We start from the raw sequence: 140,047 nt of genomic DNA, 5'->3' as shown, positions 1-140,047 counted from the left end.
GCTGAAGACGCAGGCTGGGGTTTATGAATCAAAACCTATAGAGTCCCAGAAAGCAAACTGGCTCCAACGGGAACAAGCTGGATTGGATGGGCCTGAGGCCTCCTCCCTCCTACTGTGTTCTAGAGTTTTCTGGAAAAGTGCTCCTCAATTAACAATGTTGGAATCTTGGGGCTTTCTGGGATAATACTGGGCAATTCTTTCTGATTGAACACATACTGGGGACAATTTACATTTATCAAGCTTGTGCCCTGTGCCGGCTACTGTGATGTGTTGGAGGATACACTGACGAATTGAACCAAGTTGTTGCCCTTGAGGAGCTCAGGATGTAGGGAAAGAAGAAAAACTTCAAGAACCCATTGCTCAGAGAAGAAATGTGGAGCAAAAAGGAAAGATTCTCTTGGGCTCCCAAGATTGGGCATCCAGGGCTCAAATCATCGTGTCTGGGTTCCATCTGTCCCCTCCATTCCTTGACTCTGTATGTCTCTGCCACTCCTGGTGCATCAGTTTCACTCTCTCCTGCTTTTGACATGGTCTGAATTTTGGTGAAGGGACAAGACAAAACAAAGAGGAAAACCAGGTTCTCTTCTGGCAGGCATGTGTGAAATCTCAGAAAATAATTATTGTACCAGTTAACTCTTGCTCCTAAACAAACCTCTATGAAATCCAGTGTCTTAAGGATCAGCTGGGCCCAGCTGATGGAGGCTGCTCACCTGGTTCATCTCTCCCACCCTTGCATCTCCCTTGAGGCTCGGGTTCGGGCTGCTCCCTACATGAGCACTTGGGAACTCAGACTGAGAGGAGGTGGCTATCTGGGGGAGGGTGGGCATAGACCAGTTAGGTCTTAGGGATGGTGAGGCCAGAATTAGTAATGGGATACAGAGGGAGTAAATCAAGGGCTTGAAATGGACAAGACTCGGTTTGAGTACGGGGTATGGGGTGGGGGAGAGTTGAAATGATGCCAGCTACACTAGGTAAGGCAATGTCAGCTGCTGCAACAGATGGGCTAAGTCCATCTTGTATCTATAATATCTTGTATATATTGTATCTTGTATAATATCTTGTATATGATATCTTGTATCTTGATAACTTGTTCAAGCAGTAGTCAATTTGGGTGTCCCTGGGGGGACAGTCTCCTAGGTAGCCATCTTCCCAGGCTTCTTGCATCTGGTGGAACTACCTTGTTCAATATATGGCTCCTCAAGGTCATCCTCAAGGTTCTCTCTCTTCCAACCTACCTATCAGAAGAGAAGAATTTCACAAGCTAGATTTAGGAGAACAGTAAATCACTTCTGCCCAAGTTCCTGGGATCCATCTTGGTCACATGGCCATGTCTAATTGCAAGGGGTTCTGGGAAATGTAGTCCACACTGTGCATTCAGAAAGAGGAAATGGACTCTGTGGTCAGTTCACAGCCTGGGTCACACCAGGTTTTTGCCTTTGGAGAACCAAAACGGGGACTGAAGAAAGGTGAAACTTGTGGAGGTGATGTGTTCCATGAATCTGGGGGACCCAGAGATGCCTGAGTGAGTATCTCAATGAATGCACTGGGACACAGCAGACGCAGTGGAGGTGCCAGAACAGAGATCACAGATCTGTGGAAAGAAGACCACTGGAGCCTCGAACAGGGAAGAGCTCACACTGCAGCCTGCGAATTCAGGCCCAGGAAACATGAGCTTATTCCTGGCACAGGTGGGAGTCTCACAGGCTTTTGAGCAGAGAAGTAACCTAAGCAGAAAAGGTCAGGAAGACCTTTGAAAGGAAGACCTCCTTTCTGGGGGTCACTGTGGGGATGGAATGACAGAGACCTGGAGACCTGGGCCGGGTGGAAGGAATGTTCTCTGAGCAGGATGGTGTTCTTCTGGTTTTTCAAATCTTGTGTGGAAGTTTTTTCCTTTTCCTGAAGCTATTTTTTTCTTCTTGATTAAAGCCAAATCCACTAGAAGGTCATTGTTAAGTGAAGTTTCTAGCATTAGACTCGGGGAGAGGAGGGTTGGTCTGGACCCCAGCTAAAGGTTCTGTTTTCTGTGATGCTGGTGACCATTGATGTTGCAGCCCATGGTGAGGCGGCAGGAAACGTCAGGAAATGAGTTTTCTTTCTAATGGAGATCTAACCTGTTTTTCCCTTCACTTTTTCCCATTTTTTATCATATACCTCCTTTCTTCTATTTTTGTATTCTCTTGTTTGTACTTTACAAACCCTCCCCAAAGACAGGTTCCCCGTTCCTAAATTTGGGCTTCACGTTCTCTCTTGTTTGGCCTTGTTTGGACTTCTCCCAGGCCACCAAGGACCTGGGAGACGGGGAAGGGTTGGCGTGGAGGAGGTCTGGCTCCAAGTCAGCTGAGGGCCCACGACGAACAGGTCCAGCAAGGCCCTCCCGGCAACTTCTGAGCTCAGGTGAGCCACGGCCCGGCTATGGTCAGCAGCACTGTGGGATCATGGACCCACGTGGAACCAAGGCTCTGCTGGCCCTACGTGCTGAAGGACTCTTGGGAAAGAAGACCCGGACTCCCAAACGTCATGGACTTTCTGTAGTCAGCTGGGGGAGACTTGCACCCTGCAAATCTGCCTTTTTGGGCCTCTATGATTGGGACATCTCCATTCTCCACTGCAACCTGACTCAGAAGACAGAACAATTCTCAGGTGCCTTGTGAGGGGTTGGGGCGATCCTGCCCTCTGGTTGAACAAGAGCCCTAGCTCCGAGGGCTGGCAGATGGGCATGCTAGCCCTGGTGCAGGACCTCTGGCATCCCCCTCTCCTGGTCTCACCTCCTCCTCACCCACCTGTCACACTGTCGGTACATTCTCAAGCTTGGCAAAGTGACCCAAGTGGGGACTTTGGGATGTGCTTAACCATGGCTTGTTGGGCATGAGGGCCATTTCTTCCATGAATGGTGTATCGTTTTCTGTGGCTACTCTAACCACAGATTTGGTGGCTTAAAATAACACACATTTATTCTCTTACGCTTTGAGGGTCAGAAATCTGAAATCTGTTTGCTGGGCCCAGCGCCAGGGCAGCGCAGGGCTACGGGGAGAACCAGGTTCTGGCCTTCTTCAGCCTCGGGCACTGCCCGCTGTGTGCCTTGGCTTGTGGCCCCGCCCTCTGTGGCTCCAAGGCCAGCGCGGGCTCTTCACCTCTCCCCTCGTGTGTCTTCACGTGGTCTTCACTTGGCCTTCGCCTCTGGGTCAAGGCTCCCTTTGTCTCCATCTTAGGAGGACTCCTGCGGTTGTGAAAGGGGCTCCTTGATAATCCCGGATAGACTCCCATTGCACGATCCTTGATCTGATCCTACCTGCCAGGCCCCTTCTGTGTAACGGACGATGGTCACGGTTTCCAGGGACTAGGACCATGTGTCTCTGGGGGCCATTATTCAGTCTCCACAGGAAGACACACAGGCCTGGGCTGCACAAAGACCTGAGAGCAGTGGGGAGTCCAGAGTCCCTCCTGGTGGCAAGAACATCCCACCCTGTCCCACCCCTGTCCTAACCGGGGGTCAGATCATGGCCAAACTCAGGTCTCTGAGTTCTGGTAGATCAGTCTGGCAGCAGAACTGAAGGCAGGAGGGACCTTAAGGATGTCCTCTGTGACCAGGACACTCATGGGGGCAGGGCTTGCTCAGAAGCTTCAGCCTCTCAGCAACAGGTTGGTCCTGAGCCAGGATCCCTGCACCCAGCCGGAGGCTTGGCTTGGCACGCCACCACAACCTGCCTCTCCAAGTCCAAGTGCGGGGTTTTTCCCCAAAAGACCCAGCCCCATGACCCTCTGCCTCCTACACAGTCTTCCGTGCAGGGTGGGCAGCTTCTGGGACTCCTGCTCTTCTAAGTGAGGACTCCCAGGATGGCCCAGTGCAGCCCTGGCCCTCCTCCCTTTGTCCACTGTCAAGAAAGGGTTCATGGATTCAGCTGACCTAGGGCAAGCTGAGCTTCCTGGGGCAGGTGGCCACTTCTCTTGGGGCTTGTGTTATGGACATTGCTAGGCTGGACTCTAAACCCCTATCAGGGCTGCCAGCGGGGGCCCTGGGACTGGCCAGCTCTGAACTTGACCCAGCACCAGGCACCGTGAGTGCTTCGCCTTGAATGGTTAATGAAGCGCTTTCTCACATTTTACCCAGGGGCCCTGGGAGCAGAGGTTTGTGGATGATGGTGGGTGGGAGCAGCTTAGTGTGTCCCGGGGGTCTGCTTGAGATATACATATTTCCCACAGGGTGCCATGACACGTGCCTGTCATCCCACCTATTCAGGAGGCCAAGGCAGGAGGATCAATTAAGTCCAGGAGTTCAAAGCCAGCCTGGGCAACATAGCGAGACCCTGTCATTTCCATCAACCCTTATCAGGTGCTGAACGTGGCACTGGGTACTGGGCTGGGGATCCCAGAGACAACAGGGACAAGTAACACTCCTCAATAGCTATGAGAAGCACGGGAGCTTGTCCAGGAGAGGCAGAGGTAAGCTTGATGCCCACTAAGGGGCCAAGGACACCTGGTGCTTCCCCGAAGCCACGACTTTCTCCAGTGCGCCCCACTCCCAGGGATTCCAGGCAGCCGCTCTTGCAGAAGCCTCCGGTGCGAGGCTCTACTGCTTATCTTGTGAGGCAGGAGGAGCTGCCAAGCACAGCTTCCTCTGTGTCAAGTTACACCCTTGGCTTTGCCAGCGACAGCTGCCCTGCGTGGCAGGTCCTCCTCCGGGCTCAGCCCTCCATCTGCTGCAGTGAATGGTCTTTGGAAACTCAGGTTTCCTAATGGGGAGAGCCCACCTGCCTCCTCCTGCCTGCATCTCAGGGCCGGCTTGGTGTGAGGCCCTGGGTTATGAGGATGAACCTCACCCTCTCCCTCCCTCAGGTTGCCCACAGCAACAGCTGGTTCCTGAATCCCTCACTGTCCTAGAAGGGTGAGTGGAGACCCCAGGTAGACTGGTGGGGTGGGGCCAGAGCAGATTGCACAGAGGAATGATGCACAACGGATCCTCCTGAACCCCACATGCCGGCCTAGCAGGGCCGGCCCAGCCCAGCATCTGCACCCCATGCCCAGCTGCATTTAGGCACCAGCTCAGTGCTGTGCAGGCCCCTGGAAGATGTGCCAGAGAGCAGCCCAAAGAGTTTCCCATCCAAGAGGGAAGGCCCCGTCCAGATATTCACTCTTGCAATTATTATAATTAAGGTGTCTGATTCTAAGACGCAAAGGACAGAAAGATGGACCACCAAGTGGACGGTGCATGGTGGGATGGGCACTTGCAAGAGACATTATGATTCCACAAATACTATGATGTGGCTCCTTAGAGTCAAGAAGGTGTAGGGATTTGCTTTACAAATGACACAAATCACATCCATAGAGTGTCATGCATTTGTTCTCAGTATTGGCCCTAGGGCACCCCTGGGAGCCCCTGAGAACCTTTCAGGAACTCTGAAAGCTAAAATCATTTCTATAGCCATACTAAGACAGTCCTTGCTTTTTTCTTCTCACCCTCTCACGCGTATACAGTGGAGTTTGCCAGACCTATGCACTGTGGTAATAGCCTAAATGTACAAACAGATACAGGGATCCTCTATCAAGCTGGGCATTAAAGGTATTTGCAAAAACACAAAATCATGCCATCCTTCTCACCAAACATCTTTGTTTTGAAAAAGTATGATTTTTATCAAAAATGTGATAGATTTATTTAAGTAAATTAAAATATTTCTGAAAAATTTGCAGTGTTAGTTTCCAACAGTAAATATGGGTAGGTGTAACCCACATACTCAAAATGCCTCTGGGCTCCTCCATAATTTGGAGGTGAGTGAGAGTCCTGAGACCAAAGGCCTGAGAAAGTGGTCTGACACGTTATGTCTAAGCCAGGGCCACGGAGCATAGGGCTGCTGAGACGCCATGGGCTCTTGGAGCAAGACACAAGTGTGGCAGTGACTTAATCTTTGAGTCTCCATCTCTCACTTCAGGGCCACAGAGAGGACCCGAGACAGGCAGAGTGAGAAGGGGTGGAGTGTCACTTCTGAGTGGCGGCTCTGTGCAGATCATTTCTCCATCACCTTTCCTGTGGCTCCAAGTGATTCGGGGTATCAGGAGTTGTCCCCAAAGGAAGTCAAAATGATGATGGATGCTCCGTGCAAGCAGCAGACAGGAAGTGTCCTCTTCTCCCCGCTGTGACCTGGGCCAGCTCCCCCCACAGGCTTCTCTGGGGTGGCCTGTGTCTGCTCCCAAACGCTGACCTGGGCAGGGGAAAGGCTGGAGGCAGCCCAGAGCATCTCCCCGCACTGCTCCCCAGACCTGCCGTGTTTCCAGCCCGTGGAGCCGGGACACGCCTAGGAGACCGTGGAGAGGAGACTCCTCTCCAGTCAGCTCTGGCTTTGAGTGGTCCCAGCCCATGCTAGCCACCCCTCTGGACCCACAGTGTCTTTGGGGACCTGTCTGGACAAACAGGCACAGAGGGCAGCTTGGAGCCTGATATCTGGCTCTGCAGTTGCCTGGACAGTTGACCTTGAGCATGTCCTTTCTTCCTCCTGAGCCTCCATCTGCCCCAATGGAAAGCAGAGGCTTGGTCTCTGTTCCAGGACCTGGAGCCTCCCTTGGAGGCCTGACCCAGGTTTCTGAGGGCTTCTCAACAGGAAGGTGTCCAGGGACTGGACCCAGGAGGGCCACTGCCTCCCCCTGGCAGATGAGCCACGGGTATTAGGCAGCCCTGCCAGCTGGCTCCTGGTGTTACCAACCCCTTTCCTCAGGCCAGCACAGGGCTTCTTATCAGGTCAGCCCTGCCCAAGACACCCAGTCCGGATCTTGCAAACCTGGCATCTCAGGCAGGATGGGGTGTGTATGTGTGTGCATACGAGTTTACATGTGCAAGAATGTGTGCACAAGCCCTGCCTCTGTTTGTCTTTCTTTGTCAAGAAGAACTCCTCCTTGACCCCAGGACAAGGGCAGAGTCAAAGGCTTCCGACAGCTCGTCAGCCCTGCCTCCCGGGAGAGCTTGTCCAGGAGATCCTGCAAGAGAGGGCGGGAGGGAGGAGCCCTCAGAGTCTGAAAAGTTGTGGGAGAGCCCGAACGCCAGGCCCCACGTCGCAGAGGGTGATGTTCTGAGGCCAGTGGACTTCCAGGGTCTGGTCGCGCTCCCTGTCAGAAAAGAGGTCAGGTGCGCGAGCCTCGACTTGCATATGTCCCCGTGTCCACGCGCCACACAAGAGCTGTGCTAGGGTGCTCGGCAAACCGTGGAACAGCCCCAGCTAAAAGCTTGGAAGATGAGGTCAAGTCATAAGGACCGTGAGATTTTCTCCCATGGGGTTGACCCCTCTCATTACCACCCCCTACGAGGGGGTCCATACCCCCCAGGAGAAGAGAGTCCTTTTGAGGGCCTCATCTGTCTAGGACCCTGAGCCAAGTCTACTGTTGTTAGCGGGGGCCTGGCTCTTCCTTGAGGTCTGCGTCTGCCCAGGGGCTCTGCCACTGGGTTCTCTGTGACGGTTGCACCTCGATCCTACTTCAGAGGAGGGAGGCTGAGGAGACATAAATCTGCAGAAGGGGAGGCCTGGGGCGGGTCGGAGGGCTCTGTCGCCTTCTCTGTGCTGCCGGTTGGGGGCTTCCTGTGCCCCTAAGGTACACAGCTTCCTGTGGGAGCTGGTACCCACAGCATGCTGGCTACCCCCCAGGGCAGGACCACAAGGATCACCCGTCTTTGTCTTCCGGCTCATGGAGTCCTCACTGAAGCAAGGCTGGCCTGAGAAGACAAGTGCCCCGAGCAGAAGGCTCTTTTAGATGGCTCAGGGTCGCTGCCACACAGGGCTGCCGGCTCAGGAGAGAGCCCCAACACGCCCCAGGCCTCCGAGAGCTTTCCTTCAGACTTGCTGTGCCGTTCGTGCCTCACCGTCCCTTTATCACTCCTGAGCTTGTGGTTGGGTTCACTTTTTTTTCCAACTTCCTTTTACTCTTTCCAGCTGATTTCACTTTCCATGCTGGAGGCCAAGTTACACAGAAGTCACTCCCCCAGCTCACGGTGGTGAGCCTCCCGGCCTCAGTGCAGCCCAGCCGGTGGCCCCAGCTCCAGGCCCTGGGCGGGAGGGGCAGGTGCACTGCTTCCAGGACAGGAAGGTGTGTCCTGCCTTAGCCTGCGTCCCCAGTGCTGAAGGACTGCAATCCCTCCCTCCCGCCTACGGGTCACAGAGCTCACCCCCACCCTGCTTTGCCGAGAAAACTCCTGCTGATCCCTCAGCACTCTGGTCAGCAGCGCCTGCACCCGGTTGGAGCAGACACTTTCCCCTCCCTGTTATGGGTTGAATGTCTCTCAAACTCACGTGTTGAAGTCCTAACTCTTGACACATTTTGAGATAGGACTTTTAAGGAGATAATTAGGGTCAAATGAGGTCCTGTGGGTAGGCCCTACCTCAATATCACCAGTGGTGTCCTTATAAGAAGAAATTAGATCAAGACACCCACAGAAGGAAGACCGTGTGAGGACACAGCAAGATGGTGGCCATGTACAGATCAAGAAGAGAGACCTCAGAAGGAACAAACTGACAGACAGCTTGATCACAGACTTCCAGCCTTCAGAACCCTGAGACAGCATTGTCCATTGCTTAAGCCAGTGGCCTTGGGTGCTTTGTCCTGGATGCCCAGCTGACTCATGCTCCTCCATGCCCCATGCCTCCTGGGCTTCCCTCCACCCAGTGAGCACTATGCTGAATGCTTCCTCTACTTCGATGTCTCTTTCACTGGATGTTGACCACCCTGGAGAAGAATTTGTCTCAGCATTTTCAGTGTCTGGTTCTGTGGGTGTTTAGGAAATGCTGATAGGAGCAAACCAAACTTTTCTTGGCCCAAACACACATAATTTAGGCAGCTCCTAGGCTCACCAAAGAAATAAACAGGTGACCTGTTGGTACTGACTCCTCAGAGCCCTAATGGGCTCCAGGTACACTTAATGGTATACTGGGCTCCACTGAGTGAGGCTCCATAGCCCTTGACAAAGCCCAAGTGCTCCCAGCTCCAGGTTGAAGCCTTCTCCCTGGTGTGCCTGTGTCCTTGGGCTGCCACATCCGGTGATTTCTCTTCACTTGTCAGTTGGTTATGTTTCCAAATCCATTTATGTTAGCTGTGCTTGTTATCATAATACATAAAAAGATGTCTATTACACAAAATATGAATGCAAAAATAGTTATTTCTATGAACACTCAATTAAACACTTTGAAAAAGATTCATTAAGGGTGAATCGCTTGCTTTGAGTTAAAACTGGTGTGGTAACCTGTTTCCAAGATGGTGCCCAGTGATCCTCACTTGTTGCTAGTCATGCTACTGTGTAACTTTCTCCCACACTGGACTCACGTTGGTCTGTGAGACTGAAGAATACAAGGTAAAGCCTCATTGTGTGTCTTCCAGGTTTAAGTCATAAAAGCATTGGCAGCTTCTGCCTGATCCTCTTGGGCCACTTGGTCTGGAGGAAGCCATCATACCATGAGGACAGCTCTTCAGAGAAGCCCCCATGGGGAAGAGCTAGGTTTCCCACCAGCAGCTGTCGCCAGCCTTGTGAGTGAGGAGGGCAGCCCTTGCTGATGTCCGATTGCAGGCTCCTGAGAAATTCTAAGCAGATCAGTTGGGTCCAGTTGCTCCCAAATTCCTGACAGACCCAGAGGGAATCAATGGTGACCGCTGCTGGGGGGCTCAGAGTACCCAACTAACTCTAATATCACACACAGCAAAGAGCTGTTAGAGGATCGCACATGATTCTGGCGATGCTGCACCCAAGTTGTTTCACAACCGTTTTTTAAGTTCTTGCTGTTCTTAAAAGAAATGGAAACCAGAAGTTGTGGGTGCTGCTGCTGCTGCCAGCACACGCCCTGAGTTCAGAGAGGGCTTTGTTTCTACATCAAAACTGGACGGATGGTTAGACTTGTGTATGTTTCAGTCTACAAATAAAATGTTAAAGGTATGTTTGAAAATTTTAAAAAAAACTCACTTCAATCAATGTTTTGCTAAAAGAAACTAGCACCAGGCTAAAAGCTGGGGAGGAGTGTGTCTGTGGGGCTCTAAATACCAGTGGCTGTCCCTTTGTGCACTGCCCGGAAGTCATTGTGTCAATCAGACCTAAAAACATGAAGCTGCCCAGGAGGTTGCATCACGCGGTCAGCACACACGAGAGGCCGTGGCAAGTCCTTTTACCTAGTCAGGTTACAAAGAAGAGGATGCTTCCAAGGGTGCCCGTCCAGCTCTAAGGACTAGACCAGAATATGCGAGTCCCTGAAGGAGGTGTTTTCTGCCGTTGAAGCTGTCCCTCTCTGTCCCTGGGGTGCAGCTTTGTGTGTGAAGAGAACTGTGTTTTTATCTTTAAGTTTTCAACTGATGGGGGTTGAGAAAGGACCTGGAAGCTCCACTAGCCCAGGTGCTCCCTGTTACATGCTCTCTCCTCAGTGTTCCTTCCCAGGTACTCCCTAAGTGTTCCCTCCTAGGTGCTCCCTCCTAAGTGGTCCATCCTAGGGGCTCCCTCCTCAGTGCTCCCTCCTAAGTATTCCCTTCCAGGTGCTCTGTCCTAGGTATTCCTTCCTAAGTATTTCCTCCTAGATGCTCCCTTCTTGGTGCTCCCTTCAAAGTGTTCCCTCCTAGGTGCTCCCTCCTAAGTACTCCCTCCCAGTGCTTCCTCCTTGATTCTCCCTCCTAGGCAGTCCCTCCTGAATGTTCCCTCCTAGATGCTCTCTCCTCAGTTCTCCCTCCTAACTACTTCCCCTAGGTGCTCCCTCTCAGGTGCTCCCTCCTACTTCCTCCTATGGCTACACCCCCTGCTCTCTGCTGAAGTGCTCCCCTCCTTGGGCTACGTGGTTCAGACAGAGCCTTCCTCTGCCCCTTTGCCTTCCAGACCCTCTTGCTCACCCCGCTGCCAGCTTCTCCATCCATGCCCACACTGGAGCCGAGGGTGTAGTCCAGCCTCCTCTCATTCAACACCATCTCCTAGGCTGTTGCTTCTCCAGCTGGGCAGGAGTTAGAACTGTTCATGGGGTTGACAGGCCATCTGGTAAAAATAGAGGTCCTGGCTTTCCTTCCAGAGACTGGGCTCTTCCCACCCAGGTCTGCCAACACACTGCCAGTGTGCCCATGACATCTGAGGGCAAGCACTTCCTCACTGTGTCTCTGGTCTTGACCCTGCTTCTCACTGTGGACCTGACACCTCCACCCAAACATGTCAGGGGCCTCGCCTGTAGGAGGGAGCACACGGTGGGAGCACATAGGAGGAAGGCCAGGGAGGGGCCACCGGACTTGGCAACGAGGAGCTAGCGGGTGGTTTGGGGAAAGCGGTTCTGATAACGTGATGGAGGTGAACCCCAACCTGGACCAGGAGCCAGTGGAAGGTGCTGGGAGAGACCATGAGGCCCTTCATGCAATAAGATATTAAGAAAAGAAAAAGGCAGGACCTGCAAAGGGGCCTGGGGTTTGGAGGACCAGTCGTCCTTCCTTCTGGGAGAGCAGTGTGCCTGGGTCTCTTGTGGTTGGGTTTGGTTGTGAGACCAGGCACAGGGGTGTGGTAGCGGCCACAGCAACGGCAGCACCGCTCTCACCAGTGGCCAAGCTTCTCCTTCCCACCTGCCATGCTGGCAACACTGCTTCTCCTCATTGGTCAGTTCTGCATCACCTGGCCTGTCCTGCTGCCCAGGCTCTGTGGCTAACGAGGAAGAGAACAGATGCCTGCCGCCCCTGGCAGCCTCGGCCACATCATGCTGAAATGTTGACGAGAAGTGCCAATGTTTCAGGGAAAGGGAGACAGAATATAGAGAATCTGAGAATCTACAGTGCGGGGTGAGAGGCCTCCCAAAGCACAGGTAGAGGCCCAGCCAAGCAGAAGGACTGGAAGGCCCGTGGGATCCTCCTGGGGCTGGGGAGGGTGGCTCAGGGCAGACACAGGCAGCAGGAAGGCAAGGCGCCTGATGGTTTCTGTGTTGCCAAGAGGGTGAGGAGTTCATCTGCTGTGAAATGAGGTGTGCAAAAGAGGTCAGAGGATTTCACAGAACGGAGAAGACCGTAAGCACTGTGAAAGAAAGTGGAAAAGTGAGTAGAACAGAGAGGGTGTGCGGGTGCCAGGGGCGTTCAAGAGAAAACCCAGGAGAGAGCGGTGGAGGTGCAGAGGTGGACCTGAGCGCTGAGAAGTGGGGACCCAGGGCTGCGCCAGCGGCTGTGGTCATGGCATGCCCTCCTGCACACCAGCCTTCTCCTGACCTTGCATCTCGCTCAGGTGTCCTGCTTTTCTCCTAGTCCCCACCTTGGAAACCACCACACACTTCTGTCTTCTCTCCTCTCAGTACCCAGCACCATTGATTGGCAAGCTGTTAGGCTGGTCTCCCCAGGACTGGCCCCCCTTTCTTGCTCTCACAGTCATGTCTTAATTCAGCCCAGTCTTGTCCCACTCCTGGATTCACATGGGACAGACCCAGCTACTCTGTGTCTCCCAGCCTTGTCCCAATTCATTTCATGCCCCCAGTCCTCCAGAGGCCTCCCAGATCCTTCTGGAGGACAGGTCTGTTCCCCATGAGCATCTAATACCCTCCATGAATGTCCAATATCCTCAGTGAGCATTCCTTTGGGGAGCATTCCTTTGAGAGCATTCCTTGGTGAGCATTCCACTTGGACCTCACTCAGGACTGAGTGGGGTCAACCTCAGAGCAGCTGCAGGTCCTGGGGGACTGAGAAGGACCCAGGTTTCTGCTCTGCGCTGAAGGCAGTAAGCAAACTTCACCTCTGCTTCCTGTACACCTTGACCTGCCAGCTCACAGGTGGGATGTGGGAATGAGGGAGTGTGGGCCTTTGCTGACTCCTGCAGGAGTGGGTGGCAGTGAGGAGGCAGTGGGGCTCTGTGAAGCTCAGCCCTGGCCTCCTCTGTCCTCACCGGTTCTCTGAGATCCTCAGAGGCCTGCAGTGGGTCTGGCAAAGAAGCGGGCACAAGAGCATGGGAGGAGACAGGTGTCTGGGCCACTGTCCTGCAGCTGATAAAGCCCCAGGCTGCCGTCTGAGAGCTGCTCCTGCCTTGACTCACTTTCCGTGGGAAGTCACAGCACTGCCCAGTTCTCAGGCTTCTGGGTGGGCCACACTGCTAGCCCAACAAAGTCTGCTGGTGACCTGGGCATTGTTGGGGAGTTCATTGGCCTGGCCTGTGGGTCAAGCTCTGCTCAGTGAAGGCCAACACCTTGGACCCTCCAGTTTTGTCTTCCTGCAAGTTCCTTCCCAAGGCCCTTTGGACCCCAGAAGCAGCTCATCATTCCCACTTACCCCTCCAGAGAGGAACCCCTTTGCAGGTTCAGCTTCCAGACCTGGGGTCTGGGCGCCCTCCTGCTCTTTTCTTCCACTCTAGAAAGCCTCTTCTCTTCTGTCCCTTTAACAATAGACCTGAGGGTCCAGGTCCCCTAACTGCAAAGACCAGGCAGCTTAACCTGCACAGCAGCCTGGAGAAAAGGGCAAGGGTTTTCATTTTCCCCTGCAGGTATGCTCACCTTCGACTGGCTTGGATACCTCTTACCCTGAAAGGAAGTGAAGAGAGAGAAACAGGAGCGTCTCTATCAAAGCAGACTGTGCACTTATTTCCTGTCTCACATCATTGATCTCTGGGCCTTGACAGTCATCCAGGATGCACAGGTGAAGAAGACCCCAGAATCTGAACAAAGACAGAGATCATGGAGCAGAGGTGAGCACCAGTCGGAAGGCTGCTCAGGGTTTAAGGTGACGCCATTTGGCTCAAGTGAACGGGGTGGCTCCCAGGACCAGCTCGGTGACTTAGGCTGGAGCACAGAAATCAGAGGCAGCTTCAACCTCACCAGGGAGGAGGTCAACAAGGAGAGAGAGAGAGAGGAGGCCACCGAAGCCTCCCTTCAGGACTCCCACACCTCTGGATCAAATCGAGGACCCTCCCCCATGCTCCAGGCCCCTGTGCCATTGGGCTGAGGGCAGCTGAGGCCTGTGACAGGTTTGCTTTGTCAAAGGTTGGCGAGGATGCCAGGCAGAGCACAAAGCCACATTGTGTTCTCCGGCAGGCGATAACGGATCCATGCAGCTGACTGAAAACCAGCTCAGCTCTAAGAGGACCTGCACCCAGGAGATGTCTCGGCTGCACAGCCCTGGAGATCCCCTCCCTGCCTGCATCTCAGGGAGACACACACAGGGCTGCCTTGGGACCCAGCTTCCCCAGGAAAAATCCAAGTTCAAAAACTCCCTCCCAAGGTCAGGTGCAACAGGTTTGGGAAGTAAGGCCACAGACCAAATGCCAGTTTGTACCCCAAGATGTCTGCAGGGAACAGGTTCCTGTCACCTTCAGGACCTCTGCACCCCAACTGCCCTAAGTTTTCATCTTTCCCTTTGAAGCACCACAACATGGGGACTCATTCAGTCCACCTCAGGCTGGCGCCGATGAAGCGCTACAGCAGAGCCTGCGATGGGAAGCCTCACCGGAAGGCTCACCCGCAGACAGGCCTGCTCCAGGGCTGGAGGAGGAGGGCTGCCTGGAAGAGCAACAGGAGGCTCAGCTCTGCAGAGATGTGAGAAAGCCTGGAGCCTGTGGACAAGGACCAGAAGCTCCAGCCCAGGGGGGCACAACTGTGTGAGGAATGCTGAGTTCTGATCCCTGCTTCACAGAGACAGGAAACCCAGACTCAGAGTGCTTGTACTACATGCCTCAGGCTGCACAGCTCACTGGGACTCAAGTCTGAGGATCTTGACCACGGCCCATCTCAGAACCATAGGTCCCAGGCCCAGAGAAGGCCCACAAGCTGGTGGGTGGAGGAGAGCTACTCGGCTCCAGTCGAGTCACCAAGGTGGCTATCCAGGCTTCAGTGACAGCTCAGCCCTTTGCTCCCAGGACCCCCAGTGGCCCATGGGTGCTGTCCGGCTGCATTCAGCACACTGGCCACCACAAGGTCCCACCCTTCCTCCCTACTGCATGCTTCTTGGGCCGGGGTTCCCCGATGGCCCTGACTGAGCCTCTGCCACACATGTGCCTGCAGGATGACGGGGTGTGGGCACATAACCAACCACCTTGAGACCCAGTGACAAGAGCGGGCAGCGGGTATATGAACAGGAAGTGCAGAGCGGCAGGATTTGTGGGTGGAACTGGTACCGGATGAAGAACAGGGCTCAGAGGACAGAAGAAAGGTGTCCGGGTGGGAAGGGTCTTCCCAGCAGGAGGAAGAGCTTGGGTCGGTAGGGGCAGGTGGGTGGATGTCTGGCAGCCGGCCCTGGGGCTGTCGCCCGTGGCTTCGCCTGCTCCTGTTCTCTGTTGATTTTCCAGCTGGTGGAGGCCCACCTCACTGTGCCAGGTCCTGATTGCCCATGGGCCTGCCTCTGACAAGGTCTGGGTGGTCCCTGAGCAGAGGAAGCGGGGGCATGTGTCCTGCCTCGAGCGGCCCACAGCAGAGGAGCCTGGTTGATGGGCTGAGAGGCCCCTGGTGACTTCATCCAGGGATCCTGGATGCAAACCCTGAGGTTTCCGCCTCTGACCTCTCACCATGGTGTGCAGCCCCGAGAGGAGTTCCCTGAGGGAAGGGGAGAGGCTGGGAGCTGAGAGGAGGAGGAGCTAGGCCCTGGGTGGGTGGACTGGGGCGGCTCACCCAGCACCCTGGGCTAGGCCTGGCCTCCACTAGGGCCCTCACCTGCCTCCACCCGCAGCCAGGGCCACTGGGCCCCACTGCCCTCAGGCAGCCTGGCCTCTGTGCACACTCTCTTGCACTATGGCTGGACCAGTGGCCCTGAGGGGACAGAGACAGGGCAGGACGAGGTGAACACTCTGCTATGGGTGGGGACTCTGCGGAACATTCCAGGAGGCCACGGCTCCGATCCAGTTACTCCCAGCGACTCCTGGGCACGGTGCCAGCTCCCTGCGAGCTGATCCTTCTCTGTGGCCTCAGGAATGGCAGTCAGGGCCCCTAGGGAAGGTACAGTGGCAGCAGCCCTACACCCAAACAATCAGGTAGCCGCCCCGAGATAGGGGCCAGCTCCCTGGACATGCTTGTCTGCAGCGATGCAGAGAAAGGGAGGGAGGGAGTTTGCTGCCCACAGAATGCTCCCAGGCTCCTTTTCTTGCTGATGGCCTGATGCCCCCACGTGAAATCCCCAGTGGGGTCAACTCTGCCCAGGAGGCTTCCGGGTTGTGGGAGGGAAGGAGGGAAGGAGACTCGTGTTGGTGCATCGAGCGGCAGATGGATGACTGGGTGGGGCTGGGAGGCTGGATTCTCCATTCTGTTCCAGGGCCACCCCTGGCCTCACAGCACACCCGGGAACCTTCTCTCTTCCCTTTACCTGTACCTGCCTGGGATGGGATATTCAGTTCCCAGTTCCCTGGAGCCTCTTGTGACCCTCTAGACCCGGGCACCTTGCCTGTTGGGGGCAACACCTCAAAACTGTTGACCACTCATCTGAACTCCAAGGGCAGTGTGCATAGAGGGACCATTTATCCCCATGTCAAGTCGGAACACAACGTTGCCCAGAAAACCCAGGCTGGCCCTGAGCCCACCAGTCTGGCCCACTGAGCCTGTCAGGCACCAAACAGCTTTACAGAGAGAAAACAGCTTAGATTATGTCTCCGCTTTATTCTCTAGGAGTTTTGGGGGTGGACAGGCAGGAACCCTGGATTTTTGGGCTCTGTTCTTTAACTGTAGAAGGGAGAAAAACCTAAGAATTCCGGGTGGAACCAGCTCACACATCCAGCAAGTGTTTGTTGAGCGCGCTTTGGGTCACAGCCTGTCCAAGCTTTGTGTACAGAGATAAATAAATACAAGTCAAGTCCCTGGCCCCGGGGAGCTCACATTTGGGTGGTGGAGACAGGTAAATATCGAACTTAGAACTCAACAGTTGGATCAGACTGTTCCGGAGGCACGACTGGCACAGAGCGAGCGGGAGAGGCCAGGCTTCAGCAGGGCCAGGATCAGAGTAAGGTAAGACTCTCACCTCCACACAAAACGCAAAACATGCCAAAACGCAGTCCTTAAGAGAAAGGCCGTCTTAAGGTAATGTTTTAAAACTCAATATTAATGTAAAGATTTGTGATGAGCGAACTCTCAAGATGGCAGAGATCAGGCTTTTTGCTTGTTTTGTGACCCTGTGTTCTGTGTAGTGGGCGCAAGTGTCTCTCGTCAGCTGTGGGAGCAGGCTATGTGGCACTCAGGCCCCCGGACAGGGTCGGTGAGGACATACAGCTTGACCATGGCACATGAGCAGATCGGAAACCCAGGGCTTTCACCCAGTCGTGACTTTAGACTGTGGAGCTTCTACTCACTTTTTTCATTTGATTCAAATACAGGAGGCTTTTTGGTAAGTGCCCCAAGGGCACCCAACTTTCCTGCAGCCTGAGGCTCTGCCCAGCTGCTCAGCATGGCACTGGCTGCCGCAGAGGAGCTAAAGGGATTGCAGGTGAGGCAGGGGAGGGGGCCACCTGCAAAGGACACGTAGGCCAGAGGCCGACGGGCAGGAACACCATTCAATGAGCCTGCCAAGGACACCGGAAGAGGTTGGGACGCAGCCCAGTGGTAGAGAGACAGCTTAGCATGTGTGAGGCCCCGGTGTGATTTTCCTGCACCAAATGACAACAATGACCAGGAAAATGATGTAACCGCTTTCTCGAGGTAATTCACATGCTCCACAATTCACCCCGTAGACGTGTGCATTTCAGTGGCTTTCCTTATGTCCCAGAATTATGCAGCCACCACCTAATAAACTGTAGAACATTCTCATCATCCCGTGTTGTGGTTTGGATGTGAGGTGTCCCCCAAAAGCTCGAATGTGAAACCATGCAGGAAGGTTCAGAGGAGAAGTGACTGGGTGGTAAGAGTCTTAACCCAACCAGTGAACTAATCCCTGATGGGATTAATTGAAGTGGTAGGATTGGCTGGAGGAGGTGGGAATCAGGGCCTAGCTTTGGGGTATATATTTTATATCTGGAGAGTGGAGACTCTCTCTGCTTCCTGATGATGTGAGCTGCTTCCCTCTGCCACACTATCCCGCCATGATGTTCAGCCTCACCTTGAACCCTGAGGAATGGAGCTGGCCTTCTATGGACTAAGACCTCTGAAATCCTGAGCCCTCTAATAAACCTTTCCTCCTCCATAATTGTGCTGGTCGGGTCATTTAGTCATAGCAGCGAAAAAGCTGACTAAAAAATGCCAGAAAGAAACCGTTCATCCCTCCAAATCCAGCCGGTCCCCTCCCCAGCCCCACCCCTAGGAAACCTCATCCACTTAGAAAATGAAACAACTTTTATGTTGGATGTTGGATCTCTGCAGATCCTAGACCTGTCTCAACAGGATGGTGCCCAGGTTTGGACCCCAAGCCCCACTGGAGAAGCCAGAAGGCCTCGGGGTCTCTGCTGGCTTCTTTCCCTGTAAAGTGTACACACTGTCTAGACTGAGTCTCCCTCATCTACATGCTTGAGACCAGAAGTGTCTCAGATTTGGGATTGTGTTTTTCAGATTTTGGAATATTTTCATATACATAATGAGCTATCCGAGGTCGGGACTAGACCTTTAAATGGGAAATTCATTTATAATCAAACATACCTAACACACACAGCCCGGAGGGAATCTTGCACACTATTGTTAGTGACCTGCATTTTGACTGCCATGGGGCACCTGAGCCCAGGCGTGGAAACTTCCACGTGTGTCCTGTCAGTGTTCAGGAAGTTCTGGATTGTGGAGTATTTGGATTTTTTTTTGGTTGGGAATGCTCACCCTCTGTCTTATTCCAACCACTTTTCCATGGAAGTTTTTCTAAGATACTGTCCAAATTGCCCCCACTAGCTTCCTGTTGCTTAATAACAGAATCCTGAATCTGTTCAGAACACGTTTCAGCCTTTATCATAGGAAGATGGAGACAGGTGATTGATTCCTGATGACTGAGATGTGAACAGATGTGCTACGGCACTTACCACCTTTTTGGAAGGGACGAGGATGGTGCCTTCCCTTTCTCTTTCCTCCCACCCGGAATAAAGGTATAAATGCTGGCATCTTTGCATCCATTCTGGGCCATGATGTGACTTTGCAAATAAAGATCATGTCAGCTGGAGAAACAAGAGACAAGAAGAGTGGATCCCTGTCAACTGGAGCTGCCATTTTAACCCCAGACTTCCTGCCCCTGGACTACTTTGTTGTCGTTAACATTTAAATCAACTTTCTTGAGTTAAAATTTACAGAAAATAGAATGCACCCATTTTAATTGTACAGTTTGTCCAAGTTTGACACATGTATACACCCTTGCAACCAGCATATCGATCAAGACACAGAACGTTCTCACCATTCCTTTAAGTTTCTTGTACCCCTTTGCTGTCAATTTCCCTTGCCCTCACCCCAACACATACACCTGCTTAGGTAACTACCCATCTGCTTTCTGGCCTACAGAGTTATTTTGCCCCGAGCTACTTTTATGTGAGAGAGAACCCACTGTCTATCCTGCTGAAGCCAATATTTTTCAGGCCAGTGTGTTGGCAGCCCAAACTCACGTAGAACTGTGTGTAGACGATTACACACAGCTCGGCTCTGAAGCAGAGCGTAAGATTTTCTTGAAAACTCCAGACCATTGTTAGGGATCCCACGCTTTAGATCAGTTTCCTGGGAAACAGATTTGGTCATGAGATTTGCAGTCAGGAGGTTTATTAGGGACACAGCTAAGTGTTAAGTAAGGGGCACAGCATGGGGCAGCTGGGACAGAGCCTCAGTCAGCCCTGCAAGGGCCTCTGAGGCTAGAGTGACCTGCAGAGATGTCCTGGGCAGGGGCCTGGGTCTTTGTACCCCCAGATTGACCAGTTGTCCTATGTGGGCTATTCTTGGGGACAGGGGAAGCAGGCAAGGCAGCTCTTTCCACTCAAGGGCAATTCCAGGGAGGGACTTAGCTGTGGCCATCAGCGGCCACCATGCCAGCATCTGAGGGGTGTCTGGGCTCTGATGGGAACCCAGGAGGTGCATCGTGGCACCATGGCAGCACTTGTGCTGGGGAGTACCCAGGGCCTCTCAAGTGTGTGGGAGCTGCCTACACCCAGCACTCTCGCCCATCCTCCCCCCAACCCAGCCCCTGGCACCAGGCAGCTCTGTAGTCTCCAGGGATCTGCCTCGTCACAGCTCTGCTCTGTGCGCCAAGTATCTGTGTTCTGAAGCTCTAAGAGCAGCAGAGGTCTTTCCTGGGGACAGGGCCACGAGTTATCTAAAGCAGCCGTGCCCCTCTAAGGCTTCCTGAGTCCTCCTCTGAGCCTCTGTTCTCTTCGCCCCCCACCCCTAACAGCACCCCTCCCCTGGGCACCTGCGGTTCAGCAACTTTCTCTGTCATGTCTCCAGTGATTGCTCTGACATCCCCCCATGTGAGTGACTTTGTTGCTCATGCCTCCCCTGTCCTGGTCCTTTCTTATTTTAAGCTTCATGGTGACATCACTGACCCTACTTGAGAGACATGGCATTTCACTTCCAAGTCCCTCCGTGCTTCTGCCCTAGGAACACCCACCCTCCAAGACTCTCCTCACTTTACCCACCCTACCCCAGGATCTGTGGCTCTCAGCACGCTGGCTTTTCAGGAACCATCTCCAAATGAGAGCTCGTCCTTCTTCTTGGTTTGAGGGTTATCTTCCAGGTGGGAACAGTCCCTGGAACTTTGACTTCTATATAAGTTGGCTGTTACCATAAGCCAGAATCCAGACTTGACAGAGAAAAGAAGGCACAAGGAAGATTATTCATGCTACTTTAAAAATGGAAGTACAGAGAATAATGTATCAGAAGTGGATATATCCACAAAAGACTTAATATTTGGACATGTTTGCTTTTCATTTTTAGAAATAATACATGTCAGTTATAAATGGGAAAAAACCCAGAATGCTTCAGTGATTAAAAAATAAATAAATAACAACGCATGTCAGAAGCAGTGGCTGTTCTTCATATCACTCCAGTTGCTTTCCAACCACGCCCTGTCTGGGACCAGTCCCTAACCTGAAAGTGTAGCACTCTGTTTTGAGATGCTTGCTACATTGTATCTATATGAGCATGTGTCCTAATGCCTGTGTGACCATTAAGAGCAATGGACTCTTTGTTTCCATCCTTGCCTTTTGTACACTGTTTTTGAGATCTATCTGTTATGATTCCTGTGTCTAGCCAATTGATTTTTTTTTATTTTTAAAAATTTATTTGTTCTAATTAGTTATACATGACAGTAGGATGCATTTATGCATTTTGCTAGACCATACATAAATAGAATGTAATCTCCCATTTTTCTGATTATACATATTGCAGGATCACATCGGTCATGCAGTCAAACACATACATGAGGTAATAACATCTGTTTCACTCTACTATCACTCCTACCCCATATCCCTTCCCCTCCCTTCACCACCCTCTACCTAATATAAAGTAACTCTATTCTTCCCTCTCCCCACCTCCCATTGTGAATTAGTTTATACATATCGGAAAAAAACATTCAGCCTTTGGTTTTTGGAGCTTGGCTTATTTCACTTAGCATGATATTCTCTAACTTCATCCATTTACCAGCAAATGCCAGAATGCCAGAATTTCATTCTTCTTTAAAGCTGAGTAATATTACATTTATGTGTGTGTGTGTGTGTGTGTGTGTGTGTGTGTATCACATTTTTTTTGCGCTGCTGGGGATTGAACCCAGGGCCTTGTGAATGGAAAGCAAGCACTCTACCAACTGAGCTACATCCCCAGCCCTCACATTTTCTTTATCCATTCATCTGTTGAAGGGTATCGAGGTTGGTTCCATAGTTTAGCTATTGTGAATTGAGCTGATATAAACATTGATGTAACTGCAATACTATAGTATGCTGATTTGGGTATAAACCAAGGAGTGGGATAACTGGGTCAAATGGTGGTTCCATTCCAAGTTTTCTGAGGAATCTCCATACTGCTTTCCAGAGTGGCTGCACCAATTTGTGTTCCCACCAGCAATGTATGAGTGTATCTTTTTCCCTATATCCTTGCCAATATTTATTGTTGCTTATATTCTTGATAATTGCCATTCTGATTGGGGTGAGAAGGAATCTTAGAGTAGTTTTTGTAGAGAGTGGTGACAGAGGATGGGAGCGCAGTGACTGGGATTGGGGGGTCTCTGATGCCCTCACGGCTGTGGCATACCCAGTGCCTGGGAATGTTCCTGTGCAAAGGCACAGGATGCTTAACTGCTGTGGCAATGCCCTGCATGAGGAGGCTCTGCGCAAGAGTCCTATCAGCTCTGACCTTGATCTCAGGCACCCAGCTCCTGGGAAGGAAGGAATTCTTATGCTAGACAACCACAGTGTTTCACCAGCTCTGCTACTCTGGTTCCTGTCCACCCTACAGTCACTTTTAATAATAGACTTTCTTAAAAACTACACAAAGCTCTTAACATTGCACTTTACAACTGTAGAGTACAAAAAAATTTACATAAATGTCCTAATTTCTGTAACTTTCCTAAGTGCAAAAAATAAGTTAGTCTTTAACCTGATAATAAAACATAAGTAAATATAGATTATTGGTGTAACTCTTTAGATCTGCATCTCCATCAGAGAGCAGAGCTCCACCTGATCCCAGCCTAATCTTCCAAATACGTGTTTGTAAATCTTTATTTTCCAAACTCCTTTGGCTCCTTGCGGGACCCAAAAGTTCATTTGCACTGGTTGCAACCAGTTTTGATTTGCATTTCTCTAAGTGCTAGAGATGTTGAACAATTTTTCATATCTTTGCTGATCAATTGTATACCTTCTGTGAAGTGTCTGTACAGTTCGTTACCCCACCTATTGATTGGGCTATTTGCTTTTTTGGTGTTAAATTTTTCGAGTTCTTCATATATCGGAGAGATTGGTGCTCTCTCTGAGGTGCGAGTGGTTTTAACTGCAGTGCATAGCTGTCTGCGGCACCGAAGCCGCTCGCTCCATTCCAGCCTCCAGCTTCCATGTTGCTCAAGACTTCTGGCTTCTGCACCTCTCTCGGAGCACGTAATGAGAAGGGGTCATCGCTGTGCCGAAGCGCTCTTCCACTTGACCAAATGGCCCTCCAAAGTGATTGCCTCAGTCCACACTCCTCCCCGCACATGCGAAGGGTGCCCCTGCACCACGCCTCCCCCACACCTGTACTGAGTGGGCCACGCCTCTCACTGCGGCTGCGCTTGGCCTCTGTTGGCCCCGCAAGGGGTTGAGCAGCTTACATACTTTTATTGGCCATCTGGATTTTTTTTTTTTTTCTCATCTGTAAAATTCCCTTTTCATTTTATAAAAGGATTTTGCCCTTCACTTTTTTTTTTTTTTCCCCATATTCCTGCAGCACTTAAAACAATGATGTAGCTTTACAGACCCAGCGAGGCGTGGGGGAGGGCAGGGAATTTACTTAGGCATCTGTATCCGGGGTCTGGCTCCCACTCGACATTTATTATTTATGATTTCAGGTAAATGTCTTCCCTTCTGATTTTTCCAATTTATTTATTTATTAAGTGCAATCCAGTAGGTTTTAGTATATGTACAAGGCTGTACAACCATCACCTCTAATTCCAAAGGAGGAACCCTGTCCCACCAGCAGTCACTCTCTCCTCTCCTCCTGGCAAACCCTTGTGTTTCCTTGGATTGCGCTACTCGCCATTCCACACAGATGGGGTCATGCCATACACACAGAAGGAGCCTGGTTTTCTGCATCGGGCTTCCTTGACTTGGCATGATGTTTTCAAGGCTCAACATCCGGTGACATATGGAAGTACTTTTTCTCTTTTCCTGGCTGAGCAATGTTCCATTATATGGACGTACTGCATTTTGCTAATCCATGGACTTTGGGGTTGTTTCCTACCTTGTAGGCATTATAAATCCTGTTTCAATATTCCTATTTAAGTTTTTGTGAGGACATAGATTTTCGATTTTCTTGGGTATGTACCTAGGAGCAGAATTGCTGGGTAATATGGTAATACTATATTTTTAATTTTTTGAAGAACTGCCAAACTGTTTTCCACAACCACTATACCATTTTATGTCTCACCAGCGAGGAATGTAGATTCCAGTTCTCTCAGCATTACCAACACCGGTTGTTTCATCCTCCTCCTCTTCTTCCTCCTCCTCTTTCTCCCCTTCTTTCTCCTCCTTCTGGATGCGGGGAGGGAGAGATGGGGTTTTTGCTGGTTCCCTGGGGCTGGCCTTGAAATCACAATCCTGGTGCTTCAACCTCCTGAGTGGCTGGGATTAATGGTGTGTGTCACTGTGCCCAGTTCTTTCTGAGTCCAGTCATCCTAGAGGTATCTTATGAGGTTTGGATTCTTATTTCTCAGATGACTAATGATGTTGAACTTCTTAACATGTACTGGCTGGTTATGTATACATCTTCCTTGGAGAAATGTCTACTTAAGTCCTTTCCTGTTTTTTAATTGGATTGTTTATCTTTTTATTTTGGGGTTGTAATAGTCCTGCATATATTCTACATGCAAGTCCCTTATCAGATCTATGATTTATAAAATTTTCTCCTGTTTCGTATTTTATTCTCACTTTCTTGAAGCCCACAAGTTCTTCATTTTGATGAAGTCCAACTCACCATTTTTTCCCCCTTTGGTTGCATGTAAACTTTGTGTCACATCTAAGAAACTATTGCCTAAAACAAGGTTGTGAAGATTTACTGTCACATTTTCTTTTAGGAGCTTTATAGTTCTAAATCTTATATTTAGGTATTTGATCCATTTTGAGTTACTCTTCGTATGTGGTGTGAGGTAGGGACCCAAATGAATTCTTTTATATCTCTTCATCCAGCTACTTATCCAGCAGCATTTGTTGAAAAGACTATTCTTTATGTCAGTGAATACTTTTTGTATCCTTGTCAAAAATCAATTGATATTGTATGAGGGTTTATTTCTGAATTTTCAATTTTATTCCATCCATTCAGATACCAAACTGTCTTGATTACTGTAGCTTTGTAGTAATAAATAGTTTCCTCAGATATACATTGGAAAGTACATTTCTTATTTGCCTTATATGACTGTCTAGGCCAGAGTGCTGTCCCTGGACCAGCAGCATCAACAACACCTAAAACAGAAATGCAAATTTTCAGGCAATACCCCAGACTTGCTCCACCAGAAACTCTGGCACTGGGGACTAGCCATCAATGTTTAAGTACTAAAACCTTCAGGGTATTATGGTGGGCATGAAAGTTTGGGATTCACTTTACTATATCTGCACTGTTCATTTTGATAGCCAATAGGCTCTGGGACACTGGAATTGCAGTTGGTCCAAATTGAGATGTGCTGTAAGTATAAACTACAAATTTTGAAGAGTTAATATAGAAAAAGAATGCAAAATGTCTCATTCATAATTTTTATATTGATTACATGTTAAAGAATAATCATACATATAGGATTAAATAAAATATATTATTAAAATTAATTTTTTTAACTTTTAAAAAGTGTGCCTCTAAGAAAATTTGGAATCCCATATGTGGGTTGCATTTTCTTTCTGTTGGGATTTGGGCAACACTGAGCTAGAAGTTTCCATGAGACACACAGGCTGCAGCGTGGTCACATCCACCCCACAGTGCTAGTGGACCTGGGTTTTGTGAAGGAATTCCCTGAATCCTCTGCAGGGCATGTGCCGATTTCTCAGGCACTAGGAGCTCTATTTCCCAGAGGAGAAGCCATCTGGAGCAGGGCTGGAAAGGCAAGCAACCTTTTCCAGTTCAAACTGGTTTGAAACAGCGGTCAAAGCTGCTGCTGGTGTTTGGCTTTGGGTTTTATGCTTTAGCATGAGTGATTTGCAGTCAAACAGATCCTGGACTGCACCTCTTATTTTTCACTGATGTGGGAAAGCTGTCAGAGGGTTGGGCAGAGTTCCAGGTGGGGGGCTTCTTTCCCCCTTATGCATGGGGGGCCTGGCAGGCTGCTGACTTGGACTTATACACCTCACCCAACCAACAGCTGTGGACCTATACACCCTCGCCCAACCAGCTGTGTGAACTGGCAAGAGCACAGACATTCATTCCAACTGGGCAGCTCTGTGGAGTGACTGCTTCAAGATCAACATTTGCAGTCACTCAGGTGCACTTCACAGTTTACAAAGCCATTTTCCATTCTTTAGTGGACCCGACCTCCCTCTTTCAGTCATCTGATGGCAGAGCACTCCCGAGGAATGAGCTCAGAGAGGTGTGGTGTCTTGTTTAGGTGACACTGCTAAAACATGGTGGACCTGCAACCAGCACCCAGACCTCCTGACTGACCTGCTGGGATGACTTTCTTCATATGAGCTGAGTGGTCATCCAGCTTCTAATGATGATGGGGAGGAGGAGGAAGAGAAAAGAGCCATTAATATTCACATCTTACACATTAGGAAAGAGGAAATGCTGAATTATGACTCAGGGTTACTGGAGAGAATATTCCAGGCTTTCTAAAGGGGAGGGAGGGAAGAAGGAAAAGTGAAGGAGGGAGGAAGAATTTTTTTTTTAAAGAGTGTCCATGGTCACTTAAGTCTCTCAACCACCCAGGAAGGCTGGTCAGGTCTCCACTTGACAGAAGAGTCTGGGAGCCCAGGTCTGTCCCACTTGGAAACCTGCTCACTTTCTCCAGCACCTCCAGCGTCACTCCTCGAAATGCGTCTCTGCTAATGGCAATGAGAGAAGAGCCCAGCGACAGGGACCGGGACAGTGCGGTGCTGCTTCCTCCCACACCATGACCCAAGGTGGGGTGGAGGGAGCAGGAGTGCAGAGACGAGAGGGCAAAGAGCTGCCCGGGGGCAAAGCCAGCTCTGCAAGCTGGTCCTGAGGGCAGGGTCCTGGGCCCATCCTGTCATGAGGGAGGGGTGGTCGGACAGACAGAGTGGGAAGTAGAAGAAAATGTCTCATGTCATTACCACAGACTGAGAGGTTCAGTAAACAAAATGTTTTCCCCACAGTTATGGAGCTGGACGTCCAAGATCGTGGTGCTGTCTGGTTTGGTCTCTGGTTTGCCACCTTCTTGCTGTGTCCTTACACAACCTGTCCTCGGTACCCAGGATAGACAGGGAGAGATTTCTTTCTTCTCTTCAAAGACCACTAATCCCACTGGGCTAGGACCCTACCCTTGTTACTCATTTAACCTTAATACCTCCTGCGATCATTTGCTTGGATTTTTTTTTTTTTAAACAGGGATTGAACCGAGGGGCACTTAACCACTGAGCCACATCCCCAGTCCTTTTTATTTTTTGAGGCAGGGTCTTAAGGCCTTAGGGCCTTGTTAAACTGCTGAGGCTGGCCTTAAACTTGCTATCCTCCTCCCTCAGGCTCCTGGAATGATAGGCCTGAGCCACTGTGCCCAGCTGCTTGGATCTTGATTGTTCTCCAAAGACCCACGTGTTAAAGGCTTCATCCCAAGTGGTGCCAGTGAAAGTTGGTGGAGCCTTTAAAGATGTGGGGCCTTTTCACAGGTCTTCAGGTAATTGGGAGTGTGCCTTTGAAGGGGACTGCAGAACCCTAGTCCTCTCTCTACTCTTTTCTGCTTTCTGGCCATGAGGTGAGCAGTCTTGCTCTGTCATGGTCTCCTGTGCTGCTTCATCAAAGACCCAAAGCAAACAGCCAACTGATCATAGACTGGAACCTCTAAAACTGTGAGCCAAAGTAAACCTTTTCTCTTTATAAGTTGATTATCTCAGGTCATTTGTTTTAGCAACACAAAGCTGACTAATGAGCCTCCTAAAAGCCCTGTCTCCAGATACAGTTGGGTTAGGGGTTAGTACCTCAGCACATGAAGGTGGGGGCACAATTTAGTTCATAGCTTTGGTTGATATTGACCCTTCAGAGCTTGCAAGTATATAGGGAACCCGAGGTCCAGGTACTTGGGTGGTTGAAGCAGAGTGATTGCATATTTGAGATCAGCCTTATTGAGACCCCGTCTTTAAAAAAAAAAAAAAAGATTAAAAGAGCTTGGGATGTAGCTCAGTGGTAGAGTGACCCTGGGTTCTGTTGCTAGTACTGTGGGGGAAAAAAAAGTGGATCAGAGGGCACATCAGAACCTGCCTCTGAGTCATACTGCCTGGATAAGCCACAGGCCACAGCATCTATACCAGGAGCAGTCACACATGGCGTGCCTCAGGGATAAACAAATTGACCTAATGATCCAATTTCCCTGATGCAGCTAATGATTCGAGGTAGGATCTCGCAATTCTGCTGGCTGGCAGATCACAATAACCCCAACTTCCCCACTTTCAGGCACCTCTTGGTTTTTCACTGCTGGTACTGCTGGGAATTTCTCTGGCTATTTCTTCTACCTGTGAGCTCCTGGGGTCGGGGAAGGTGGGCAGGAGCGAGTGGTGCACGCACGAATCTCAGCAGCCACATTCCTCCACTCTAATTAAACCTCCACTCAAACGAAACCAGGTAGTAGAATCCAAAGAGGACCTGGGAGTAGAAGTTGGGCTTCTACTTCCTCAGACATTCTGGAGCAGGATGTATGAGTGGGAGCCACACTGCTTTGAAAGATTCTCCTTGGTAGGACAAGCATTCAGGTTCATTAAAACTCCACAAGTAATTTTTTTAAAATAGTATTTCTTCTGGTGCCTGCATGGGCCCAGCACAAAGAGTCTGGCTTTAATCACTGCTTCCCTGAGCCTCTGTGGCCCTCCCCCAGGATTCTGATTTTGCTGGTGGTCACAGCACTGAGGACAATTATTAAGGACGATACTTATCATGCACACACAGTCATGTGTTGCCCTGTACTCGGGAGAAGTGTGCTCAGTTTCTCTGGCAGGATATTGCTTCATATTCACCAAACTGTTTATTTCCTCCTGGATACTGAGGGAGATCATAACTCCCAGGGCTCCCTGCTTCTAGGTGGGACCATGAATGGTCAATGAATGCAGGTGCAAATGATGAGCGCTACTTCCAGGCCTGGCTCCTAAACAATCCCTTGGGACACCCCTGGTGCTCTTTCTTCTCTTATTGGAAGTAGAGGAATGAATGGTGGCCTTTGAAGCCCTGAGGGAGGATGCTGGAATCACTAGACAGATGTCTGGTTCCTGAATGCCTGCGTGGAGCCTTCCCCTAATAGGCTGCACTGTACTCTGGGTGAGAACTGGGGATGACAGCCCAACACAACCTAACTGACACAATACCCAAACACCCTTTGCTGCCGACACCTGCTGAGGGGGCAGGGTGTCTGACTGAAGGCCTCTCCCCTGTAACCCTACCTACCCTCTGTATGGACATGCAATAGGAAGCTACAGAATGACCTTGGCTAAGGAAAGCCAAGCACCCCAGGAACTCGGCTGGCTCCATAACACCCCCCAGCTGGCTACTGCTAACCCCACAATCATTATTTCTTTTACTCCTCCCAGGAGGGCTGGCTTGGAGACTAACTGCCACTGGGTTTGGTTTTGCCACTCTGCCCAGAGACAAGGGGGAAAGAGTGGAAGCCCCTGGGGGGCCAACCCCCACCTCAAAACAGCTCTGCCACCCTTTCCATCAGCAGCTTCCCCTGTAGTAGGAGTTCACTCGGGTGTTTTTTGTGGAGGAGGATTTGAAGGAGGGAGTTGAGTTTTTCCCTAGAGACGCCAGAGAGACAGTTTTGTCTCAGCATAACAGGATCGCCCAGCTCCACATTTATGGCTGTTTCTGTGGTTACCTGTCTTCTGGGATGTTTGGGGTGGGTGGTCATGGCAGGTGCAATCGGCAGGGGTACGTAGGAAGTCTGCAGGGAAGAGCAGTCTGCCTCTCTCCGAGATCCAGGGGTCCACTCTTTCCTGACAAAAGATGTCACATGACATCTGAAGACCCATGTAAAGACAGGAAAGGAAGGACCCGAAAACACCCCCTCCCGCTGCCCATCTTACTGGTGGGAAAACCGAGGCCGAGGGGGTCTATGGGACTTGCTAATATGACCAAATGAGTTGGCAGAGGTAACTAGAACTCAAATCCAGGTCTCCATCCTCCTGGCCAGGCTGTCCCGGAACAAGGCCCAGGAAGGTGGGCGGTAGCTGCAAACGGGCCTGGGGGTGGAGGGGAAGAGAAGCCTGGCCGGCGGTCCAATCGAGTGTAGGGTGCCTGGGGCGACTCAGGCCTCTTCCCCTTCTCAGGCACCCAGGCCGCACTTCCTGCTGAGGACTGCAGAGGCGGGGGGCGCGGGCTCCGGGCCGGCTCCTCCCGGGCGCCGCCTCTCGGTTTCTCCCACACCCGCAGGCCAGAGGCCAAGGGTTAGGGAGGCGGGGCTGGTGCTCGGCTGCGTCCCTGCCCCAAATTCCACGCGAGGCTGGGACCTGGCAGCACCTCGGTTGCTTCGAGAGAGTGCTGGTGGTCAGGGCCCAGGCCCGCAGCCCAAGGTACACCAGGGGGCGTGGCCACGGACGGGGCGTGGTCGGGCCGCGGGCAGGTGGGCGGAGCTTACTCGGGGGCGTGGTCGAGGCGGGGGCGGGTTCGCAGGAAACTTGAGTGCCCGCCCCCGGCCGCGCGCCCCGCCCCGGCCCCCGCCTCCGGGTCCCGCCTTCGCGTCCCTTCCTTCCCGGGCTAGCAGGCGGGCCGCGGCGGCAGCAGGCGGATGACCGGCGGACCCGCGGGCGCCAACACCTCGCTCCCTCCCTTGGCCGCCGGCTTCCTTTTGTCTTTCTAGGCGGCGATGAGCGCAGGGCCCGCGCGGCGGCTGCGGGCTCACGGAAGCCCTCGCGCTTAGCTACCCCTCGGGTCTCCGTGCCGGTCCGGCCCGCGCCCGCCGCAGCCGCCACCGGCGCAACTTGGGCTCGGGAAGCCAAAGGACCGCGTCCTGCACCGTAGCCGGTAGGGAAGGGGCGGGCTGCGGGGCTGCGGGACTGCGGGAGGGCAGTCGTGTGCACTGGCGTGCTCAGCAATCGGTCTCTGCGTGCGTGTGTGTGTGTGCGTGTGTGTGCGTGTGTTGGGGTGCCCGTGCTTCTCTGCGGGGTGGAGTTGTGGGTGACCGCGGACCGTGGCGTGTCTCTGGAATGGCGTGTCCTCGTGGGGATCCGGGTGTGTTCTTGGCGATGAACATTTTGAATTGCGTTTGTGGAATTGTGTGTCGGGGCGCAGTTGCTGGTGAGGACCGGTGCCTGGCGGGTGTCGTGTGTGAGCCACTGTGCGCAGAGCGGGGGTGGCGGGGTGGGCGTGGGCGGTCTGACCCGGAGAGCTGAGCCCCAGGTCCCCGCCGGTCGGCGCAGTGCGGAGCTCAGAAGCCTGGGGGGAAGTCTGGGACCCGACGGGGCGAGCTCTGGCCTCGCAAGCAGCGGGGACGAGCCCCGCCCGGAGGCTGGTCCGAGCGGCCCACGTGGGTAGCCTGGGCGCTGCGACCAAGGGTGGGGGCCTTAGCGGCTGCGATCACTTCCCTCCTCCCAGGACCGGGAGCGGGGCGTGGGGGAGAGAGGCGAGGGCTGGCCTTGTCGTGACCCGCACTGCAACCTCATCCAGATACGCCACCTCCCTGGGTCGCCGTTTGCTTCTCTTAAATGGGGACAGCTCCCCCTCAGGGGCTGTCGTGACAGTTAGAATGGGAACGCACTAAAGATAGCTCTCGGCCCAGCGCCTGGCACGTAGTAGGTGCTGTGTTCATTGGATTAGCAGCTTTCGTTTTTTAATTTTTGATTTTGCTTTATTGTGGGCGGGGCGCTTACATTTTTCCTCCTGCCCTGGTTGTGCCTCTCTCCCGGCCCCAACTTAACCACGAAGCATAGAGATTCGAGAAAGTTTGGGCTGCTGGGTGCGCTGCCTTCTCGCGGCACCTCCGGGGCGGTTCGGCACCACCTCGGGGTGTGCGGGAGCGCGCAGCGACAGGCGCGGGCTCTTCTCCAGCCCTGCAGGCTCCCGCGCCAGTGCTGGGGTCCCTTTTCCAGGCCAGAGGCAGCGACTGCGGAGTCGGGAAACGTTTTGTTCAACAAGTGCCTAATTCCTGGGGGATGCAGCTCGTGGAATCTGAGAGTCGTGGTGTGGAAGTGTCGCTCCCCTCGCACGCGGTTCTCGGGCTCCTCAGGGCATTGCGTCTGACCTGGTCACACCGAAGGAGCCCCCCACCCCGCTTTTTGGGGACGGGTACCGGGGATTTAACTCAGGGGCACTCGGCCACAGAACCACATCCCCAGCCCTATTTTGTATTTTATTTAGAGACAGGGTCTCACCGAGTTGCTTAGCGCCTCGCTTTTGCAGAGGCCGGCTTTGAACTCAGCCTCCCGAGCTGCTGGAATATAGGCGTGTGCCAAGGCGCCCGACCGGCCACCCCCAGATTTTAACGGCCAATACCGATTCCACCCTGGGGAAAGTGTTTGCCAGGAGGGTCTTGCTGTGGGCCTCTGCATTGGACACCTTCCAGTCCCACCCCTAACTCCTTCAGCCCTGGCTCCCTAGCCTGAGGCCCAGGTGGGTATGAGATCTTTTCTAGTTTCACATCTTAATTTCAAAAATATTTAGTTTTGAAATCTACTACTTGTGAAATTGAACTGTGCTGCCTGTGTACACTGCTCTTACTGCGTTCAGTCCTGGGCAAATGCCCTGCTAACCTCACCTGAGCACCTGCTCAGAGCCAGGGAGGCATCTGGGGGCTGCAGTGCCTGCCCCCTTCTGCCCAGCCAGTGGTTCTTTCCTTCATAGCCTTGGTTTCTTCCTCTCAGGACTCTTCCCAGTGTGAAAACTGACCTTGTTGGTGCCCCAGCTCTCAAAATGGAACCCTGGAGAGGAGTGGGCTGGGGAAGGGACACTGGGCCTGGCTTTCTTCCGTGTGAGTTGTGTTTCCTGAGTCCCAGGTGTTGCTAGTTAGTGCTCTCCTCGAATCCTTTGCCAGCTTCTATGACACCAGATCAGAAGCCTCTGGTTTGGGTTATTGGATTTGTCTCCAGCCAAGGCTGGATTGTGGAGGTCTTGGGCCTGATGACTGTAAGCTGATTTTTCATCCTGATTTGGTGTCAGGGGTTCACTTCGAATGCTACCCTTTTTCTGTTTCATCAAATGATTTTATAATATCCTAGAAGAGAAAGGGCTTTTGATCTGAATCCTACTCTTTTCCCCATAATCAGATTCAATAATGATTTTTTAAAAAATCAATCTGGCTTTCTCAGCTCAGAAGACAGACCAAAAGGCTGCTCTGTTTTGTTTTGTTTTCCTAGTTAAAGCCAGCCCTTTGTCTCCAGCAATCCGGTGTTTTGGCACTAGATCTATTTCTGTTTCACTTTTGAAAACGCCTGTAATTGCCGAGCTCTTGAGGTTTCATTGGATAATGTGCCAAAGGGAGGCCCAGGGGCCCTGTCTCTCCTTGGTCTTGGGACTTGGCATCACCTTCTAGTCTTCCTGCTCTCTTTGGGTGCCACTTAAATGCTATTTTAAAGATGTAACATAACTGTCAATGTGCCATAGCAGTTTGGGAGTCACGGTTTTTGGAATCCGATTTCTGGAAGGTGTTTGGACCTGAGGAGAAACCAGAACGAGTGAAAAACCCCAGAATAAAAGAGGTTTGCCCTGACTCCAGCCAAAGACCCATTCACTTCCAAAGAGCTCTCTTAGAGAGATATTTGAAGAGAAGTAGAGTAACTGGAGCAAATTGCTTCAGAGTTTATCTCAGTCCTCTTTTCTGGCCACAGGACTGTGCAGAATTAGAAATCTAAGCCATCATAAGAGAAGGAGTGGGCTCACCTAGCTCCATCCCTACCTGGAACTTTAGGAGTTTCATGTGGCCAGGTGGTCCCAACACCTGCCTTCAGAGCCCTGCATGCACATTTCCAAGGGCTGCCATTTCCAGTCAGTAACACACTGACTGCCTCCGGGCAGTTCTGTCTGAGTGCCTGCAAAATGCAGTTCTCTCCCCGTTACTCAGTGTGTCTTCCCCCAGACTTTTTCTAGAACCTCATATTGCTACTCATAAATGATGGCGTACCAGACTCACTCATGAGCCAGTGATAATCCAGGGTGCTAAGAGGCAGCCCTAGGGTTTATTTGGTACCAAAGATTAAGCTACTTGGCAGCTCAACTTTTATCTCCATTGGGATCAGGTTTGTATTAGGATTTGGACCTAAACTGCCTTGTGTGTTGTGGGAGGGTGCATTCAATTGATGAGCGTCCGCCAGACTTGCTGGGGGACTAGGTGTGTTTTGCTAGTTCGTCAGCATCTAATGTCATTGTGCTCTGGGAGGGAAGGGACGTTTGGAGTTAAGCTGAGCAGATGCTATAGTTTGGGGTTCCCCTTCTCTCACTGTCTCGTTTGGTTTCTTTGTTGTTGTCATGCTCCCTAAGACTGCAGCTGAGAATCTCATGTAGCTCTTGTTCTGTTCCCTTTGGGTTGAGTTTCTAATCTGGGGTTGCCAGAGGGTAATTGCTTATGGAGATTTACTGAGAAGGACTTATGGGCTTTCTTAGTACCACTTGTCCTATAGGGGAAATGTTTCTTTCAAATCACTTTCAACCCTCCCCCCAAATTGGTTGGGCTCTGGAGGTGCAGGATGTAATAGAACTCTAGGTAATCAACAGTTTGACAGGTGGGCCACTTCTTCCGTGCTGATGAGCAAGGTATAAGTCTAAAGAATTTTTTTTTTTGAATCATCTGGAAAGCACAGTAAATCCTTTAGAGAGCCCTACCTTGGCCATGTTGTTTCAAGTAAGATTGAATTTCAGAGGCAAAGCTTCACATCTCTGCACTGATGAGGCATGACTAACTCAAGACTCCCTTCGGGAGGCCGGGGGCGCTGCCCTCCCCTCCAGCCTGGGGAGGAGGTCTTCTTGGGGCTGTTTTCCTTTACCTTAATAAGCCTACTACGCCCCCGCGCTTGCTAATCCAGCGACTGTGTTTTCTGGGGACTGTATTTGTTTCTTTGGTGCTTGAAGTACAACCCGACGTGGCAGGAAGCCAGGAGCCCAGGGGCGAGGTGCCCGCACAGCTCTACCTGCCTGGCAAGAGGAGCACTTTCTCCGAGCAGCCAGTGATGGGCCTCCAGCCTTTGACTAAGAAAACTCGAGATTGTTAAATGCTGCGTGGTTGAGGTGGAGGATCCTGAGGAAGGAGGGAGGCTTTTGGAGGTACGTGGTTCCCCTCTGAAGGGCTTCCCTGATTTTGCTCCAGTGCCCTTGCGTCCTCAGTATCTTTCCTTGCTCCCTTTCTCCTTCAGCTGGTGAGGAGTCCCCTGGGGCAGGCACTATACTAAGAGCGTCTCTAGAGCAGTCTCCTTCACGTGCCTGGGTCCCCCAGCTGAGCTACTGTGCTCACGTCGCACTGGCAGGCAACACTGCCTATGCTGTGTGTGAGCTGCAGCCCCAGCCCTGTTCCCCAGGATGGTGCCCATCGCAGCAGAGTGGGACTCATGGGACTCACCTCTCCCGTGGACACTGCGTCTTCGACCTCCTCTCCTTGTCTGTCAGAGCTGGATGTCTCAGGAGAGTTGAGGGGCTCTGTTCCCTCTCTCACTGCACCTGCCTGAACAGGTCCGTGCTCCCTGTGGCCGTGGCCTCTCCTCCCCAGCCCCGAGCTTCCCTTCCCAAGCAGCAAACCCTGGAGTCCAGGAGCTGGTTCCTCCATTGCAACCACGCTGGCCGCAGTTTGCTGCTCGGAACACAGATTTCATCATCCGCTCTCTCCTGCCTCCCTGCTCCGAGTCATTCTCTCACTCGCTCATTCCCACTGCTGCCGGCCTGGGGTTAAGGTTTAGGGTTGGGGTCTGGGGAGATCATCAACAAGCCTTGGCTCTCTGGTGCCAGCAGGGTAGCTCCTGCACCCCTGCTAGGGCCAAAGGGACTTCTGGAGAAGCATCTTGGAGCTGGCACCTGGGAGAGGGGTGGGCAGTGCAGGGTCTGGGAGTGGGGCCGGATGTTCAGTGACTGTTTTCTCTCCCACTCAGATTTCTTTATCTGTAAGACTTCAGCTCATCCTTTTGTTTTTTCAAATTAACAGTAATATTAAGATATATAGTAATTCATATAAAACATAACCCATTTTAAATGTACAATTAAATGATATTTGGTCAATTTATAGAGCTGTATGATTGTCACCAGAATCCCGATTAGGACGTTTTCATCATCCAGAGATGTCTGGTCCCTATTTGCACTTGCTCCCTAACCCCAGGTCCCAGCCCCAGACAGCCACCCGTGGATCAACTTTGGGATTCTCTGCATTTGCCTTTTCTTCATCCTGTCTCATAGGTTTGGCTCCAGGGCCTCTTCTGGGATGCCTTCCTGAAGCCTTCCAGTTAGGAGTGACCTCTGGCCCAGTGCCAGCCAGTGGGGCTGGGTGCTCGCTCATCTCCCTGCATGGTGGCGAGCTCTCTTCCTGGCCTCCCCTGTCTGCAGCTGGCCCAGCGCTGGTGTCTGCAGTTTCCCCCAAGGCACGCTGACGGGGCCAGCTGGAGCTGCTTTTCCCGCATTTCTTTTGTCCAAGTCTTGAGTCTCTTAGAGTGTTGAAGTTTGGGATGGAGGGTTTGCAAGGTGCCAGGTGGTGAGGGGCCCTGCTGTCTTCGTTACTTTGTTTCTCCAAGAATATGTGAGGCAAAGGGCGTAGGACTCATTTTTTAAATGAAAAAAAACTAAGGAGTTCCAGAGAAAAATGAATAGCCCAAGGCTACCCATCAGCAGAAAGTACTAGAACCAAGAAGTAAATCAGGTCACTTTCTCTTCTGCCCTATTTGGGTCATAATTACATATCTTCCTATGGCCTGGCCTGAGCTGGTGCTCACTTTTTCCTGTACAAGTCTTGTCATCCTGTCCCAAGCAGTGGGAATGCCTTTCAGGGCATGAGTGGTACCACAGGCATCTTCGTTTGCCCTTGGATCTGGCCCACAAGGGAACAGTCAGACTGGCTCAATAAATAGGTAAAATTCTAGTAACTATGTGCGGGGCCTTGGAGAGGGACCGGGAGAGCAGTGGACCATGTGGTTAGACACCCTCGTATTTCAGAAGTGGTCCTCGCCTTGCTTATTGGGTTTTGAGGTGACCAGCAGAGGAGACCCAGTTTGACAGATGTATAATCTGAGGCAAAGAAAGGTGACCTCTTGCTCTCACTGAGGTAGCAAGCTCCCACAGTGCAAAGGAAGAACATCTTGCCTCTGTCCCTGTTCAAGTCTTCATGGTTGTAAGTATCTCCTCTGCCACTAAATATTCCTTTTCAAATTCGGGTTTAAGACATTTAATGTTGGAGTCTTCAGTCTTCCTGTGCAGATGTGCATGTGCAGGCTTCCAGAGGGAAGCTGATGATGGTCCATTTGGAGTTTGGGGAGCTCCCATTTTGGATCTTTACAGCTTCACATCTTCTGAGAAGCATCTCTCAGGTCCGCACACTCACACGGTAACTGTACACCTGGGGGCTGCACAGAGATCTGCAGGTTATTCCCCAGACATAATGAAACCTGGACCGCTTGATCCCTCCCCCAGGAGTGCTTCGAAGGCATCTGCTGAGTTTGGGTGCGAGGGAGCTGGCAGACTGAAGGACTGCTGAAAACGCTCCCGGCCGCCATTCTGAGTGGTGTGTGGACGGCAGCACCTTCCCCTCCAGCAGCAAGATGTTCAACTCTGCTTTCTGTCTGTGCATTTAACAGATGTTTCCTGAAAACAGAATTGATGCTAGTCCCCACCTTTCCCTGTCACTCCTGTCCTTTCCATTTGTTGCCCTCTGATCCATTTCTGGAAAGAAGTGAGAACCTCTTTAAATCAATCACCTGTGTGTAAAAAAATATTCCCTACACTGTGCAGTACTCCAGATTCACTGTGTGTGGCCGAGGAGAAAGTTCTGGCTGAGGGACTATGGGATATCCAGGAAGCAGCCCAGACTGCGGCCGAGGCAGGGCCATAGGCAGCAGGATGGGTGGCTCCCCAACCTCCCAGGCTTCACTGGAGGGTGGGGCTGCAGTGGCGGGGATGTGCTTTCTTGAAATCCCATCAGCAAGGCACAATGGCGCACGCCTCTAATCCCAGCAGTTTGGGAGGCTGAGGCAGGAGGATCGCAAATTCAAAGCCAGCCTCAGCAACTTGGTGAGGTCCTAAGCAACTCAGTGAGACCCTGTCTATAAATGAACTACAAAAAAGGGCTGGGGGGGGGCTGGGGAGATAGCTCAGTCAGTAGAGTGCTTGCCTTGTAAGTACAAGGCCCTGGGTTCAAACCCCAGCACCCCCCCCAAAAAAAAAAAAAAAAAAAAAAAAAAGGGCTGGGGAAGTGACTCAGTGGTTAAGCACCCCTGAATTCAATCCCTGGTACCAAAAAAAAAAAAAAAAAAAAAATCCTTTCAGCTGTGCCACATGGGTCCCTGCTTCCTGGCATGACCTAGACAGTGTGGCAGGCTTTGGCTTCTGGCAGTGGAACATAAAACCCAGGTGCCGCTTTGGGGATCTTTTCCCCAGGCAGCCCAGGTAGATTCAGGCCTCTGGTAGATGCCAGGGACAAAGGTCTTGGGCTTCTCTGGGGGCTGCTTTTCTCCTTTTTTCTGAAATGGGAACGAGGAATTGCTACTTTTGTTGATATATGTTCTTGGGCATAAGCTGTTGCTGGATATAAAAACGAAATGGCCTGGCCAGTGGTCCTTAGGGTTTGCTGTCAGGTGGGTGCTTATGCATTTTGGAGTTGCTTCCACTAGCGTTAGTGAGACTGAAGAGAGGGAAATGTAGCACAGGGACGGAACTCTGGGTTTCCTCATGTGGGGTCCTCCAAGTAATGCAGAGGGCTCCTTATGACTCATCATGCCTTCCCCCGTGGCTTGTTGTGGGCCAGTTGCTGGCTCCCCAGGACAACCACGTCATCAGTCACTGTACCACCTTGATCACCATCATCGCCACTGTGATCACTGTCATTACCATCGTCAGCATCACTACTATCACCATCACTATCATGACCACCATCAGGACGGCCATCACCATCACTGACATCACCGTCACCAGTGTAATCACCGTCATCATCACCAGCGTAATCACCACATCACCGTCACCATCACCACCGTGATCACCACATCACCATCACCGTCACCAGCGCAATCACCATCGTTACCATCACCATCACTGACATCACCGTCACCAGCGTAATCACCATCATCATCACCAGCGTAATCACCACATCACCATCACCGTCACCACCGTGATCACCATCACCGTCACCATCGTTACCATCACCATCACTGACATCACCATCACCACCGTGATCACCATTGTCATCACCAGCATGATGAATGCCACCTCCATGAATGCCACCATCGCTGACATCACATGGTCTCAGTCTTGATGCTCAGACTTTGGGCGCTTGTGTCTGGGCCCATCCCAGCTCTTTATAGTTCTCCTGCTGTTCGAGGGGAGTGAGGGGAGTTTGGACAGGATGATGGTAGATACAGAGAACTCAAGGATGAATGGTGGAATGTGATTCTTTTGAAAGTGGCTCCGTGAGAATTACTGATCTGGAAGATTCCGGGCTGGGAAATCTCACCTACTCTTTTAGACCCAGCAGTGAGCCAGGTTACCTGCTCTGTGGTGCTCTCCTTTGCCCCTCTGGACAACAAACTATTCTGGATGGAGCCTGGCCTCGTTCCGTGGGCATCGTATTTGTCCACCTCTCCCAGGGCAGTGGGCCTCTTTAGTGAGGACCCTGTGGATTTCTCCTTGATGACCCTCCATTGCTGGTATACAGCCTGAAACGCAGTTAATGCCCAGATGTCTGGTTGAACCACCCCCACTTTTCACTTGTAGGTTGGTGAGTACATTGAATTATTTAAGATCTTGACAGTTTGCCTGAAGGGCTTGCTTTGCAGGCCTGAGTGGTCAGTGCACTAGTGGTGTTTTCTGTGCACATCGTTGATTGGTGCATGTTTGTTCTATGCATTTGTTAAAACTGCAGCGCAGTGGTCTGGAAGCCATCGAGTCTTATGGTTGGCAGAGTGACCCCCATTCCATTATTAATGTCTGCTTTTGACCTGGCTTAAGGAATGCTTTCTTTCAAGATTTCAGCTTCCTCATTTGTCAAATGGGGCTTAGGGCTAGGTAACCCCTAAATCCGCTGTCAGCTCTGCAATTCAGGAAAGATGTTTAAAAATGTAAACTTGCATGTAGGGTATACCCAAGGTGGAGCATAGAGAGAATCTGCATAGCTAAACTGACTCCAAAAAAATGAACTCTTAGAAAATGCAGACACTTTAGCAACTGCACATGAAGAGGTGGCGTTGCAATTCAGAAGGAACTGGTGCTATTGGGGAACAAATTTGGGGAGCATAGGTAGAAGGGAGACCTGGGGGTGGGAGGGGCTGAAGTTAGGGTCAGGGCTCTGTGTGTTGCCTGTCTCACCGGTCAACCTTTTCTTTTAACCCCTGGAACTAAGGGATCTGAGATTACGACGGTTAAAGGAGAGACCTGGGGGGAGTGATGGCAGTGGGTTAGTCCTGGTGGGAGCAAAGTGGAGGTCGGCAGATGAGCTTGGTCCTTAGGCTCTAGACCCAGTGCCTTATTTAGATGCTGTCTCCTATTCCCTAAGAGGATGCTCCAGCAAGAAAAGCCGCTGCGGAGGAGATTGCCCTCCTTCTTATAGCAGTGCCTTGCGTTCCTCCTGGAAAGTTACCCCACTGATCACCTGAGACACTGGTCAACTGAACTTCTTGTTTTGACTAATTGCAAATTAAAGAAGAGTCCCTATTAGGAAGTATTGTACAGGTCAAGTAATATCGTTTTCAGACAAAAATATTTTTAATAGACTGGACTGCTGATCGGATTTTGCCTCCAATTGAGGTTTCTAGTGAGTTCTTAAGAATCCTTTGATACTAGCATGCTAGTGGAATTAGCTAAAGGGCTTGAAAATCAGCACCAAAGCATTTCTCCTAAGTTGGGTTTGAGAAGCGTGATATAGAATTATACATGCAGCTTTGTTTCACTTATGTTTGCAAGAGAAAAAAATCAGAGAAAACAGATGGGAAGGAAGTATACTAAATGGTCATGGTGGTCGACTGATGGGATCATGGGTGATCTCTCTCTCTCTCCTGCTTTTTCATATTTCCATGCATTCTCAGTTTTCCACTGGGCATGTGTTACTTTTGAAATTAGAAAGAAAAATGGTTTTAAAAGGAACCCAAGTGCCATTCCTTGTTTGCACATGTATCTGACTTATCCTCTTAATTTGCCTAGCAGACTTCCTCTTTGTCCTCAGACTGGCTGGAACCCATAACTCCCATACTTGTGATTATTTGAATTAATGGAAATTTGTCATAATGCACCATTAGAATTTGTTAACTGAATTTAAATTCAATACTGAGCAAGTGCATTAACTGTATGTAAAGAAAGGCGTTCTGAGTCTTCTGAGAAATTCGCCATTGGAGTGTGGCAGGGTGTAGTAGTTCATGACCCAGCGTCTTTCTTGAATTCGGACGTCCATTTGACCTGGAAGGAGGCTTTGCGGCTCCTGCTGTTTTCACCCTGGGTGCTTGTGTCCTGGTACCAGCAGCCCCTGCTTCCCTGGGAAGCATCTCCTTCCTAGCTCTCTAGCTGGCTAATGGGTTCCAGCTCCCTTTTTGGAAATAACCTTTTCTATACCTATCGCTGCCCCTCCTTCATGACCCCTAGGGAACAGACCTGCTGGTCTCCAGCCCTGGGGATTGGAGGGCTCCTGGAGGGGATCCTTCCTCCCCTCCCTGTGACACAGACATCAATTGACGTTGGCTTGACTGCATTTATTTGCTGGCTGGGAAGCAGGGCCATCTCAGCCCTCATTAGGGCCATGCCTGACTTTAGTGGCGTCCCTCCAAAGACTGTTCATTCCCCATCATTTTTTAGAGGTTTAATCTGAGTCCAGGATATTGAGTCAGCAATGGAAAGTTATGAAGAAGAGGCCAGCCATCAGGGAAATTGCCTAATATGAAAGATTAATTTCAGGGTGAGTGAGGGAGAGAGATGTGGCTGACTGGGCCACCTCTAGGCAAATAACAGTGCTATAAAATGTGGGAAACCCGAGGTTGCATTTGCTGTGAGCTCGGTGTCTGTGTATAGTTTCTTGGATTAGAGATTTAATAAATCACCTCTTTATAGTCCACTATCTGTATTTATGAGCTGAAAAAGAAAATTGCAATCATCAGCAAAATTCCATCATATCTGGCGCATAATTTCATGATCTTCACCATAAGGAAGCCAAATTAAAAAAATATGAATGTGGATGCCATGTTCAGAAATTGTTCTTTCAAATGCTGGATCCTCAGGTTTTTCTAGGATCCAACACCGAGGCAGAAAGCATGCTCACCCATCACTGGAGACAGGTAGGTTGCCATGGAGACCAGGTATGTCATTGTGGTTTCCTGGGTATACCAGTTGTCCTGAAAGAGGAATAAGCCTCACGGTAGGTGAGATTTCTGAAAGAATGTGTGTGAATTAAGTTTTTCTAAAACAAAGGTCAGACATTTTAGTTGAAATGTTTGACATTGTTGCCCTCCATCCTGTTTTGCTTAATTGTTTATGCTGTACCCTTCCTTTTCCTGCCAGTAATGCTTAAATGCATCAAGACCATGATCCAAAACAACAACAAAGTCTTTTCATAAAACTAGGGATACTTCTTTAGTGGGAATGATGATTATCCTTTAGAATTCAACAGATTAGTTTGTTTTAGTGCACTTTTTCACTTCTTTGACCAAAAGGCCTGATAAGAACAATTTTGAAGGAGGAGAAGTTTACTTGGCACTCATAGTTTCAGAGGTCTCCGTCCATAGGTGGCCAATGGCATTGCTGTAGGTCAGAGGTGAGGAAGAACATCCTGGTGGAAGGGTGTGGCAGAGGAAAGCAGCCCAGGGCATCCCCAGGAAGCAGAGAGAGTTCCACTCACCCAGGGCAAAATGCGTGCCCCAAAGCCATGCCCCTGTGCCTCCTCCAGCCACACCCTGCCTGCCAAAACACGTTATCAGTCTTCTTGCTGCGCTGTCGTTTAACTAGAGGGATGCATAATTAGCCTTTCTCTGATTAGATTTAGAGTCACAGGTGTCTCAACAATTTGAGCAAAATATTTATATTAAACTGTATAACTCAGATTTCTGTTTTGAGAAAGTTCAAGTCCAAGTTACTTTGTCTGAGCAAATGCCTTTTCTACCTATATGTAAACATATCCATATGTTTATTTATGACCTCTTCTATGAAACCTAAAAACTTGTTTTACTAATGAACCAATATAATCTTCGTATCTTATGTAGATATAGGCCCCCTCTAAATGTATTCTGCTAGAGTTTTAGATTTAAACACTTTGTAAATATATTCATTTATAAAACTGTCATGAATGCCATGTGGAAATGAAGTAGAAATTCAACTGTTGTTTTTTTTTTAAACTTGTTTTACTTATTAAATTGATTTGTTTAATGCTAGTAGTATCATGTGCAACACGACTTTAGATTTTTGTGTAAAAGATTTGCATGTGGTGATTTATTCTGATAATGAATAAGAATAATTAATGGTCAGGCAATCAGGGTAATGGGCCTCAATTAAGTTTCTTTTTCAAGTGTAAAGACCAATCCATGAAGTTAACCTGTAGCAACATTCCCACCATTGCAGCCAACTCCTTTGTCCTGGAGCAGCTGGAAAATGGAAGGTGGGGGCAGGCCCAAATGGAAGTTCAACCTAAGGGCTAATTGATACCACCAGTCAGAAGGTCACAGACCAAGCCCATAGTCTTGGTACTTCTCCAGTACCTGTGGATTTTGATCAATGCTCATACCCACAGACTCCTTGAAGATTATGGTTGAAGCTAAATAGAGACTTGATGCAGAGGAGAATAAGATTTTTCCCTGAGGTATTGTGCACATCACACTATCTATAACATTTCCCAGAGCCCTAGAAAAACTCATACCAGAGAATGGAATTACAAGAATTTTCCATTTGAAGTAGTCTGCCTAATTAGTTACCACCTGGTTAATCCCTCTCAGGGCATTAGGACTCTCATAACCCAATCATTTCATCTCTAAACTTTCTTGCATTGTCTCAACATGAACTTTTGGGGGATATCTCATATCTAAACCATAGCATAGTTCAACAATTATATGTTGTATGCCAACCCAGATCTGGGCACCACCGAAGCTAGACTGCTGGAACCCTGCCCGGTGAGCTTGTTACGGCATGATCCCTGTGTTAGTCAGCTTTCCGTTGCTGTGTCAAAATATCTGAGACGTACAACTTAAAAGGAGGAAAGGTTTTATGGTTTTAGAGTTGTCAGTACACGTTTGCTTGGCCCTGTTGCTTTGGGTCTGAGGTGGTATAGCGCATCATGGCAGGAGCACATGGCACCTCATGATGGCCAGGAAACAGAGAGAATACTGGGGCTAGGGTGCCAGAGTCCCTTCAAGGGCGTACCCCATGACCTAACCTCCTTCCACTCGGGCCTATTTCCTAAACATTCTGCTACCTCCACGTAGTGCCCCAGGCTGATGACCAAGCTTTTAGCATTTGGGAGACATTTACGATCCAAGCCATGACAGTCACAGACTCTGGGAAAACGAGGGGGACCTGAGCTGACCTGCTGTGGACTCGGTGCCAGCCCAGGGGTGAGAACCCTGGGGAGACTCTCGCGCTGACCCGGGTTGAGTGGTACGTGCCGGTTGGGTCGGTGACACGTGCTTGTTCCATCTGTTGTTGTTTGCAGCCATTTTCCAGTCTGCCTCTGGTCATTGGTACCCTGAAACAGCCCTGTCACGCCTCTTCTCGGGAGCCTCCCGTTCCGTGGTTCCCAAGGGGACCCTGGGTGGCTGGCTGTGGAAAACTCGTGGCACTGCTCGGGTCTGCTGAATGCTGCCGGTGCCCTTGCTGCTGTCGTCTGGCTGGCCCCCTCCAGCCCCCTGAACAGCATCCTGCCCCATCAGCAGTCGGAGTCCCAGGCTGGTGTCCTGCCCTCTGCTCCTGCTGTGGGTCCCTTCGTCGTGTGTTTGTGGCAAGCAGGGGACTCCAGAAGCCTCCTGCAGATGGCCTGCTTGGCACATGCTGGGAAACTCGTGGGGCCACGGGGGCCTTGTAGCTGCCTGAGAAGTTTGCTCGTGGTGCAGCAGGAAGTTGGTGGCAGAGCTGGACATGGGTGACGGGAGAGACCCCGCCTTGTGCGTGGCATGACCTAGGCTCCTAGCCTCAGAGGATGAAAACAGGCCTCAGCCTTGAGGCCCCAGCCTTTGGCTTTTGGAATTCAGTTTGGAAGACAGGGTTTCTTTCTTGAGTCTGATTGACTCTTACGGCCTAGTGGGTAGTGACTGGACCCTTCTTTGTCACGGGAAGGCTGCTCCCTGTGGGCTCTGTCCCTGTCCTCCGCCTCCCTGAGCTCACACAGCACCCACCCTCGTGCTGGCTGCATGCAGCCCTGGAGTCTGCAGGACCCACCCTTGTTGTTGTTTTTTCCAGGGCCTCTCGCGAGCTAGGCGGGCACTGTGCCACTGAGCTGCACCCCATCCCCTGGTCTTCCTTTTGACGAGTACTGCCTGGTAGCATCCATTTTCTCATCTGAGAAATGGGAGTGATACCACTTGCCTCCCAGGACGGTTGCGATCATTGTCCTTGAACCTCTTGTGGACCGCAGGGTGCCACGCCGGGCCCGCCATCGCTCTGCCCTCAGGCCTGCGCCCCCACACGTGACTGTCACACATCACTGGTTGCCTTGTAGGGTCTTCGTGGCTCCCTGTGGAAATGCGGGCTCTGAGCCTCAGCCCTCTTCCTTCCCCACTCTGGCCAGCCTGGGCCTTCATTTCCCTCTTGCACCATGGGAGGCCTGAGCCTCGCTCACCCACCTCCAGGACCCACCGCCGTCTGCTGGGCCAGGAGTAACGTGCTGCCGTGTCCTGGGAACCGAGCACGCGGGTTGAAATGTGTTCAACAGCAGCCAGCCAGGCTGACTCGCATCAGAGCAAGGACTTAGCAAGCAGCTCCCCTTAACCCTGTTCCCGGGGGACGGCCACCTCTGGAGTCCCTGGTGTCAGGAACAAGGAGCTGAGGCTGGGGCGTGCGGGCACTTGCACCTTCAAGTTCTCCTGGGTCTTTCCTGAGACCCTGCTGCTCACGCTCCCTTGGCCTGGCCATCCGCAAGACTCTGGGCCTGACCCTTGACTTCCAAACCAGGGCCATCATCTTCCCACCTGGCTGGGGACCTCCTGAGGGCAGGGCCCATGTTCAGTAGTCTCTGGGCAAAAACTGGACCTGGAGAGAGAATCTCCAGGTGAGGAAAGATACCCTTTCGGCAGTGAGCGCCGCTCTGGTCCCTTGACTGAGCTGTCACCCGCTCACTGAGTGACTCACATGCTGCCTGCCAGACCCCGTAACAAGGAAGGTCCAGCAGGAACCCCACCCTTTAGGCTTATGGTTCTAGTTGAGAGCAACAGACAGTAAACTAAGCATGCAGATTATGTAGTACAAGGTAGTAACACTGAAGGGTTGAGACGTGAATGCAGGAGGGATCCTCGGGGGCGGGTGGGTAAGAGGGAGACTCTTTTTTTGTGAAGGGAAAAGTTTAAAATTGAGATAGAGTTCACATATCACAAAAGCCACCATTTAAAAATGAATGCACAATTCACTTGTTTTTAGCATATCACAAAGGTGAGTGTCCATTGCTACTGGCTCAAGAATCTTTTTATCATTCCGGAAAGAAATCCCACAGCCAGCAGCCGTCACTCCTCAGTCTCTCTTGCCCCAGGCCCTTGAAGCCAATAATTTATGTTTTATCTCTATGGATTTGCCCATTGTGGACATTGCAGATAAATGGGTCATAAAATATGTGGCCTTTGTTTCTGGCTCCTTTATTGAGCATAATGTTTTTGTGGTTCTTCTCTGTGGCAGCATTATTCTTACTTCATGCCTTGATAGGAAGAAAAATATCCCACCATAGGGCTCTGCTGCTGTGTCCGGCTCACTTATCTGTTGACAAACATTTGGGTTGTTTTCACTCTGGGTTATTATGAATGATGCTGCTGGAACATTTGTGCACAAGTTTCTGTGTGGACACACGTTTTCATTTCTTTTAGGTATGTAGAGAGACAGTTCTACCTAGTATGGTCAGAGAAGGCCAAGGGAAGGTGACCTGCAGCAAAGTCTTGAAAGACACAAGGATTCTGACTGGGAGGGACTGGCAGGCACAGGAACAGTAAGTGCAAGGGCCTCTCTTCCAAGAGACTGGCAAATGAAAGCCTTGACTTCCCAGCCAGGGGCACCTGGAAAGTTTGGGTGATGAGAAGTTAAGTTCAAGGCCAATTGAAAGGGCTTCATTTCTGAATGTCTTCGGAATATCTATCTTCCTGCCCATGTAATTTCTGGAAGTAGGGCAGCCCTCTTGTGACCATGAGGCAGAAATCCATGTGCTCAGGACAACGAAGCAGAAGAAAACAGCTTGATGGCCTCTTGGACCGTGCCTGAACCCTGAACCCCTGCCCCTGTTGTTTTATTTTGTGACACAAAGAAAACCCTTTCTTGTCTAAACTACTGTCTGTCAGATTTTATATTATTTGCAGCCAAATGCATTCCTCATGGATGCAGCGTTCAACTCAGAATCTGTCATTCCAAGTCCCCAGCTTGATCACTGTCCGCTCAGACGCCTGTCTGCAGGCCTGGGAGACATTCTAGCCCCTTCTCTGCCTTACTCCCCGCATCCCAGCAAGCTGGCCTCTAAGATGGCCACCAGGGTTACCACCTCCCGAGGCTGATAACTTGGACTCTGTTTATTGGCAGCCTCTGTTTCCCTGTCACTCTGGGCTTCTGTACCTGCTGCTTCTGCTGCTGGGGATCCCTGGTTCCCTGTCTCCCACCTGCACCTGGCCAGCACCCACACATCCTTCAGGAAGCGTGCTGGACATCTCCAGTGGCCACAGATCCTGTTCCCAGTGTCCCCTGTGCACTTTATACTTGACAGTAGACAGAGTCTCCTGGAGAGCAGGGACCAAACCTGTCCTGTCTGTCCCTGTTCCTCCCTTCCACTTGGGCTCTTGCCTTGGTTTCTGCCTGACACTTGGGAGCTAAGAGGAACCCAGGTTGGTGTGTGCTGGGAGTTAAGGGGTTGGCACCACATGAGATGCTCCTCCCCCCCTTCCCTGAGCTGGCCCCTCTTCCACAGGCTGTGCCCCACCTTGGCCGCCCCTCCTCCTTCATGACGCAGCCCGCCCTGTCCTGGGGCTTCGTGCACCGTGACTGGAGCAGTGGAGTCATCCCATGTCCATCCATTCCACCAGTGACTTTTGGGGTGCCCGCACATGCCAGGGTTCTTCCAGGCACTGGGTCAGTCAACTTGCATGGCGGCTACTTCACAGAGACCCTGGATGTCCCCGTCTTCCACTTTTAAGTGTGACCCAGGATCATCCTCTCTGGGAAGAGGAGAATTAAGCAAAAGATACTCAGGTGAGGTTCTTGGCACTCGGGGACATTTAGGAACCGGAGCTGCATCCAGCTGTTTTCAGGGTCTTCTGGTTGAGAACTTGTTGGCCCTGTGGTTATTAAGGGTGAGGAATCCAGACGTGCTGTTATGTAAAAGCCAATTAAAATAAATTAAATGCAAATAACTGATTCATTGTAATGTTAATTTTGAGCCCTGGATCAATCAGAGGTTGTGGAAATGCCAAAGTTGTTAGGACTCCGGTTACCATGGCAGCCGCCCTATCCTGTCAGTGGCCTGTTGTGCAGCCCTCCCGGGCCAGCTCTGTCATAATAGCCCTGCAGACAGGTCTGGGGTTCTGGAGACCTGGCGAACTCAAGACCAGATTCACCCCGAACTACTGGGGGTGACCCGGGGAGGGGAGCCATTTCCTTTCTGCCTGGGTTCCTTGCTCTGGGGACAGCGCTCACCGGCTTGAGTGGCACGCGTCTGTTGGGCGCTTACCGCAGCATTAACTCGGCTGTTCTTGCCTGCTGGTTTCCAGCCCTCCTTTTGGAGAAGCGTGAGCCGTAAGGATGAGGGCAGGTGCAGAAACGGCCCGGGGCCTGCCCTGCCTGACCACTGGTGTTTGGTGACAGAGGCAGTCCTTCCATCCTCTTGCCCTGGAGGCAGCTGGTCCTGGCGGGGTGGGAGGTGGTCCTGCTGGGCTTGCTGGGGTTTGAACTCTGGCTGCCTGTGCCCTTTACCTCGCGCTCCCTCTCCACCTCAGGGTTTGCAGTGCAGACAGGCTCTTCCCCATCTTCACTTAAATGTGCCTGTGCTTCAGCTCCAGCTCTGAGGCCCTAAGTCCATGAGGCAGGAATGTCATATATAGGGTGACTTTTCCATGGCCTCTGGGCCAGGGTGGCAGTGCCAGGTGGGTGTAGGGGCCCGCGATTTGGGTGGGACTGTGGCCCTCCTGTGCACTCGGCCTTTCCCAGCTCCTGCTTCTGCAGAGCCTTGCTCAGAGCGGGTCTGGGTGGCTGACCTCCCTTCCCAGCATCCCGCTGACCCAGCCTTGCAGGGAACGCCGCGGGCCAGGGCTGCCTGGTGTTTCTGTAGGGTGTCCCTGCAGAGTGGCCTCCTGACGCAGCCGTGATTTTAAGACGCCACACGTGTGGCTGCAAGTGCATATTACGTCTGCCTCAGGTGCCTCCTGGCTTCCTCCTGTCTACGGGGCCCTGCTTTCCCAGGCTCGCTTGGGGCTAATTGGTGCGGCCGTGAGCGGGAGTCTGACTGGCCTTGCCCGACTCTGGGGAGCAGTTGGGAAATGAAAACGCAGCCGGGACTTTTAAAACTGCTTAGGAAATTCGTTATTTTACTGACATCTAACCTGCTGCAGATCGTCTCCGAGCGCTTGCCTGGAAGTGTGGCCCCGAGGAAGCAGAGGGTCAGGAGACTGAAGGAGGGCGTTCCCCACAGGGCCTGTCCTTTGTCCTCTCCTGAGGTGCCTAGACTCCATCTCAGGCGTCGGTGCCTGCGGGTGCTCAGGTCCCAGATGGAGCACACCCAGGAGGCAGCAGGCTCCTGGGAGGACACACTTCCTTCCAGTCGCACGCGGGGGGTGTAAAAGTTAATTAGCTTGGCCGAGTTTCCGGGGAGTTTCTTCTCCAAGTAAGTGCAGTGCAGGGCGGGGCTCCCCCTCACAGGCCCCTGGCCAAGGGACCGTGGGTGGATACCCCCCCGCCGGCCCCAGGCCTGCCCCAGCGAGGCGATGGGAAGGGGTGGTTTGGAGCCAGTGAAGGAGTTGGCCGCCATCCTCGTTGTTACGGCAGATGGTGGGAGCCCTGTGGTTGGTCCTGTTTTCAAAACCTTGACCAACCCCTCTTTGGAGGTTGGGCGTGTGCTGCTGGCTGGCCTGCCTGCCCACCTCTGTGCGCTGAGCTGTGCCTCCTCACCTGTGAGGTAGGCAGGGCCGCCTCTTGGCCCCGCCCGCGGCCCGTGCCCCCAGTGAGGCTGAGATCAAGGGAGAGGACGCAGCGAAGCTGGCCTGCGGCCTCCTGAGCCCGCGCGGGGAGGGTTTGCCCAGCCTCTCTGCGCTTGCTCTCCTCCTGAGCACATTAGTAAGTGAGGATACATGTGGGTTCTCCCTTTGGGTGGAATTTGGGCAATGTCCCCCTCCCACCTCCCTGTGCATTTAAAATTGGCCAGTGCTCGCTAGCAGATGCTCGAGGCTCCCAGCCCGGGCCGCTGGCCATTGCAGCCTCCCATCCCGTATCCTCCCTGCATCCCAGGGAGCTGGGCCGCTGCCATTACCCAGACGCACTGCCCTTTCCTTCTGTCCCCCAGCTCTTGGTCTTTGCTGGCTGTCCGCTCAGCCCCAGGCCTCCGCTCCCGTGGGCAGCCCTCTTCACCAAGCCCAGCGAGCGATTCTGCTGGGCAGGGGTGCACTGGTGGGATGGCCCTGTCCTCTCACTGTGGGTGCCCAGCCGAGTCTCCTCCCAGTGGCTTCTGCAGACCTTGGAAGGACTCTGTCACCTGGTCCACCTGAAATCCTGCTTTACCTTCTCCACCCTCCTGAACGTGCAGCCATGACTGAGTGGGAGAGTATTTTGCATTCCACATTAAACAAGATTTCTCAGAGAGTTCTGTGACCCCAGAATGTGCTGCACGTAAGTCCTCAGGTCCTCTTAGGGGCTACCTACAGGAAGGACATGCCAGTTACTTCTCTCCCGTCCTACATGGTGGTGGGCCTGGTGGGGTTGAGGTTCTTTGCTCTCTGGCCCTGTGAACGTCAAGCAAGTCACTTAACTTTGTTGAGTCTCAGTTTCTTAACATGTAAACCCACTGGCCTGCAAGGCTGCATGAGGATTATGTGAACTATTACTGTCAAAGTGCTATATTCACGTTAGTTCCTTTATTTCATTAATATTAAGGAACAATTGATTTTTTTTTCTGATTTGATTTTTATTTTAAGACTAGGACAGGAGCCACTTACCATAGTCATCTGTGGGTGTAAGTACTTTTTCCTTCAGCCAGGACTTAATTTTGGCCAAGAGCCTTGGCAAATTCCAGTAGAGAATGGAGTTATTTAGAGCCAAATTGTAGGGGGCTTAATTCTCTGGGAAGCGTTTTCTGCAGATGGTGTTAGTGCTAATGACTTACTATATGTGTATCCATAAGTGGGTGATTTATGGCTCACACCAGACCCATAGCTTTTCATTTCCAGAATCTTCATTTATAATGGCCTATTAGATTTAGTAAGTGTGAAGGACTTAAGTGGAGGTTGTTTCGGTCCTTGAGCTCTTGATAGAGCTCGGGAGCAGGACAGCAGTAGGAAGAGCCTGGCCCTGTGGGATGTGGAGGGGCAGCTCTGGGAACAGCACCCTGTGTGTCTCCCCAGGAACTCTCCAGTAGGCACACGATGGCTAGGATCCCATTTTACAGAGGAGGATACTGAGACCCAGAGAGGTTGTGACTTGTCCAAGGACCGGCAGTTCTCGGTGACAGAATCTGCTTTGGAACTTGGTGTGTCTGCCCCTCAGCCTGGCAGTGCCAGAGCAGAGCAGGTCTGTGCTCCGTGGTGCCAGCTGCGCTGTGCTAAGGGACACCCAGGAAGGTGGTGCAGGATCCTTTCTGGGTGGGTGTTTTGAGAAGAAGTTGGCCTTGGGGTCAGTGGACTAAGCATTTGAATGAACAGGCGCACGGAGCTGGGCAGGCGTCATCCTGTCTTGAGGGCCTGGAAAGGCACAGAGATGGAGGGAGGGTGAACTTGTTCTCTCTTCTCTCCTGCCTTTGGATGCTGAGCTCCTGGCTCCCAGGCCTTTTGGTTTGGACTAGAATCTTCACCACTGGCTGTCCCGCATCTCCAGCTCGCGACATCAGGTGGCGGGATTTCTCCCAGCTGGTATGATTGTGCGAGCCAGTTCCTCATAAGAAGTCTCTGTTTATCTCTGTATGTCCTGCTGGCTCTGTTTCTCTGGAGAACCCTGACTACCACTGACAAGCTCTGAGTTACTCCCCACCGAACAGTCTCTGCTCCAGATGCTTGGCTCTGGGGGGAGTCGTTGGGGAATTTATTTATTATGCAGAGTCCTGTCCTTCCTGTACCTTCTGGCATCAAAGTCCCTAGAGGGAACTCTCAGAATACCCTTAAACCGCCCTGGTGGTCTTATGTACCCAGAAATTAGTGACCCACTGCTCCACTTGGTGACTCTGTCTCCTGTGTTGTCTTGTATCCTGAGCAGGATCCCCCACCTCCATCTGAAGATGTCCTTGTCCTAACCCTGGACCCTGTGGATATGTGGCTTACATGGTAAAGGCTTTGTGATGTGATGCAGATCAAGGATCCTGAAGTGGGGACAGTGTCCTTGATTATATCATTACATTGATTACGACATTTAGAAGTAGAAAACCCAGGTGGGCACATGGTGCAGTCCTGTAAACCCAGTGACTGAGGAGACTGAGGCAGGAGGATCACAAGTTCAAGGCCAGTCTGGGAAACTTAGTGAGACCCTGTCTCAAAATTAAGTTAAAGGACTGGGGAAATAGTTCAGTGGTAGAGTACTTGCCTGGCACATGCAGGTCCTGGGTTTAGTCCCCAGTGCCACACACACACACACACCCCCGCCCCCCCCCCCCCCCCCCCACACAGAACCTGTCCCAGCTGTCAGCGCCCTGAAGGAGATGCAGCTGTGGAAGATGTGCCCAGAGGCACAGTCCTGCTGGCTTTGTGGATGGAGGAAGGGGCCACAAGCCAAGGAAAGCAGGTGGCCTACAGAAGCTGGAGAAGGCCAGGAGACGGATTTTCCCTTAGAGCATCTAGAATGAGCTCACAGCCCTGCTGACACGTCCCCCCCAGTGAGACTGGCAGAAGTCCTGAGGCGCAGAACTGTATTACAATGAAATCGTGGTGTGTGAACACTAAGCAGTGGTGCCTCAATACAGCAGCACTGGCAGATGTAGACCAGTCTCTTCCTCAGAACTGGGGCCTTCCCGGCTTCCCTGCCTCTAGTCTGTGCACCTCACTTCACTGAAGCCCAGATTCTTGGGCTGCAGGTGGGTTCCTGGCTGCAGGAAGACCGTGTTAAAGTCCCCCTGGACGTGTTCTTGGACGATGCTGCTCACAGCGCCCTGGCTTCGGATTTGCCAGTTTCCCCAGATGGAGCGATGGCAGCCAACCTCTGCTAATGAGGGCCTTAGGGCCCAGGCTGCCGCCCCGAAGAGCTGTGTGAGGGTCCTGGAGTCTCTGCTTAGGCCCCAGGAGCTGAGCAGTGAGCCCTGCTGTGAGTGCACCCACACCCGTGGGCTCTGGCCTTCAAAACACTTCCTGTTATTTAAATCCGGTCCCTTTGATCTCCCTGTAGACTGCGATGTTTGTGGCAAGGTAGGGGTTTCTTTCTCAGTGTGGCCACATGATCTCTGCACGTGTCGAGGGCTCATGCGTGGACACCACTCATGGGCTGGGCTGTGAGCTCTGCCTGGGGTGCCAGCTCGGATCCTTCTGGTGACCAGGGAACTGACGGCCGTTTATTGACTGCTTATTCCTGCCGGGTACCTTCAGGGCCTCTGTTAGGAGACCTTGGCGAGGAGCACCAGATGTGGAGGAGGTGTGAGGGATGCTCCTCCTGCCTGGGAGCGTACCTGACCCCAGGCCCGGGCAGTCGTTGCTCAGGCTGCCATGACACAGTGGGGGCCTTCACGACAGAAGCGTGTTCACAGACCTGAAAGTAGAGGTGAGAAACCAGTTGTCCAGATTGGAACCCTAGCTCGACTTCAGATTTACCTAAAGAAGCCATAATCCAAAACAAAGCAAAGCAAAAGACCAACCAACCCAAAACAAAAACCAACGACCAAAATGACCCCACGATCTCAAGGTAAAAGTCAGTGTTCATCTGAAGAACAGCTCTTTAGAAAAAGGAAATAACCTGAAGTAGAGAGTAAAAGCTGAAATTGACATAGTCGACTGAAAAGCCACCATCAGTTGAGAAAGCGTCCAAGCTCAATGTTCGCAGACCTTGCCTCACGGTCACCCTCCTGGACCATGATTTATTAATAGGAGCATACCATTAATATAAGTGACAAGAAATGGTTCTTTCCTTGCGTCAGGTTCTACCAAATCAAATGATCACTGATAGTAGCAATTTAATAAAGTAGTTTTGTTTTTTTCTTCTTTTTTTTTTGCAATGCTGGGGATTGAACTCAGGGCCTTATGCTTGAGAGGCAAGCACGCCACCAACTGAGCCATATCCCCAGCCCGAAAGTAGACTAATTAATGAAATTTTTGTTAATAAAATTGTTAGCTCAATACAGGAATGCACTTAAGGAAAGAGGAACTCAGCAAACAAGAACCCCGCCTGCTTACCCAGAACACCGCATACTAGCCTCTGAGGCATTGTCTGCCTGGTGAGGTGTTCAGCCGTCAGTGTCCTGACTGTGCGAAGTAGCACAGTCGTTTGTTCCTTGGGTAGGGACTTGTTCGTGAATGGCTAAATGAGAGTTTAACTGTCTCACTTGCAGTCGGTGAAACTGACCTTCCCACGGCGAGATAGGAATAAAATAATAAGACGAGAAGATACTATGCATCTTAGATTAATTAGTTCACACAGATAACATATTAAACCTCTACTAGAGATAGCAGCCTATCTATTGAATAGAATTTTCTGTTGGGTGACCTTGGAGTATAAAATAACCTCTGAATGATGTCTACCTAGACGAAGCAAGTCAAAGTCGGCAAATCATTAATTGACTCAAACAATTGACCTTCGGGACACGTTGCCCTGGGAGCACCAATCCTATTCTAGAGTCCATATCAACACTAGGGTTTGCGACCTCAGCATTGGGTCAGGACTTCCTAATGGGGTAACCGCTATTAGTGGCCTGTTTGTTCAACGATTAAGGTCCTGTGTGCTCTGAGTTCAAACAGGAGTGATCCAGGTCGGTTTCTATCTATTTAATACTCCTCCCAGTAGGACAGGACAAGAGAAATAAGGCCAGCTCCCCAAAGCTCCCTCCAGCTAGATAGGAGGCATAATCTTGACCTAGTCTCCCGCTCCCTGCCCCGGAGCAGGGCTTGCTAAGGGGCAGGGCCAGGCAATTGCATAAGACCCAAAGCTTCAGTGCAGGTTCAGCTCTGTTTTGTTTTTTTTTTAATTTTTTTTATTTTTTGTGGACCTGGGGATTTGAACCCAGAGCTTTGAGGCTTATGAGGCAAGCACTCTACCAACTGAGCTATATCCCCAGCCCGCAGGTTTGGCTCTGGTTGCAGTGTCTCTGGTGAGCTCCTCTTCCTGGTTCTCTCAGGCCGTTTTGTCATTGCCTTCTCGTCTCAGTCTGAGATCCAGGGGTCGGTCGCAGGGCTCGTTTTACTTGTGCGTGCTCAGCGGGTCTGGTGGTGCTGTCTTACTCCTGTGTCCTCACGTGGTCACCTCTCTGTTCTAATCTCCTCTTTGCGTAAGGACTCCAGATTAGGACCCAGCTGATGACCCAGTTTTGCCGTAACTACCTCTTTAAGGAAATCATGTCCAAAAACAGTGACACTCGGTGATACTAGGGCTAAGGGCTTCAGCATGTGGATTTTGGGGGCCACAATTCAGCGCATAACACGTGAGAATGACAGCCTTCGCCTAAGCAGGTTGTAAGAGGATCAGTGCCAGCGGTGGTGTGTGGGTGCTTAGCGCATCCAAGAGGCAGCAGCCAGAGCTGCTGGAGGAAAAGTGATGTTCCCTGAGGTTCTTTTCTACACACAGCATGGTGTCTGCCCGTCCCCTCTCAGCCAGTGTTCCTCCCGGTGGGGACCCTGTCCATCTGCGTGAGGATGCGATTCCCAGCCCTGCCCCAGGCCTGCTGAGTGGGCCTCGGTGCCCCGGGAGTTTGCGTTTTGCCCAGTACTCTGAGCACCCTGGGCTGCGCCCCTCCGGAGCCGAGGCCTGCTCCCAGCCCCTCCCCTCCACTGCCCTCTTGCCTGCTTGGCTCATCCGCTTCCCTTCTCCTGGGGATGGCTTGTCCCCGTTCTTGGCTCCAGAGCCACTTCTCTAGTCCCATGGGCGGCAGCACTGTCCTCGCCTCTTCCTGGGACTTGCCCGCAGGCTGCAGAGCACAGTCTGGCTCAGGGACCGCCTGGTGCTCTGCTGGGCTCCTGGGCTCCTGGCCACATGGCTGCCACACTCCCGGGTGCCCTTGGCCACCTGCCATCTGTGCACACACAGCCTCTGCCCCAGAGCCTTGCACGTGCCCTGTGGTCGTCCAGCCTGAGTGCTCTCCCTCCTCGCCTTCCCATGTGTCACCACTGCTCCTGCATTTTCTCCATCTCCCAAGGGAACCTGCATCTTCCAAGCGCAGGGCTGGGTTCCTTCCTTATGGCCTTGTCGCCTTCCTTCTGAACCTGGAGACGCTGGGAAGTCCTTGCTGGTGAGTGAAGTGAGCCGGTTCTCTGGGGTGGGGCAGGCACTCTCAGGAGCTTTCCCTGGTGGCAGCGGTGGCAGGCTGGCCCCTGCACAGCTGAGGTGAAAGTCGGCCTCCCAGTGTGGTCAGGCTGGGTGTACTGGCATGGGGAGCAGGGTGACACTTTGACTTTCTGAGTGTCCCAGACTGGAGTTCGCTCACCACCTCCCTGGCAGGGCTCTTGCTGTGTCTTGAAGCTCTGCCCCCGACTCTGGGGACCGGTTTCTAGTCTTCAGAGGATGCAGACAAGAATAGGCCACCATCGACTGCTCTGTCACACCGTGGCACCTGTGTGGCCCCTGGCTAAGCTTGCCACCCTGCTGGTGGAGTGCCCTGGGTGGGGCTTGGCAAGGGAGCCTGTGTCCCCTGCTGCCTTCATGCTCTTAGACTTCTGGCTGTATGCACATCTGACCTGCAGGGCCCGAGCCTTAGTTTGCACCAGGCTTGTAAGGGACTTGGACTGAGCTGCTGTTTTTAAACTGCTCTGCAGGGGAGCCACCTTAGGGTGCAGGGGACTGGAGTAGTGAAGTGGCCCTGTCCTTCCTGCCATCTCCTGAGCTTGCATTTTATTGCAATTTTAAAATCCTCAGCTCGAATGTCTGAAAGCACCTTCCAGCTCCAACCTTCTCTTGTTCCTGAAACACCTCCTTTCACAGCTATAGGGGGGACAGGTCCTGGGTGTCCTGAAGGGCTGTCATGGAAGCCCAAGAGGCTGTGTGAGCTGATGGAGAGGGAGGGCAGGGGTGGCAGGCTGGCCCCAAGTCTGCGACGGGGAGAAATGATGTTTGTTCCTGGCATTGGCCACCAAGCACCTCCCACAGGTCGTTCCAGGAGGGAGCGGCTCCGCCCCCTGCTCCAGGTCACAGCTGAGCCTTGGGCTGGAACCTCCCCTCCCTGCAGCCTGGTGGGTAAGGCCCCCATAGAGGCATCAGCACAGCCTGGGGTGGAATGACCCACCGGGGTCCACTCCCCAGCGGGTGCCGGAAGCTGAGACAGTGCCACGCACTGTGGTCATCAGCAAGGGAGCTGGTGGGAGATGCCTGATGCCACTGGTCCTGCTGGTGAAACCAGAGAAGTCACAGGCTGCCCTGGAGCCGTCGCAGTGAGAGTCCTGAAAAGGCTGCCTGTAGCTTCGAGGGCGGCATCACCTGTCTGGGAAGACTGGCCCCCATTTTGTGGATCTGTCTTGTCATGCAGTTGGCATCAGGCAGGGATGCTCCGGGTCAGGTGCAGGCGGAATTGTCTGTGGGCCGTCAGGAACCGCAGTCCCGCCACGCTGCTGTGCCCGCCTCTGCTCCCTCCCTCCCTTCCCACTTCTGGGGAAGATGACAAGTGCTTCTGAGGAAAAGTGACTTGGCCAAGGGTGCGGAGGCAGGGGCAGAACAGGCACCGCAACCTCCTCCGCGCTCCCCACCCTCGCCCAGCCTCCCTTCGCTCCCCAGGGCAGGGGCCTTCCCTCCACTGAACTTACCAGGGTGGAATCATGTTCTCTGACTTGTTCCTTAAGGGCCATTTACCCAAAGGTTTCTCTCCTGGGAAACTGTCCTTCCGCTCCAGCCATGACCCAAGCCAGCCCCCAGCGGTTCCCAGCAAGTCCCGGTCCCCACCCTTTCTGCGGGTCTGTTTCTGCCCAGGGTGGGAGAGGTTGGGAGTAGCCAGGCAGTGAAGGGGGCGAAGCCCACCCTTGTGTAAGGTAGCCTGGCAGTAGGGAGGGCGCTGTCAGAACCAAGGGGAGCCAGCTCAGCTCCCAAAACAAGGAGCGGTGAGGACTAAGCCAGGAGCAGAGCCAGTGTGGGGCGGGGCTGGGGAAAGGCCAGGAGGAGGGTCCCGGGTGGGGGTTCTGGCTAAAGGCAGATCAGGTCCTTGACCTCAGAACGTGATGGGATATGCAGAGGAGGGAGGCTTGCTAAAGTGACCGGGATTCTTGCCAGGACCCAGGTAGGCGGGTCCAAGACCAGAAGGCCCGACTGATGCCTGGCCCACAGGAGGGCCCAGAACAGCCTGCCTGAAGTGGGGCGAGGACGTGGCTGTGCTCACTGGCCCTGGGGGCTCAGACCCCACCTGGGCGGGCCTCGCCTAGGCCCCTCGGCCTGTCCTGCCCTTGAGGCCCGTCCTGCTGACCGGCACTAAGCTGGGTCTTCGGTCAGCCCCTTGGCACTGTGCTTTGTACACAAGGAGACTTCTCATTTTGAAATTTATTGATTACCCGGTGACAGAATTGACATGTCTTCACTCTAGAGCCTCAGACCAGAAATCAGGCGGGGTAACTGACGATGGAGGCTGGTGCCCACAGTGGAGGCTGGTGCCCGTGCTGGGGCACGGCTGAGGTCCTCTGACCCTGCTCTGTGCGCCCCCTGGGGGACATCGGGCCGCTGGAGGCTCAGGGAGGCAGCTCCTGGTCCGTGGCCTCCTCCCTCAGCTCAGGCGGCAGGGAGGGGTGCTCTGTGGCCCTGATGGAGGTGCCGTCACCAGGTGGCCAGCAGGACAGGGCTTCTCCCTCTGCCTTCTCCCTTCCAGGCTGGACTCCCTCACGCTGTCGGAGCTGATGTACTCTCATGGTCAGCCAGTGCCGTCTTGGTTTTGAGCTTGACTTGATTTTTGAAGAAATTTGATTTTTTACACAAAAATTCTGTGCTGCCTTGGTAGGACTGAAAATGAGAAAAGCAATAAATAAATAAATTTTAAAAATAGCCTCACCCCCTCGCCCCAAAGAGACCTGGGAACCCCCGCCGGCCAGAGCCACCTGCTCTCCTGGGGCTCGGCTTCCCCCGCGGCCCCTGGCAAGCGCGGGGTCATGTCCCTGCGCAGCCTTGAGTGAGACCTGAGTGCTCGTGTGTTAGAAGGGCCCTGCAGGGTGCGCTGACCGAGCACAGCACCCGTGACCTGGCGCACGTCCTGCTCACGCTCCTGAAGCCTTGCTGGTGGCACTTCAGTCCTTTTCCTCCTTGCGAGCGCCGTCCAGGGCTCTGCCGCCTCAGAGGCACCTTTCCCCATCGCCCTGCTCACCTGCAGTCCGGAGCTGGCCGGAAGCCGCCTCTGCAGCGTGTTCCTGGCGGGTGTGGCTCCCTTCCCGGGCCAGGGTGGGCAGAACTCAGCCAGGGCCGGGCCCACCGCGGACGCAGGGCTGCCAGCGGGCGACTTTCACGCTGGGTGTTCTCTCTTGCATTTTGTGGCCCCTGGTTTTGTTTTTGTGGTGCTGGGATGGAATGCCCGACCGTCGAGTCCCACCCATTCCTCTTGGCCTCTCTTGGATCCCTTGCTCTGGAGGAAGACAGACGCCAGGGACCCAGGCAGCGCCACGGAAAGGGCCAGGTGCAAGGGGCTGGGCCTGCCCGCGGCCTGCGGGTGAGCTTGGACGCGCCTCTCCGCTTCCTGCCCCTGCACCCCGCCACGCCTGCAGAGGAGGTGAGAGCCCGACAGCGGCCCAGCTGGAACCCTGTGGGAGACCCAGCCAGAAACACCCTGCACCTCGGGTCCCAGCCCGCAGGCGCAGTGGGAGGCGGAGGGCGGTTTTGAGCTGCTGCGCCGGGCAGGTGGCGGGCACGGGCACGCTGGGAGCCCTGGACTCCTGGAGCAGCGGTGGCGGGGAGCTGCCCTGGCGCGTACTCACACCAACACCCTTCTCACCAGTGACCTGGAGGCGCCCGTGGCACCTTTCACGCCTCTTCAAGGGCGAACGTGTTCCCTCACGCCCCCGGCACGCACAGGCCCGGACGGCTGAACGCTGATGGAGTCAAGCAGTGTCTCGTGCTGTCCGAACGTGTCCTCTCCTGAGTTCCGGGTGTCGGTCACCGTGACTGTGTGTATTGTCCCTTCAGATCTGTTGTAAATTAATTGCATACTCATGTCCTTTGCCCAGTCTTCTTTGGGCTGGATTATCTTTTTTATTGATTCATAGATTATTTTTTATTCTAGAGACTCATCCTTTGTCACTAAATCCTATTTCATACTCAGCTTTGTTCAATTAACAACATATTGAGAATGTTTTTCTATGCCAGCGCGGACGTCATTTTAATGGCATTTGGGTGGATATGGAGTTTCTTCAGCTGAACGTCTGGCTCGTCTGCAGCACTGTATTAGTGGGAATGTGGCCGTGTGTCCACCAGCTCAGGGATGCTCTGGTGGCCAATGGCCCTGCAGGTCTCAATGGCTTAACAGTGGTTTCTTTCTTGCTCAGGTGACATGGCCTTCACCTGTTGACTGGTGAGCTATCCTGTTGCCCCTCTGGGAGCCCGGCTGACCCAGCAACCCCACCTGAGTCATTGCTGCTCACAGTGGACATGATGTTTCTCAAGGTCAACTCAGAAGGGGAAGTTGACACGTGCCACCTGTCAGGTCCCTCACATCCCACTGACTAGGCAAACTGAGAGGCCCGGCCCAGAGTCCTTGGGGCTGGGAGCATAGTCCTTCCACAGGGAGGGACAGGGAGTGTTTTGAGCAAATACAACTTACCACATGGCGTGAACTGTCCCTTACATCCCCCTTGTTGTGACTGTACCCCATAAATTCTTAGCAGTTGAATTGCCAGGCGAGGGATATGTGCACCTCTGAAGTTCTTGGTATTGATTTCGTCAACTCGGTTTTAACTGTTCCTGCCTGTCTGCTGTGCCTTTAAATGATTATTAGTTCCGATGACCATTTTTAAAGGAAAAAAAATGCTGTTCTCTGGAAATATTGCCTCCCGGCCCTGACTACAATGGTTTATCTAGCTTGTTGGTTTAAAAATTACTCTCACATTTTGTTTACTTCTCCCTGCCACCCTGTGAGGTTTGTAGTTGCTGGCATTTCATTGCTGTCCACAGGCAAGATTCCTGAGGCTCAGACAGGGTGAGCTGTGGGCTCTGGGCCGCACAGCTGGTGGCGAGAAGTCTTGATCCCTGCTCAGCCCTGGGCCCTTTCTCCTCTCCTCCAGTCTTGGGAGGTGGTGAATAGACTCTTCCCAGGCCCCTTCCTTTAAAAGTGTTCAGTGATTTGTTCTGTGGCCCAGGAACCTGAGCACAGGCTGGCCTTCGGAAGACCCTCGTCTGTGTCCCTGCAGCACCCCAGACCTGCCCTTCCAGGATGAGTCGCTCTCGGCTGGCCGGCTTAATCTGTATTAAGGTATCGCTGACCATCATTGGATGGTGGGGATTTACTATTTTTAGCAAAAGTCAGAGGAGCGTCATAAATCCTGTTTGTTGACAGAACCAAAGTGATGGCGTGTTTATTAAGGAGAGTGACTTTTTTAGTCGTGGCGCACTTAGAAGACCCCATATTGGATCACTCCACTTATAAGTGTCCACAGTAGAAAAAAGTCAATGGTTTGAGTGACATTTGTCCCAGTGCAGAAATCTATGTAAAGCTCACATCCAGCTCAAATGAAATGATGTGGTTCCTTCCTCAGGCCCCTGTCGGACTTCGAGAGTCTGATCTGCGCCAGAGGAGACACTGAGGCAGGAATAATGGAACCTCGGGCTTTTTCTTTCCCAAGGAGGTCGTTTGCGCTCTGTCTCATCCCTGAAGCTGTCAGTCTTCCTCCTCTGGTTGCCATGGGAACTTGCAGACTCTGAGACCAGTACAAGCTCACTTCTTAGGTGGAAGTGGACACACCTCAGGACAGCCAGGCCCACAGGACATGTGGCGGTGAGGGTGAAGGAGCAGGCGAGGAGGACCTTTGGGCATTGCTGGTCGCTGTTTTGGGCGCAGGTGGCCGGTCCTCAGATGATTCCAGTGTTGCCAAGCGACCCAGCAGGGCTGCCAGGGATGTGCCCCAAAGAATAGAAACATACTGTGTTAGTCAGCCTTCCGTCTTTGTGACAAAACACCTGAGAAAATCAGCTTAGAGGAGGAAAGGTTTATTTTTGGATCAAGGTTTCGGCGGTTTTAGTCCACAGTTGGCTGGTGCCATTGTTTCTGGGCTGAGGAGGCAGGACATCATGGCAGGATGCTGGAGGGGGCTGCCCACCTCCTGGCAACCAGGGAAGAGAGGGAGGATTGGGGTGGGCAAGGGTCTAGGGACAAAGCTTGGTCTTCAGGGGCACACCCCTGGGGAACCAGTGCTTCCGGCCCGGCCCGCCTCCTGCCTCCTGCCTCCTGCCGTTTCCACCACCTCCCAGTAGCACCACCAGGTGGGGGCCAAGCCTTCAGCACATGAGTCTTTGGGGTCATTCTAGATCTAAACTATGGCACCTCTTTCATGCTGAAACTTGGGCATGAATGTTTATAGCAGGAAAAACCCACGGAGAAGAGGACGAATAAAGTACCGTGCAGCCACGCAGTGATTTCACTCAACTGCAGAGGGGAGCGCGGCCGACCTGTGCTTCCCAGGACGGATCCGTGACATCCACTGAGGGGAAGGAGCCAGACCCAAGAGGCACACGCCGCACCATCTGCATGAACTTTCTAGAACAGGCAAGTCTACAGAGACCGAAAAGGGAGGCTGGGAGCGGCTGCTGGAAGGCGCCTTTGGGGAGTGATGAAATGTTTTGGGATGACACCCTGTGATGACTTGACACCTTGTCAATCAACGAAACCCACAGAATCGTGCACCTTGAAACACACACAGCAAACATGGACGGCACAGTTCTGACAGATCACCGAGAGGCACTGGACCAGGGACCACGTGCGTGTGAAGAGGGCCAGCCTGGTGCTGACCCATGGGGCAGACCCCATTTCCACCACAGTGGTCTTGGCAGGAGCCCTTGCCGCAGTGTGCTGGGGGTCTGGTCGGAGCGCCCACCACGCGTTCCGTGGAGCCTCAAGCTTGCAGCAGCCGAGGTGGGTGGCGAAGTGGCCACTCCATGGAGGAGGAAGCAGTGACGGAGGCCGAGGCTGCCAGAAGCACAGAGACAGCAGGACAGCCATGGTGCTTGCTTGCCTGCTCGATGACCGCAAGGGGCCCCAGCCAGCGCTGTGGCTTGCCCACTGTCACCTGCGCCTGGAGTCTCAGGGCTTTGCTGCTCTCCATCATCCTCGGAGCCCTGAGGCACTGACAGAGCCAGGGTGGGGGTGTGTGATGTCTGGGGCTTGGGCAGGGGCAGAAGCACTGGGGAGGGAGCAGTGAGGGAGGACACAGAGGGGACAAGGAGCATGGGGCCTGAGGCGGGAAGCTGGATGAGAGGACCGGCATTCATTGTATTTGAAATTCATTTACAATAAAAAGCTTACACCCAACAACCTGCTGGGTGCTGTTCTCAGCAGCTTATAAAGGGGAGACTGAGGCCCAGCCAACAAGGTGACCCAGGAGGGTTTGGACACAGCCGCCCTCCTGCACGGTGGGGCTTGGCCACAGGGCTGTGGGAGCAGGTCCTAGGCCTCTTGGGGTTACCCCCCTGCGAGTTCTTTCTACTGCCAGAACTGCGGGGGGCCTGGGGCTCTCCCTGCACCCGGTGCCTGATGCCCCCTCCCTCATGCCAGGGCTGGGCTTCCCAGCTGGGTGCATGTTGGGTGGGGGTTCATGAGGGACATGTTTTCCCCTGTCCCTAGATGAGGGCATTCTTGGTTAGTCTGGGCTTTGTGACACTGGGATTGCGTTCCTTCACTTGATTATGTTGATCTGGTAAAATCATTTCTCATCCTGAGATACTGAGACCCTTCAAAAACTCGAGGGTCAAACGGGAAGGTGGTGCCTGTACCGCCCTCTTCTCCTTCTCCTCCATCTGCTCCCCCAGGAGAACAGAAATAAGACAGAACTGAGGGTGCAGTTGAGTCCCTTATCAGTTGTGTGGCTTGGAGAACTGGCTTCACCCCTCTGAGCCAAGGCCTCTCACTTGAAGAGGAAAGATTAGTGCTTCCTTCACCGATGTCACTCCTTGAGGGGACTCTCTGCCCATGTACGGCGTGGCCATGATATTGTAGATTCTGTTGCTAAAAACTGCACCACAATCTTGATAAGCATGTTTTCCAGGGATTGGCAGAGGAATGTTCTAGTTATTAATGTGCCTTTACTGCTGCGTGACTCAGAATATCCTTACCTTGTGGAAGAGGTGGCTGTGGAGGCCCCTGCAGCAGGGCACAGGCAGGCCCCAGGAGGAGTGCAGCATCCCCGACGGGACCAGGGACATGAGGGGCAGGAGGGACTGAGCTGGCAGGGGCCCTGCAGGCCTCCTAGTGCTCTCCCTTCAGATGCTGGGACAGCGTCTCTCAGGGTCAGTTTCATCTCTGAGCAATGACTCTCCAGGCTGTGGATCCTTTCTCCCCAGCCCCTGTGCCCCCTGCCCTCGGGGACAAGGAGCTCTTCTGAGCCGGCTGATTGCATTGAGTCCCCAGACTTCCCTTTTCTGGGTTAAGTCATCCCACTTTTTTCTCTCACAGAACATCTGCCACACCTGGGCAGTGGGCGTGTACGAGATCTGGACACGGGACGTGAGGTGGCCCACTGAGCCAGGCTCCGTGTCATCAGCAGGGGCTGGTGTCCAGTGGACTCATGCTTTAAATTGGCTGTCCCTGGCAGTGTCCCTGACAGCCGAGGTCAGCTGCCCCAGGCGGCACCGTGGGGACTTCCCTGGGGTCACGCCTGACTGTGTGACACGTGGCAGCAGCCAAAGAAACCCAAGTGAGAGCTGTCTGCTCTTCTGAAACGGAGAAGCGATTCCATCTCTGCTGGGTTGGGTTGCGCCACAGTGGGGAGAGAGCAGGGAGGCCGCCGTGGACTGGCCCAGCGCTTCCTGAAGAAGGTGACCGGCATGGAGGCAGGACCTTCCTGGTTACCTGGGCGAATTCTAGTGTTTGGAGAAGGTCTGCACGTCTGGAAGTGAAGGGGGCCTTCAAGTTCCACTGCCTGCTTCGTGAGGGTGGGGAGTTTGTAAAATAAGACGGATTTTTCAATCCTGAGAATGACTGTTAGGGTGGCGCTGAAGGAGCGCCAGGCAGCATGGGCGCTGCGCCAACACCTCCAGGGACACGAGAGGGGGCCCTGGGAATGCCCGGCTCTGCCTCAGCCCGGACCAGCTGCCCTGGCTCCTGGGACGCAGCCATGACAAGACGCAGCTCTTGGGCTGCAGCACAGCCCGATAGGGGAGGGCGGGCGGGATGCGCAGCTCCAGGACTGAGGGGCGCTGCCCGGAGGCTGGGAGGAGCCTCCCGGGAGGGGAGCTGGCGCTGGGCCTCTGGGATGCCAGGGCTCCGGCCGGGCGGGGTGGGCAAGGGTGCATCCCAGGCGTAAGGAGCAGCGTGTGCGAAGGCGCTGGCGCTGGACGCCTGGGTGTCACGCTGAGCCCCGGGCAGCGCGCCTCCTCTCTGGTCTGGTCCTTTTGCCCTCTGCCTGACTCCGGGGCAGGAAGGACAGTCTGTTCCTGGGCAGGGCCAGCCGCCCTCCAGAAGCTGGCCCAGACGTTCCTCCCGCCTGTGGAGGATTCTCTGTCTGTCTGTCCGGTGGCTGGAATCCAAAGCTGTGGCCTGTGAGTGGCTGTGTGCCTCTCCGGGGTCCCCTGCCCTCTTGTGGATAGGCTGTGCCATGGAAGCACAGGCTTTGGAGATGGACTGTCCTGAGTTTGCAGCCTGGCCTGCGGTCCCCAGGGCGGCTCCTGACTTGTGTGGACCTGTGTTCGCCTCTGCTTCCTCCCTGTGCTCCAGGGCACCGGCCCTCCTCTCCACTGTAGAGGCCTCTGTGGTCACATGTCCAAGGAGGGCTGGCAGCACTGAAGTCCAGCTAGTGTGGCGGGCATGGCTACATTGTCGCAATATCCAAATAACTGCCACGTTGCCGATAAACTGCCGTGCTGCCCGTGCTCCCTCCCTGGGGACCCCAGACCTCTCTGTGCCTGAGGTAATTCAGAAGGAGCCTGTGGGTTGTCGGTCCTGGGTTCATTGTCCCACCCAGCCACATGCGTCTGCACCGCCCCCTGTGCTACTGGGACAGGCACAGAGGGACTCCTGCTTTTCCCCTGCAGTCACAGAGTCTTGCCTATCAGTGAGTGGACAGGCTGCCGCGGGTTCATATGGTCGTGTTGAGAGCCCCCAATTCATAAACGGGTTCCAGAAGGTGAGAACAGGGACTTGGGCTAAAGTCAGTTGAAGCTGGGGAGCTGACCGACTTCCAGGGCCGCTGGACCACAGACAGTCCGCATCACTGCGCTGCTTATGTGAGGCCTGCCTCCCGTCAGAGCAGCCACTATGCTGGACGAGGGAGGAATGGGTAGGGAGGGTTTCCTTCCCCTCAATTAAGGCCTGGCTATGGGTGGCAGAGTTTTAAGAGAAGTAAACACCCGTCCCTTTCCATGTCCACCCATCCCCATGGCCCATCCTGCCATGGACTTTGTTTTCCCCTACGACCCCCCCAGCACCCACAGGGGGCTACCCCATCCCCCCAAAAAACCACATTCAATTTGTCCCCTGACTTCCTGCCCCTCGGCTGAGAAGGTCCCTGCTTGTAGTGGCCCTTGTCCAGGGCAGGGTGAGCACAGCCTGGTGGCAATTCATGCCAGGGTGTGAGGGTCAGTGCTGCAGACTCCTGTGTGGAAGCTGGGTGTTCACGTAGTGGGACAGCAGGTGGCCCAGAGCAAGCCTAGGCATCTGCCGGCCAACTTCCATGCACAACTCTGCTGCTGTTCCCAGGGTCTTTGTTTTCCTGAACTTGAAGGTTTCTCAAATTCCGAAGCATTTTCAGGGTGGACGTGTCTTCGGGTGGGACCTCTGGTGTGTGGCTTTTTGAGCTGCCTTTGACCTGCCGGGTTGCACAGGCCGATTTTTGGTCAGAGTGAGTGCATTGGGACCAGACGGAACTGAGCTTCAGACCAGAGACAAAAATCTGTCTGTGAGCAAAGAGGCTTTTGGATGGGCAGCCAGTGGCCTCTAAAGTCTTTCTGCTGTTCTCTGTGGTGGGGGAGGCCTGGGGGAGGAGAGGAGAGATGGGAGCAGAAGAGAAGAGGGATCAGTCTGCAGGGCTGATCACAGGATGGGCCGTGCTCTTCCCAAGCAAGCGATTCCAGAACAGGGCTGCTTCTGCGGCGGTGACTCTCAGAGACCTCACTGCTCTGGTCGTCAAGAACGCTGAAGGGCCAGTCCTCAGAGGGGCAGTGCCTCAGCAAGCTCCTCAACCCTGCAGCTTTGATCTCCGAGGACGAGGGGACACGGGCTTTGATGTTCACTCTCATTTGGCTGTTGTGGGACCCGTCCAGCCGTCTGTGAGGGTGCGTGCTGGCCCTGAGCCAAGGATTCATTATGTGACTGAGCCAGACCCCAGACCTTGTCGGGTTGGGCCGGGAGCCAGCAAAGGGGAGCCTACAGTGCACCAGGTGCCTTGGGATTAGCACGAGGCCTGTTTGTCAGGGAAGCGGGAAGAGCCACATCTGCCGAGCGATGCAGCAGGCAGTGTCTGAAGCTGAACATTGTCTTCATGGAGTGGCAGAGTGGCTGCTTGGATATCACTCCTCTGGTCCTGAAATGGAACCCCGCGCAAAGAAATCAGAAAAGCGATCGGGGCTCTGCAGCTGCTATTATACCATCTGGTGCTCAGAAATATTTTATAATCAAATGAGTAAGACAGCGTCTCACACGCCACACACTCGCTCCCCCCCCCCCCTTTCTCTGAGGCACCAGGGAAGCCTTTTCCCCAGGGGTGAAGACACCAGCCTCTCAGTGACCCTGGCAGCTCTCTCGATCTGCCCGGGCTGGTTGGTTCCTTGTGAGCTGGGGTGCTGCCTCGCTGTGCTGCCGGGTGTGGGCGCAAATGAGACTAACGTCCAGTTGTGTCCTCTGGGGTACCATTTATTATCTGTCTTAGAAAGACTTAAAAATCGTGAATTTTGAGAGAGCCTACAGAGTGGGAGAATATCTTTGCCACTCATACTTCAGATAGAGCACTCATTTCCAGAATATATAAAGATCTCAAAAAAAAAACTCTACACAAAGAATCCAAATAACCTAATCAACAAATGGCCTAAGGATATGAACAGACGCTTCACAGAAGAAGATCTACAAGCAATCAACAAACATATGAAAAAATGTTCACCATCTTTAATAATAAGAGAAATGCAAATCAAAACTACACTAAGATTCCATCTCACCCCAATTAGAATGGCGATTATCAAGAATACAAGCAACAACAGGTGTTGGAGAGGATGTGGGGAAAAAGGTACGCTCATACATTGCTGGTGGGGATGCAAATTAGTGCAACCACTCTGGAAAGCAGTGTGGAGATTCCTTAGAAAACTTGGAATGGACCCACCATTTGACCCAGCTATCCCACTCCTTGGCCTATACTCAAAGGACTTAAAATCAGCATACTACAGAGATACAGCCACATCAATGTTCATAGCTGCTCAATTTACAATAGCCAGACTGTGGAACCAACCTAGATGTCCTTCAATTGATAAATGGATAAAGAAACTGTGGTATATATATACAATGGAATATTACTCAACTATAAAGAATAATAAAATTATGGCATTTGCAGGCAAATGGATGAAATTGGAGAATATCATGCTAAGTGAGATAAGCCAATCTCAAAAATTCAAAGAACGAATGATCTCACTGATAAGCGGATGATGACACATAATGGGGGGTGGGAGGGGGGCAAGAATGGAGGAAGGAGGGAAAAGAGGGGTGGGAGGGGTGGGGAGGAAGGAAAAAATAACAATGAATCAAACATCATTACCCTATGTAAATGTATGATTACGCAAATGGTATGCTGTTACTCCATGTACAAACAGAAACAACATGTATCCCATTTGTTTACAATAAAAATAAATTAAAAAAATAAAAAAAAATTGTGACTTTTGCTTTCCTGGATGTAAATGTTACATGCATATGTTCATCACAGAATATTTAGAAACTACAAAGAAACTGGAAAACCAATGAATAATTCATAACATTCCCCCTCCACCAGAGGGGCTACCACAGAGAACATTTGCCACATTTTGGAAGATTTCCTAAGTAGCCTGAGAGCACAGATGGTCTGCGTATCCAAACCACCAGGAAGAATCATGGAAATAGATGGAAGTTTGGGTTCGTGGACACGTCTGAATGTGTGCGTGCTGGTCGGGGGGTGTCTGGGTGTGTTCGTGTGGTGCCTTGAGGTCCTCAGACCCCCTTGGTTCAGAGCAGAGCCAGCGGCTTCCTGGGTAGGCACTGGCCTGGCTGCGTCCGTGCCCTTCTTTGGAAGTGGTCAGTGGGAGGACACTGGAGCAGTGCCTAGCGCTGGGGCCACTGGGGGCCATGGGAGCTTCCCGAGTGATGTTTCTCAGCAGTGCACCAGACAAAGTGGCCACCATAGACACCAGGCCAGGAGGCTCTGGGGACATGGTGAGAGAAATCCCTGTCCCAGAACTGAGAAGAATGGATGGGAACAGATCAACCTGCCACTGGTGCCCAGAGCCCACCCGCTTGTCCAGGGCTGGGCGTGGAGTCCAGGGAGGCATCTCTCTGCTCACTTGTTGACTTTGCCTGGCCCCGGCTCACCCGCCTTGGGGAGGCAGGCCTGCCTTCTGGGGCCATTTAACTAAAACAGCCCTTCTGATAAACGGAAGCTCCTGGCGGGTGAAGTGGGATTCAGGGAGAGTGATCACCCAGCATCCAGCAGGGATAACTGGTCAGCCAGGCTGAGGCCCACAGGCCTGGGCTGGCGTTGATTTCTGTGAGTAGGGGGTGTTCTGTTAGAGCTCCGGGCCCCACGTACTGTCTCCCCTGAGAGCGTGAAATGAAGGCAGGATGCTTCTCGCTCCTTCCCCACCTCCCTCCCTCGCTCCCCTCCTTGAGACCTGAGAGTTTAAAATCTGCTCCCTCCCTCTGCACACCCGCCAGCCCTCCCAGAGGTTTCTGAAGGAATCTTTGCCTGCAGAGCGGTGCACTGTTTTCACCCCCAGAGGAACAGTGCTCACAGATAAGCCCGGGTTGTGTTACTGGATTCCAGAAGTCTCCAGAACACACCACACCCACCCCAGGTGCTGGTGGTGGTCGATGCTGTCACTTGATTTCAGCCTGGTGTGGGGTCAGCCTCAGGTACTGTGTCCAGCTCCCTGGGCTCTGGGGCTCTGTGTGGTGGACGCCACTCTTAAGAACATTTTGCTTGTCTGTCCACTGGCTCGGCCATCCGGCCACCCTGTGCCCCTCTGAGCACCCTGAGCACCTCCACAGGCCAGGCAGAGCCCGCTTGGGAACCACAAGGTGGGGTGCGTGGGGAAGCTTGGTGGCTGATGTGGGTCACAGGGATGTCACTAGGGTACAAAATGTGCCTTCCGAAGCCTATTGGCAGTCATCAGCCCCAAGCTGCAGCCCCAGGTGTGGACCAAGGGCGGGAGGAAAGCAGGTTTGAAATGGCTACACCTGCTTGCCTTGTTGACAGTGCCTCCTGCCACCTCGGGGCTCCAGGATCTGACCCGGGGGTCGGCGTCCAGTGGCTGCCTGCTGTTCTTCCTTCAGGCCCTTAACGGTCTCTGGGTCTTCTACCGGCCCGTCCCCTCCATGTGTATTTATTCATTTTTGTGGTACTGGGGGTTGAATCCAGGGACCCTCCACCACTGAGTCGCATCCCCACCCCTTTTCAATTCTGTTTGATTTAGAGTCAGAGTCTGGCTGAGGCTGTCTTGATCTTGCAGTCCTCGCGCCTCAGCCTCCCAGGTTGCTGGCGTCACAGGCGTTCGCCACCCTGCTTGGTCCCCCCTCCAAAGTGTGCAAAGCCATCGACTGCCATCCCCTTCCTTGACACTCTGACTTTCCCTGGGGAGGCTGGGAATTTCCCGAGTCCTCTTTTAGGTCTCTGAGCTCCCAGTGGTGCCTGGCACAGAGCCTGGGCCGAGTCGATGGAGCCATTCGGCTTCCCCAATCCTTCATCTCTGCATCCCTGTGGATTCAGACGGGAGCAGGATCGGCCAGCCGTGTTTCACACTTGAAAGGAGTGATCCTGGGAAGAGGCGGGGCGGGTGTGGCAGCAGGACCCGCTCGGAGCCCTGCGTAAAGAAGGACCGGGGCTGGCCTGGGTTGTGGCTCAGGGGCAGAGCGCTTGTCTAGCCCACCGGAGGACTGGGTTGGGTCCTTAGCACCACATAGAAAGAAACAAATAAAATAAAGGTATCGTGAAGAAAAGAAAAAAAAAAGAAAAAGAGGAAGAAGAAGGACCAGTGTCCTGATGGCCAGTTACAAGCCGGCTCCTAGTCATGCTTGTGTTCAGTGGGTGGACACCTCCCGGAGGCCGGGCCTGGGCTGGGGACAGAAAGGCAGGTCTGACTCCACAGATTTCGTACACTCGGGGCAGCAACGTCGAGCTTCTCTGAGCACTTGGGCTGTGGCCTGCTCCCAGCACGTCCCAGCACGTGCACAGCATGGCGTTGCAGGGACCCTGCGGCCCAGCAGCCAGCGTCCCTTCCTGGGCACGGCTTGTGGCACCCGCCGCTGGTCCACAGAGGCCCTCGAGGTGCCTGTCCGAATTCCAGCCCATCAAAGGACCCTGCTTCCGTGTTGATTAGCTCCGGCCGGCACACACTGGACTCCCGGTCATTTTCTGTTTCCTCTTGTCCTCTTGCACATTTCCTTCTGATTAGCTTTGTCACATCGGGTCGCTGTCCTGGCTGCACTACCACTGCTGACCGCGACAGCAGAGTATTTCTGAATTTCTTCCCATTATGACTAGGCGGGAATAGAATGTGAATTCTTAAAAAAGAAATTTTATATTTTTTTCTACTACAAAAATAATCCATGCTCATTAGAATGTCTCCCAAATACTAAACGGCAAGGAGGAGACAGAAACACAAAGATATTTTGTCACAGTTGCCCAAGGGGCCTCTGTTACTTTTGAGTGTTCAGAGGAACACCCCTTTCCCGGTACCTGAACCCTGGCAGAAAGTTGGTGGTTGAAACATCTTATTAAGCAGGATCACTGAAGTCCTGCAGACGTCGTTAGTATTTGTAACATAAAACACTTGGATGTAAAATGCGTCCTTCACCCATCTCTTCACTGAGGGTCAGACCTTTCTCGGTCCCAGCCTACTGGATGTGCTATGCTGCTGTTTTAGCATTATCTTTAATGCATTTTCTGAGATCCTCAGTGTCTATTTCTGTCAAGTGAAGTAGGAACTAACATCAAATACTTGCAGATTTTCATATGCCTCTGATATTATTATTATGCCTAATTCAACAGCCATCCTCCACGAACTTTCAATTCTGTTTCATAAAAAAAAAAAAAAAAAAAAAAAAAAAACCCAGCTGAGTCTTGAGAGCCCCCAGCCTGAGGGTCCCACCTGCTTTGGACCTCTCAGAAGGGGTGAGCCGTGTCCCCGGGTCCTGGGGCAGACCGGGAGGCAGTTCTTGAGTGCTGTCCTCTCTCTCCTCTCCACCCGTTTCTCAGTGCCCCGCCCCACTCCCTGAGGAAGTCCTGTCCCAGCCTGAAGCTTTTCCACTTAGACACACAAAAGCTAATGCCAGACTTAGTGGTTGAAGACTGAACGCTTTGTCCCTAGGGTCAGAAGGAGATCTGGATGTCCACTGTGGCCACGCCTGTTCTACATTGCTCTGGGGGTTCTAGCTGGAGAAAAAGAAAGAACGTGCAGCAAGCTGGAGTGGTGGTCAAAAAAAAACCAAAAACTGGGTGGTGGAAGTATCAGCATCTATTAGCAAAACTATCTATATTGTTCTATCTATCTATGTACATAAATGTAATAACTATATATGTAATAAATATGAAATACATACAGCTATATATATACATACATATATAGGTATATATATAGAGAGAAGAAATGCGTGCACCCACTGTAATAAATGAATTCAGTGAGGTTGTCAGATATAACCAATATAGAAAAATGAATTGCCTTGAATAATCTGAAAGGAAATTTTAGAAAGAAACAATTCTATTTATGCTGACATCAGAAAGAATAAGGTGCTTAGGAATCAATCTAACAAATGAAGTGTAAAGCTATAATCTGCGTGTTGGTTGGCCGCACTTACCTCTGCTTCTGAGGAGCCTTAACTCCAGGGGGTCAGGAGAGCCCTGGCCCAGGCTCAGGCCCTCCAGGGAGCAGGGAGGGAGATCAGAGCTTGCTCCACCAGCAGGGGCAACTTTGGGGTCTCTCTCAGTTTTGCCCCAGAGTCTGTTCAGATATAGATCATTCCAACCCTCCGCACCCTCTGCTGTAGAATGAAAAGAATCCTCTAGGCTTTCTGGGCAACTACCAAGTTGGGAATTTTTTTTCTTTTCTTTTTTTTTTTTTTAAGATTTAGTACCGAGGACTGAATTCCAGGACCACAGACATACTAAGCAAATGCTGTACCACTGAGCTATATCCCAACCCTTTTAGTATTTTTATTTTGAGATAGGGTATTGCTAAGTCTCCCAGTCTGACCTCAAATTTACGATCCTCCTGCCTTGGACTTCCGAGTGGCTAGGGATCACAGGCAGGCACCACTCACCCAGGAACTTTGTGAACGTTCCATGCTAACATTTCTTCTGGAAAGGGTGCTTGGAGTTTTTGTTGGCCAGGTGAAGCTGAGGGCCAAGTTAGGCCCCAGGGCCCAGGCTGGTAGGTGAACAGTGAGGAGTCTCACTACGGTCAGTGGGAGGACTTGGGAAGGCCACCTCACCCTCTGCACCTGGGTTTCCTCATCTATCAAGTGGGAAGTATGTCTGCCCTGCTGGCCTCAAAGAGAACCAAGAGTCTCTTTGTGGGTTGTGTGGGGCCTACTACCAGTGCTCCTGATATCTAGGACATCTTGACACCAACAGTAACAAGAGACAGTGTCATCTCAGGAGAAGGACCCTCCTCCAAAGAGGAGCTTCTCGGTGGAAAGGCCCCCACACTGTCCTTCATCTGCTCTTCCAGCTGTGGTCCAGGGCCAGCGCACTGTCTGAGCCTGAGTTGGGAACCCCAGGATGCTCAGGCCCTGTTAGGGAAGCCAGGGCTGAAATTCTCACCTTTCCAAGCAGACCAGATTCAGGGATTTCTTTTCTCAAATGTTTATTGAGAAAAGTTTCAAATGTACACAGATGTAGCAGGAACCGTGAAACCAACGGTGGAAGAAGTGAAAGAAACCAAGGGGTTGCCTGGGGCCGTTGAAAAGGGGCCTGAAGGAGAAGGCGCTGCTGGAAACCCCAGTGGACTAGCGGGTGACCCACTGCTTCCCTCCAGTCAGACCACAGCTCTGAACTGTAGGCTCTGGGGCCAAATCTGTGCACCCACTCCATCTCCCTGGCCCCTCCCACTGACTCTTGCAAATAAAGTTTTATTGGCACAGATGTACTCATTCACTATTTACACCATTGTCTGGCTGCTGTTTGCACAGGCAGAGTTGAGGTGTTGGGACAGAGACCCTACCGCCGCAAGCCCAAGGTGCTTACTGCCTGTCCTTTCTGGAAGTTCTGCTGATTTCTGGTCCAGAAAGCAGAAGGCTGAATCCCTAGGCAGAGTGACTTTCTGAGGGTGTTAATGCGAAGTGGCCACTCTCCATCCCTTACTGCAGTTTGTGAAGTGGCCGCTGGCCTCCTCTGGGCCTGCAGTCCTCCAGTGACGGGTGCTCCCCCTCAGGCCGCACTGCGTTCCGACGCTGGGTGGTCCTATCGCCTAACCTTGGAGCTTGCCCTTCTCAGGCTGCAACTCGAAGACCTTCCTTTCCGACCTTCTCCAGCACCACCCTTCGCCCCACGGTCACCCATTCCTCTCCGTCCCACAGGTACTGTCTGAGGGCTCCTCTGTGTCCGGCAGTTTAAGAGGCCTCCTGGGATTCTCCCGTCTGTAAGGAGACACTTCACTGTTGCCTTTCCAGTCTCTTCTGGGAGATTCTGCCACTGAGGCCACCGTGGCCAGCTTCACGCAAGGGCCAGGGTCAGGGTCAGCCACCTTCCAAGTTCACTTGCCAGAGAGAGCTGGAGGTCTCAGCAAACGAGGTTCCCAGCTCTTGGCACAGTTGAGGCCTCAAAACCAGTTCTCTTTGCTACAAGTTTGAAGTTCTCATCCCACACTCTGGGGCAGGGACGGGAGTGTTAGCTCCTCAAAAACCACTTTTGCTTCTTTCTGGGTTTATTCCTAGGCTTCGAGGCTGGGGGTACGGATGGGGACTTGGAGTTCAGGGGCTGCAGTTTTTCTGAGAGCTCCTCATCCTAAATATGCACCCCCTGGGCCGACCCGTGTTGGACCTTGTGGTGCCTCTTCTGCTTTGCAGCCAATGGTCACCTCTCTGACACTCAGTTCAACAAGCCCATGAGCATGAGGGGCTGAAGACTGAGACCAGGAAGACAGGGCCCTGTGCCCAGAGCTGGAGGTCTGGCCAAGGATGGGGAGCACAGAATGTGCCCCACACCCCTCGAGGCTCGAGGGACAATGGTGGGCGCTTGCTGGGGCAGGAGAGAGGACATCGGAGCTAGGCTTGGAAGGGAACAGGAGAGTGTGCCAGTCAGCCACAGAGTTAACGGATCATTAAAAAGAAATGAGGGAACTGGGGTTCAGGAACGACTTCCTGAGGCTGGACCACAGCGACGCTCAGGAATGGCTGGGAAGGTCAAGAACTGCCAGGGCTCAGGGAGATGGGGCAGCTGCCTCGCACAGGCATTTGAAGATTGGCCTTCACAGACACGGACCTGTCTCCTGCGTAGGCAAAGGACGACCTCGTTAAGGTCCCTTCGACTCTGGCGGAGAAGAGGTAGTTCCTTCCCTGCTTCCCTCTCTCCTTCCTCTGTGAGAGATAAGACACCTTGAGCTCCCATCCACTGCGCACCTGGCCGTGGTGTGCCAACCAGCTGGCAAAGGTTCAGTGGTAACGATGACCCACACCTATAAAACGCTCCCTCTGGGCCAGGCCCCTTTATTCATTCATTCATTCCCCGATTCACATACTCATCCATTAGCTCTTTGATTCCAGCACCAACCCCAAAACAGGTGTTTTCAGTTTCATTCATAAACTTATGCCCAGCAAGATTAAGCAACTAACTTCATTAAGGACACAGCTCCTAAACCTTATGCACACCTGGAAGGGGAGAAAGGACCTGTTGTGGTGACTCATGATCCCAACGTGGGAGTGCCAAGGCCCCATGGAGACCTGTGTCTCGATGCCCAAGGTGTCCTTGGGGGAGGACCTGTGTGCTTCAGGGATAGGGAGATGGCTCTGAACAGGACCTTGAAGGCCAGGCTGAGGCAGTAGCAACAGGGACAGCTTGAAGGGGGACAGCATGGGTCTGGGTGTCCCTGGGAGGGCTGCTCTGAGCCGGATGCCATCTGGGTGTCCCACACATTGTCCCCTTGCTTGTCACAGCCACTCTGTGAGCTGCTGTTTCCCTGAATTGCAGCTGAGGAGCCAGCTCAGGAACGTCAGGTAATTGGTCCCCGTATGAGAGAGGGTGGGAACCAGGTCTGTCTGACTGCCCAGCCACACCCCGTGCCCGACACACGCCACCACACCACCTAAGTGCGACGAAGCCATGGGGCAGAGTGCCGAGTGGCCTCCCCTGGTGTTGCTGGCCTCTGCCCCCGGCCTCTGCCACCCACTGACCTCCAACCTCTCCGTCCTGGACTCCTGGCCAACCCTGGCAGACTCCTCCCTGTTGGACTCCATGGGAGGCTGGAACTTTCATGGTCCCGCACACCCTGGCTGCATGTCTGCATCTGTAAAGCGTTTTACAACAGCATTGCTCCCCACGGACAGCTGAGGAGCCCCTGCCCCTACCAAGAGCCCCCATGTGTTCAGAGAATGGCTGAAGGTCAAGAGCAGAGGCAGAACGGGTGTAGGACACACACCGCCAGGCCGGCAGCTGCAGGTGGCAGCCACATGGCCGAGTCCACACACCCGGCCCCCCCAGGCATCAGCTGTTTCAGGGTTTGTTTTCCCCACACACGTGTTTCCCTGACTGTCTCAGTGTGGGCTGGACGTGCAGCCCGCACCTGGACGGGGAAGCCGGCAGGTGCGGATAACCCCCCAGACGGAGGCCAAGGGGCTGAATCCCGCCCTGCTCCTGCTGGGGTTCAGGCCAGGCCAAGCCCTGCCGCCTCCCGCCAGGAGTCTCGAGCAGGGGCGCTTCCCGAGCCTCCGTCAGGTCACCCTAAATCGAGATCCAGCGCGAGGCGGAGGCGGGGAATAGAGGGATGGTCTTTTCCCGGACTCCTCGCCCTGTCCCAGCAGTGACAGCGCAGGTCGGCCTTTCTGCTGTGAAATAGCAGCGCCTTCTTCAGGCAGAAAAGGCTGTGTCGCCACAGGGAGGAGTGTTAGGGAGCTGCGGTGCCCTCCCCCAGGGCCGCCGAGCCTGGCGCCTCCTCGCCTGCTCGCTCAGGTGAAGGGCGTGGAAGTCACCCGCAGGACGGGGAGGAGCCTCCCTCGTGCCCCTGAGTGGCTGGAGGGGGATGTGCAGCCCTGGCTGATGGCTAAAAACGTGGCCTGCCTACCTGTGAGTGAGGTCACCTGTACTACACCGAGGACAGGTGCACGGTTCCGTCAGGTTGCTGAGGAATAATCAGTAGTGAAACAGGCCCAGAAGCATTGCCTTGAAATCCTGAGAAATTCCTGGTGACCGTGATAGAGGCCGGTGTGCAGGTGGCCAGGCAAGGGGGCCAGGAGAGGCGGAGCTGGCCTCAAGGTCCTCTGGATACAAGGCCCGCAGGAGTCAGAGGGTTCCCGGTCACCTGGTTCCTGTCACCTCTTTGCCCCTGTAGTCCCTGCAGGTGAGCGATTCCAAAGCAGAGTTTGAGAAGTTGAATCGAGATGTGCTGTTCCAGGGGAAGGTGCCCAAGGCTGGCCTCCTGGCCTCCTGGCCTCCTCTCGCCCTCCCTCTTTCCCCACACACCCTGGACTTAAGTCATTGCCTTTTGCTTTCCCACCAGGGGCATCCGGTCAGTAGATCCCTGTTGGGTGCCTGCTGGATGCGTTGGTGGGTGTTGGGATGTGTGGGAAGGACACGGGCCGACCCTGCTGTCACAGTTCATCTGGCCGTCACCTGGGTGACTTCACTTCTGTCAACCAGTCAGGACTGGTGAGCTGCCCTGGAGCCCCTGCCTGCGTGGCCACCCCAGGCCCTGCACAGTGGCGTGGCACGGCTGTTCGTGCCAGGGCAGCTCCGTAGGAGGCCGCTCATGGGCGAGTCGGGGGGAGGCGGACCCCAGGCCCTGCACGCGCTGGGACACCTTCTAACGAGGAAAATGGAGGAACAAGCCCCCTTTGGCTCGGTCTCTCTTTTCAATCAGTTGTCCTAATTGCCTTCCTGTTAGTGGGAGGGAGAAATCTCAGTGAAGCATTGGAAGACTCCGCGCTGTCTGGGGTGAAGCCAGTCATGTTTGGGGACTGGAGGTGACAGCTTCCCAGAGTCCGTGCTCCAGTGTCAGCCTGGGGAGACGGGTGGCAGGTGCACCCCTGGAAGGGACTGGAATGTGGCAGCAAGCAGGACGCTGAGTGCTTCCAGTCCCGACGAGGCCAGCCCGAGTTCCTCAGCGTCCTGCTCCTGTGGACACACGTCCCAGGAGCACCAGGGACCGGGCTCTGCACGTGAGGGGAGAGCGGGGGCATTCTCTGCCTTGCCCGGGCGTCTGTATGTAGACGCGTCTTCCTCTTCCACACCTCGGGGAAGGTGAGCTGTGGAGGCCTCACCTGTTCCGACGTCAGCTTCTGCCTCTTGGCAGCCCCTCTGGGAACCTATCAGGACAAGGGATCCCTTTCCTCTGCCCCAGGAGAGAAGGGAGGCGGGGACGCCGGGACCTGAGTCTTCACGGAGGAGCACACCTGGCCCCGTCCGCAGCCTGGACTCTTGAGGAGGGACCTGCCGGCATCGTGGCCGTGCTGATAGTTTGAGTGGGCCTTCAGCACACTGTCCTCTGTATTATCAGAGTCAGTGAGGCCAGATTGACTCTAATACACTTCATGCTGGTGTGACTGGGAAATCTCAGGCCCAGAGAGGGAAAGTGGTTTTCCCTGAGTCACACAGGTACCCTAGTGGTTTTATGACGTATCCTCGCTCTAATCCGACTGTGTCTGAGTTTTTTGTTTTGTTTTGTTTCTGAAAAGTGCTTTGAGATGGGAGCATTTTGTTTCTGTAAATACAGCGGAGGATAGAGCCGTGGAGAGGTTCTCCTGGAACCCTTCTTCTGAGGTCACTGTGATACCACGGCAAGGGAAGTGTCTGGGACTCCAGAGAGCTCTGCAGAGGCCAGGCGGGGTTGCTGGGTGGTGGGTGGAGCTCACCCTGCTTCTGTCGCCCGGATGCCTCTATTGTCTGCTTGTGGAGCCTCTAGAGTGAGGCGCTCTGGACGCGCCTAGCGCTTTCCCGCCTACCGCCCCTCCCTGTGGCATTGCAGGGTCGCAGGTGGTGATGGACTGACTCCTGACAGACGGACGGGACCATGGCCTCCTCCAGAGAGCTGGTGGGCTCAGGTCTGATTCCCGGGCCTCCCCACACCCAGTGCGTGAAGCCTCCAGGGAGGGGCTGGGGGTCCACTGGAACCAGCTCCGTGGTCAGCTCTGCGCAGCCACAGCTGGGGCCCCTCGGGCCGGGGGGAGGGAAAGGCTGTGTCGCAGGCCTCCGCCGGCTCTTCAGTCTGCCCTTCAGCTTGTCCCGAGTCCTGGTCTGCAGGCAGAGCTGCCGCCCTCTGGTTTGCAGGCAGTCGGGGGACGGGGCCGTGGGCTGTCTGGTGCCTTGGGCCAGCGCGTCCTCAGGGTCGTCTCTGGACCTGCCCGTGACCTGCAGGGGCTTTTCAGGTGCCTGGGGTGTAGGCAGCCCTGCTGGAAAGGAAGCCTGGCTGGGACCACGGGGCAGGCTTCCCGGGGCAGGGTTGACCCTGCAGTGGGGACGAGGCTGTTAGGACCTCAGGCCTCTGTTTGGGAGGAGCTTGTGGTGGCCCCAGATGGTGACCTCCTGCCCTGCAGGGTAGCACAGGCTCCCATCGGAGGAGGCCCGAGGGCCCCAGAATGGGCGCCCAGCATGGGGCACTGGTGTGGAAGCTGCCTGGAGCCCACGGGCTCGCCCTCCAGCCGGGGCGCCCTACAGGAGTAGAAAGGAGTGGCCCCGGGCCCTGAGCATGGGGACAAGGGTGACACCCTTCTGCTCCCTGGGTGCAACGCCAGGTGCTGGGAAAGGGAGGAACCGGCGTGGGCCAGTGGCCTGGAGTGCAGTGGCCAGGGGACGGTGGCTGCAGGCCGTGTGGGCTGCTCCAGGAGGCCCATCTGATAAGTCCCACGGTGCCCCCGGCCCTGCCCTCACCTCCCTGACTTCTGCCTTGCCCCCGGTCCCCTTCCTCCTCCACACCCTGTTCTCCCTCTGAGGGACCAGCTGCCCCACCAAGCCCTGCCCACAGCTGGCTCCTTTGTCTCTGTGACACACCCAGGTGGTGGCACACCCGATGTGCAATGCACAGGTCCTGATCCCTCTACCCACAGCCTGAAGATGACCCAGAATCCGGGTGGGGGGACTTGTGAACCCCACCCCTGCACACCTGCCCCCCACCCTGAGTTCTGGAGTTCTGTCACCCTCTTAGTTTGTGGGAGAAGATGGTGAGATCTAGGTCCCTGGTCCTGATCTGCTCCTCTGGGTGGGGCTCCCGGTCATCTCAGCGGGCCCCCGTGCACCTGCCTGCAGAGGGGTGCCTGCAGGGACCTGAGCCCCTCCTCTGGGCAGTTCTTGAAAACGAACGCACCCCCTGTGGCAGAGGTGGTGGGCCGGGGTCTGTGTGGCAGGTGGTGGGCAGGGCGTCTGCCCAGCGTCTTCCTGGGAGGTGAAAGTGGAGCTGGCAGGTGGGGCTTGTGGGGGCAGGTGGGTCTTTCTCATGGGGGCTCCTACTGGCCGTGGCAGCCAGGCGCCGTCTGCTGTTCCGTGGGACCCAGGAGGGCTCCCTCCTCTGCGTTGGGAGGCCCCGCCCGGCCCCGCGCTGCTCGCCACGTCCGCCTCAGCTGCTGCAAAGCAGAAACCTGAGGACAGCGGACGGAGCCAGCAGCAGCTCCGCCGTGCTCAGCTGGGCTCTCTTCACACAGGCGGCTCTCTTCACACAGGCGGCTCGGGGACGGCGGGGCGTGAGTGCCAATCAGCCCCGTCCAGCCTCGGTATCCTGGAGCCAGGTCCCCGGCCATCTTCCTGTGCGTGTCCTCACCTCTGGGCACCACGGCTACACCTTGAGTCCTCCTGGCCTCCCTTCAAGCTCAAGCCAGATCTGCATGTAGATCAGGGATGAATGTGTCATGTGACAGACACTCCTGGGGTCCCAGAAAGAGCAAAGTCTCATAAGTCACTTGAAAGGAAGATCTGGTTTCCCAGGACCCGGCTCACAGGGGGCTGTCCCAGTGGCCCTCTGCCTGCATCAGGAGAACCCCCTCCACCTGAGCTCAAAGCCCCTGACCCTGGGGATCAACCCCACCCCCTCCCAGTGCGTCGTGTGTCCCAGCCCCTCTCTCAGCAGCCCAGGCTTGTCCTGGAAGCCTCAGGGGCTGCCCTCAGGCCCCTGCAACCCTAGCGCTGAGCTGCCGTGGCACCCTCTCCTGGCCTCTCCACCAGGTTGAACGGAGGTGACCTTCTGTCATGTCCATCCCTGAGCCTCCAGCCACAAGCCCAGGAGGAAACTGTCACGACTGGGCCGCTGGGGATGTTGGGCTGGGCAGCCCCGAGGTTGCCTCGTACCACATCCTTCTTGGGGGGCTGCGTGGGCCTGGGGTTTGGGGGCAGCCAGCTGCCGGGTGGGTGGCAGCTCCCTAAGAATGTGAGGACGAGGACATCCTGTGGGTCAGGAGGACACCTGGGAGTTGTGCAGTAACTGACGCCATGAGGATGACATGCCGGAAAGGACCCCGAGGAGGACCCTGGACGTGGCCCCGAGGCCCTCTGTGGAGCCTGAAGATCTTTTCACAGGATATTTCCAATTGTTTTTCCAGCTTATTGTCATCTGAGGATAACCGCCTCTGAACACGCTGGCATTTCTGACAGAGGTTTAATATGTGGGTGGTGAGCAGATGGTGGTGATCTTTAAGGGTGGGGTTGTTGACATTTTGTGTGTGTGTGGTACTGGGATGGAGCGCAGGGCTTTGTGCATGCTAGTGCCCTACCTCGGAGCTACACCCCCAGCCCGCTTTATTTTGAGACAAATTCTCGCTAAGTTGCTGAGCCTGGCCTCAAACTTGTGATCCTCCTGCCTCTGCCTCCCAAGTAGCTGGGATTACAGGTGTGTGCCATGGCGTCCAGCTTCGTTGACATTTTTAAAACTAAAATTTAAATATTCTTATCTTGCATAATTTATAACTATCAGAAAGTAACCTGTAAAGTGACATCATGGTAACAATGGTCATAATCCTGTGTGTTGGTCTAGATGTAAATTTTAGGCTTCCTGCAAAACTTGATCACAAGTGCAGGAAATGCCCTTCTGCCATACCATGGTGCCCTGACTCATGCTCCTAAGAAAACCTTGGAACTGATGTCACAGCAAGCCCTGGGCTGAATGGGAGGGGCCAGTGAAGCCTCAGGGAAGGGCTGGTCCAGGCCTGCATGGTGTCCCCATTCCTCCTGAGATCTTTACCCTCCCTGTCTGCGCCTGGTGCCGGGGTGCATAGCTCCTGTGCGTGTGCATGCATGCTTGTGTACGAGTGTGCGCTCTCCAGGCAGGGGTGGTGTTCACAGACCGGGCTCCCTGAGGACAGGCACTTCCCAGTGTCCCCAGCACCCAGTGGCTCTGAGTGGAGCGGCAAGCCAAGCTTTGACAAAGCCCCTGCCTCCCAAACCCGCCGACCTTGCTGGGTCTGCCCAGAGTTCCCCGGCAGCACGCTTCCCAAGGTCCCTCCTGTCTGTCTCCCTCCTGGCCGCTGGTTGCTGGGAGCCTGCCTGCCCTGGTCGTCCACGGGCAGCCGGCCGGGCTCAAGGTCAGTGCGTGCGTGTGAGCCGAGTCGGGTGAATGTGTTTACTGAGCTCTCCGCTGCCTGTACCGGCAGCTCTGAAATGACATTTCAGGAATTGAATTACCGACATTTCAGGACTTGCGGAATCCAGGAATAGATTATTTGATTATATCGTTGGAAGTCATCACCACAACTGGCAAGGTTTTCTCAGCCAAGAGCTAAGCGGAGTGGGGAGACAGCAGGGGAGTGCCGTAATGACTTGTTTCCCAGCCCATCTCCCAAGCTGGCGGCAGCCGTGCTCTTCCTGGACGGGGGAAGCCCCGGGCTCTCCGCAGCTCCTGGCGGGGCCCAGACTGGCACTGCCTCCTGCCGGGCGCAGCGTGGCCCTGCCCGTGCCCATGGTATGTGGACTCCTCAGACTGGAAGTGCCGTTATGCCAGCAGTGGCTGCAGCCGTCCAGGGCTCCTTCCTCCAGCGCCGGGTGCTGGGGCAGATGAAGCCGTTGGTTCTGCCTGGAAGTCTCGCAGGCCTGTGGCCGGGTTTCTGTGCCCGGCTTGCTTTCGAGGGGTTGTGGGCCTTGGGACTCGCACATCCGGCAAAGCCTCAGCAGCCCTCGTGGCTGTGCCTTCGAGGAAACCTCTCTGGATTTTCACTGGCCTGATGGTTTCTGTCGAATCTGCAGGGGCCTCGGGTGCTCCTTCAGGTCCTGCAGGGCGTCAGCCTCTCAAGCCCACAGCAGTCGTCGGGACCGGAGGCAGGGCAAGGCGTCAGACCCTCGGTACTGCTGAGCAGGCGCCCTGGCTTCCCGGCTGCTCATAGCTCAGGCCCACCTGCCAAGAGCAGCAGCCCACCGCTGCCTACCGGGGGCCCTGCCTGCCCGGGCTGGTTCTCACAGGGCTCACTGGTGGCCCAGGTGCCATGGGAGGGAGGTCTGGGAGGGGTCCCTGAGGCCTTCTTCAGCTATTCACCTTTGTCCTTTGGAAACTGTCGCCGATTCCCTATTAATCAAATGGTAATGAATATGCTGTTTGGATTCTCTAGAGGAAGCTGCAAGTGAGCTGAAAGGAGGCGTAGATCAGACCAGAACTGGTTATCCTTCAAGAAGTTCAAGTGATAATTTTGAAAAAGGAAACAACTCTGGCCTCATTAGTCCAGTGTGTCCTTGAAACCTCCTCCCTCCTCGGAATGTGCCTCTTGACATCCTGGAAACACAGCCTTCCCTTTTGTACGCAGCCTTATCTCAGCACACAGGCGCCTACCTGGTCCTCTCGCCTTCCAGGACTGCCCGGGGTTAGGCCCGGGTGGGGGCTCGGACGCGGCCACTGGGGATACCTTAGTCCAGGAGCCCCTCTTCTGCTTCCATTCCTGAACCCCACTTCCCTTCAGTGGTGAGCAGCTGCTTCCTGCTCCGAGTCCCTCTGGCTTTATTGTCTTCTGATCGAATTCCTCTCAGTCCTGGAGTTGGTGGGCATGCCTTTCCTGGGGTCGAGGGCAGAGAAGCACCTCCTGTGTTCACCTACCTGTGCCTACAGGTGCCTAAAGGGGCGTACACATAACATGGTGGTGAGAGACTCTGGGCTTAGGTGTCCAGTGTGGCTTGACCCAGGTCTGTTTTGTGAATTTGTTCCCCTCCACAGGAGCCCTTGATGCTTGTCAGAACTGACTGCCTCTGCGAGGAATCTTAGTTGGATGCAGGAGGAGAAGGAACTGTGCAGAGCGGAGGGGCTGCCGTGGGGTGGGCTGCACCCCCAGCACATGGGACCTGCGAGCGGGCCTCAGGCAAGGCTGCCCCACGATGCCTGGACTTCAGACAGGTGACCACTAGGATGACCTCTTACAGGACACAGGACAGGAACCTGCCTGGTGACAGATTCAGGGACACCCTGAAAATGTGCACTGAGCCCCTCCACTTGGAAAACACCCAGGGCTGCCTTCAGTGGTTGAGTGGAACTAGCTTCTGGCTGGCCTTCATCTTTGGCCTCAGTTTCCTCTTCTGCCATTGCTCCTGGGGTCCAAGGCAGAGCTGTCACCTCAGGCTAGGGCCAAGCTGGGACTGGCAAGCAGAGGCACAAGGAAGGACACTGACTGGACGGGGTGTTCCCAAGGGCCCTGAGTGGCAGAGGCAAAGCTTCGGGAACAGGTGGTGGCTTAGGGAGTGGCCCGTGGTTGCTGTGGGCCTGCCGTTTGTACATGGTTTGTGAGTCTGGCCGGCCCTGGGGTTAGAGGGGAAGCCAGTCCAAATATACCTTAGCCTTGGAGCCGACTGGACAGGCCAGCTATGTGCACATCTGCCTCATGTCCTTGACCTGTCCTGTGTTTCTCCTGAGAAGAGCTTTTCTTAGCCAGTCGTCCACCTTGACTCTGAGGTTCTCCGCGTCCTCCGACAGCAGTTCCACCTGGACTCTGAGGCCCCAGGAAGCTTACTCAGTCTGGTGCAGACGAAAGGGTGGTCTCCGGGCTGGGTAGCCCTGTGGGGGATACCCCAGGGGCGCAGGAGTCCTGCAACGCTGTGTGGCTTGTTGCAGTGAGGTGCCAGTTGGGGAGAGCCCTGCTTGGAGAAGCCACCGCTCCCCCAGGCCACAGCCCCTTTGCAGTGCCGCGTCCCCTCGGCCTTCCCTCTGTTTCTCTCCGGGCTCCTCTTCCTCAGACGCACAGGCTGGCCCGCACACAGGCTGGCCCTCAGGTAGCACGTCTTGGGCAGGGCAGGGCCTGGCCCTCAAGGGTCTGGCTTTCCCTGCTCTGTGCTGGCTCTGGGTCCAGGTTTGGTTCTGTGACTCCAGGAGACTCGGGTTGCAGGCTGGCCACCTTTCTGTGTGGGTGGGCCCTTTGCACATTTCTCCCCTTCTCAGAAGGCGGTTTAATCCTTGGTTCCCTCTGCCCTGGTGATTTTGTATGTGAGGAGTACACAGAGCGGCCTGCACAGTCTGGGAACTGCGTTGCTTAGTGGCGGATGTGCAGCGGGACATCATCCGTCTGATCTTCTTCCAGCTGGCCTGATTGTAGTTTTTTCTCTGTGTCTGGCCTTTCTTCAACTGGGACTAGAGATCAGAAAAATCACACTTCTGTGACCTCAAGCTCAGCAGTGAAGCTGTGCGGTGCTTCGCGCCCTGCGGGCTGAGGTGGGGAACCGGTCTTAGGAATCATCACTGCGGTCCAGCAGAGTCCCCTGCACTCCGTGCCTCCTGTCAATCACCAGGCACCTGTACGTCCTGGCTGCCGTGTCCAGGGCCATGGGTACAGCAGAGTAGGGCTTCAGGCTCCCTGGAACTCCCTGGGCGGGGAGCAGACAGGCAAGCATAAGGTTAGGACAGCAGGGCAGGGCACAGGCAGGTCATGCCCTACACACAGCCGTCTTCCTCCCTCCCTGCCCGTCCCTCCCTCTGCTGTTAGCCACAGCCCAAGTGCCCCGTGCTGCCCCCCACACAGCTGCCACCTGTGGACACAGTGATCGCTACCTCTGATTCCTACCCCAAGGGTAGAACCGGGAGTCTGTGAAGGTATCAGTTGTCATAACTCCCTGCCCCCTCAGTCAGTGCCCCAGAAGGAGCAGCCCAGCTTTTCAGGGGTTCGAAGGAAGGAGCCTCCTCACAGGGGCCCAAGCTGGCCTGCATCGTGTGGCGTTGTGAGGCTCAGAGCCGCAGTGAGTGACGGACAGGTGAGGAGCAGGCCGCAGAGCTGTGACCTGGCCCAGAGCTTCCTGGAGCAGCAAGCAGGCTGAGCTCGTGTCCTCGCCTGTGGCAGATGGGCTGGGAGGAGGGAGAGGAAGGAGAAGTCCTGGGGCCACGTGCGGGTAGGTGGGAGGGTGGAGACCCGCCTGGCATGAGAGCCTGATGGGGACTCTGAGGCCTGGAGGGGAGGGGGTGGCAGAACAGGGCTCGGGTCCCCGTGGCTTTCTGCTCGTGATGCTGCACCGCAGCTCCATGAATAAGGCATGAGGGGACAGAGGGCCCCACGGTGCCATCGTGATCGTCTGACTCGATAATAGAAAAATTAAAATTTAAAGTGATCTAAAATGACGAGTGACAGAAGTGTTCCCAGGAACCGGAGATTGGGTGCTGAGCGGCTCTTGGTGTAGGTGTCAGACACAGAATCCCCGGGAGTGGCCCGTTAGCGTCAGTGTCGGGGTCCTTTGTCTCTGGGCTGCTGGGGCACTCAGGCCTCACCCAGAGTCCTGGGGAGCAGCCTCCTCTCAGCTGCCCCTCAGCCTCAGACCCAGATAGGCCTCCCCGCAGGGCCTCACAGAGCCCACCAGCACCACTAGCCCCAGGGATTTATGCCACCCTCACGCAGTGGGAAACCCAGGCTCCTCATCTGGTGCCTTGCCGTTGGTCTCCAGGGGTCTTTCCTGTGTCCATTGTTGACCTCGGGACTCTTGGGAACATCTACTCCAGACCCACCCTCCCCAGGCTGCTGCAGGCTTGACCTGGGATGCCTTGTGGCCACAGGTCTTTTCCTCCCCTTGGGCTCCAGGGAAGCCCTGTCTGGCCAAGTCCTCAGTCCCCGCGTCCCAGGAGCTCAGAGCAGCCTGGCTAGGGTCTCGCTCCCCAGGACAGCCACGGTCCTCTGCTCACCTGCTGGGCTTCAAACGCCCATCCCCTTCCTTCCTTTAGAGTATTCTAGAGCCTCCCCCTGCGTCCTGAGCGAGTCCTCCAGGTCAGTGGGCAGAGTCCAGAGCCCCAGATCAGCAGGCTACATAGAGCACTTACTTTAATCATGAGAGTTACATAACGACATATCAGAAAGTTGGCAAAACAGGGGGCTTCCTGACCCAGCTGCGCGTTCTGCCTGCAGCCTTTGGGCCCCCTTGGTCTTTCTCGCTGCAGCACGGGCTGCTGTGTCTGCGGACAGTGGTGTCTCAGGATGCAGCCAGAGCCCACCTCAGGGCGTGCACAGTCCGTGGGCAGGGTTTTCGGGAAGGGAACGGCGTCCTGACAGCAGGACCTTGTGCGGGGTCAAGGTGGCGTGAACCAGACCGCGCCCTCCGAACGCAGAGAGACACCCAGGGGTGTTTTGTTCAAATACAAAACATGGCGAGGGTTAAATTGGGGAAGCAGAGTGTTGGATGGGAAGGGCGAGGACAGTTGGACCCAGAGTGGTCTTGGAAGGGGCCTGAGGGGGCTGTCAGGGCGGGAAGGGCGTAGAGAGGAGGTGGGCAGGCATGGGCCTGGCTGAGAGGCAGGGCCCCAGCTGCTTCCTCGCTGGGCCGATTCCTGCCATCGTGTCTGTTCGCTGCTGTTGGTGAAGGGTCCTTCTCCTCCACCAGACTCAGCTCCACCAGCCGGGGACTTCAGGGCCTTCTCCACACAGAACAGCCTGCTGATGCCGAACGGACCCTGGGAGGGCCAGAGACCAGCACGTGGCCGTAGCGGGGATGAGTTCCACGACTGGCCACAGAAGGGCAGTCACTGTGGGGGCGCTGGCCTGGTGGGGCCTAAGCTGCGCTTGGGGAAGAAATACTAGAAAATCAAACAAGGGAAAAGAGGTGGGAGGGGAGAAAAGACAGGCCTGTGGATGAGACCCTTTCTTCTCTTCTCTTTCAAACCTGCTTTCATCACCCAGCAACACTCCACTCTTCCTGAGACTTCACAGGCAGGACGAGTTGGCCAGCGTCCTCCCCTTCCTGGACACCCGTGTCCCCCTCTGTGGCTGGGGCTGGGGCGTGGGGAGGCTCAGTGGCTTTTCTCAGACTGTGCATGTCAGAGCATCGAGGCGACCAGAGGGCCTGGGTATGGCCATCGCTCCCTTTAGGAAGCTCAAGGTGCAGCAGCTGGCCGGGGACACCAGTCATAACAAAGACATCATGTGTGGTGTCGCTGTTGGGATGAATGTGAACTTCAAAGTCGGCATGGACCTGGACGGAAGCCCCAGGTTCCCCCCTTGGCAGCTGCGTGACCGCGCACAGTTACAGTTGCAGACTTTAGTGTCCTCACTACAGGGTGGGACTGGGAGAATCCCCCTCGGAGAGTCTGAGGAGAAAAGGACCAAACACAACACCCCAGAGCCCAGAAGCTCCTTCCGCACACAGGGGCTCCGAGGCCTGGCTCCCACCCTTCCCTTCTGTGTATCTGCAAACATACAAAGGAACCGATCAGAAAACTAGCAATTAATAAAATAATTCAGGGGAGTAGTAGGAGGGACAAGCGTTCCTATTAGCCATGACTGCTTTACCAACATGTAATTTTAAAGCATTTCATTTTTGTGCTGAAATTGTTGTTTTGGTGATTACACAACTATGTATATTTGTCAAGACTCCCTGAACTGTACACCTAGAAGGGGCGAATTTTATTGTATATACATTTTGCGTTAGTAAACATGACTTTGCCAAAAAAAAAAAAAAAAAATATATATATATATATATATATATATATATATATATATATTGCGAACTTAATGCCCTTAATGCCAACAAAACACATGGCAGTAAATAGGTCTAATACCAAGGAGAAATGTGCCTGATCTAGATGTAGAACAAGACGACATTTAAATATTTTATTAATTTTTTCCTTATTGTTGAAAGTCACACACATGACTTTGTCCCTTCTTTAGGTATTTATCGAGTGCCTGCTGTGTGCCAGGCCCTGTTTTAGGCTCTGGGGGCACACCTGAAAACAAAGAAATAGCCTCCTGCCCTCCTGGCGCTCACCTTCGCGGGGGCGCCCGATGCTAGACATAACAGCCCAGCACGTGTCACCACAGACGGGGTGAAAGGTGTCGGGGAAGCTGGGGGCAGCACAGCACGTGGGGACCTGGGGTGTCAGAGGAGGGCCTTGCAGTTTGAGATGAGAGGGTCACATCAGAGCCAAGCATGGGGACCCTCCCCCAGAGTGGCCGAGGCGGAGGGGCCTGTGGCCTGAGGGGCAGTGATTACCAAGTGTGGGCGGGGCAACCAGCCCTCCCAACAGGAGGCCTGGCCAGGCCACGAGGCCTCGGCTGGAGGTTGCTGGTACCTGCGGTTGTTCCCACACACCTCGTGGTAATTGGCTCGACAGCAAGGTACCAAGTCATCCTCAGCACTGACTCCGAAGGCTTTGGCCGTCCTTTCATGTGCTGTTCGCCCAGTGTCGCTCTTCTGTCTCTGCCGGGAGGACCCCTCACCCTCGGAGGACCGCCGCCGTCCCTCCTCTCCTGGAAGCCTCCTCCTTCCCCTGCCGACTGTGTGGCTTCCACCCCGCTACCTGCGCCTCACATGCCAGTGTGGCCCTGGCAGAGCATCTGCCTGGGGACAATGATCCTGGCTGATTCCTGCCTCTCTGTCCCATCCCTGGGTCTTGGCCGAGCACCCCCAGGGCCACACAGGGCATATGTAAAGGACACAGAAGTGGTTGTTGGGGTGTTCTGTCTGATGATCTGTCAGCCTGGGTAAAAACTAAACCCATGAACACGTGTGAACGTCTCAGTGAGCTGCCAAAGGTGGCCAAGAGAGGACACGGGAGCGGGGTGAGGAAGGCAGCCCAAAGATGCGGGGCCAGGGGCAGCTCCCAGCCGGCGCCTTGTCTGGGCAGGGCGGTAATCCCCAGGCCCATGGCCTCGTGACAGCCAGGTGTTGGAGGGCAGGATGACACTGGCCTTTCTGGGGTGACTTGTTTAGATCCAGGGCAGGGTCCTGCGGCTGGACCGGGCTCTTCGCATTCCCTGGCCTTTTCTGGTGTGGATAGCTGCGGCCGCCCTGCCCGAGGCAAGAGGAGAAAGCCTTCCCTTCCTCCCGGAGGGTCTGCACGGCCGCTCTGAAGGGTGCGGGACTTCTTCGCAGGCAGAGTTGACGTTTTCAGGGCTTGTGGGGCAGAGACTCGGTTGCAGCCTTCGTTTCTCCTCCCGAAGGAGGGTGCTTGTCCTAGGCTGCTTGGGCTGTCATTGTCACGGAACGGAGGCTTGAGCAGCCGGCATTGGTCCTCACGGTTCTGGAGGCTGGAAGTCCAAGACGAGGGTTTCAGCATGGTCGGGTTCTGGTGAGGGCGCTGGCTGGCTTGCCGATGGCTGCCTTCCTGCCGCGTCCTCACAGGGAATGGAGAGCCGCCCCCACTGGGCCTCTCGTCTTAGGACACTGACTTCATCCGGGAGCTCCACCCTCATAACCTCACCTGGACTCAACTCTCCCCGAACTCCCCCCTCCTAAGACTGCTGTGTTAGGCTTTAGGGCTTCAGCCTGTACATTTGTGGTGGGGACACAGCCATCCGGTCCCTAACAGTGCAGCCTGGTCTAGGCCAGGGGCAGGGGGAAGTCCCCTGAGTACCTGTGGTGGTTATAGATGGTTAAATGCTCATCATAGAAAATATGGAAAATTCAGAAAGCATCAAATGTAATCCATAATCCTGTGACCCTGACACTCTCAGTGGATAGCTTGTTCCTTTTTGCCGACCGTACTCGCGTAAGCAGCGTGAAGAGGAGCGTGTTGTAGTTGATGCACAGGACACATCATTTCAGGTCTGGATTTTTTCATTTAGTGCCTATCATTCCAGTTCTGTGTCATTAAGCATTATTTGTAAACATAACTTTGAATGGCAAGTCACAGAAGTTCTTGGACTTGGTCATGATGCAGCTCAGCTTGGCGTTCTATGGAATGTCATCCCTTACGCTCCTGCACCCTCCCCGTAGACATCAGGGCAGAGTGGGGAGCTGGGACTCTGTCCAGCCTGTGTCCTCCCTGCGAGTCCTCCCTGCCTCCCTCGACCAGAAGTGTCACGGAGTCCGCAGCATGCAGGCCCCCACTGTCCTCTGGGTCCAGCGTGTGCTTCTGAAGACGAGATGGGAAGCGGGGCCCATGCCTCCCTCATTCTGTTGGTAAGATGTCCTTTGCTGCTTGTGGCGATGAATTCCTAATGCTCTCCCTCCCCTTGTTATGGGTTAGCATCGGATGACCCAAGCAGGACTTGTGGAAGTTGCTTTGAAGGGAAGGTGTTGGCCGCTCACTGTCCATGGTGCCAGGTAGTGGGTTACAAGGGCCACCAAACTCGTGGGTACCAGAGCTGGCTCCCTCCTTGAGCTGTGGACCAAGAACTTCAAATCACGACCAAGTTCAAAACCAGGAGGAGGCTGAGCAGTGGTGCAGTTAGATGGCCCCCCAGGTACCCAGTGGCCCCCGAAGGCCTTGAGGAGTGGGGTGACCATCACCACTGGACGTCTCTCCATCCTGCCATGTGGCTTTGCCTTGACCACATCAGCAGTTTCACCTGCCACTTGGCAAGATGTGGCCTGTGCATCTGCTGGCTGAGGGTGCGACTCTGAAGAGTCGAGATGCCAGAGTCTCTGGGGGTCAGAAGACCAGCTGGAAACGAGCTTCCGTGGGCTGAAGGCAGGCCTCACCGGGGGCTTGGGCTCGGCCTGGTCACTCACGCGGGCCTTGGCAGAGCCTCAGGCCTGGGCGGCTCGCGGCACACTCCTCCTCGGCTCATCCACGTGGTCGTGCCACAGCCCCCGGCCAGACTCAAGTAGCTGACCGTGGCGGACCACGCATCCCTGAGGGAGGTGGACTCCCCGGCCGAGTCCACCTGAGGGCCAGAAAGGAGTGATGATCACCTCCGCGAGTCTGGGCACCGTCACCGCACAGGTGCCCACAGCCTGAAGAGCCGCGATCGGCGGTGCACGGGCGTCAGTGTTCCGCCCTGTGCCGTGTTGACTGCAGCTCAAGGATCCGGCTGTCACTCAACCCGCACCTGCTGGCTTGATCTGGGGACACCAGAGCCCACGCTCTCCGCTCGGGAGAAGCGGTGTGGGGAGGGCGGTGGAAAAGCCGCGTGTGTCTCCCGGGGCTCACCTGGCCTGTGAGGCTCGGAGGAACCCACCAGGGCTGGCTGGGTCAGGGCGGGGCCAGCGGCGTGTGCTGTGTTCTCGTTTTCCCGCCCCTGGGCTTTGCCAGCCCGCCCAGTGCTCCCAGAGGCACGCTGCGGGCACCAGGCAAAGGCTCAGGCTGTGATCTCCTCAGGCCATGGAGCTGGGACGCTGCCCACAGCTGTCCACTGACCTCCTGACTGTCCAGACAGTGCCCACCTCCCAGGAGGCGAGCTGCTCCTGCCTGAGGGGCGGCACTGTTAGAAAGTCCCCGGCAGGCTGCTCCCCACAACCCCTGCTTCTCCCCATTCTCTGCGTGGCTCTTGTTCACTCTTCGGGTCTTCATTTAAATGTCAGCTCTTCCAGGAAGTCCTCCCTGATCCCAGCTGGAGCTAGAGCCCCCTCCACGGGCTCCCCTAGTGTCCTCATTCACTTGCCTGTGGCACGCGTTACCTGGCCCCACAATCTCCTGGGGTCACTTGTCACACAGGGAGGTGCTTGGAGTCTGGAATTGCTGTTGTTCACTATTGCATCCCTAGAACTTGGGATGGCCTGGCACATAGAAGGGGCCCAATCAGATCTGTCTGGACTGCGTGGAAGAGTGCTGGCATCAGACTGAGGCCAGCCCAGACAGCAGCCCCCCACCCTGCTGGAAGTTCAAATGTGGGAGCACAGTGTTTGGTTGGCCTGGGTGCCCTGGGTCCCTGCTGGTACAGGGCAGAGGCAGGCCCCAAGTCCTCGTGGGCGCAGTGAGCAGGACAGGGCCCTCAGTGCCCCTGCTGCAGCGTCCATCCATGCGGCGCCTGGGAAAGGCCCAGCTGTGATTGCTGGTTGCCAGGGGCTTGGGGGAGGGTGGAAGAACGGGTGCAGCCCTGCGGGTTTTCAGTGCCCTGGATCGACTGCAAACTGTTGCACTGGTGGGCCTGACCAAACCCACAGCATATGCAGCACGAGGAGGGAGCCAAGGTGCAGGTGGCCGTGGGTGACCATGTGACAGTGTGGGGTCTTCAGCCGTCACATGCCCCTCTGATGCTGAGTATTGATGCTTGGGGGGTATGTGGGAGCTCTGCACTTTCTGTTTGGTTTTGCTGTGAACCTAAACTGCTCTAAAAAATAAAAAGTTTATTAATCAAAAAAATGAAAGTTACTGGCAAATGCTGCGCTGAGGGCCAGGCCCCAGCATGCACCTGGAGTGAGGCTGGGGTAGAACTGCCGTGTGGTTCTGCCAGCATGCCACACGTGAAGCCCCTCCGTGTCCGCATGGGGCTGGCGTAGGCCATCCTGGGCCTGACCGTAGCTGCCAAGTGTGACTGCACAGCAAAGCAGCCACAGAGGCCGCGCATCTTCCTGTTTCTGCCAGGCCGCGTCACCGGGCACTTAGCATTCTTCCCGAGCACTTGAAGCCCAGTTTCCTAGGGCCGTTTCCTGTTCAGGAGAAGTCTGGGAGTGGCGGGGTGACTCTGGAGAGCACCGGTGCTGCAGGGGCGCTGCGCACCCCGCAGAGCTTTGTCCCTGCCTCAGGAATGAGCTCCTTCCTGCTGTTAAGGCCGGCCTGTGGAGGAAGGAGGTGGGACCTGTAGGAGGAGGGACCTATAGGAAGGAAGTTACGTCACTGGGGACGTGCCCTTGCCGGGGGCTTGGGGACCCTGGCCGCTTCTCTCTCTGCTTCCTGGGCAACACGAGGTGAACACACCTGCTCTGCCACGTGCTCCTGCCTTCATGCGCTGTGCTGCCACAGGCCGAGCGACTGTGAACTGAAACCTGAGCCACGGCAAACCTTCCTCCCTCCAAGTCGTTTACCTCGGGTGTTTCATCACCGTGTGGAAAGCTAACACGTGCCCCTGGCCTCGAACGTCTGCAAATGGTTCAAGAGGCAGCCACCTGTGGGCCGTGTGTGTGTTGGCAGCCTCGGCACTGTTGATGCTTTGGGCCGTGTCATTCTCCGTGGCAGCCGTGGCAGCTGGCTGTGTCCTGTGGCATGGCTCACAGCATCCTTGCCCTCTCCCGGTTGGCTGCTGCTGGACACCCCCCACACCGGCTGTAAGGACCAAAACCTCTCCAGACAATACCAAATGTCTCCCAAGGTGCAAAATCGTTCCTGTTGAGAGCCACTAAATTAAAGTGTGTGTGTGTTTATGTGCACGTGTGTGCACACATACTTACACGTTCCTTTGGGTGGTGCCTCTGGGTTGGTGCTTTCCCTAAGGCCAGAACCAGCCTGAAATCTGCTGCACCCTCTCACCCACGTTCCCCGTGGTGTGGTCATGGTCAGAACAACCACAGGGCTCTGCTTGCCGGGGGTGGGGGGAGTAGAGGGTCCCGTCTCCAGTCACGTCAGATAAGCCACTTCCTGCCTGTGGAGTGGGCAGGAGGCTGGTCACTGCAAGTGTGCCACATGGACCCCTTGTGGAAGCTCAGGGACCGAGAGACACTCACAGAGAACCAGGGTGCAGGGAGAAAGGCATCAGCACCCAGCCAGGGCGAAGTGAAGTGCCTGAGTTCCCTGCAGGGGTCCTGGCACCCGCGGCCACTTCACTCCACAAACTCCCCTGTTTGCTTGCTGGGCGCCAGGCAGGCTGGACCCTCCGGCAGTGCCTCCCTGCTGGGCTACAGATGCTCACCAGCCAGTCCCGGAAAAGCTGAGAAATGACCTTGTGGTGGATCACGGTGAAGGGGAGCGGAGCAGTGCCCACAGGCCAGGCGCCTCCCTGGGCAGGCCCAAGCAGGATCTGAGGGGAGTGGTCTGCTGGGGGCTTAGGGAGCACTCTAGCTGGGGAAAAGGAGCTGAGCAGACGGGAATCGAGGATGGGGAAGCAGGCGATAGGAGACCCTGCCGTGAGTGGACACCACTTGGCAAATGTTCCTTCTTGTCATCTTCCCAACACCCACTGGAGCCCCTGCGTCAGGAGAAGCCCTGGGGCTGCCCAGTTGCGTGAGGCTGGCCAGCTGGGGCTGCGTCCCCTGGTGACTTCCTGCCGGTGGTCCCAGCTCAGTGTCTTGGAGACCAGGCTGTGCTGGGTGTGCGGGGCTGATCTCCCAGGTGCAGGGTGGGAGCTGCGGAGCCTGCACGGTTGATGGTGGGATCCAGTGTCTGCCTGTGGAGCCCTGTCACTATTAGGAGTGTCGGCGCCTTTCAGGCGTGTGTGGTGCGGCGGCTGTTCTGGGAGCCCAGAGGCTGCTCATTTGTGGGGGATGAATAATTTATTTCTGTTTTCGCATGGCTTAGTCCTTCATGGCAGACGCTGCGCCGAGCTCCTGCGGTTCTGCAGGCTCCTGATTAAGTGACTTCGGCAGAGGAACTTGGGCTTGGCTTAATGCCCCGCTCTCCGGGGCGCCCAGGCTGCGGGTTTGCAGGCTGGGTTTAAGGGGCTCCTGAGTTTCTCTGCTGTGGGTGCTTGCCTTCCTGTCTGTCTCTTTGTGAGGAACTGTTCTTCCCTCCCACTTCACCTGTTCAGGAAGCATGGCCCCTGGGCACCAGCGGCCCTGGACTTGAGGGGATCCAAGTCCCCTCAAGTAGAACCTTGGCACCAATGGTACAGGTGGGCCTCGTTTCTGGTTTCAGTGCGTGACATGCTGAAAGCTACCCGTGGTTACAGTCGACCTTGAAGATCTGATGATCACTTGTGCGGCCTGAAAGCCCCTTGGGGGTTCCCTGCCGTGGGCACTGCCATCTTTCCTGCCCAGGCTGCCAAGCTGGTCCTCCTCTAAGGCCATAGCTCAAGAGCCCACCATGGCTGCCTACTGGGGAAGGCAATCTCAACACCAGTGTTCAAAGCTCCGGTTGGACTGGCTTGGTCCTTCCTCCCCAGTCGTCTTGCATGGTAGCTTGCTCATTGACTCATTCATTTCATGTTCAGAGAGGGCCTTTCGAACCAGCTTGTTCTCTGGCCTAGACAGGTCTGACAGCAGGCCTGCTTCTGAGCAGACCGAGCTCCAAAATAAAAGTGCTGTCAGACGGGGGGCGGTGACGGGGTCCTCCTCCCCAGGCCCGTCGGTGCTTCCTGTGGCTTCCTCATTGTCCTGATGTTGGCAAAGCTTCATTCTATCGTCCTCCTTCTGGAACAGGAGGAGCCTCAGACACTGCTTGAGAAGGACACCAGAGCAGGCTTGTTATGGTCCCCAGTCCAGGATGGGCAGCATTGGGCAGCCATGGTAGAAGGCCAATCTACGGCATTTGGTGTCTGGCTTCCTTGTGAGACTCCTGTATGTTGTCGTTGTCGTTAAAGATCGTCTGGTTGCTCTGTGGAATTCCAGTGTGAATGTGCTACGGTGTATTTACCCATCCAATGCAGATGGACGTTTGGACAGTCTCCAGGTCAGCGCTGGCCCAGGCCGTGCAGCTGTGCCTTTGGGTGGCGTGAGTCCATCTTTCTGCTGGGCATACATCGAGGAGCTGAGTCTCTGGTTCATGGCAGGCGGGGTCCCCTAGAGTGCATATGCCTAACAGTTTTCAAAGTGGCCACAGACAGTAGGTTCCTTTTAGCTTGTGACAAGAGCTCACCTGCACTGGCAGGAGAGTGGAAAGAGGAGCCACAGTGACACGCTGCACAGTGTCCGGAAGTCAGCACCTCAGTGGGCAGGTGCCGGGTGCTGGAGGCCTGGTGCAGGGTGCTGGTCATGGCCAGGTCTGGTTTAGGGTCCACTCACTTGCACCGGCCATCTTTCCAGCCTCTCCATTTCGGGAGGCAGGCAGCCTGGGTGGCCTCATCTGGATATCTTGATTTCACCGTATGCTGGGGGAGCCCACTGCGGTGGCATCTGTGGGACACGGCATGTCTCCTCTCTAACTCAGTTTCTTGCATTGAGTGATGAAGAAAATGCCACTGAGAGTCAGTCACATGAAACGTCTGCCCAGGGCCGTGGAGAATCAGTCACTTAAAAACCACAGTCACCTCAGAAACAGTCATAATCCAAAACCGTCCATCTTTGGCTTCAGACTCCATTGTATATATATTTTTCTCCCTAAGGGACTTTGCTCCCTAATTAAGTTGGATTTCAGAATATATTAAAATTATTTGTCATCTCCAGAGCACACATCCAGCTCAGCGCCAGAGGGCAGGAGAGGCCGCTTTCTGGGTCTCGGAGGTGGCACGGGCTTCACGTGCAAGGTGGTGTCAGCGTCTGAAAGAGGAAGTTCGCTAGCTGCCTTCCCCAAGGGCTGGCCAGATGGGCACCACAGCCCTTTGGGCCCGGCCCGCTAGGGGGACCTGACCCAGAGAGCCCTAGGACTGTAATTTCACAGAGCCTGGGGTGGCAGTCTGGGCTGTTTCAGGAATAGAGCTGAGAGTCCCTCTGGTGGAGCCTCCTTCTGACCCTGGACATCCTGAGATCTGGGCTCCTGCAGCACCCCCAGGGTCCTGGATCCCCCAGAAAGCTTGTGTCTGGCAGCCCGACCGAGTGCTGGCGCACGTCCTGGCGAGCTCACTGGGTCCTGCGCTTCTCAAGGGGACTGTGTTTTCCGCATCTGTCCCACGGGCAGCCCTCAGTGCGGCGCAGAGCTGGGGCCAGGTGCTCCAAGGCAGCTCCGTAGCTCTGCCCCAGGCTCCTTCCTTGGGGCCACGCCAGGTTGTGAGGTGGCCAAGCTGAGCTGGCACCTGCCCTTCCCATCTGCCAAGACCTGTGTGTGCCTTGGTGCAGGGCTGGAAAGCCCAGTCCTGTGATTCGGCTCTTCACCCTCTGTCCTCTGGTGTAGAGAGGCAGGACAATGACTTAGATTCCTTCTTTTTAACAGCTTTATGGAAATGTAATTCACACACCTACCATTTACCCATCTAGTGGACACAATGTGAAGTCAGTGTCGTGTATGCGACTCAGTTTTTTGATGTATTTCACAACTACTTGGAAACATCACTATGATCAATTTCAGAATGTTTTCATCATCCCAAAAGGAAACCTGATACCCTTTAACTATGCCCTCTTTCCCTCTCCCCTCTTCCTGCAGCCCTAAAACACTACAAATTTACTTTTTGTCACTATAGATTTCCTATCCTGGACATTTTATATACATGAATTTGTCCTTTGGTGTCTGGTTACTTAACTTAGCATCTCTGTTGCAGCATTTATCAGTATTTTTCTACTTTTTGTAGATGAGTAATATTCCATTATATGGCTATATCAAATTTTATTTTTCCATTTATCCACAGATGGACATTTGGGCTGTTTTCACACTTTTTGGCTATTATGTATTGTATTGCTAAAAACATTTATTTATGAGTTTTGGAGTGGGCTTGAAGTTTCATTTCTCTTGGGTGTATACCTATGTGGAGAATTTCTGGGATTATACAATAACTGTATGCTTTCCAAATGGACGCATAATTTTACATTTCCACCAACAGTATACAGGGGCTCTGGTTTTTCCTAATCCTTGCCAACACATGCATTGATCAGACTTTATAATCTAAGAAATTTTAGTAGTTGCGAAGTGGTATTTCACTGTGCTTTGTCTAATAACTAAAGGTGTTGAGCATCTTTTCATGTGCTTATTGTCCCCTTGTAGATCTTTTGAAAAATGTCTAGCAAACATTTTACCCTTTCTAATCAGGCATTTGTCTTTCTTTATTGAGTTGTAAGAGTTCCCACTGCCCCCACACTGGGAATTGAACCCATGGCCTTGTGCAAACTAGGCAGGTGCACCATCATCGAGCTACATCTCCAGCCTTATGTAAGAGTTCTTCATATCTTCTAGGTAAAAGTCCTTTATAGATAAATGATCTAAAACTATCTTCTCCCAGAACCAGGCTTGGTGGTGCACACCTGTAATCCCAGCAGCTCAAGAAGCTGAGGCAGGAGGATCACAAGTTCGAGGCCAGCCTAAGCAACTTTAGCAAGGCCCTAAGCAACTTAGATAGACCCTGTCTCAGAGTTGAATCTATCTTCTCTTTTGTGGTTTGGGCTTTGGTGTTTGGTCTAAGAATCCTTTGTCAAGCCCAAGACCCTGTTTTCTTTTACATGTCCTGTAGTTGAAATTCTTATGTTTAGATTCATTTTGAGTTAACTTTTGTATATGTGTGGAGCAAAGACCCAGCTTCACTCTTGGGGCAGGTGGCTATTCAGTTGTCCCAGTGCTATTTGTTGAAAAGATATTCCTTTCCACCGGATGGTCTTTCAACCTTTGCTGAAAGTCAGTTGGCCATGGATGTGGGGTTTATTTCTGGACTCCTGGTTCTCTTCTGTTTTTCATTTTGCCTGTCCTTGTGCCAGTACCACACTGTCTGGATTATTACTGCCTTGTAGTAAGTTTTGAAACTAGGAGGTGTGAGTCCTTGGTTCTTCTTTTTCAGAGTTGTTTTGGCAATGTGGGGTCCTTTCCAGTTCCACATGAATTTTATTTTTTCTACTTTTTTAAAATCGGTGCATTATAGTTGTGCATAATCATGGGATTTGTTGTTACATATTCATATATGTACACAATGTAACAATACAGTTTGGCCAATAACACTCCCCTGCACTGCACCCCCCATGTGAATTGCACCACACACCCATGTGAATTTTTCAATTTCTGCAGAGAAGTAAGCTAGGATCTTGGTGGGAGTGGCATCGAATCTGTAGAGCAATTTGGGTATTACCAACTTAATGATATTAAGTCTTCTGATTCATAAACATGGAATGTTTTTCTAGTTATTTAGATCTTTAATTCCTTTCAACAATGTTTTATAGTTTCTAGAGTAGGAGTTTGGCACTTACTTTGTTAAATTTGTTTCCAAGTATTTAGGGTTTTTTTTTTTTTTTTTTTTTTTTTAATGCTATTGCTTTGGAGTTGTTTTCTTAATTTCACTTTTGAATTGCAAGTGTGTGGGAATACAGGTTTTTAGGACAACATTGGGACTTGCTATGTCGCCCAGGCTGGCCGCAAACTCCTGTATTCAAGCCATCCTCTGCCTGGGCCTCTTACGTGGCTAGGACCACAGATACATGTCACTACACCCAGCTCACCTGATTTTTTCTATAATTGTCTTATATCCAGCAACTTTGCTGAACTTTTTTATTATTGTAATGTTCTTTAGTGAATTTCTGAACATTTGCTATACATAAAATCATGTCATCAGAAAATGGAAATAATTTTACTTCTTCCTTTTTGGCCTGAATTTCTTTTTTTTTTTTTCTTTGCTTAATTACTCTGTCTAGAAATATGGTATAATTTTGAATAGAAGTGGCAGGAGTAAGCATCCTTGTCTAATTCCTAATCTTAGGAGGAATGTAGCCAGTTATTTCACTGTTAAATATGATGTTAACTATACTCTTTGTCAGATTGAGAAAGTTCCATTCTGCTAGTTTTTTCAGTGTTTTTATCATGCAAGGGTGTTGGATATTGTTAACACTTTTTCTCCTATTGAAATGAGTGTGTGACATTTGTTTTCTTAATTAATTGACTTTGTATATTTTCGGATGGCAAACCAACCTTGCATTCCTGCAATAAATCCTACTTGGTGATGGTATAGGATCCTTTTTACATATTGACACCCTTGGTGTGCTACTATTTTATGAAGGATTTTACATCTGTATTCACAAAGGATATTAGAAAGTAAGTTTGTTCTCTTGTGACAGCTTTTCATGGTTTTATATCCCGGTAATACTGACCTCTCCTAATGAGTTGTACCTGTCTTTTCTATTTTTTGGAGGACTTTGTGAGGAATTAGTATTCCTTAAATGTTACAGAGTATTCAGCAGTGCAACCATCTGGGTCTGGGCTTTGCTTTGTGGGTAGTTTTCTAATGACTTGTCTTTCAAATTTTCTATTTCTTGAGTCAGTTTTGGTAGTTGGTGTCTTTCTAGTCGACTTAGATTCTTCCAAGCCTCTCCGTGCCCTTTCATAGTTGATGTCATTGAGTGCTTCCTATGTGCCAAGTATTTTTTTGTGCATTAACTTGTTTAATCTTTACAAAAACTTGATGAGCTCCATAGCATTTCAGATGTGGAAGGGAAGCAGGGAGAAGTGAGGTAACAGGTCGATGTCACACAGAAGGAACCAGGGACCAGAACCGGGCAGGGTTTGCATGGCCCTCTCCCTCAGCTCTCCTGCAGCTGAGCTCTGGGCCAGCCTGTGCCTAGCGCTGGGAGTGCACAGCGTGTGGGGCTGGTCACATGCTACATTGTTTCCCAGAGAACCCAAACCTAAGGAAGGGAGGAGCCTCCAGCCTACAGGAACTAAGGGCTGGGGCAGAGGAAGTGAGGTGTGGAAAGTGCAGGGCCCAGTGGGTGAATCTGATGAACTCCACTCCTAGGGGCTTCTTCTACACCTCGGTCTCCCAGGTGCTCAGCCAGAGGGCACCGGAACAGAGCGCCTGCTCATGGGAGCGGATGCACGGTGTGCAGGAGGAGTCTGGAGCCACACGGCCGCGCTAAGTTGTACTGTATGAGTCACCCAGGCCTCTGCATTTCCCGCTTCGAGAGAGGAAGAGGCCTGGCAATTTGTAAGACAATCACTAGACAGAAATCAGGAGCAACCAGACATAACTCCACATAATGATTTCTGCATAATGACTTCTGTTCCTTGATGCCATCTCCAGCCAGAGCTATAATCTTTAATCTGTCACTGGAATGCTAGGGGCTAGGGAGCCCTGTGGCTTAGCGATAGAACCAGGAGGAAATTTGCGATTCACGTCCATGGAGTGTTCCCAGGCAGCCGGGAGCCAGTGCCTCCAAGGTCCCTGGAACCAAGACTCTCCGGCTGGGAAGCCCGGGTCGGAGCTGGCCCTGGACTCCTCCTCTAGGATCTGTCCCACCTGCCTGGTCGTAGATGAGGATACTGACAGTGGCAGAGGTCACAGGACATGCCCAAGGTCACTCTGCAACAGAGCGGGTGTGGAAGTGGAATCTCCCCTTGCACCTTCCCACCCCAGAGCTTCCCCCTGAAGCCACTGGTCCTTTCTGAGGGACAGGGCGACTGTGATAGGAAGCGCCTCTGAGGATTAGAAGTGGCTGCCTGAGGTCAGCAACCCTGAGCATATTGTCATACAGGGCTGTCCCCAAAGGTGGGTGGTGGTGGAGCCTTCGTACCTAGACAGCTGAGGGGATGCAACCAGGCAAAGCCACTTGGCGTTAATGGTGCAGTGTGGCAGACAGTGTCCACCTGCTCCAGCTCGGGAATCGGAGAGCCCCACACCCCGACCCGAAAGGGGGTGCTCCTCACTGCTTCCCGTTGGCCCCGTAGTAGGAGTTTAATTAACAAGAATCACTGAGAGTGGGACCTGGAGTGGGGGACACATCTGGGGTGTCCCACGTCCTGCTTAGCGGAGTGTGACGGGGCCTGTCCCTGTCACCGAGGAGGGTGAGGATGACGGCCCGCGTGGCGGGGAGACGGGTGCGGTGGTGACAGAGACGGCACCTGTGCCTTCTGCTGCTCCCTTGCTGTTTCCTCGGGGGCGGCACAGAGACCCAGCCCGACCTGGCCTTGATTTCCCTGAGTGTCAAAGCCTGGCTCAGGGAGCCCAGAGCTTGAAAATACCAAGAGCAAACAGGACGAGGCAGGGCACAGGGGACGTTCAGGGCAGGGTCTCTGGCTCAGGTGACACTCGTGGGGGATCAGGTCAGGGTTCACCCCAGAAAACCCACAGAATGCGCAGCACCAGGAGTGAACCCCACTGCGGCGTGGGCTTGGGTGGCGGTGATGTCCTCTGTTGTAACAAATGTCCCGCTCTGTGTGGGGTGTCCACAGTCACAGAGGCTGTGTGAGGGGACAGGGTACGTGGGTATCTCCGCAGTTTCCTCTCAGTGTTGCTGTGAACCTACGGCTACCCTAAAAATGAAGTCCACTAAAAATGTGCATCACGTGTACGAGAGGTGTACACGCGGCTGGAGCAGGAGAGTCAGATGCTTGGCACCCACGCGGGCTGCGTGACAGCCATAACCGCCGCTCTGTGGGTGCAGGGCTCATGGGAGCTGTGGTCCCACAGAACCAACTGGAAGGAGAGGTGGTGGGCTGGGCGGGGGCGCCTGCATCCCACCTGACCCGAGGGCTCTCTCTTCCAGGGGCATGGTCTAGCAGCCCGGTGAAGCCCGCGTATCCAGCCCCTGGAGGTTCTGACCCCCACTCCGTCTCAGCCTCCACTTGGCCTCAGGTAAGTCACCTCTGTAGCCCCACCACCCCGGGGCTGGGTAGGGCCCAGGTGGAAAGGGTGGTTCCTGCCAACTGTGGGTCCCGCCCACGTGCAGCGACTTGACCCAGCTCAGCATAAAGACTAGGGAAGGCCAGAGGTGGGGTTGCGTAGGGGTCTAGTGGGGTCCTGCTGGGAAGGGTAGCTGGCAACAGGAAGCTGGAGCAGGCGAAGAGATGGAAGGCCTGTGGGGTCCCTGCCATCCTGAGGCCCCGGGCACCTCAGTGGGCACCTCGGTGCACACACAGCTAGTACTCAGTGACTCCCACCACCCGACAGGAGCGCCTGGCGGTCAGACGGTGCTTTCTGACACGAGCATCCTTAGCCATGGGAGGCAGGGGTCAAGCGATGCTCAGAGGGACAGCAGGTGATTCACTGCCCACCCCCCGTACACGCCTGCGTGCTGAGGCCCAGGGCCCAGCCTCCCCCACGGTGACACGGCCTTCACTCAGGCATATTTATTGAGCACGTACTGAGCGCCCGACAAGCCTGCAGGCTCTGGGCTTCCAATGGTAGAGAAACCACAACAAAGCCTGCCCCAGGGACCTTGTGTCAAGCAGGGGAAGGTGACACTGGACTCAACATACAGTAGAGGAAAAAGTGAAGGTAGGAACAGGCATCAAGGACGCTGCTGGGACTTCTGTTCGGGGTGGAGTCCTCGAGGAAGGCCTCACGGAGAAATGGCCGAGCGAAGACCCGAGGGAGGCTCGGGAGCGACGCCTTCGTATCTGAGCAGCAGCCATGCACAGGGCCTGTGGTGTGGAGGGACAGCCGAAGGTCAGCATGACCCGAGTGTCAGCAAGGAAGGGACAAGAAGAGGGTCAGACAGGTGGGGGCAGACACTCTCAGCACAGTGCGGACGACAGGTGCCGGCAGCGTGGTGCCACCCAGCACTGCCGTGGACGCTCCTTCACGTAGGCAGCTCTGCTCAGAGTTCCAAAGGTCGCTGTTGCACGTGGAGGTTTCGCTTAGCCAGCGACCTTCTAGAAGAGGCTAGGCTAGCAGCGGCTGCAGGTTTGGGTCTCTGCCGGAGCTTGACCCAGGCCCCCTCCTCTAGCCTCAGGCTGAGGCCTCCACCGTGCTGACAGGCCACAGGTCCCAGCGGCATCCTGGACAGCCGACCACACTGGCTTTCCTAACAGCCTCCTGCATGGATGCTTGTGGTCACAGGCAGGGCACCAGGGAGGGGAAATCCTTCCTCTGTTGGAAGTGGAGGCTTATTTTTAGGTTGCCTTGGGTGACTTTGCAGCATCACTTCCTGTGGGCATCCTCCACCCTCGACCGGGTCCCCCCTGCCCGGCAGGTGCTGTGGGCAAGGCACAAGCGCACCTGCTGCAGGCGTTTTTATGCACTGTGGTCAGTGGGGCCGGGAGCCGTCCTGCTGGCTCCTCTGCCGGGCCACAGGCACTGGCGTGGGGCCTACCGCCCGCCCGCCACTCTGAGCCCCGGCTCTGTGTCGGCCTTGGTGTGAGGTGCCGTGGCAGACCCCCGTGAGCTGGGGAGGAGGAGAAGGGAGAGAGAAGCAAGGGCGTTAGCCTCAGGCAGGCTGTCCTCGGTGCCCTGGGCAGGGCCGGGCAGGAGGCTCAGATGAACGCCCTCAGGCCGTGGCGCTCCCCAGACACTCCAGTGCTGTCCCTCCCGCTTCCCAGCCTCCAGGTGGAGTCCACACCAATCCTCCCTTCCCTTCTAGAGGAGCCCAGCCTCCCTGGGCACATGGCCCAGAATTCCTGGGACAGCCCAGGGTTCACATTTTTCTCTCTCTGTGACCCCATGAATAGCCTTATCAGACCTCGTGTGCGAATTTTTAACCTAGAAATAATCTCTGAGAACACAGGAGATACTTAACAAATATTTGCCCTGTTAATCTCCAGGGGCTCCAAGAAACTGGCTCTTGGACTGCAGCTGGACTCTGGGCCAGAAGGCTCTGCTGGAAACGTCAGAGGTGGGCGGGGCAAGGAAGGTGGTCCCCCAGAGGGCCTGGGACAGTGCTCGTGGGCCACAGGGCCTGGGAGGGGTGCGTCTGCGGGATTTGGAGGTTCTGGAAGGAATGCCAGCAGCTGGGCTTCTCCCTCCCTGCCTCCCTGACTTCCTTCCTTCCTCGCACCAAACAATCACTGTGCGCTTGCTGTGTTTCGGGGCATGTGCTAAGTGGGTATGGGATCATTCCCAGCTGTGCCCTGAGTAAATGGAACCTAGCTCTCCGTCCTTGGGGAAAACAGTCTGGGCAGGACCGAGGCTCACGAGTCTGTGGGTCCGTTTTGGAATGGCGCCTCCCTCTCTCACTCCCTGCCACCCGGCACCCTGACAGTGCCCGGCAGAGAAGGAGATGAATTGGGCAGGAGGAGGGAGGAGACTGGGCCTCACTCTCCGCACCAGAGCCTGAGCACTTTAAAGGCACCTCGTGCGTCTGTGTATCCCCAAACTCAGCTCTGTGGTTTCACACAGTAGGTGTTCCGTTAAACATGTCCATGGACACTTTATGTAGCTCTGTGTCACCCCCACGCCCCTGAAGAAGCTGTGGCTTCCGGGGGTGTGAGTTAAAGAATAAGGGTGGCCCGGGCAGCCTTTCTGAGCTGTCTCCACCCCCTTACTGTGAGCACATTCTCTAGTGGAACTCCAGACCGTGGCCACTGGGGCCATGAGGGGCAGCTGGCCCGTCCCCATTCTTGTGCCTGGCATTTCCCTAGGCCATTGCCATTTTAATGAGAATGACGGTTTTTATTTCTTCCCAAAGACGGTAGACATGAGTCAGATAGCACATGAGATGATCCCCTGGAGGTTTCCTTCCAAGTTTCAAACAACACAAAGTTTTTGGGCGGGTGCCTGAGAGCCTAAGTGGACAGCAGGAGGCATGTGCGGGGACCCCCACTCTGTCCCGAGGACAGAGCATCTGTCGGAACACGCAAAACCTCCAGAGGCCGTGCGGGTCTCAAAGATGCCACTCAGGTCTTGGCTTGGTGACACTTCTGCTCACAGACACGTGAGGCTGTGACCAAACCTTGTTCATCTGGGGCACGTGAATTCGAAATTTGGAATGAGTTCCTCTGGGGCCCATCAGCTGAGAATTTAGTGATCCCTCAAGCAGGGACCGGGCAGAAATTAATCTTTCTGCCATCGCCTGGGGAAAGAGCTGAGTGCGGCTGCCAACCAAGATCCTGGAGCGGGGACACAAATTCCTAGTGAAGTCGGCACACCCCTCGGGTTCTTCAGAAGGCCCCGCTGGGGATAGACTCAGAGACGTGTTTTGGAGCTGGGCTGTGCTTCAGGGACTGTGTGTTCCAAACCCATATTTAACAGAGGAGGAAAGAAAGTGTCAGGGCATGTGACTATCCCATCAGCCAGGCCTCCAGTCCATCTGAAGCTGAGGACAGTAGGGTTCTCATCTGTTCACCACAAGGCCCATTCATCCCCACCCTTACCTTTATTAATTTTTTTAAGTTAATCTTTATAAATTTGAGTTGCTCTGCAAGTAATTAGCCTGAATTCCTGGAGTTCAGAGTTGTCTCTCTCCTTTTCCCCAACTGCGCCTCCTCCCCACACTTGACCTTTGTTGATCTGTTCTTTTGTTCCGTGTTGTTCTAGACTATTCTACATTGTTCTTTATTATTCCATAATTTTTAATATTAGTCTATATTCTGAGTCTGTTCATGGCCCACAAAGGTGCCTGTAGAGGTAACAGGCCTAGAACTGTGTAGCAGGAACAAGGGACTTGCTGGTGGTAGTCTCCCTAAGGGCCTGTGCCCGAGGGACAGGAGCTGGAGCCCCGCCCCTCCCCAGCCACAGCCTGTGGCCTGCCCTTCTCAGCCACTGCCCGCCGCAGGCCCTCTCCTTTGGACGCTCTTGCCTCTGAGCTCTAGGTCCCTCCTGGAGCGTCCGTCCCACCCCTTCTTCACCAGGGAGAGCTTCACCGACCACCCGAGCTCAGGCGCCAGCCCTCCCAGCGGCCCCGGCCTCTGCTGGCCCTTCTCCCGCCAGGCCCGGTGCCTGCAGGTCTTTGGTCCTGAGCTGCATGAACCCAGCAAGGACACAGCAGTGGAGTGAGCGATCGGAAGCCTGGCCCACGTTGTTCTGAGACCGGGAACCTCCGAGGGGAGTCCGGGTGCAGACCTGCCATCAGGAGGGCCTCCGCGCTGACCGCAGCTCTCTCCAGCCCAGGGCTGGGCCGAGCGTGTGCACGTCTGTGTGCCAGGTGTGGTGCGAAGGTGTCCGGGCAGGGAGGGGCGGTGTGTGGTGCACACGCGTCCCCGGCCCACCCCAGCCCGTCCAGGCACAGCGATGATTTCCCGTCCCTCCTCAGGATGCTGTGCGTTCTCTGGGCAAGTGCAGAATGGTCCCCTGACCTTCGGGTTCCCTTTGAAAGGGGTCCAAGCCCCCCAGGACACATCCTGCCACAAGAGGAGAGACCTTCGCCCTTCTTCGGCCCCCTGCCCCCGGTCCAGCAAGCACAGAGCAGTGCCCGTGGCCCAGATGCTGGGGCCACTTTGCCCGGCAGGTGCCTCGGCAGCGTGAGCAGCTGCAGGCTCTGCGCACTGTCCCTGACTGTGCTTCCTCCTCGTGTCTCTTTGAAGCAGGGGCGTTACAGTTGCACTGACCTGCCCCAGCCGGATGTGTCTGGGCCACTGTGAGCCCAGCTCTCTCCCTCCCCAGGCCTTGAGGACCAGGTTAAGCCACTGTGCGGGGCGTGCCAAGTAGAAAGGGTCTGCCAGGAAGTGCAGGGAACTCCAGGGAGCCCAGCCTGCTGCCTGCAGCTCCCGCCTGCTCCCGTCATATTGTGAATAAGCTCATTAAGTGCGCCTGGCGTTCCTTTTATCATAAAAGCTGTGATAATACCTCCATGTGTTTGATGCTTTCTGTCTGTCGGAGCCTTTTACAACTTCGTGTGCCTTTATCCTCACAGCTGCACCGTGAATCAACAGGTAGGGACCCTTATTCCCATTTTGCAGTCAAGGAAACTGGAGCCCAGAGAGGTTGAGAGAGAGCTGGGAGCATTCAGCCGGACAAGGGGAGGGTGGAGGAGAGAGACCCTGCTGGCACCATGGGCCTGCCAGCTGCACTCCCTCCTAGACAGCCAGCACCTGACCGCAAGCCCATTTTACAGAGGAGAACACCAAGGTGCGGTCTGGAGCTCTGAGGCTCAGGCACAGCCCTGCCTGACTCCAGGCCCCGCTCAGCACCCTGCAGAGCTGCTGTGTCCTCTGGGTGTGTTGGGTGCTGGCCACCAGCCAGACGAGCTGAGTCACTGACGAGCAGAACCTGCCCTGGAGGGGCAGTTGTAATATTTGTCCCCCGGGTGGGGCCGTTGCTCACATCCTGGCCCAGAACATGGCGATGGAGTCAAGATCTAACTCCGACCTGCTGCTCTTCCCACCCAGCCATGGTTGAGCACGTGAGTCATTCCTCAGCTCCGAGGAATCCTGGGGCCGGTGTGCCCACTCACACGCAGCGCGCACAGCTGAGCCAGGGCGGGGGCCTGACAGGGACCAGCAGCCATGCTGGCTCTGTCCCTCCAGGACTGATGGCACAAGAGTCCATCTACAGAGGGACTGGTGTGGGGCAACGGAGGCCTCAGGCCACGGTCTCCAGCTTGCTTGGCCTCTTACTCGTCCTTCCAGGGTGGCCGAGGTGCCGTGCTTGGGTCCTGAGAATTAGAGGTTGAGTGAGTCAGGGGTTTTTCCGCATCCGCCTTTGAGCTTTTACTGTGCGATCGCACGGCAATAAGGTCCCGAGCCCTCGACTGGTTAATTCCCTCCGAGTGTTTCTGTGGAGTGTGGCCCCTGGGGGGGGGGCAGGGGCTGGGGGAGACGGGAGGCCTGGCCTCCAGCGTCTCCCAAGCTCTCCCTGGCCACTTCCTCCCGACCATGCTGGGCATTCTTCTCTACCCCTGTGAACGGGGCTGGCCTCTGCCCTCCTGACTGCACTGCCAAGGGCTGCAGGGCACCCAGCTCCTGCCTCCCTTCCCCGGGCCTGACCCCTGGAGAACTCCAGCTTGGACTTCACCTGTCACATCACAACAGAGCACGCGGGAGGCAGAGGCTGGCTCCACTTGGCACCCAGACTCTGGGACCCGGGATGTCTCTTTAGGAACAGCACCTCCGTCTGGTGGGTGTGCCAGGGTGAGGGGGCACAGCAGGCACAGGAGGAGCTCTGGGTCATCTTCGCCCAGCACCTACCTGGCACCAGCTGGGTGTGAGGGGCAGATGGGGGTTCCTGGGCTCTGCCACCAAAAGCCCCAAACTCACCTGCAAAGCAAGGCTCTGCCCAGGACTCTGCACTTGGATTTCCGCCCGGCTCCCCAGGCCTGGCCCTCCCCCAGGGGATCGCAGCCCCCTCCTGGCCTGGCGTCTGTGGGAGCAGAGGGCCTGACCGGGGTGGATTCTCGTGGGCTTTTACTGTTGACTCTCTTTCCCTGTCCCATTAGCAGGCTCTGCGAGGGAAGCTTCGACCTCGTGGGCACTTCCTCTTTCCCTCCTCGTTATTCCCAGAGGCTTGAGTGTGGGCTTTGCTAACCTGCCCCCCTCCCCGCAGGGCGGCAGCCCAGAGTCCTTCACGAAAGGCTGTGATGAGGCTCAATGATCGCTGGAGAGTAGCAGGGAGACCCCCACCCTGGGAGGTGGAGAAGAACACAGCTTGGAGGGCAGCCCTCCATTCTGGCACCCTAGAAATTCAATTAAAAAATGTCTGTAAATTTTTTTCCATTTTAAAGGCTCAACCCAGTGTGTTTTAGATTGAGGACAGTTTGGGCTGGCCACATGTTGTTCCATAGCCACCTGTGACTGGTGGTCACCGTGCTGGACAAAGCAACCCCAGGTTATAGATGGAGAAACGGAGGCACCCATGCAGGTGGCAGCAGTGAGCTGGGGCGTGGCAGGGGCCCAGTCTCCAGGCTGAGGTCTGGGGAGGCTGCCCGACTCCGCCCTCTAGTGTCTGCCCCGCTGCACTGCGCCTGCCCCTGCACCGTGTCCCTGGCCAATACAATCTTCAGGACAGGACTGTCCCCTCCTCAGGGAACTATGTCGGAAGCCAACACTGCAGGTGGTTTGATTCTCACCTGCTTATTTGAAGGAAAGAAGGACACAGGCCAGAATTGTTTTGAAAACTGCAATCAACCCCAGGACTGTGGCTCGGCCCCAGGAGTTTTTATCCAGGGGTCACAGGGCAGTGGAGCTGGAGCGGGGGCCGTTTCTGCCTCCCACCTTCTGTTCCACCCCAGATGGAACCGGCTCTCATCTCAAACCAGCCCTCGGAATCCCTTGAAGTTCAAATTCACTGCGAACTTCTCCAGCCTCCTCCTGAGCCCTGGCCCTTCATGGGGACCTGGTGTCCCCACCTCCCCATCGTCTTCCCTCAAGTGTCTTAAGTCTGGCTGACCCAGCAAACTTCAGAGTCTGGAGTGATGGGAGCATTTTTGAGTGATGGGGTGAAAGGCCACCCGTGCCTTGGCTGGTGCTGAGCTGTGGTTCGTGGGCCTTTGGAGCGCTGGGTCCCGGGGCCTCGCTGCGCTGCTGATGAACTTCGCCATCGCGAGGCTTTCATTTGCCAGCAGTGCCAGCTCTGGGCTAGATATCTTCACAGGGCTCCCCAGCTACGTGTTTACTCTTTTTTCTTTACAATTTAGCACATTAAGAACAATAACAGAGTAACTGAGACCCAGAGAGATGGGTGTAAGTCCTACATTAACTCCCTCCTCCAGCTTCCATTACCGAGAATTCAGACGTCGCCGCTGCGCTCAGAGGCTGTTGCCTGTCTGCTCTGAGTCCTGCTTGAATATAAAGTGTTTTAAGCGGAGCAGGAGGAGGCTGTGCCCTCAGATAGGTTACTCTCCCCCGGGACTCCCATTCCTCGCCACCCGCCTTCCTTGGATATGAAAGCGACACTTTCTGATGAGTGACGCTGGGTTTGCCAAACGACCAGAGCCGGTGGCCATTTCTGCTGGGAAACGTGAGCAGCGGCTTTCTATCTCGCTTTTTGTCTGCCATTTCCCAGTCAACCAAGCATCAAGGAGCCTGGCTCATTTGCTTAATCAATAATGGAGGGGTCACCCCACACAGGGCTGCTCTGCACCCCTCTTCCTTGCCCCGGAGCCTCCAGGAGAACTAAATTGAGGTCCTTTGTATTAAATATTTCATCTGGGCCTTTGTTGAGCCCACACGAGCCACCCCAGCGAGTGACTGAGGGCGTGTGTAGTCGCAGCTTTATTTGACATTCCTGGGCTCCGTTTAATGGCTTCATAAAAGTGAAGCTGTCCCGACAGCAAGTTTACCAGGGAAAAAGCAGCAGTGGACGCCAGCTGAGAGCAGCTGGGGCCTCCATTGCTGCTGAGGATCTCAGCAGAGAACGACCCTGGGAGAAGACAGGACACGGGAGGAGGCCCGTCCTCTCCTCGGACACCCCTGGGCCCACAGCTGCCTGCTGCAGACCAGCACAGCCTCCCTGAGCCTCAAGCCTCGCCCTATGGAGATGACGTGGCCCCTGCCAGCTGAGCAAAGCAAGACCCACTTCCCAGTCCCGGAATCTCTGCCAGGTCTTCCCGGGATGTGGCCTGTGGGAACTGAGCCTTCAGCAGCCTTTAAAATCCTCTTTGTCCTTCAGTTTTGATTCCAGTTGCCATCTTCCTAGCCAAACTACCTAGTCCCCCGCCCTGCCCAGGACTGAACGAAACCCCCCAGGAGCCCCACTTCATGTCACTTTTTAGGGTTCATCCTGTCTGTACATATGCCATACGCAGCCTGGGGATCCAGAGAGCAGGGCCCTGCGCCTCAGCCTCAGCCCAGGACCCGGCACTCCCAGAGCCCAACTAACTGGAACATGCTGAGCACCCGGCTCTGACCACGTAGCGGGTTTCTCTGGAGAGTGCCCTCCCGGCCTTGTCTGCTGATGATTCTGACTGGCCCTCCTGCGCTTGCTGGGCAGGGGGAAGGAGGCTGGGGGCTCTCTGTTGGAGATTTTCCCTTGACTTCTCCCTTTTCTCTTGGTTCTTTGGTCTGTTCCCTCTGGCCCTGTTCCCATCCTGAGTCTTGGGAAGCTATTCCTCCTTTTGGAGATGGGGGGCTGGGTACTGGTCAGGGCTGAGACAACCCTGAATCTCAGCACATAGCAGGGCACAGGTGTATCTCCCGATGACAGCGGGTGTGACGGGAGAGGAGAGGACTCTCGTCCACGCACTCCCTCCAGGACTCGGGCATCTTCCTCTTAGTAATCTTCCTCCTCCACCGGGGCGTTAGGGAAGAGTTAGTCCTCGTCCCTCAGGCACCCATGATACCCAAGCACCAAAGCGTGGCACTCACGCACCCTCTGAAGGAGGACTGAGGAGATGGCACCCCAGTTGTTCTGTGGGCTGCACCTCAGGAGGTAGCCTGGCTGAGAAAGCCTGTGGGGTCTGCTCCTCCTGGAGCCTCCAAGTGCTTCCCAGGATACCCTGCATCCTGTGCAGGGCAGGAGAGAGTGGAGAGCGGGCTGCACCGGAGGTCAAGGGCCAGATGCGGGCGGTGGGTGTCAACCCTGCACACACTCCATTGGCCAGTTGCAGTCACAGGAGCCCATCTGGCTGCAGAGGAGGCTGGGAAATGTGGTCTGGCAGCTGGCCAGGGGGAAGGAACCAGAGCAAGAGGAGCGGCCGCCGGGGCTCCGGCTGTTTCCTACGCACGTGGTCTGACTTAACACAGATCTTTTTCATTTACTGTAAATGTACTCAGCAGAAAGCACCGGACTTCAGAGGCTAAATCTTGACCTTTTCCGGGGTTAGCCCTGCAGTGTGATCCTCTTTTGGGGGGCCAGGCAGTGGCAGCAGCCCCAGCTCCCAGTCACCCTGCAGTTGCCAGGGGAGCCCCACCGAGATTCCCAGTGCCTGTGCCAGGCGGTGATGCGGGCAGGTTGGGAGTTCTGGGTGTGTTTCCAGCCCTGGCGTTTGGGATGCGGCTGCCATCTTACTTGCCAGCGGCAGCCCCGCGCTCCCTGCGGCACTGAGGGCCCTCCAGTCTCCGCCTTCCGGAAGCAGCCTCCGGCCAGCGTGGTCTCCTCCTTCACCTGCTCCCCATCCCTCCCTGCAGGCACCCAGGGCCGGCTCCCTTGGCTCTGCTTGGCCTCCGCCTTTCCCTGCCCACTCTCCACCAGGGCGTGGGCATCGCCTCATGGACGTGGCCAAGGCCATCAGCATGGCTGTTGTTTTGTTTCTTGTTCTCCTTGTTGGGGGAGGTTTCATAAAAAGGGGCAAAACCAGCCCATCATCCAGAGCCCTACACTCTTCCGGGGTGTCCATGCCATGGTCCCAGGCCTTCAACAGCTGGGCCTTTGTCTCAGTCTTGTCGCCAGCAGAACCCTTTCTCTGCATGAGATCAGATGCAGAAGCAGACTTAGCCGCTGCTCTGGTCAGTGGCGGGTCCAGAGCGAAGGCCCAAAGGCCTTTCCCCTCTCCCAGTTCCACGGACCGCACCTCTGCCCCCGCCACCCCACGCCTGAGGAGGACCTCTGGGGCTCTTGGACACAGTCTGAAGGTCCCCAGGCAGTCTCCCTCTCCCTCTTCTCTCTGACACTTGAGCCCTCAGCCTTGCACCCCAAAGAGGGTCGTCTGGGCTCTACTGGAACGCCAGTCTGTTGACAGCTCCTTAGCCCCGGGGGATGAATCTGAAGGCCTGGGTGTGTGTGTGCGTGTGTGTGTTTGCATGCACATGCACACAAAGCTGCAGGGATGCCCTCAACCACACCTGCTCAGTGCTAGGCCCAGCTGGAAGCCAGGAGAAAGAAAGTGGGGCCGGAGACAGGGTCCTGGGGTCACGCGGTCAGCCTCTGCGACACACACGGAAGGAGCTGGGGAAGCAGGCAGTGTCGCCAGCAGACCACGCCCCCTGCCCGCTGCCTCTAGTGCTTACGGCTGGGCCCCTGTGACCTGGAGCCTTCCTGTCCACAAACATCTGCACTGCAGGCAGAGGGGAGCTACACGTTTGCCACTTCAATGGCATATGTGTGAACACAAATCACAGACACGTTCTGAGGCCAACCCGTGCCTTCAGTCTAGAGGGATTTGGTTTTCAGTGAGGCGAGTGGATTCTGAATGCAGCGACCCTCGGCTCCAAGGGTGTCACGGAAGGGCTTGTTCTGAAGATGAGAGAGCAGGAATACTAACCAGGGGATGAGACCAGCCCTTAGCCAACTAGGGCAGCCCGTGGTGGCCACCTGGCCATACTGCCTTGCCCTCCCTGGGCCATCCTCCGCCCTGGCCACACGCAGCCAGGCCGACCAGGGCCCAAGTCCTGGCCTCACCTCTGAGCAGCTCCAGGGCTCTCCAAGGATTCGTTTGCTTGTTGGTAAAGTGTGACTAATAAGTGAAGTTACTGGCAAGTAGGTGCCATTGTCCAAGGATGATGCTTCTGATTGTCCCCTCTGAGAGTTGGGATGTTTGTCGCTGTCCCCAAGATACCCAACCAGAACAACTCTGAGGAGGAAAAGTCTATTTGGGGCTTATGGTTTCAGATATTTTGTTCATGGTTGGCTGACTCCATTCCTCTGGGCCTGAGATGAGGCAGAACATCATGGTGGAAGGGCGTGGAGGAGGAGAGCTGCTCAGCTCATGGCAGCCGAGGGGGAGAGACAGAGGGAGAGAGGGAGAGAGGGAGAGAGGGAGGGAGGGAGGGAGGGGTTGGGGGAGGTGCCAGGGACAAAATAGAAACCCCCAGTGCATGGCCCAGTGACCTGCTTTCTCCAGCCACATCCTGCTGCCCAGTTAGCACCCGATACAGTAGTAGTCCCTTCAAATGACCAATCCAGTAAAAGGGATCCACCAGTCAGGTTGTAGCTGTTTCCTCTGAGTGCTCCTGCGTTGCCTCACACGCGAGCTTTCGGGACACCTTGTGTGGAAGCCGTAGCGGCAGGTCAGGCGTGAGGGCCTGCGCACAGCGCTCCCTCTCCTGCACCTTGACTTGCAGCGGCCCCCACCGGCCACTCTGTGGGGTCTTGTTTCACGGGTGTCCCATCCCCAGAGCGGGGCCTCCTTGCTCAGCGGCAGCCTCCCCAGCTCACCTCCACTGTCCCCAGGCACAGCCCTTGCCTGACCCTCGTTCCAGAGCTCCCTGGACAGCCCTCTTAAGACAGCTCATCTGCTCTACCAGTTTGGGGTTTTCATAGACTGGCCACTCCCAGGCCCAGCCTCGATGCCCGTGTTCCCAGTGTGGCTTCAGCCGTGTTGCTTCTCTTGTCACTAAACTACGCTTCCAGAGAGAATTATCCATGCCACAAGCCAGGACACTTTCCAGCCAGGCCCCAGGGGGGGTCGGAGCCCTGGGCAGGGGGGCCAGTGGGGAGGTGACCCCCTCCACACATTGTCGTGGGTTCGATATGACTCCTCGACTCTGTGCATCAGGAGCCACACGTGTCCTCATTTGAGGGCAGACTCAGTGCACCTGGGGAGGTTGCTCCTGGGCTGCGTGTTCGGAGCTGGGCCTGGCTGGCAGCCCGCTCCCAAGACCCAGGCTGCCCCCCAAGCACAGGCGGCCCTGACCAGGAAACGAGAGGAGGGCTATGTGGAGGGACTGGCTTCACGCTTAGGATCAGCCTGAAGGTAAAGCAGAAGGTAGAGTTTGCAACCTTGATGAACGAGAGGTTGCACAAATGTGGAAGGAGAAAGATTCCCTCACAAGGAGGGAATCGAGAGGCTGTCTGGCTGCGTGGCTACTGGTGTTTTTGTATCTTTGTTCTTTGAATAGGAAATGTGGGCACAGAGTTCAACATTTTAAAATTGCAAAAGGGCTCACGGCCCCGAGGCCCCTGTCCTTCAAGCCAGCGTTCCTTCCCTGGCCCAGGGTGTCATTCCTAGTCAGTCCTCCCAGGGACGTGAACACACGAGCGCAGATATTTCTTTCTTTTTCACAAATGGCAGCAAGCTCTGTACATCATGGTGCACCATCTCTTTACACGCCAAGAGCCATCTTGAAGATCGTTTCTTGTCAGGACATAATGGGGCACCCGGGCTCTTTGTCATTACAGACAGCGGTACGGGCAGGGGCACCAGCACTGTGGTCTGCCCAGGTGGAGTGTATGTGGATAGGTTTCTGGAAGCAGGACGGCTGGGTCAAAGAATGCACGTGTGTGGTTTTGAAAGATAATGTCAAACTGCCCTATGAGGGGCTAGAAAAGGAACGTCAAGTGCCACAGTTAAAGTCATAAAGATGAAAGCAAAGCGTGTCTGTGTCGACTGGTAAAACCTGGGAAAGAGGCAGAGAAGAAAGAGGAAGTGGTGACAATGTGGGCGAAGTGCCTTTCTTATCTTTCGTTCCAGGGATCCAGTGCCTGCTGTTTAGAATTCGTGAATGTACAAGCAGCTCAGAGTGCCTTCCTCTGAGCCTTGGGTGGAAGTCATTTTCTCCCCTCCCCCCATTTTTCTGTGTGCTTCAGAAATGACTGAGCCAGGCTCACGTGTGAACGGGGCGGGGACGTGGAGACTGCATCAGTGTCTCCTGGAAACATCGCTAGGGCCTCATGCAGAGCAGCCGTGGGCTGTGCTCTTAAGAGCAGCACGGTCCCAGGTCCCCATGGGTGCCCCATTTTTTGCAATTACCATTCAGAACAGCACTTCCTGCTTCCTGCTAATTCTAGAACATCTCCCACCAGGGCAGTTTCCCAAAGGCAAAATAAGGAGGAGGGGGCTCCCTAAAGTTTTCTGGACGCCTCTTCTAAGGATAAAACATAATCGTAGTAAAAAAGAAAATAACAGCGCAGAACCAAGGGCAAGGCACGGGCCCGCATGGCCACGTTGCCCTGAACCAGTGAGGGATGATGAGAGCGAGGAATTAGTTTAGTCCCCTTGGCTCGTACGGTGCCCGGGGGCATGGGACAGTGCTCCTTCCGTGGATTTCAGGTTGCCCTTTCCCTCCCAGTCCCACATTCCCAAGGTCAGACTCTGCCTTGCCCCCTGAGCCTGGTCCACACTGACTGCCCGGCAGCGTTCTGGCTTTCTCCACGGGACACCGAGCCGGGAGCACCTTGTGATCTGGAAGTGCTCCCCTTGGTGCTTGCGGGACGGTGGTCCCGTGCGGGTCCCTCCAGCCCGTGGCTCGGGAGGCAGAGGAGGTGCTCAGCCAGCTGAGCGGGCAGGCAGGGTGCCGCCCCGTCCCCAGTGTCGCGCCCACCCTGTCCTCAGGTGCAGCGGCGGCCGCCATGGGCAAGCAGAACAGCAAGCTGCGGCCCGAGGTGCTGCAGGACCTGCGGGAGAACACGGAGTTCACCGACCACGAGCTGCAGGAGTGGTACAAGGGCTTCCTCAAGGACTGCCCCACCGGCCACCTGACCGTGGACGAGTTCAAGAAGATCTACGCCAACTTCTTCCCCTACGGCGACGCCTCCAAGTTCGCCGAGCACGTCTTCCGCACCTTCGACACCAACGGCGACGGCACCATCGACTTCCGGGAGTTCATCATCGCGCTGAGCGTGACCTCGCGGGGCAAGCTGGAGCAGAAGCTCAAGTGGGCCTTCAGCATGTACGACCTGGACGGCAACGGCTACATCAGCCGCAGTGAGATGCTGGAGATCGTGCAGGTACCGCCCACCAGCCCGCCTCGCTCGGGTCCGCCACCAGGCCCGGTCACTCCCGCAGGTCCCTCCTGGGGCCCGTTTGAAAGTGATCAGCTGTCACTGACGAGGCAGGTCCTTACAAAGAGCCGTGATAAAAGCCACATTTATTCATCTGCTGTACACATCAGGCCCCGTGGTGAACCCTGGGATCAGTTTTTACCTCCAGACCTATGAAATGGGTCGTTTTCAACATGGCCCAAGTTCCAAGATTCAGAGAGGCGATTTCATAAGAATTTCATAAGAAAGCTAGGAATCACATTCATCCCTGGGCATCTGTCGGGGGTTAGTCTCAGGACACCCACAGAACGGCTCAGTAGCAGAGACGATGGTGTAGTTTTGCACAGAGCCTGCATGGTTCCTCCCCTGTGCTTTCCATCAGCTCTAGATCACTTACCATACCTAATACAATGTAAGTTCAGTGTAAATAGTTTTCACACTGCTTTGCTTAGGGAATAATGGCAAAAGAGTCTGTGCGTCTGTCAGATGCAACTTTCTTGTCAATATTTTCTGTCTGCAATTGGTCGAGTCACGAATTCAGGTCCTGCAGATATGGAGGGCTCACTGTGACCACCACCCCCACTCAGCATTCCCAGCCCCAGAAGGTCCCACAAGCACCTTCCTGGCATTGTCCTGACCCCGACCCTCAGCCAGAGCTGCTGTCTGCCTTCCCCCATCACAGCGAGGTGATTCTGTGGACACTTGAACTTTGCTCTCATGGGTCTGACTGTTCTCCACATCCAGTCTGTGAGGTCCATCCAAGTTGTACCGGTGGCAGGGACCTTCTCATCCGGGAAGGTCCCGGCTGCCGGGAGCACCCAGTCTGTCTGTGCCTGGCTGACTGAGGGCTGCTGGAAAGCTGTCATCTTGCCCCAGATGCCCAGAGATGTCCCCTGAGCATCCCTGTACGCTCTTGCAGGCCATCTATAAGATGGTGTCTTCTGTGATGAAGATGCCGGAAGATGAGTCCACTCCAGAGAAGCGAACGGACAAGATCTTCAGGCAGATGGACACCAACAATGACGGTAGGGCAGCCTGGGACCCTGTGTCCACATGGTGCCGTCGGGGCCACAGATGTGTCTGAGACACTCCCCTCCTCTCCGTGGCTTCTCAGCCTCTGTAGCCCACCCCCACTGCTGCCACCTGTACGGCTGTGCTGAGGGACACACAGGTCCAGTCAGGATGCCCTTCTTTGTTCTGGCTCCCTCCGTTGGTATCATGACTCTGGGCATGTCCCTGGTCCCTCGGAGCCACAGTCTCACTTATAAAATGGAGGTGACCACGTTCCCATGGGTGTGCTTGGGAAGGGAAGACAGGCTCCTGGGCCTGAGGTGTTAAGCCCAATGGTTCCGGTTCACGGGACCCTGGGAAGCTGTCCAGCCTGGCTTGTCATCACCCTGAGACCCGAGGCTCCCCAGATGCCCTGGGCCTGAGGGAGCTCTGTCAGGTTGCGCAGGTGGCCTTGTCTGCCTACACCCACGGAGCCTGGGGCCCTGGGTCATGCCGCTGCTCCAGCCCTGAGATCGTCTGTCCTGCCCGTGTGCTGGCTTTGTCCAGCATGGCCCCAGAGCCAGGTCTGCTTTGCTCTTGGACCACAAAGAGAAGCAACATTAAGAAAAGAAAATGCACCCTGGGTTGTGCTGAGATTAAAAATAAGTTAATGCCCAAAAAAGTGCTTTGATAAGCCTTAAGTGCACCGAGCAGGTGAGTTAAGCACTGAGCCCAGCAGGAGACGGGGCCTCTGTGTAACTGCAGGCGGTGGAAAGCATTCCAGGCAGCAAGAGGCAGTAAAATAAGATGCCTAGCATTGCCTTTGGGCTGATTTAAAAGGTGTTCTCTACTTCCTGGTGTGCAAGAGGCGCAGGGCTTGGGTTCCTACAGACCTGTGCTTGCTCTTGGCTTTCCTGAGCCTTAGTTTACTCCTCTATAAAATGGGGAAGATAAATCCAGTCTCACGTGGTTGGCAGGCCTCAGTGGGAGGATACCTGTAAAGCTCTTAGCGTGGGGTTGCCCACTGTGCCAATCATGGTCGTTGTTCTTGATTTCGAGAGTGTCCCAAGCCCAGCTGCCCTGCCCTGCTTGCCAACCTTCCCCCTCCTCTTTGGAAGGCTAGCTGGGCCTTGCTGGGTCCCCTCCCAGCTTCTCTATGAACTTAGAAGCTCTGTGCCGCCCCGTGCTCACTGACAGAGAGCCTCCCCCTGAGCCCACAGCCAGCCCCTCGGTCCCTGGAGCTCGGGAGGGCGGGATACTGGAGAGCCTGGGTGCAGCCAGGGCACAGGGCGGGCAAGGCAGCCCCCAATCCCTTGGGCTTCTCAGTGGTCCTCTCAGGAACTGGCGACACCCACAGTTTGTCCCACCTCCCCAGTTGCCCGACCTCTGGCCTGGGCTGAGGGCTTACCCTGGGGCAGGGTCCTCGCTCTCTCCTACTAACTTGTTCAGGCTGCACATGGGCGAGCACATGGTGCTCAGGACCCTCAGTGCTGTGCCACCCCATTCTCTGCCAGGAGGACTGGAACTTTCAGGGATACCCCAGCCTCTCCGCCAGCCCTCAGAGCCTTCCTGGGCAGGCTCAGGGCCCTCCCATCTGGAGTCCAAGCTGGGCTTACCCAGTCACTCCTCAGCCTCTGACTGGGAGACCTAGGAGAGGCCTGGTTGCCCCCCGAAACTCTTACACACAGCTGAGGAGATGCACCTGCTGCCTGCCACCAGTCATAAAATCACACCCTGGGAGAAGCCGGAGCGTCCTCTCAGCAGTGGGTAGGAGGAAGGTCCCTGTTTACTGGCTGCATAACAGTGGCCACTGACTGACTCCCCCAGTGCTGGACTGGACTCTTAAATGAACCTTCTCTTAGCCCTTGGGACGGTGTTGCCTTCACCCCCAGTTGGAGTGGAAACCCTGAAACATGAAGCGGTCCAGGCCGGCCTTCGGCATGGAACAAAAAACCCCGGGGCACTTCCACCATGCACTTAGCCTGGGCTGCTGGCACCTGTCACCCATGCCACTGTCCAGTGATGTGCTCATGGTCCCATCGCACAGCCACAGATCCCCAAGCAGAGACCACTGCAAGCTGGGGTCCTTCCCCTGTCCTCCAGAGCCCTAGCTCCTTCCCCTGGTGGCCAGCTCTGAATGGACACATCTTGCTGATGGAGTCACAGAACAGGTGGGGTCACGATGCAGTCGGGTTCGCTAGGTGTGATTATGGGAAAGGTGGGCTGCCGGCGGGCAGGGGGCTGACAGGCACGGCCACCCCACGCAGTGGATTGTCAGGGCTGCCCCAGGAGCACGCAGCGGATGGCCTCCGTGGCCTGAATTATCCACGGGTTAGGAACAGAGGCTGACTTCTGGCCGAGGCACGCATTTCTTAATAAGTGAAGCGTGGGGCCATTTCACCAAGGATTTGAAGTCCTCGGGCCGCCCTCACCTCCAGGGCTTGCTGCCTTCCCTGGCACAAACGTGGAGTTGCAGATGCTTTTGCAGCGAGTAGTGAAAGCAAAACGTTTTTGCTTTTAGTTTATTTCCAGAAATGCCCTAGAAAGTGAGTGAGTGGAGACTGGACGTTGTCCAGTTTCCAGGAGGCTCCCGACTTGGCACAGAGGAGGTCTCCCTGACCTAGTGTTGTTCCAACCCCTTGGAAGTACAGAGAAGGCGTCTGACCCAGTTTCTCCACCTCTGTCCACAGGCAAACTGTCCCTGGAGGAGTTCATCAAAGGCGCCAAGAGTGACCCTTCCATCGTGCGGCTGCTGCAGTGTGACCCTAGCAGCGCCAGTCAGTTCTGAGGCACGGGCCACCGGACAGTCACGGAGAAGCACAGGCTTGTCTTGCCGTTTTCAGCTTTGCTTGCAAAAGTGAACACCTCCACAACCAGGCCTGCGTCCCGGCCCGGAGCCAGGCCACGCGCCGCACCTGCCTGGCCAGCCGGCTGCACCTCCCTCCTCTGCCTGACCAGTGCGACCTCCCTCCCCTTCCGCCCAGCCTGGGCCCTTCCCAGGCAACACCCAGGGATGTGATTCCACGGAGGGTTCGAGTGTTCTCAGCTCCGGGCACCTCTGTGCCTGCAGAGAGCCCGGAGGCCAACACCAAGGATACTAGGCAGGACTTCCCAGGACCGTGCTGAGGCCAGCTGACTTATTTTGTGATCCCAGGTGACTGTGGGCTAGGTGGGGACAGAGACCGATGGAGAGCGACAGGCAAGCCCTTCCCGTGCATGGCTCCACGTCCCTCGTTCATTTTCTCTGACCAAAGCCGCTTGCACGTATATATACTGTGGTCTCCTTTCTTTTAATGTATAAATTATGTGTATGGTGAAGTGAAATGTAACGTGTAGCTCCCGTATTTAATGCCTCCAATTGCCTTTGAAGCATGGTCCCCTCGCGGCCTGTGACCCTCCGAGCCTGGTCGTCTTGTGGTATTTATGCCCTCTCCATTGTACCATCCGAACGGAAGTGCGCGGGCCCGGGCTCTGGAGACCTGCCGTTCTTGTGAATGCAGGCATCGTGTGGTCCGTCCTCCCTGTTGATTGGTCTGGCATTTCCGGTATTAAAATGATCAAATCAGCGAAGTTGTCTGCGTTTCGTTGTTTGCTGGGGGAGCCCCATCTCTGGGTGCCAGTCCCCACTCTCCGGGAAAGGCGGATCCCCGGGGCCCAGCCGTTGTTGGCGAACTTGGCCCCTCTCCTACCCTCTGGCTGTCGCCATGTCTGTAAATTTTGTGCAGCCTGTTTTTCAACATCTGCCTAATGCCAAGAGAGATTTGTGGAAATAAAATATGATTGTTCTTGGCAGGTCTGGCTGACAGGCTTCTGCCCACCCCCCGCCCGTCCCCTCCCGGCTTAATCAGTAAGGTGGTAGGAAAGCCACAGTCAAGAGGCGAGGCACGGCCCCGGGGCATTGGCAGGGTTGCAAGCTGGGCAGACCTGGTTTGCCCTCCTGCCTCCTCTGTCACTGTCCAAATGTCAGGTCCCCACACCTTCATGAAGGTGCTACAGCCATGGGGTGTTCATCTCTCGGGCCCAGAAGTCCAAAGGCCACATGCCACAGGCTTGGCAGATTCAAGACGACACCGGTTGCTCCCCTCCCCCACTCCAGCCTCAGAGCCAGCTTTTCGACTCCTTGAGGTCCCCAGGACTGCGTCCTGGAGCACCCAGAAGCCCTCTGCTCTTCATCCGAGGAGGGAGTCATTCCAGAACTCTCCCTGTAGCTTAATATCTCCTTGGCTGAAACCATTGTGCCTGTCCACGCCAGGCCAGTGCCAGGCCAGTGCCAGGCCAGATGACTGTGACGTGGCCTTGCCTGGCTTAGGCCAGTCAGGACGAGCCCTTGGCTGAGGGGCGCCCAGCTCTCTCAAGAGGCAGGAGCTCCAAAGACAGAATTGAGGTTCTGTTGCAAAGAAGGGCACCTGCAGTGTCACCCACGCCCAGGGCCCCGGCGTCCCTGCGGCTCAGTGGCTCCCTCTGCACAGGACAGCTCAGGGTCCTGTGTGTGGAGCGCAGGTGTGTGGGGGGCCGCCTTTCAGCAGGCCTCCCATGAGCAGCTTGTTGATTTTCGTCATCTTGATCCCTCTTAAGACTCCAGGCCTCTTAACAGAAAGGGTGTCCACCTGCCAGCTGCCTTCTGAGCCAGTGGGATTGTGAGACTATTTCGTGGTGAAGTTTCCCACTCGCCCAAGACTGTGAGCCTTTTTAGTAACCTGGTAGGGTACGGAGGGCATGGCCAGGGTACCTGGGTAGGGTCAACTCGCTATAAAGAGCAAGACGGTGCCTTTGGCAACTCTGCCAGGCCAATTGAGTGAGGGGCTGAAGTTTTACAAAATATAACTAGGACTGGCAAAGGTCAAATCCGAAGGGCTTGTTGTGGGGAGGGCTGTTACCATGGGAACAGTGGTGGATGTCAGTAGGAAAGAGTGCTATGTGGACCAGGTTTCTCCAGAGGGACACAGGAGGGATGCACATGGATCATAAGGTACTGGATATAGGGAAGGCAATCATGAAAGCTGGAGGGTCCCCAGATCCGGCAGCCCAGGGGAGTTGATGGTCTGAAGGCAGGAGATGGGTGTCAAGCTCAAGATTATTGTACAAAGGTCAAGCTCAGCCTCTTCTCTGGGCCTTCAATGGATTGGAAGAGGTCCACCCACACCAGGGAAGGTACTCTGCTTTGTTTGGTCTACAGATTTTAATTTTAATCTTATACAGAAATACCCTCACAGACACACCCAGAATAAAGCTTGACCAGAAGTCTGGCACCTGTAACGGTCAGTCAACAAATGAAATTGACTGTCACAGGTGATTGTTTCCAAATGTGGAAGACGTGAATCTGTGGGTCCCAGTGGACCCTGCCCCAGCAGGAGCTCACTGAAGTCAGTGTGGCTCTGCAGGGAGTCTACTGCAGCCTGGAAAAGGGGGCCACAGAGATGGTGGCCGTAGGTCAGGAAGCCCAGCTCAGCTGGCCTGGTGGCCCATGCCTATAAACCCAGCAACTCAGGAGGCTGAGGCAGGAGGGTCCCAAGTTTGGGGCCAGCTCAAATTTGAAAAATGAGAAAAGAACTGGGGACATAGCTCAGTGGTAAAGTGTCTACTATCAAAAGTGATAAAGTTCCCAGTATCAAAAAAAAAAAAAAAAAACCCAGCTCATTAGAGGGGGAGATGACCCAGAATGAACCCCAAACTGTCACCCATACTGACTCCCCAGCAGAAATCCTCCACAGGCTCCTCTTGCCAGCAGGAGGCTCTGCCAGGTGACTGCCACAGTCCCTCCTCCCGCCCTTCCTGGTGACGTGCAACGCTGGCCCTGGGCTGGTGCCTGGTCCTCATGCCTGTCCTCCTGCAGGCCTCTCTCCTGCTTCCTCCTTGCTCCTGGGACCCCACCATTCTGTGCAGGCACCTCAAGTTGGTTACAGTCCCTTGGGAGTTGCATGCATTCCCCCCTCCTGCACACAGGAAGCCCGTACATGCCTAAGTGAGGCTTCAGGAATGTGGACTCAACGAACCTCAGGAACGTGGCTCTGGGTCTAGCCTGCTGGTCACCGACTTCCCCAGGAACCCCCTGGTCCTTCTCTGGAAACAAGATCTGCTTGTGACCCAGGAGGCTGACTTAACCTTCTTCCTTCATGTGAGTCCACCTTCCCCCACCCTGGCTCCCTGCACCATCTGTTGACAGCTGGCCTTGGCCCGAGCCCATGAGACGCAGGTGCAAGTCCCCGCTTGGCTGTGAATGAGCCACATGACCCTGGACAAGTCCTCTGTCCTTGCCTGTGAGCTGTGTGTCCTAGGAGCTGGGATGCCGACCATGACCCTATGTCCTGGCTACCAGAGGGTGGGCCTCAGCACCCTGGGGAGGTAAGGATCCTGAGGGGCAGGACCTAATCTCGGGCTCTTGGGTTCAGGGCTGAGGGCTAGCAAGTGGGCGATTGGCCTAGCTCCACCGGATCCCTGTGAGCCAGGCATGGGGGCCAGGGCAAGCAGCAGGTGTGGAGTGGGAAGAGCATGGATTGGGGACCATTCAAAGATGGGAAGGGGCCCACATGGGCAGCCTTAGGTGGACTCTGCCTCTGGCCAATGACAGGAACCAGGGACAGATGCTCTAAGACATCTGCCCTGGGCCCTATCCTCAAGCCTTCTGGGTGGGGTGGGGGCAGGTAAATCAGATCTGTGGGTGCCAATCAGGAACATGCACCCAGGGTGGTAGGGGGAGGCTATACAGGACCATCAGGTGCTGCATGGGCACAGGGGAGGGTCTGAAGACCTCCCAGGAAGCCATGGCTAAGGACATTACCTACTGCAGGGACAAACAGGAACAGAAGCACAGAGGCTAAAGAAGACCTGCCAACTAATCTTACAGCTTGAGGCAGGGGTGAGGGTGGGGGTAAGGGGCCTGGTCAGGGGACATGTTTGCCTAGAGCCCCTTCCTCCAAGGGGGAGCTGGGATCCATGGGTCAGAGCCACACTGCAGTTCCAAAGACCTCGGGCTACAAGGGACCTCCTGTTGTGGTGGGGCTCTGCACACTGTAGGCTTCTGCAACGTGCTGGAGGCCGACATGGAATTCTCCTTAAACATGAGGTGCTTCTGCCCTCTGGTGGCCATGATTGGGATGGCCCTCCAGGTTAGAAGACCTACTTCTGAAGGCCTCCCCGCGTCTCAGAGCCAATGGGTAGAAACATTCTGTCCCCTGTCCCATTTGACAGATGAGGATACTGAGGCCCACAGGAGCACCTGACTCGCAGTGGGCTTCATGGCACACAAGCTGGAGCCAGGCTCCTGATGCCCAGGAATCAGAGTCCTTGTTGATAGGACAAGAAATCTAAGTACCCAGTTAGATGTGAATTTTAGGCAAAACAGCAATTTCTTCAGTTTATGTATGTTCCATACAACATATTACATGTTGATCTGCTGGAACTGGCCACCCAGCTTGTCAAGACACAGAGCTGAGCCTTCCTAGCCCGACCATGGCATAGGCTGCCCCAGGCCAGGCATATGGGCCTTCTGGGGTGGTCACCCTCCTACCCAGAGATTCTGACCTCAGCTTGGTCCTGACTCCCTGTGTCTTCTCTCGGGCCTGGCCCTCAGTAACCCCTTTGGCCAGAGGCCAAGCACATCTGGCCATCAGCCCTCCCCGTCCTAAAGGCAGCAGTGAGGGCAGATAACATCTTCCTACTCCCAACAGCAGGGATTTCTCAGACGTTTGCCTCCGGTGCACTCAATTCTGGACTCACTGATCCTCCCTCATAAAAGTGGGCTCCGGCGGGAGGGGGAGAGACGGGGACGGGGAGGCCCTGTGGCTAATGAGGGGTGGGGACCAGGTTCCATGGGTCTGCCCAGCACCCAGCTCAGTCCAGAACAGGAATGGCTCCAGGAGTCGACCTCGGGAGCTCCAGGGCCTGGGTGCTCTGCTCGCCCCCACCTGGGTGTGGAATGCAGCTGGAAGCCAGAAAGAGCTTCTGGCCAGGGACTCAGGGACCCATCTGCTCTCAGGTCCTTCCCTTAACTCGCTGGCCTTCTGGGTATCAGCCATCTATAAAAGAGAAGGGGCCTGTCTTGAAGCCCGGTGTGCCAAGCTGGGTGAGGCAGGAGAGGGCAGAGCCACTCGCGCCGGGTCACTGAGGCTGCTCAGAACCCAGTGGTTGGCAGAGCTGGGTTCGGAAAGGACTAACTCACCTCTAGGGGGCAGTTCTCCAGTTGGGTCCAGAGATGGTTCATAGAAATGCCCAGACCCAGTGTGGGTGGAGGCCCTTGCCAAAAAAGGTATAGGACGAGGGTCAGAAAAGCCCCAGAGGAGGAAGTGGCCAGTTGGCCACCTAGAGTAACTTCAGGGAACCTGTAAGGGTGGACTCTTAAGAGGTGGTAACCGCGTGGGGTGAGAGGAGCACCTAGCCACCGAGGACACCCCCACACAAAGCCGTGGTCAGCCAGGAGCTAGAGGGCTGCTGAAGGCAGTGGCTCTGTGACCTGCCTCTTGGCAGTTGCAGGCTGGCCACAGGGTGGGGCCTCAGCCAGGAGCTCCTGCATCGCAGGCTGAGACCCTCTGACAGGCAGACAGCCCTCTCTCGGGGCTGCCCATCTGCAGCCCTCCCAGTGTGCTGAGCATCTTGTCCTTGACCCCCAAGGGTCTGCTGCTTCCGTTGGCTTCATGAGCTGGAAGCCCCTGGGCTCTAGAAAGGAGAGGACAGGGTCTTGGCCAACTCCACCTAGTCCCCGAGCCAGGCTGCCACCTTAAGGCCATTTCTAGCTATTTAGCAGCACACTTGGGGGTGGGAGGATGCTGGCCGGAAGCTGGAGTGGAGTCGGACACGAGCTAGTGTCCCATCCTTCCTCTGAGAAGCCAATTTGCAATCTCTGCGATGTCAGCAGCACATTCGCCTGTCAAAAAGACTGTTTGGAGTCAGGCCTTCTCTTCTCCCAGGCCTCCAACTCTGCCAAGAAGACACACGCGCGCGCACACACACACACACACACACACACACACACACACACACACGAGTTTAGTGGATTCTGATCTCTGGTTTTGTTTTTACAGACAGTGGCATGCTAGTGTTCCTTGCCAGGTTGTCACAAGGAGTCTAGCTTGGTGACTGCTCCACATCGGCACCTGCAGACCTGCCTCGCTCCCCAGCAGCACTGTGTCCCAGTCTGTGGGTGATTCCATCAGCACCCTCTCGTGTTACGACGCCACAATGAGCCATTTTGTAAGAGCATTTCAACACAGAGATTCTTAGGAGGCCAAGTCAAGGAAAACGTGAATGACCAACACTGACACATTCCTTCGGAAGCTGTTTAATTTTCCAGCTATGGCGTGTTAGCATGCCTGTCCACACCATGTGCTCAGGAACTCGGATTTTTGCCAGTCTGACAGGTGGAAAAATATGCATTTCATTCTCACATATGAAATGTTCATATGTGAACATGTTCTTCATGTTCAGAAAGTTGTATTGAGAACCATGTTCATGACTTGCCCACTTTCCATTGGACTGTTCCTTTATGCATTTATTGGGAGTTCTTTTAGTATAAAAATGAGATCTTTTCCTGTATGTTGCCATTTTCCCTGTCTGTCCCTTACCTTTTGACTTCAAATGTTTCCAGTAGTTCTATAGTTTGTTACATTTGAAACTTTCTTCTATCAATAATTAAGGGCCAGGCCATGGAATATACTTGTAATCCCAGAAATTTGGGAAACTGAGACAGGAGGATCACAAGATCCTTGTCTCAAGCACACACACACACAAATGGCTGGGGATATAGCTCAATGGTTGAGTGTCCCTGGACAGTACCAACAAAGATGAAAATAATTTTGGTATAATGAGTTGGGGATACTTTATTTTTCCCAAATGATTACCCCGTTCCCTCAACACTACCCATCCCCAAGCATCTGGGGTCTGGTGCCACTTTTTCTTTCTACTACTTGGGATTGAACCCAGGGAATGCTTTCTCGATGAGCAACACCCCCAGTTCCTTTTTTTATTTTGACACAGGATCTTACAAATTGCTTAGGCTGGCCTTGAATTTGGCAATCACCCTGCCTCAGCCTCCCAAAATTGCTGGAATTACAGGCATGCACCAACATACCCAGCATCAATCTCTTTTTAAGACACAAGTGATCCTGCTTCAGTTTATGGTGCTGGCTCCCCTCCCATGGTATCTGACTCCAGCACCCCTGGGTAGAAATGGTCTCCAGTGGCTTTGGGTGGAGATATGCTTGCTTCAAACCTCGGGTCTATGATGCCCAGTATGTCCATGAGCAGACAATGCCATCTTCAATAATGATGTTTTGGTAGAGAACTACTAACCTAGGGGCTTCATGGACAACAGTGCCTGGTGTTCATGCTAGGCCACAAGATGGCTTGCCACAGCCTCCATTCTCTCTTGCCAGTCCATTTACCTACTTCCATGTTCGAGGGCCAGGGAAGGACTGACCCCATCAAGGCTGGCCTTGGCACGGTCTGAGACATGCGAGGCCAGTGGCTGTGCCAGGCTGCACACTCAAAACCAGGGTTGAAGAGATTGTAGAATGAGGGTGTGGATTATCTGGGGTTCCTTATGCCCTGACATTTCACCTAAATGGCTGCATGTACTTTCCAAACACTTAGCATGCAATTTTTAAAAAGTGAAACATGTATCTCTCCCTTCTTTGAAATGCAAGCTCAGTGCTGCCAGGGTGACCTATAGGTCTGAACTTTTAAAATGGAAAGACTTTAGACTTGGTATCTAGCTCCAATTCCTTGGAGTACAGTACTTTTCAAAAGGTAGCAAGTTTCAGATCCTGAGCACCTGCCCTTGTGGGGAGCTGTTACTCTCATACCCCTGAACACTATTTCCAAGACTCAGCAGGCAGGATAGACTAGAACTAAGGTATTTCTTCTGCCACCCCCAACTCAAGTCACAACTGGTCTTCTTCATTGGCTCCCAAGGAGGTTTGTACTTTGGTGGATTAAAACCATTACCCAGGGTCCAAGAAGGGAGGTGAGGGCTGCTGACAAACCAAGCTTTAGTTTAGCTGATCAGGTCTTCGGGGAAGGTGGCTCGTTAATGGCAGGAGGTCCCTCTCCTCACCCAGGTGAACACTGCACCAGCTGGAGGGTTTCTGCACAGAGGCAGCTAGTAATTCACGCCCCAGGAGAGCAGGAGCTGCAGTTATCCTGTTCCTCAATGATCCTTAAATTGCCTGCTGGCCTTGAGGGAAACAACTTCCACGGTCTTCCCTCCTGCAGTTAGAGCAGGGAGTGCCAACTTCCATTGTGAAGGTTAAGTGTGAGCCTGCCACGCTTCTTGTGAGAGCAAGAACACAAAAGGCCAGTGAACCAAGGTCAGACAAGAAGGTAAAGATCTACTACACCAAGTAACTACTGTTGAAGTTAGTGTGGTAAGTTGACTGCCAGTGCTAGGCCTCGTAACTAAGTCACATGTAGTTAAGTGTGAAATCAAGGTGGCAGGGGAAACACCTGTAGTTTCTGTAGGCAAGGTTTGAAGGACTGCATGTCCCTCTCCTGGGCACTGGCTAGGACAGGGCAGGCAGACATATGGCATCCCTCAAAGGGTTCTGGGCACCCAAGTCCACAGCCAGCTACAGGTACTCAGGGTGGACAGAGCCACCTGGAACGGACACAATGCACAAATTCCCCAATACCTAATTATTTCAAGATACTTTATTTTCAAAACAGGTCACAACATTAAGCTTTTGGCCCATTCTGCCATTGTACAAGCTACAAATGCTTGCTGGGCAGCTAAGGGGGCACTCTTTAGTAGCTTGTTTGAAAAGTGAATAAAAATCCATATAAAACAAATATTCAAATAGTTTCCATAGGAACACAGATAAGTGTGACCCCATCTTCTAGTCCTCCATATTGCTGCATCTGTGCCAACCCTACTCTTACAAAGACATTCAAAACTAGCAGTAATTAAGTTAAATGGTCCCCCCAGATTCCTTAACTTAAGCTAAACTTGCAGTGAACAGCTAAGAGTGGCATCTACACATTGATACTAGTGGAGGCACACGCTGCTGAGGGACGTTTCATGCTGCTTTCCTGAGCACAAGACACAGGCAGAGTGCCGACGTCCTGCTCCTCCACTTCGGGTGGGAAGCCATGGTTCTGGATTTGCTGCATACATTGCCTGAGAGACAAAGAAGTGGCATATTCAAAACCCCAGTCACTTCTAATTGGGAAGTCCCAAAAGAACAGTGCATCCTGAGAACATTTCCTTGGGTTCTTACACCATCAGGAAATTGAATTCAATGTTTCTTCTCTGTCACTGATTTCAGTACCAGGGATGGAACCCAGGGCCTTGCAAATGCCCTCCAACCTCTACCCCCACCTTCTGGACTGTGGTTTGAACGCAGGGGCACCCAACCACTGAGTTACAGCTTAGCCCTTCTAATTTTGAGACAGGGTCTCACTGAGTTGCTGAGACTAGCCTCAAATTTGTGATCCTTCTGTCTTAGCCTCCCAAAGGGTGTAAGCCACTGTGCTAAGAGTGTATTTCTAAAGTAAGCATTTTTTCAAAATTATCTAAAAACCTTAAGAAATACATAGTGATATTGGAGAGATTTTCTTTTTATCCATCTGTCTTTAATTCAAGGAAAAGTAACATTGTATTCAATTTGAGCAAGCACACATCCAAGGTGCTACTCTTACCACCAAGAGATACACACCCAGCCCAGGCACCTAGTCTTGTTAAACAAAGAACATACACAATTTCCACTCACCATGTTGGTCCTGACATCACATAATAGATAGTTGGCCTCTGGAATCCATTGAAAGTAGAAGCAGCCGCAACAGTGTATGCGCCCATGTTTTCAAAAAGCATCCAATCACCTACATGCATTTCAGGCAGGTCACACCGCTCAACAATCCGATCAAGGCCATCACATGTTGGTCCCCATATGCTGGATGAATAGTACTTCTCATCTGGTTTAGGTCTCTATGATAAAGAAATAAATAACTACTTAATTATACTAACTGACCAGTCATCCTCACTGTTTAGGCAGTATGTTCACAAGTTACCTTCTGCAGCAGGGGCTTCACGTGTGCGTGATCATAAAGGATGCAATTAAATGATCCGTACACTCCATCATTCACGTAATACATAAAGGTCTGTTCACTTGACTCATCTTCATCTAGAAAAACAGATTAGCCTTAATTACTACTTTTTCTATCAGCTTTCAGTTGTATATGCAATAATTCACCCTGACCATTGTACATACCATCAGAGCCTGTCTGTTCCTTTAAAACGATTTTTTTGGCAATGATATTAACTGCAAGCGTGAAAGCTGAGGCAACATAGTATCTGCCTGGCTCAGCTATGATCCTCACTCCAGAGTCTGATGGAAAGTATTTGTCCAGTGCTGGGTTGATCACACTGGTGATCTAAGAGAATGACACAGAGCAGCCATTTATCATGGAGGATTCACACGGAGGAGAAAGATCACAGTGCCTTGTGAGTAACAGGACATGGCAAGAGCACGCACCAGCAGAAGCAAAAATAAATAACATAAAACATCTCCCTGAAAATCCGTCCATGTATCCCTGTTGTTTCACTTTGATTCCCCTCTGGTACCACCTCTACCCTTTTAAGACACTAAGGGACAAACACAGTGGCACATACCTAGAACTCCAGTAACTTGGGGCTAAGGTAGGAAGATCACCAAATTAGTTCAAGGCTAGCCTGGCAACACAGCAAGGCCCAGTCTCAAAAAGACTGGGGATGTAGCTCAGTGGTACAACACTAGCCAAGCAGGCACAGCCTGAGTTAGATGACCCCAACCAAAAAAAATCATGGGTATGACTTTACCAAATAGTACAAAACAAATTACTATGAAGTGAGGTATGGAAAGTGCCAAAATAGATTTAGTAAAAATGTGCTTAAGGTCAAAATCCTTCCATCTGGCCTACCCCACCCAACTTCTACAAACAGCAATGCACACTTATTTTCTAAACTGAAGCGCCATTAGGGCTTAACTTTCCAATGGACTGAACATTTAGGATTGTTATGGGAAGAAGCGAGACTAGCAAAGCACGCCTGGGATAATACGAGACTGGTCTGCTCCTCCCTGCTCTCCACAGAGCAGCACTTCTGCTCCTTTGCTGTGATGGCGACTGACGCAAGGGCGCTCTACTCCAAGGTGTACCCTCAGTCCTTTTTTACTTGAAAAAGGGTCCAAGTTTTCCAAGCTGGCCTTGACTCTGTGATTCTCCTGCCTCAGACACCTAAGTCATTGGGATTGCAGGCAAGTGCCACTCTGACCAGCTGCGGTAGCATTTCTTTCTTTCTCCCCCATACCCTGCCCAAGTATTGGAAATTAAACCCAGGGACACTTTCTACATCCCCAGCCCTTTTCAATAATTTTGTGTTGAGACAGGGTCTTCCTAAATTGCAGAGGCTGGCCTCAAATTTATGATCTTCCTGCCTCAGCCTCCTGAGTCCCTGAGCTTCCAGGCATGTGCCACTACAGCAGCATTTCTTAATTAGTGATCAATAATACCCCCAAATTATGGGAAAACGGACTCATTCTAGTTTAAAAAACAATGGTATTTAGTATAATTTTAAATAACACAAGTCGCTTAAAATATTAACAATCAACATACTGATTTTCATGTTTGTTTAGTCCCTATGGTACTGGTTAAAACATTAAGGCTTTGAATTATTTCAAAAGGGAGCTTGCTGGGGGCTGGGGTTGTGGCTCAGTGGTACAGCACTTGCTTAGTATGCGTAAGGCACTGGGTTCGATTCTCAGCAACACATAAATAAATAAACGTCCATTGACAACTAAAAAAAATTTAAAAAATTAAAACAAAAAAAAGGAGTTTGCTAAAATAGCTACTGTGTAATTTGTTAGAAATTACCTCTTCGAATTTAAGCTTCACATCCTCAGATCCAGGAAAGCCACCACCAATATCAAGTAGATACATGCTGAAACCAACCTCAGCCTAGAGCCAAGAAAATGTAGGAAGTCAAACAGCCAGATCGGTTAACCAACCCTGCCCACACTTCACTAAAGGACTCTGCATACTCACTCCCATGTCAAAGACACAGCGGGCATCAGAGATGGCCTGCACGAAGGTCTCAGGATCAGTGCAGCCACTCCCCACGTGAAAGCTGTGATTAAAAGAAGTGACATGCTCTTTCTACTCCTCAAACAACAGTAGGTAAAAGCTGTAAAACTGACACTACTTAATGTCCCAGCTCTGACTGACACCAAGATCTCACCTAACACCAATGACATCAATATTTAATTCTTTAGCTCGTTCCAGAAGAAGTCTGCTGGTTTTGAGTGTGGCACCAAATTTAACACTGAGGCGACAGACTGCTTTGGAATCATCAGTGGCAATCCGCAAAACCAACCTAGAACAAGGAACGTATATCAAATATCATGACAGATCACTTAGAGCTATGGTCAAATTACAGAAAATCCTGCCCTAAATATTGGCTGATACTTTTATACTACAATGCCTGTCCTTCTCAAATGCCTCAATGGAGGGTAACTCACTTTGCCTTTGGATGAGCTCTGGCAACTTTCATCAACTCGACTTCACTGTCAAAAGTCATCATTTGGACTCCAATACTGGCAGCGTATTTAATTTGAGACACTTGTTTACAAGGATTTGCATAGATAATCCTCTCTGGAGGCACTCCGAGACTCTGCACCAACTGTATTTCAGTCTGAAAAAGAAGATTCGTGCCGTGCTATACATGTATAGCTAATAAGTACAATAAACAGAACAGCATGGGAAGTTGTCCCGTGAGCCCCCTTCACTGGCATTTACTGTCCAAGAGAAACTGCCCTTGGGGAACAGTAGGACAATTTTATAGAATGATTTCAGAACCCTGCTACCTTTGCTTACCTTGCTAGCACAATCAAACCCTGTCCCAATGGCAGCTAAGGTCTTCACTATGGCTCTGCTATCATTGCATTTGACTGCATAAAAGGGGGTGACACGAGGAAGAGCTTTTAACCATCTTAGATGTTTCTTTAGAATGTCTCCAAGGTCTGCGACATAAAAGGCATCCTTATCATCCTGAAATGAAAGTGGATTCAGAAACTCATTAGCAGCCTTGCAATATCCCAACTAACACGCAGCCTCCTCTTTCCCTGCATTGGACGAATTCTACTGATAGTCACTGACATGCTACCATCATTGTCACTGCACAATGCAGTCAATTAAATTCTGAATCCCTAACAAGATGTGTAAGCTCTACTACTTTCCTTTCCAAGACCCCAACGTTCCCTGCTGGCCCAGCACTCTCAGCTGCTGCCATCATGGGCCTCCCACACTTACAGAAGACGACACTTCATTGATTTTTTGGTCCAGAATGTCCTTGGCAGTGAAGCCTTCATCGAGGAAGTGGCAGTCGAACTCTTCATTACTGAAGCTGTTCATGGCTTCTTGATGTGCCTCAGAAATGCAACAAGCTGCGAATAGGATGAAAAATCAACTCAGAAGCCACAGCAACATGATCTTAAGATGAATCTGTAACAAAATTACAAGTTGAATACTTACATGGAAAACTAAGAGATGAAATTTAAACAAATTATTTCCAGCTTCTCACAATCCAAATCCTGTGTCCTCAGACCAGCAGTGGAAACAGTCTGAAACAGAAACACATGCGATCTACCTTAGGATCTCCTCAAGTTGAAGGGCTAGGCATTGTGACAGCATACAAGACACAGAATCAAGTGCCCAGTTTAAGTATACCACTCAATGGTGTGCAAACCTTACTTATTCCTAGGTGTGACATGATCCCATAAACCTCTGCAGTATCTAAAAAACACCTGATTTAAAACTTTTTTTTTTTTTTAAAGCAGCTCACCAAGATTCCACATATATTAATGGCACATCTCAGAAGCAGCATTTCAAACATTTGTGCCAAAAAACAAAACTGCAGAATGCAGGTTTCAGAAGTTTGTCTGCACTACTGATACAGATTAAAGTTCTATGTCAGTCTGCTTTATTTCAGAGATGTTTCAACTCTTTAAAAACTTAAAAGAGCCAGTAAACATCCTGCCATTTCCTACTTTCATGAAGTTTTTCTTTGGTGCTGGTATTGAGCACTGAACCCAACGGCGCTTCACCACTGATCTGCTGTGCCAGCAGAGGTATTTTCATTTTAAGGCAGGGTCTAGCTAAATTATCAGACTGGCCTCAACCTTGGTGACCGTCTTGCCCTGGTGTCAGGGAATGTGCCATCTCACCCAGCTTAACCAAGTTATGTACAATAATTTTTAGTGAACAAGAAACATCATGGAAATATCCAGGATGCTCAACTTAAGAGTACTCATAAATTTTATAAGAATTTCATAAACAAATTTTCATGCCACATTAGCTGGGAAAAATAATTTTTAAACTAACCTTCAAATCAGCATATTATAGTTGCAGTAATGTAATAAAAAAAAAAAAATCAATATTCTTGAACCACTGATGCCTACCAGAATAGCAATTCTAGTAACTCCAACTGTCTTCACAGGCCCTCTAATGTTTACTTAGCTATGAATGATAACCACATGGGTGTAGTTTCTGGCTAATTTTTAATTAAAAAAAAAAAAAGCAATAACATCAGGTTAGTAATAAAAGTCACTGTCCTTTCACAAAACGTGAAATTAGCAAATGTGTTATCTTGAAATTATTTAACCTTTAAAATTTTCTGCCAGGTAGGGCTTTCTATTCTCCACTGTGCAACCCGCTTCAGTGCCAGCAGCCTACAGGCAGAGGCCAGGCAATGGTTCAGGGCCGCAGTTTGCTCTGGCATGGAACACTATGAGAGGCCCAGGGGGACGGGCCTGCCATAAATCCAAACCCATGCATGGTGGAACTTGCTTTTAAACCTCAATCTAACATGACTTTTTGGCACTGTCAACCTCCTAAGTTGCCTAAATAACCCCTAGGGGAAAGCAAGAGACTAATGCCAGCAAACTCATTTTGCCTGTATACATAACGTTTTCAACGGACTAAATGGGCTCAAGCAATAAGACTTTTGAGGCAAGACTCAGGCTTACACTTGGAAAGCTTTATTTCTTTGAATTAACACCACTATTTTGCTTTCCTGTATCTTTTAAAGATTTACTTGAATAATTCATCCGAAAATTTTCACTTGAGAACACCTTTTGGCATCTGCAGAGCTAAGTATTTTAAATGATGACCCCATTAGCGTAAGAGAGCAATGCTGGAAGAGATGTGCGAATAGCAAACTTTTTTAGGTTTGAATAAAGAAAGCCAACACATTCTTAAAGTCTTCCGCAGACATTCCTGAAAGGCTCTGCTCCCCACTTTCAATTTAGCAATCTCAAACACAATCAGCCTTTTTTGAAAACCTAGGAGTTTACTGGTCCTGAGCCAGGCTTAACTTAAATACTAAGTCATTCAAAGAGTCCTCAAATAAACAATCCTAAGTCATGGACGGGCGGTATTCATCAGTTACTCCCAGGCAGCTCCCGCGGTCTCCACATCGGTGTCACCTGCTCTGTACATTCAGCAAAAATAAAAGCTTTGAAGCGGGGGAGGGAGGAAGACGAGGAACCCGCAGGGCAGCCGGGCACGGGCCCGCCCGACCCGGGGCGCCGAGCTCCTGCACCTGCCGCGGACCGCACGTGGGCGCCGACAGCGCAGCGGCGCGGCGGCCGGAGGACCAAAGGCCTCCCCAGGGGCTTCCGGCCTGCGCCCCGCTCGGAGACCGGTCGCTAGGGCCCCTGGGGCCGGCACCGCGCAGACACCTGCGCCCGGGGGACGTGGCTCGCCAAGGTCACGGCCCGCGGCCGGCTCCGCCACCACGTGTCCCCGGCAGGCAGCGCGGGCCGCCGGACACGTGGCCGAACCTCCCTCCCGCCGCCCGCTCACCTCAGAGCGCCCGGGCGCCGCGGGCCGGACCCATGGAGATGCCGCCGCCGAGCCGCGCCGCACCGCGCCTCGCCGCGCCGCACCGCGCCTCGCCGCGCCGATCCCGAGCCCGAGCCGGAGCCGGAGCCGGAGGAGCGCTCGGCCGCCCGCCGCCCCCGCCGCGCCCGTCAGCCGCCTCGCTCCCGCCCGCCCGAGACGCCGGCCCGAGGTGGCGCCGAGCTGCTGGCTGAGGGCGGCCGGCGGCGGCGGCTGCAGGGACTGACAAAGCCGGCTGCGCGCCGCGCCGCTACTTATACCGCGCGCGTCGTCATGGAGACGCACCAGCTCAAACCAGCCCCGATCGGTTCCGGCCGGGAGGCCTCCGGGGGAGGGGCGGGGGCTTGGCGACGGCCAACCGGGGCCCGGGCGCCGGGGGCGGGGGGCGCGGGCGGTTAAACGTCAGTGCCTCGAAGTGCCGCCGGCCCCGCGCGTGCTCGCCCGCCCGCGCCCGCGGCCCCGCGCTCCGCCCGCCCGCACCCCGCCCCTCCCCTCCCGGCCTCGCGCCCCGCCCCACCCTGCGGCAGGCCAGCGCACGCGCGCACGCCGCAGGCCCTTCCGGCCTGGGCTCGGAGCCGCCCCGCGCACGCGCACCACGCGCAGGCTCGTGCCCTACGGCCGCTTGGGTGCTGAAACGCCGCTGAGTTGCGGGGTCTGAGGCTGACCATCCCTGAATTTCAGCATCCGTTCCATGCAAAACAGTTTTTCCACTTTACTGTCTCGAGCTCTAAGGCAGAAAGGGAATCGCGGGCTCGAGCTGAGATCGAGCGCGTCGGCCGGCCGCCAGCTGCTCACGGGCCACGTAGACCCAGCCCGGCGAATGCCGGCCTCTGCTGCGCGGCACTTCCGCGCCTGTGGAAGGGACCTGCAGATGATTCTGGTGCAGTTCCCACTCCCACCAGGAAGGAGATGGGAGGGGCGTGCCAAGGGTGCCAGCTTGTTAGCGGTACCCAGGTGCTGGTGGGCCACCCTGCAGGTAGAACTGGAGGTTTGGTCCTATCAGATGGCAGGCGAAGGCGCGCTCTACTTCTTAGGCCGGAGAAGGGCGTTAGGGGTAAAGCAGGATGTTTGGGGGGTCCTGAGCCACCAAGTGGTCCAGTTCCTCACCCTATTGGTTGGAGCTCGTCAGTAACTAGAATGTTTTAGGGGCACCTCCAACTGGCCCTCTGAGAAAGTTATGGGAGTCCGAAAGCCAAAAATGTAAGCACGAACACCAAAAATGTACGCAGTGCACACGTAAGGGCAGAAGCCACGTAGCAAATTCAGAGTCCCCAAGCGTCAGCTGCCTCTCATTCTAACCACCCTCATCTACTTACCTCGGGCAGGGACTGAACTTGATGGAATTTGGGGCACTTAGTTTCCTTCATTTTTGCTTTTCATTCCTTTGAAGACAAAAATCCAGCAGACAGGTTGTGCCCCACCCTAGGGTGTGGGTAAAGAGTTAAAGGTTTTTCAGGACTTCAGTGCAAGGGAACCCTAGAGGAGCTCAGGGATCCAGCCCAGCTGCGTCCAACTTGCTGTGTGGTCTTAAACAAATCACCTCTCTTCTCTGGGCAGATAATCCAAGGGTCTTTAC

At 53.9% G+C, this 140,047-nt stretch overlaps 2 protein-coding genes and 1 non-coding gene across 4 annotated transcripts; 1 reads left to right on the top strand and 2 right to left on the bottom strand.

The window, feature by feature from the left end:
* Positions 1–30,359: 30,359 nt before the first annotated feature.
* Hpcal1 (hippocalcin like 1) lies at positions 30,360–123,179 on the top strand. Of its 2 annotated transcripts, none has more exons than XM_047522367.1 (5): positions 30,360–30,647; positions 103,943–104,031; positions 118,196–118,590; positions 119,543–119,648; positions 122,304–123,179. In XM_047522367.1, the coding sequence occupies exons 3-5, from the start codon at positions 118,213–118,215 to the stop codon at positions 122,399–122,401; spliced, it is 582 nt and encodes a 193-aa protein (XP_047378323.1). In that variant the 5' UTR covers positions 30,360–30,647; positions 103,943–104,031; positions 118,196–118,212; the 3' UTR covers positions 122,402–123,179. The 2 variants fall into 2 exon arrangements, with proteins under 2 accessions (XP_047378323.1, XP_047378324.1); XM_047522368.1 differs by lacking the exon at positions 30,360–30,647 and adding an exon at positions 31,967–32,231.
* Positions 123,180–131,241: 8,062 nt separating this feature from the next.
* Positions 131,242–138,950, bottom strand: Odc1 (ornithine decarboxylase 1). The gene is made up of 12 exons (XM_047522570.1): positions 138,436–138,950; positions 136,105–136,193; positions 135,883–136,016; positions 135,448–135,621; positions 135,093–135,265; positions 134,813–134,947; positions 134,620–134,701; positions 134,449–134,532; positions 132,810–132,972; positions 132,610–132,722; positions 132,312–132,526; positions 131,242–131,719 (listed from the first exon to the last, which is right to left on the bottom strand). The coding sequence occupies exons 3-12, from the start codon at positions 135,982–135,984 to the stop codon at positions 131,575–131,577; spliced, it is 1,386 nt and encodes a 461-aa protein (XP_047378526.1). The 5' UTR covers positions 135,985–136,016; positions 136,105–136,193; positions 138,436–138,950; the 3' UTR covers positions 131,242–131,574.
* LOC124963750 (small nucleolar RNA SNORA42/SNORA80 family) lies at positions 137,271–137,404 on the bottom strand. The gene has a single exon (XR_007104792.1). It is a non-coding gene; the product is annotated as a small nucleolar RNA SNORA42/SNORA80 family (small nucleolar RNA).
* Positions 138,951–140,047: the final 1,097 nt, after the last annotated feature.

Source organism: Sciurus carolinensis, chromosome 13, assembly GCF_902686445.1.
Source record: "Sciurus carolinensis chromosome 13, mSciCar1.2, whole genome shotgun sequence".
In the NCBI taxonomy this organism is placed as follows: Eukaryota; Metazoa; Chordata; class Mammalia; order Rodentia; family Sciuridae; genus Sciurus; species Sciurus carolinensis.
The sequence above is the reverse complement of the archived record's forward strand: the minus strand, read 5'-3'. Positions and strand labels throughout refer to the sequence as shown.

Bases quoted from the DNA above. Each gene is read 5' to 3' on its own strand.
- Hpcal1 (XM_047522367.1), top strand. From the start codon at position 118,213: ATGGGCAAGCAGAACAGCAAGCTGCGGCCCGAGGTGCTGCAGGACCTG. The intron at 118,591-119,542 runs GTACCGCCCACC...ACGCTCTTGCAG, and splicing joins AGATGCTGGAGATCGTGCAG to GCCATCTATAAGATGGTGTC. The intron at 119,649-122,303 runs GTAGGGCAGCCT...CTCTGTCCACAG, and splicing joins GATGGACACCAACAATGACG to GCAAACTGTCCCTGGAGGAG.
- Odc1 (XM_047522570.1), bottom strand. From the start codon at position 135,984: ATGAACAGCTTCAGTAATGAAGAGTTCGACTGCCACTTCCTCGATGAA. The intron at 132,527-132,609 runs GTAACTTGTGAA...TCTTTATCATAG, and splicing joins TGAAGCCCCTGCTGCAGAAG to AGACCTAAACCAGATGAGAA. The intron at 131,720-132,311 runs GTGAGTGGAAAT...TTTGTCTCTCAG, and splicing joins GTGATGTCAGGACCAACATG to GCAATGTATGCAGCAAATCC.